The sequence below is a fragment of the Argiope bruennichi genome, chromosome 10, assembly GCF_947563725.1.
Source record: "Argiope bruennichi chromosome 10, qqArgBrue1.1, whole genome shotgun sequence".
Taxonomy (NCBI): Eukaryota; Metazoa; Arthropoda; class Arachnida; order Araneae; family Araneidae; genus Argiope; species Argiope bruennichi.
In genome coordinates, this window is record NC_079160.1 from 5213569 (window position 1) to 5357747 (window position 144179).

General features: G+C 29.9%; 4 protein-coding genes and 1 long non-coding RNA gene across 6 annotated transcripts; 3 read left to right on the forward strand and 2 right to left on the reverse strand.

The window, feature by feature from the left end:
• Positions 1 to 6885: 6885 nt before the first annotated feature.
• LOC129988826 (uncharacterized) lies at positions 6886 to 7266 on the reverse strand. Its single transcript, XM_056097097.1, has one exon. The coding sequence runs from the start codon at positions 7264 to 7266 to the stop codon at positions 6886 to 6888; it is 381 nt and encodes a 126-aa protein (XP_055953072.1).
• A 6424-nt stretch (positions 7267 to 13690) lies between these two features.
• LOC129987997 (solute carrier family 25 member 16-like) lies at positions 13691 to 33079 on the forward strand. The gene is made up of 9 exons (XM_056096063.1): positions 13691 to 14045; positions 17275 to 17367; positions 17883 to 18016; positions 18902 to 18962; positions 19971 to 20092; positions 21678 to 21744; positions 25892 to 26054; positions 26508 to 26576; positions 31364 to 33079. Exons 1-9 carry the CDS (start codon positions 13964 to 13966, stop codon positions 31536 to 31538), a joined length of 966 nt encoding a protein of 321 aa, XP_055952038.1. The 5' UTR covers positions 13691 to 13963; the 3' UTR covers positions 31539 to 33079.
• Positions 33080 to 53493: 20414 nt separating this feature from the next.
• LOC129988680 (1,4-alpha-glucan-branching enzyme-like) lies at positions 53494 to 86502 on the forward strand. Its single transcript, XM_056096953.1, has 15 exons — positions 53494 to 53759; positions 55067 to 55236; positions 58933 to 59048; positions 59134 to 59256; positions 62434 to 62578; positions 67876 to 67966; positions 68327 to 68536; positions 69629 to 69872; positions 77629 to 77727; positions 78358 to 78468; positions 78601 to 78772; positions 80076 to 80260; positions 82906 to 83036; positions 84911 to 85028; positions 86214 to 86502. The coding sequence occupies exons 1-15, from the start codon at positions 53659 to 53661 to the stop codon at positions 86259 to 86261; spliced, it is 2064 nt and encodes a 687-aa protein (XP_055952928.1). The 5' UTR covers positions 53494 to 53658; the 3' UTR covers positions 86262 to 86502.
• A 90-nt stretch (positions 86503 to 86592) lies between these two features.
• Positions 86593 to 112281, reverse strand: LOC129988681 (solute carrier family 25 member 16-like). 2 transcript variants are annotated; one of them, XM_056096954.1, is made up of 9 exons: positions 111929 to 112281; positions 109520 to 109612; positions 107266 to 107399; positions 97570 to 97630; positions 96457 to 96578; positions 96273 to 96339; positions 94357 to 94519; positions 91221 to 91289; positions 86593 to 89750 (listed from the first exon to the last, which is right to left on the reverse strand). In XM_056096954.1, the coding sequence occupies exons 1-9, from the start codon at positions 112005 to 112007 to the stop codon at positions 89576 to 89578; spliced, it is 963 nt and encodes a 320-aa protein (XP_055952929.1). In that variant the 5' UTR covers positions 112008 to 112281; the 3' UTR covers positions 86593 to 89575. The 2 variants fall into 2 exon arrangements, with proteins under 2 accessions (XP_055952929.1, XP_055952930.1); XM_056096955.1 differs by lacking the exon at positions 111929 to 112281 and adding an exon at positions 110549 to 110674.
• Positions 112282 to 116849: 4568 nt separating this feature from the next.
• Positions 116850 to 122693, forward strand: LOC129987795 (uncharacterized). The gene is made up of 3 exons (XR_008785593.1): positions 116850 to 116970; positions 120048 to 120205; positions 122446 to 122693. It is a non-coding gene; the product is annotated as an uncharacterized LOC129987795 (long non-coding RNA).
• Positions 122694 to 144179: the final 21486 nt, after the last annotated feature.

Below are 144179 nucleotides of genomic sequence, written 5' to 3' on the forward strand. Positions count from 1 at the left end.
CAATAGTACGCCGTAAAGTCATTTCCGTTACAGCCTTAATTAACGAGAGGAAACAAATATAGAATTTCTATACTGAAACTAACCTCACTTCTAAGACTTTCACTAAAGAATATTCTCATGAAAATAATGCGATAAATCCTTTTGGATACAATCTTGAAACCGAATTTTCCTCCTAAGCGCACATGACTAGCTTTGATACCCCTTCACACGCGCTTGGCAGAGTCCGCGGTTCAAAGACTAAGAGGGAACGGAAAATGCGATTTCAAACATTTTTTTTTATTTAGCAAGCTTTACATATTTTGCATAGCGAAAGCTATCAGCATCGCAGCGCGTGCACCGAATGTGATCGACTCATCGAAGAACGAGGACGTTATTGAAATGTCGCAGATAATGAAAAAAAAAAAAAAAACCGTAGCCGGTAAAGGTTAGCATTTATTTCAATTGCAGAGCAAGTTGCCTTCTTATAATTGGTATTTTGCGATGCCCTTATGTTCAAACTTTTTATATATCAATTTCATTTCAAAGGACTATAGATTGGAAAATTTTTTAGCTGGTGTAAATAAATTAGGGTAATATTTTTGAAACATAGCCATGCTGAAATTTTATTATGTAATTATACTTAATAAATAAATGGGTCTTTTTTCCCAGATAATTTAAACCATAATATTTGTTTAAACTTGTACGGTATGATACTCTTTAGAAATATGTTTTAACATATATTTATATAACTAAAAAAAATAATTTAAATGTAATTAAATGACAAATCATGCTGATTTTGTTTGTTATATGACACATTTAATTTATAATCCAATGAAATAAATGACGCAATTACACACAATGCTTCGCATCTATTAAATTTTATTATTCGTTTGCAGGAGGAAACATCAGAGCGCAGAACAGGGACTTCTTTCCGTCGTGTAACTGATATAAATTACTTGCGATGAACATAAAAAAAAACCAGTCCTTCTGTAATGTTACGTGTAACTACTTCTGAATGATTGATGAATACAATATAAATAATTGGTTATATAATTTTAAACACAAATCGTTTTGATGAGATGCAATACTACTCTATACATACACACACAATCTGTATCTCAATAAAACTATTTTTAAATTATTTCCCCTTCCAAAACAAATGATTCGACAACATTACACACTAACTTGCTCTGACATGATATTGTATTTCTGTTTTAAAAAGTTGATTAAACTAATTCAACTACGTGAAATTTCAAGAATCGCATTGAATTGTCTTTCAGTTAAATAGTCTGGTATCACAATGAATAATTTTTATATTTCATCATAATACAAAATTTTTCATTGATAATTTCATTTGCTTTGGCATCAAACGAATATTATAGTAAAAAAATCGTATAAAATATAAAATGAAAAAAAAAACATTTCTACAAATGATATAAAGTTAATTTAGTCACCCGATTCTTAAACTATGCTACATCCTGAACTATATTAAAGAAAAACTTTTTAGCGCTGTGACGGCGGGGGGGGGGGTCGGTGTGGTCGCATGGGATAAAATAAAATGACTAAATTGAAGGAGCGGAAGGAGGTAAAAAATGTTGGGAACTGCTGTTCCGGGCAGTATTTTTGTTATCCTCTGAGACGATACATTTTTCTTGATTAAACCCGGGTTTTACTCTTAGTTTGAAATAAACATATAGTTGTTTTTCGCTGGCGAGAAACGAAAACAAATATTTTCTACCGAGCAAATATTTTCTACCGAGATTTATTGGACAAGTGTTAATTCAAAAATATGTGTTTATAAAACTCTTTCTTCCTTCAAGCTAAAAGCGTTTACTGGTAAACAACATTTGTAGAGACGCAACTAGGCTTGTTGGTGCCTGGGGACAAGAACTCGCCTTTGCTCCCCTCCTCCCTAACCAACCAAACCAAAACGCCCCCCCCCCCCGACTATAACTGATATTGACATCACACAGTCACTTCCCTGTTCGATTTTTTCTTCAAGTTGCAAGTCCCGTTTGCACCCCCTCCGCCACCAGTTACGTCGCAGAACATTCGCGGCCTTGTCGGATGCACCTCAGTCTCCACTGACGACAAATGTCACTGTTTACACTCAAACAAAACGCTTCGTTGCCATATCACCGTCGCTTTCTTTGAAGGCTATGAGCTGAGATTACACAACTATAAATAAAAGAGTCTTTTTTTTTCCCCCTTTCTTCCTGCGTAAGAGAACAGTCATAAATGAAACAAAATCAAATCGCAGCTTGTTTGTTTAATAATATATATTTTATTCTGCGCAGTTGCCAAATTTTAATGTCATTGCACATATTGTTTGAAATTTCATTCTCGGCCGTTATTCGCTTCAAAGTCCCCTTGTATACATATTGACATCAAATAGAAATTACATTTGTGGTAATTGCTTTTGTTCGTTTTAACAAGTTCATCCTCCCATACAGTGAGATTGTTCTCAGACGTGAAGATGTAATGATGTAACATTTCTGCTTTTTAATATGAATTTTAGTCATTTTAAATTTGGTCAAACGAAGTTATGGGTCATTTTAAATTAAATTTTTTTGGTCGAATAAAGCTGTAAAGTTTATATAGCTGTAACTTCGGGAATTTTAAAAAACAAATAAATAAATGCGAATATATTTGTAGGGGTAAATGAAGCAATTCTTTTTTAAGTCTGCTTGCGACACGATAATCCATAAATAAATAAATCTTTTACGTCCTCGTGTTGCGTACATTGTTTTTGCCGCAAAAACATTGTTTTTCCTTGGAAATTCTTCAAGACTTTAGCGTGTCATAAAAATAAAACATTCTATGTGCCAAATTGATTTGAGGATAAACTCTTGTTTATCTACATTTTGTAACACCAAAACTTCGAGCAATAAATTTCAATCACAAATAAAAATTAGATTTTTTTTAACACAAAATAAAGATAAACAAACAACCGATTTGTTTGTGTGTGTGTGCGAGTATAGATATAGTCCACCTCAGTATTGTTGGCGCTCGACGGTTGAGTCGAAAACATCGAATTAGCAGGAAATGGGGAGGGCCATAAAAGCAAGCCGCAAATCAAGGTTTCCATAGTTGGCGCATTAGCGGGAGGATTTGTCTCAAGCATTCAGTTAATTTTTTTTTCAGCTTCTATGATACGATATTTGTGAAAATAAAAAGTCGTGGCGAATGAAATAATACTACAGTTATATGGCTGAATCAATCATTTATCTTATGATTTAATTAATTAATTATCATATGATTAAGTTAATTCAGCATTACTATAATCAATCAAGATAGCTGGTATTTGCATATGCAGTTTCAGACTTTATATAGATTCCCAGGAACTTAGTGAGAGGAGGGGATGAGGGGTGACACCGCTCCCCCTAGATCTGGCTTGAAATCGGTAATATTTGAAAGGTACTCGAACGTGATATTTTATTCTGCAATATCGATGACAATCTAGATAAATACGATTACATTGTTAAGAGAAAACAGTAAAATACTCGAGTATTCCGTGAAATACTCAACTACTTCCTCCCGAAAAGTAATTCAAGGTTTAAAAAAAAAATGTGTTGCAACTTTATTGAAATAATTTAATCGAAAGAAAAAGCTGTTGCTTCTCAGATTTTTAGAAAAATCTTTATTGCCTTATATAATAAAATTCAATATTATTTAATCAAGTTTTACATTAGCCAGATGAAATTTCATGTTATTACGCATTAGCTTTCAAACCAAATCATTTTTTCAGAGATATTTTTGTCTTAATTCTATCAAAAACAAAGAATTTCTAATTTGAATATTAACAATCTATAATATTTAAGCATCAAAAATATTTAAGCATCATAAGAACCGTCAATAGAGAAAGTTATATATACTGAAAAACCAAGATGCAAATCATGCAAAAAAAAAAAAGAAGCCACAAAGCTGATGAATGTTCAATTTTACGGTGTTCTAGTCGAAACACTGGTCGCTTCTGCAGCTCTTTTGATCCGTTGACAAAGTGGGATACTTAATTCGTTTTAAGAACATTCATTTTCAAAATACCTCAAAACATTCATAATTATTTTTCTTTCTTTGGAAACAATGCGATTCCCAGGCATTATGGCACTGATATTTAGATTAGAAATATAAGAAGTCGGAAAAGCACCAATAAACGCAAGGCACTCGCAAAGCCAATCGTAAACAAATAATGACGCTTCACGAAGGAAACTTCTTTCGCCAACGCATGATTATAGCAACCTTGGCTCGTCTTGTTTCCAACCCGTTTTGAAGTGGACTCATCTGAAGTCGAACGCCAACAATCGTGAGGTGGACTATAAAGTATTGTAATCATCGTCCGAAAAGGACATTATTGGAATAATATTTTCTAAGCACTATAGAATCGTTTTTACCATAATTACAAAAGTTAATGAGATATATAGATAAAAAAAACATTGGTAAAGAGGTTAGTCATATAAAATATAGACGAGTATCGAATTTTGAGCCAAATCCATCAGAGGGTTTTTCTGTCTGTCGGTCTCTAATTTCGCATGCATGTGAACACAATAACTCAAAAGTGCAATAACTTAAATACCTGAAGCTTAACGTGTGATCTCACGATTCCAATTGTGACTCCATATCAAATGTTGGCTTCAGTGGATCAGAAAAAATACATTAACATTTGTGTATTAAATACATGCCAGCGGTGAAAATGTTCAACACTTTTATTAGAGAGTATGTGGGAAAGTTTTCCCACATACGATCCCCCCCACTGGTTGTTTTCCAAATTTGATGTCAGAATGCTACTATGTTGAATTTTCTTAGTCTGATATTTGAGTTATTAGTATTCAAGTATCGTTAAGTTGAAGGAAGAGTGTCGCCTCTCATTGATTCCTTCAAAACTTCTTTTCCTCAGCATGATTTGCAAATATTAAACATGCTTCAATAACATGCTTCATGCTGCAATATAACAATGCAGGATTTTACTATTTTTCTTAGAGTCTGATAAAAATGAACAAATTTGTTCCATATAATAAATGCCGTCAAAGCGATTTCCTGTTATCGCGTTAAGAAACAGACTGATAGACAGGCGTAAAGCCAAAAATGCGTTTTTCTAATTCAGGGCTGTGTGAAACGTGGAAAATCGTCAAAATCAAGAGTTCGAATTTTTTTTACTCTATACTTCGTATTCGAGAAATGCCGCACTCAGCCCGATGACTGATTATTTGACACATAATTAATTATGTGGATGCTTTCTCACCATAACATAAACATTTACGCGAAGAAGATTGAAATGCTTTAGAAAACTTGGACAAAATTAAGACAGACGAAATAGATAGTTATATTAATAAAAAGGAGTAGCAAATAAATATAAAACCTGCATACTTCCCTAATCTTAATTGCCTCATGCACTATCGTAAGAGACGAAAATTTTTCCCGATAACTGTTTGAAGGTCCGTTGATATCTTTTCTATTGCCTTGATAAAACTAATAAGGGAAAAGACCGAATACAATGACGGTTATTATTCCTGCTGATTTTAATTCTGTCTTGTACGCATACCTGTCTTTTGATAATCTGAATGCCGACATTGTATCCACTTTTATAAGAACAAATGAAGTATATCACAGTAAATGTAATAATGAGTTTAATTCTTTCAAAAATTAATAGCAATAGATTCAGGTTTTTTTTTTTTTTTTTTTTGAAGAATCGTGAATTTATTTGAAGAATCAAAATCATGACATTTGAATTAATCAAGGTTATTTCCAAGGTATTCAGTTTCAATAAAAGTTTCTCGTTCTATATTATTCACTTTTGATAACGGTGTTTTCAAAAAACTATTGCTGTTGGGTTGTGTCCAAAATTATTTCTTTATTCATAAACAGATGGCGTTAGTCATCTTTCTGGGTGATTTCTGCCAATCTCGCGATTTATTTTATTTTATGTCGATTAAATGTGACTATACTACTGTTTGTCTACCTGAAGAATAGCTCCCGCCAATATGTCTACGATAGTCTGTTGCCGTGGAAACAAGACCTGCTCCATTTTCAATAGGGGATTTAAAAAGAAAGACATCCATGTTGGCTTACTGATCGCCTTGATGACGTATTGGCGATTTTTTTAATTGATTTATAAAGAGTGAAAAAAAAACTGTTTAATATATTAATTATATAATAATATTTAAACTTTTAGACATAAAAATGAAATATTAATGAATATGCAATAAAGATGAAAATTATTACTATAAAAAAGTAATTATTTAACTTTTTAATATTTGTTTAATATTTTCATAACTATTAATCATTATCAAGGACTTTAGATTATTAATACAATGACAGAACTTCGTTGATTATTAAACTTTCAGCAAGTATTTTCAAACAATTTCTAAGACAAAACAGTTTTTAAAGTAAAATAAAATAAAATAAAATACCGTCTAAATTTCCAAAATAATGTTCATTCAAGCATTTCAAAATCCTCTAAATCACTCTCGCAAGTTTCGGTTTCTTCTGAATCAGAATCATCATTGGTATCATTTTGAAATGACAGTTAGTCCACTAAATCTTCTAACAGTCCATCTTTCTCCCAATAATTATTTTCAAGCTTTTCTACGTGTTTGCAATGCGCTGCTCATTCTGCCGAAGTAACTTCAGTGATAGCTGTTTGAAGAAGAGATTTCAGATTGTCCAAACTTAAATCACCAGTAACATTTTGTTCCTTTATTATTCTCTTTACAGAGGACCACACAAATTCGATTGCGTTCAAATCGCAATGATAAGGGGGTAGTCGGATAACTTCATGTCCTTCTTTCTCTATTAAATTATCAATTTTATAGACAATTTTCTTTGGACGATTACTGTCTATAAGAGAGAACAGTTCCGCTTTTCGCATTTTTTTAACGCAGGGTATTCCGTTGTTTTTCAACCAGTCTATCATAACTTTTTTGTAGAATACTTCGTTGGAGTGGGGTTTTCGACAATCGTATGATACGGTGCATTATCCATGCATACGACACTGTTTGGTTGCAAATTTGGAAGAAGTTTTTCCGACACCCATTTTTTAAAGTTTTCATAGTTCATTTGCCCGTGATAGTCGCCGCTTTTTGTTGATGCTTTATATACTAGTAAAGCACCCGTAAGGAAACCCGTTGATGACCCAGCATGAACAACTATGAGTCTATTTTTCGAATTAACATTTGCTGTAGCTCCCAAAACTGTGTCATCTTGCCAACATTTCTTAAATGTCAAATTGCTGTCTACCCAAGTTTCATCAATATAGACAATCGGTCGTCCAGCTTTCCTGTGACATCTCATTTCTCTCAAATATCTGTGTCTCCAAAAAACAATATTTGGTCTTTCCATGAGTACTTTTCTATTATTAACGCACTTCTTCCATCGGAAATTCATTGAATGTAAGACTTTGCACAATGTGTCCTTTTGCCACGAAAATCCAATTTTTTCTTTCAACACGGGTAGTAATTTTCTGAGGGATGGTACTTTCCTTTCATTTATGTAAAAGTCTTGAATTGTTTGCCGGATAACACACTTGTCAAAGTCGTCTATTTCACAGTTTCGCTCACTAGGTCTTTTACGGTGTTTACCGGGTGATTTTAAAACTGTCAATGAGCCCTATGTTGAAACTTCCTTTCTTATTTTTTTTTATTGTTGCTTCAGAAATTCCAGTTGCTTGAGAAGCCCTTTTCAGAGCTTGTGGGAGTGGAATTAACGCAGATTTCGATGAAGATTCATTGGAACAAAATTCCGCAACATTATATACAATTTTACGTGCCTGCGATTTCAAAATTTCACCCTTCCTTAACTTAAAGGCCATCTTGCAAGTTTAGCAAATTAGCAAAATCAATTAAACCAGTAAGGAACAAATAATTTTAAAAGCAAAAGCAAAAGCAAAATAAACACAAGGATAAGATAACGCGTGCAACTCTTTTTAAATCCGAGAAGACGAATGACGTGATGTAACCTTTAATTCCGCCAATTCCCTACACGCTTAATCCCCATTAGAAATGAACTAGTCTTGTTACTACAGCGACCGCCACTAGATAGACTTCTTGGCGGGAGCTATTCTTGTGATCGACAGACAGTACTGATGCATATTGCTTATCATTTTATTTGAGCTGCTATTTTGCTGATCATTTGGCATGGAATGAAAAGAAAAATTATTTCCGTCTTTTTTTCTTTCTTATCATTTTTAATTTTGACAAAAGTGAGAAAAAAACTGTCGTTGTTCATAAACAAGTATATCAAGTTTATGATGTTAACATCTTAACAAAACTCACTTCACAGAGCTAATTTAACAAATTTCTGATGATTTTTCGCTGAAGTATGGCTAATATTTCAGTCGATCAGACGAAGATGATGATAATGAAATTGAAACTAAAATCTTGCTTAACCCTTTCAAAACCAGTTTTTTTTTTTTTTTTTTTTGTTTTTTTTTTTTAAAATTAAGATAATTCCGGCATGGTAGTTGAATCTCGACACCCTGGAGGGTACAAGAAAAAGTGGAGATCTGGCTCGTCCCATCGATGACAGGTCGCATTTCCTAAGGGAAGGGTTGTACCGTGGCCGATGATGGCCCTTAGGACTCACCCACAGTTCCCAACATCGTTGCTGTTGCTGCAGTCCGGTCATTCAGTATTTATTATCCGTGTGCCTTCGGGCGGGTTGGTAAGTCAGTGATATGACTTACCAATTGCATATTCAATATTACTCATGACATTCCTATGTATGATACGTTGCAAAACAGTTTTCGCAGAGTGCAACTTTACTCATGGCACATACAGTTTCCGTTCGAGTTTCTTTATTACTAAGATGTAGTTAGAAATTGCACTTACATATGAATGCAATCATAGAAATCCGTTGGGACATACACTTCAATAAATTCCTTTCTTACTTATTCTGTTTATGTGATTTTATTATTTATAATATTTTGTTTTTATTTAATTACTTTATTTGTATTTTTGTTTCTTTGTATATGTATTCATACAGTAAAGATTAATACTGAACATAGATGGCGCAGTATGCGCTAACCCATGTGTATGTTTGGAATGTGGGGGAAGCGCACTTAAGCTGTTTTTGTAAACACTTGACCCTGAGAGTTGGTGTGAAACTGGTGCAAGTAGGCACCGCTCGCTCTTTTGTTAGCGGCAAAAAGAAGTATTCGTTCGCTCTTTGTTAGCGGCAATTTCTACCTTAATTGTATATAGTATTATGTGTTACCTTATATATGTGTAGTCATCGTCCATGTGTTGTTATATGTGTGTGTGTGCAAAATAAATAAGAAAAGAGACAAGAAGGCATCTTTCCTTGGCTTAAATACACACAACCAGCTCTACATATTCCTTTGGATTATTTTAAAATATCAGCGGGACATATATGTCCCAGAGGAGCCCAAAGGGTTAAATTTCGCATTGTCAAATCTCAACCTTTACACACAGTGATGTGAAAGTATTTACAATTAGCGATACCTCTTAGTATACTATACTGCATGTCAGAATGTGACTGTCCTGAATGTTTTTGTTTAGTCGTAATTGGTACGGCAGTACTGTAACTTTTTCAATTATTGAAAAGACTATGTAAGGATTTTGTTTATTTCAAGGAGGGACAAAAAGTATCGTATCTTCTGTAGGTAAGAGCGCCCCTGGACTTTGTAAATAGCACCAGTGGTAGTTATAGCGTTGAGCAGGACATCTTGCTAAAGGACTTTTGAAGAGAACTGCAAACTCTTATATTGAGTTAATCAGCCAAATTTATGGAGAGGAAATTGGCCTTATTTGTGATTCATTTGGACTGTCCTTATCGCAAAGAGCAATCTGCAACTAAAACGCACATCCAGCGTTTGAATAATGCTAATTAACAGTACAGGCAGATTAAAATCCATCTAATTCACGTTCCTCTGTCATGTTTCGCTTCAACAAACTATGTCATTTTAAGGACTAACATGCTTGTTGTAGGCTGTTTTGATCGATTGTAAAAGTAACTATATTGAATTGTATATTAGCGTTACTTACATGTGTAAATTGCAATCGCGGTGCCCTGTATGACTCAATCGATCCACTAAGCAGTGGCGTGGGGGACAGGGCAGATGTCTCGGAAGTCGCACCAGGAGGTGCAAAATTGGGGAATAAATTAATTTAGCTTAAGAAAAACTACTTTCTTTTATCTTCTATTCCCCAGAACTGAAGTAAAATTTCTTAAAAATAGAAAGGAGGATTTTTCTCTCATTTTAATATTTCGATATCTGGAAAACTCCCAAATTCCAATCACTGTGTGAAACATCATTTTAATATTAATAACTGATACTAACATGAACGTTGAAAATATTTTTGACTAATAGATAAAGAAAGATATATTGCGCCAATATAAATGAATAGTGTGTAAGTATTTCATAAAATTATTATTCAACGTTAAATCATACTTAATGCAAATAAATACAGGAGGGATATTTCTATTCACCTAATATGTTTTACAAATTATTAGTGTTTTGAAATGGCTAATAGATTGTTTGACTTTGTTATGAGAAAAACCAAGAATGTGACGAATGGTGTGGAAAGAATAAGACCCGCCAGCTTTCTTTTAGCCGTCGCAAATTGGAATTTAATTATCCGCTGCAGTATTGTTTTATCCACTGACCTGCAGCTAATGCGCGTAAAAATTTCTGTACTGTTTTTATTTTAATTTTGAGCCAAAGAATTTTTTAATCACAATTTTAAATATGTCCAAAATATAATTAGGACACCCATCAATTTTGTATAATTATATAAACTGCGGATCAGTTCAAAATTATTTATTTAAAAACAAACCGTGAGAAATCTTAAACTCTGCATAAAGTAGAAGCTACGTAATCAATAAGAGGGTAGTTGAATACTGATATCTTATATTTTGAATCAATTAAATAAATAATTCATATTGGTGTGAATTTCATTGCATCAATTTAAATTTTAAATATGTTATTGTATTAAATAAATATTAAGAATAGAATAGAAAAAAATGCATTTTTTTTAGTGTGTGTGTAGTTATTAAAACAAAGTAAAGTGAAAATCGACATGCCGAATCCCATTTTGAATCGGTAGCTATTATAAGGTGCTAATCAAAGACCCTCTCATCCCCCCCCCCCACTCTCGCTTTAATCATTTTATTGAATAAGTACGTTCTTTCTGCCATAGGCTCCAAAATCCTTAGTTAATAGTTCTTCTTGAGTATCAAGTTATTACAGCTCAGAGAGCTTAAGATGATCAGGTCTTCTTGTTTTTCAGCACCCTTTGCCCTTTATTAGAAGAAATTTAGCCGGCATTAAAAGTACGCTGCTATTTATATCACTGACCACTAACTTAGGAAGTGGCGGCGAATACGTTGTTTTCGCCGAATTTCTGATGTTTATGAAATAAAACCTACGCATTCTTTGTAAAAACAGCTGTTCTTTGGTTCATTAACATTTTTATTCAGGTATTACAAGCGATAAATATCGTTTCGGCATAAAAATTAATTTTCTGTTTTTAAGCACGTCTCATAGTTTGACGTATTTCCGTAATCAGCTAGCTATTATAATTTCAAGAGCAACTTCTTGAGTATGATGTCATTCACTTCAAGGATTGGCAACCAGATTTGGTTATTTATCGCCACAAGCATTGTTTCAATAGAAAAGATTTTAGGTCAGTGGTACTGAATAGTAGTTCAGTAACCTGTGCTGGTCCGAATGTCCGCGATCGTTATTTTGAAAATCGGGTCACATTACAAACGAAATTCTGAAAATTTCTGCGATGCCGGGATTTCAGAGCTTTTGTGGGCTAAAAGTGAGAGAGGAATTTTCATTCATGGAGTGAATAATTTTGGAAAAAGAGTTTCTCATTGAACATGTCATATCCTCCAAAACTTCTATAATACTAATGTTTTCATATATTCGATGCATAATTGTAAATTAGAGAAGATGATGAATACGTAATAAAATCATTCGATAAACGTTCACTTTAATTAGCTTGATTTTAGCTCCTTTACGAGAAATTTACATTTTGATTTCGGCAAATTACATTTTTCTTTATAAGTCACAGACAGACAGACATTCTCCGAAACTGTGTTTTTCGAACTCAGGGAGGTCTAAAACATGACGATTTATCAAAATCTCGAGTTCGAATTTGTTTACGATTACTATATTTTCTCAATACTTCGTATACGAGAAATTAAAAACACGTCTAAAATACAAATGCACCTGTATTAATGAATATGCCAGAAAGTTCTAAAGGAATGACACCCTCTGTTTTTTGTTTGTTTGTTTTTGTTATAATAACATCTACCGGGCAGTTTTTATGTTCTGCATTCTTATACCTTTTATTTTAGGAACCTGCATTCAAATATTCTATAACATTTATTCGTAATCTAATATTAAGATTTTGAGCCTTAAGGATTCGGTAGCAGTCGTATGCTGGAGAGGGGGGGGGGACACTGAATTATAGATATTACGAAGTTGGAAAAAACCGAAAATTTGTAGTTAGAAAATGAAAAGCTAAAATAAATATCTGAAAACTTTAATGCTGGCGAAGGCGCACGAACGATAAATGTCATTATAAACGGGAGATAGGTTTTGATAAAATTGGTATTGAAGCAAATTTTGTTTAAATTAGCTTTGAAAAAAATGATTAAAAAACAAAGAAAAATTTATGGAAATGGAATTAATGTAATTTAAATGCCTTTTTTTTTTTAATTTTAAGATAGTGCTAAAATAATTTTTATTTCTATATATATTTCGAACTTCATCCCCTTTGGAGGGATTTAGAAATATTATAAAGCACAGTTATCCTTCCAGATGCTTAGGAACATCTCTGCCAGAATTTGTTCGAATTCGTCTACGGGCGTGGAATTCTATAACTTTCAAACAAATAAAGAAATAGGCATTCCATTTCTTATATATAGATATATAAAGCAGAAAGTACATGTATTTGTCTTTTACAAAAATTTGTCATGTCAAAAAATGTCATTCTAAAATTTATTTCAAGGCACCTGTGTTATTTTCAATTCTTAAAGGAAATTAATTCTTAAGATATTTAATTAAATAAAAAGTAACTCAAGCTTCAACGTTTTTGTTTATTCTTAACTTTTTATCAATCTTTTCCCAATGACTTCTGAAATAATTTTCCTATCTGAAATATTAATACTATAACTTTTGAAATAATTCTCGATTTATATGCCATTTAAAGAGGAAACAATTACCGGTTTAATTATGCTAATTTAATTGTACAAATTTTTATTAAATTAAAAAAAATTACTTTAAAAACATTTTTTGTATTGTTAGAATCGCATTTTATCGGTAAATAATACAATGCAAAAACGCAGAATATAAAAATACAGTAAACATTGTTATAAGGCAGGTGGGATAATGAACAATTCTTCCACTCTTTCTCAGAATTTGCAGTCATTCTTTCTGTAAATTGTATGGTATAAAAATCGTTTAGCATATAATACAATGGCTGAAGCGATCTAACTTGATCTCTTTAACCAAATAAGACTCCTTCATTTATATTCATACAGCATTTCTGTAACTACTTATTTAAAAAAGAAAGTGTGCAAATTCTGAGGGAAAGCAAACCATTCTTTTCGACAGAAAAGTGTAAAATCCCAGCGTGAAACGAAACTACCTGTTCCATTTTTACCAACTCTGAAAGATTGGCGCCAAATGCTTTCGTACAGCAAACCTATCTCGGAGCGATAAATTACGCCTTTACATCACGTAACAGCCTTGAAACCACAGATGTGCTTGATACATTCATTCCGAACGTGATGCTCTCGTGTGAGGTGTGTAACTTCCACTCTCTTTGATTCGAGGCTACAAAGGGAATGTCAGATGTGGAGACAGGTTTTTCCCGTTATAATTCACCAAATGGCCAACTATTGAATCTTTTCACCCATTTACAAGTTCATTGGCAACGTAGACGTGGCTTTAATTTTGTTAATACTTCTGATTTATCATAAAACAGTAGACGATATTGTATTTGTTTGATATATCATGGCTGTAGTTGAGAAACGAGCCGGCACAACTGCTGAAGTCAAAATGACGGATGTTTATTTTAAATCTTTTATCGCTGGAGGTAAGTATATTTAAATTTGGATTATATTATTTTTAAATGCTAAAAGTATCTAAGTAGAACAATTCATGAATTCAGTGATTGCACCTAACTGTCAATTGCCAGCATTTGAACCATGCCGTTTTGTTTGGGTTTTCAGATAGACATGTCAAAATAAATGTAGTTTCTTATAATTCATAAAAATTGGAAACAGCAGATGTATTTCGTAATCGAATTATTAAAAATTGTTTTTTGAGATTTTATTTGTGTTTTATATTTTTCTTTATTGTTAATTCCGAATATGACGAAGTTTAAACCATCAGAATTATCAAGTCCTGTATAAAATAAGTTTAGTTGGTAAGACAAGATTTACTTGTAAAAATTTGAATGTAAGTTGAACTTTTGATTTATTTTGGAATCTGCTTTGTCATTTGTGATGTATGTAAGAACTGTATGTCATTGTGATGTATGCATGTGAGTAACGAATAATTTATTTTCACCGATTAATATAAAGACTTATTCACATTTTTAAAAATTATTTAACTTCTTTAAAATTACCTCTTTCTTGGATCATTTTTTATTCTTCAAAATATAAACTATTAAGCATATTTTTAAAATCTTGCACAAAATTCTGTGTCATTTTATTGAATTCTGAAAAATTTATAATATTGCTGGGTAACATTAGGTAAAGATAGTATTATTTTCTGATCTCAAATTTCCATAGGATTAAGTTTTCTTAACATAATGAATCTGACAGCTGTATACTGAGTTAAATTTAAGTTCATAAAATTAAGTTAGTTGAATGGCTTACATAATTAATTTAATTGAATGAATTGTATATTTTGAAATTTCAAAATTTAAACTGGTTTAAAGCACGACAGAAGTTTTGTGTTTTAAAATTAAGTGGCAAAATCTAATATTTAGTAATTGTGGAAATATTAAAAGACGGATATACTTGTTATCTAAAATACCTATGTTTAGAGACTCATAATTGCAATACTGTGTGGAATTTATTGGTTTGCTTTTTAACATTTATTAAAAATATAAATTGCTATATAATATGTATGAAGATAATTGTCTTAATTTGATGTTTGTGCAGTTTATTAAAATACATATATCTAATTGTTTGCTGCTTTTGTTTATTTTTATATGGTTATTATAAACATAATATTAAAGCTATTATCCATCTACAAAAAGGAATAAATGATTTCTAGGATGGTGTTTATATTAAGCAACATGGCATCTTGTAAGTTCTTCGTTATTTGAGAGGTTGCCAACTAGTTCTGGCATAGATTCAGTGTGGAGGACCTTAAGTGACATAGAAATTTATAATTTTGTTTTGTGTTAAACTTTTTTTAAAAGACAAAGAAAAGCTGCAGCTCTAAGTGTTATGCAAGAGTTTTAAATTCTACTAAAGGAATTGGCTTTCAGTTTCTTTTTTTTTTCTGAGTGTGAATGTTATTTTTCTTGTGTGTGTATATATATATTTTAACGCTTGATGTGCTTACAAAAATTATTTTCGGATAAATATAACTTTAAAATTTTATTTTTTGCATATTTTTTAAAATTTTTAAACTTTTATTTAATGGAATTTACTTTAAAAAAAAGCATGATGCATGCAAATTAAAATTAAATTAATTGAAAACACTGAAATTAAGGTATTCAATAGTTAAAGTATTGCACATTGTTGGTTATTTATATAATATTTCACCAAAACAGTCTTATTATATGAATTTGGGCTTATAACATAATTGTCTTTTTATATTCTTGGAATAGATGTAGTAAAATGGTATTTCTATTAATGCATCAGTGTTGTAATTCTCCTAGATATTTTAACTTTTTTTTTACTATTAATATTGATTTTTCTGCAGTAGGAATTCCATGAACAATAATCAGAATAGTCTTCCCAATTTTTTGAAGACTCTCTAATAAAGGTGAATTTGCTTTTTAGACAGATTTTCCCCTTACATTGGAATAAAAATTTAGCACAGAACTACAGTTACAATAAAAAAAAATTACGTATCAAATTTGATATATTTAAGTCATTCAATTTTTTAGTTATTCTTTATCGCATTTATATGCTTCCAAAAGTATAGGGCAACAAGTGATTATTACTGAATTGCTGGCTGATAGCTAGATGTTAAATCTGTGTACTGAATGTTATCCATTTGGTTGTCTTCTTTTTATAATTATATATGAAAAGTTAGTCAGGCTTTCTGTGAAGAGATTTTGCAGAAAAGTTTGATAAAAATGTATAGATTTTGTGTAAAGATTACATATCGATTCTCGTCCATCCTGCTGAAACAAGTTTTGAATTGTTCTTGTTGCTAAAAGGCAGACATTTTCAAAAAACATGCTTTTCAAACTCGGGGAGGTCTGAAGCATTGTGATTCGTCAAAATCTCATATTAAAATGATTGAATTATTACTAGACTTCCTGTATAGTTTGTTTGTTAGAAAATTAAAATGTGATAAGTTATGGGGAAAAAAGAAGTGAATAAAAATTATAAGATATATATGTTGTGAACCAATTTTCTTTCGGTAGCATCAAAATTCGGTTTTTATGCCTGTTTGAGTAATGGATTATATGTGAAAAGCAACTTGACTTTTTCTTTTATCGAGAGGATTAACTTAATAAAAAATTTTGCTGCTCAGTTTTGATGTTTCAATCTACTATTTCATCTTGTTGTTGTTCTTTCACCAATTTTCTTGTTTGTTATTTTATGATTTCAAATTTGCTTTCAGTTTATTTCATTAGCATTGTATCTAAGCTAATACATATTCATTGTTTTTGTTAAATGTTGCTCATCAAGAAAAGGTATGATGGTAATTTTCTAAAATAAAATTTGAATAGCTACAACTGAAAATTTTGGTCTACTTAAGAGTAAAGTTTTTTAATTTTATACTTAAAAATAATTTTATGTCATTACTCATTTCTAGGTCATTTGGAGCTTGTCAAAAAAAAATAAGAAAAAATAAGAATACTCAACTGAGCAGAAACCAGCTAAATAAAAAAAATTATTAAAATGTTTGTACTGTTTAATTGAAAGTTTGTAAAAAAAAAAAAAAAAAATTAAAAAATATTTCAAGCTGCTTATTTTGCTTGCATATAGTAACCTGTCTTGAAAATTTTTATTTTTAAAAGTATATAAGTATAAGATTTATTGAAGAATGGCATTTTATTAGGAATTCTATGTGTACTCTATGTGTTATTAATCCAAAGATATACTATTATAGCATTGTTTTCCTTCCAGGTGTTGCTGGTATGTGTGCGAAGACTACTGTTGCTCCTCTTGACCGAATCAAAATACTTTTACAGGCACATAACCATCATTACAAACACTATGGTAAGATTTCTTTTTTTTTTTTTGTAGTAAATTTTTATGAAATTAAAATACAGATGCATGTGAAGTCAAACTACAGATTTATATTGAGTAATTTGATATTTTTAAAATATCATTTCTTGATATAAATTAAATTACAATAAGATTGCAGTTCTTTACAAAATTTTATTTTTTCTTTAGCATAAATTTGAAAATACATCATGGCTGTTCAGAAAGTAACATTTTATATTGAAATTAAAAAATAATAAAAACTTGACATAATTTATTTAGTAGAATGAAATGGGTAAATGTACTACATATTCTCTATAGTAATCAAAATTTTCAATGCTTCACTAAGTAAACTTAAACGGTTATTTTTTCTTTAAATGTTCTATCATTAGATTTGCTTTCTAAGATTTTTACGTGGTTTATTATTTGAAAACCATTATCACAAAATTTATAACTTTGTATTGGTATATTTCTAGACTGAAGTTTTTATTGCAATTTGTTGAAGTAATATTAAAAAAAAAAATTTTTAGGTGTATTTTCTGGTTTGAGAGGTATTGTTCAGAAAGAAAGTGTCTTTGGATTGTATAAAGGAAATGGTGCACAGATGGTTAGAATATTTCCTTATGGAGCTGTTCAGTTTGTTTCATTTGAAATATATAAAACAGTAAGATATTTTATATTTTAGAAGATAATGTTCAAAATTTCATGAATTATATTTTTGTAATATTGCTATGTTCTAGACTTCATTTAAACTTGTTATTACTTAAGATTTTGTTTAGTTTTTAATATCTAAAAAATAAATATCTTGCTTTATATTTAAAAGAAAAGCAAAGATTATTTATATCACAACTATTTGACAGAATTTAAATGCTATAATTTTTTTAGTTAATAACTATTTGATTTTTATCTTGAAAGTGGAAATGATGTAATTTTATCTATAGCAGTTTTATTTTAGTTTAAGTGATTGTATTATTATGTAGCATAGGATTTAATTTGTGCTCTGTGTTGATTATTATTAGCATTTTATTTATTCATCTTCAGTAATCAAGCACATTTTTAATCTTTAGCAGTTTGATAAAGATATGCGAATGTGAATTTTTGAACTACGCATATTTTGAATTGCCTTAAATCATTATTTTATTATTTATATGAAAACTGAGTGTTATGATTCAGAATTAGTTTGACTTGTAAAAGTACTTTTTATACATTTTTATTAACCCTTTATTTGTTGTATCGTCAATTTTATTTTCTTATAATTTAATGTTATACTGTAGAATAATCTGTGGGTTGAAGAAAAACTTAAATTCATATAACTTTAAATTAATGTAGTAATTAATTTCCGACTTGTAGCTGATATCTATTGCTTGCTATCAGTTATGCTCCTGGTAGATTTTTTTTTTATTAATATTGTGAAAAAAATATTCATATTAGGAAGATATCGGCATAATTTAAATGACACTTCTAAGTACCATTGGTGTATAAAGTAGTATCAATTATTATGCTTTTCAAAAATAAATTCTTCTATTCAAACTTTTTTTTTTAATTTCAGTTTCTAAAGAACAACTTTGGACAGTCTCATGCTCTTAAATTCTTTGCTGGCTCGGCAGCTGGTAATATTTTTTTTCTTTACTTGTACCTTTTTTAACTTTAGAACAGAGAAATAATAGAATGACCAAATCATATTAATTTATGAATTTTTTAAAAAGTAAATCATATTTTAAAAGGATTTTAAAAATAAACTGATGTTTTTTATAGCTGAAAGTTAGAGTCAAAATAATTGATTGTATGGAATGTTCAATACTGTATTGTTTTAGATTATATTTAAATGTATTTAAAATTAAAAAATATATATACTTAAAAATGAAGTGTCTTGTAAATCCTACATTCTATTAAACTAGGTTGATGTATTATTAATGATTTTGAGCATTTATTAAATCGACTTATTCATTGTCCCTTAAGTATCAAATATTTTTCATTTCCTACATAAATGAATTAAAAGTGGAATTCTCAGTATTTTAAAAATTTCTCATGGATTTCTTTCTTGACAATTTTGTGATCAACAGTTCTATTTTGACTTGTATTTCTGTATTATTTCTTTATTTAATTTTTTAATTAATTTTATTTCATTTTTTGATTCTTCTGTATTTTTCAATTTTTTAAAACTATGTAATTAATATTTTAAAATTTTTCATTCATGCAAAAACTTCAACTGAAAAAAGAAATGAAAAATGCTAGTTGAAAATTTACTGAAAAATTACAATTATTCTGGATTTTGTGTTTTTCTATTTTTTTATTATTCCTAGTATAATTTTACATGGAACCCTATATATTTTTTATATAATTGTATAGATTGTGAACTTCTAATATGGTTTTTTATTACACTGTACTAAAATATATGCTATATTTTATATGCTGACTTCTTTGATATTTTTTACTTTTATGATGTATTTAGTAATTTAAATCAGCATATAGAATCAAATGCTTTTAAATAATAGGTATTTATCTTTAACAATTCATTGGATTTAATTCAGAAATTAAATCAATTGTAAAAAAGTTATGAATGCATTTTTATAGCCATTATTATTTAGCTTGATGAATTTATGCATATTTGTTTTAAGGCATAACTGCCGTCATGGTGACTTATCCATTAGATGTAGTTCGAGCACGCCTTGCCTTTCAAGTGACTGGAGAGCATGTATATTCAGGCATTTATGACACACTCTCATGCATATTCAGAACAGTGAGTATTTTGTTTATGATGAAAAGATTGGGTTGCATTTAATCAGGTTATTTTAGAAAGATATAAAGTTGCAATAAGCTTTTACCATTTGTGAACCATTTATATACATTGAGATGTAAAATTGTAATCTACAATGTAATTGAGAGATATGTACATTAAGATGTACATATTTTTTTTATGGGCAAAATTTTGGAGCAAGTATTCTTTAATCTTACTTGTTGGCTTTTGACATATTTTCAAGGTAGTTTCTGTAATTTTATCAATAGATTTTTTTTTTTTTTTGTATTATTAATATTTTGGTATGCTTGTCTTGTGGATTGATTCCAGACCAATAATACATTTTGGTTTAGAAAATACTTTAAGCAATTTAAATAAAAGATACAAAACATAGATTGACAATAAAATTTCATAGGAAAAGGAATGATGAATATCTATATATTATTCATGTTCCACGTTAGCTAATTAACTGCTCTAATTCTGTTTGATCAGTTGTTGAATTATGTGTTATGTATGGCTTATTTACACTTAACTGTTGATAATTCACCCTTAAATTTTTTGTATTTTTATGTGACAAAATCCATTATAATATTAAGAATCTTTAATTTGTAGATATTCATGATCATTCCCTAATTGAGAAGTTACTCTCATTTACAGTTCAGATTGACTGACAATATAAATTAACTAAAATCAAATTGGAATATTAAAAAAAATTGCTAATAATTGTATCTTGTGTTTTTAAAATATATTGATTTGAAACTTATAGATGGAGATTTGGTTATGCCTTTCATTTTATTTATATATATATCACATTTATTTTCTTCTGCTGCAATGCTTTTTTTTTTTCTACATTCCTCATTCTGTGTCATATTGAAAATGTTCCCATATTTCCGAAAATATCTGTGCGTATGCATTTGGAATCAAACGATAATTATTTGAAAATAAACGATTCTTGTATCCCCATATTTGTACAAATCTTGACATTTTTTTTTTTTTTTTTGAAGAAATAAAAATTCTATTTACTGTCTTTTATGAATAGTCATTCTCCTTATCAGAAATGCATGAAATTATTTTTAATATTAAATAACTTGGAAATTTAAAATTTATTTGGATTTTAATTTTACACCTATAATGTATGCCAAATAGTATCTGCCTTACTTCAGATTTGAAAAGCATTAATTGGTGCAATATAATTTGAAATTCTTATCTTTTCTAAATTATAACCTTCTGGTTCAAATTTAAGCAAAAGAATAAAACAGATTAATTTAAAGTCAAAATTGATAATAACTTTTAGGTGGAAAATGGTTGTTTAGTGAATGAAATATTAAGTAAAATCTGCATTGAATTTAAGATATGAATTTAACTAATAAATTACAATTTTTAATTTTCCTTATTGACATAAAAATTTATCGTATAATTTTTAAACTAATATTATTTACTAATTACTAATTGTTACTAATCTTTTGTCATTTCAGTTACTTTAATCTGTTTCCTTGTTTTCATTCCTGTCTCAAATTTCTTGATCACTTTCACATCATTGTAATGTCACAATTAAATATATCTAAGAATGTTTCCTATTTGTACATAGGAAGGAGGTTTACGAGCTCTATATAAGGGACTATCACCTACTGTTCTAGGCATGATACCATATGCTGGTAAGAAGTTTTGACGAATTTTTTAAATATATCATTGTTTTGCTTTAATGCTAGATTTACCCCATTTCACAAATTAGTTAAATATAATGAAAATTTGTTTCCAAGATTCAATTTTTAATCTATTAAAAGCATAATTTTTGATTACTTCATGGTTTCCTCAATCCTTGATTACTCCTTGAATTTTATTTTGCTGAATTCTTTGTTTTTTTTAGGGTGGGGGTCTTTGAAAATAGGTATAATTCACATGCATTATATATGGGGAGAAGAGAAACACACTTAATTACTTTATTTTTAGAATTCTACCAACTAAAAGATGTTGATATAGTAATATTGTCAAATTCCAAACTTTTTTTATCTGTGTATTAGAGGGAATATGCTGAAGGGGGCAAACAGTAATAACATTACAATATTATCATTACTTCTTTAAAAGAATTTTCAAATGACCCAGTAGGTGGGGTTTTCCCCTTTTGGAAAAGAAAACGTTTTTTCATGAACTGCGACTTCAAACAGCAGGGTGTAAAATGAACTTTTCTTTTCAATGAATATCGGTAGTCATTAGTACTGTAGCAATAAAGGATTCGCCTTTGTTCCTGCATTCATTTTTGGGTTGAAAATTTATCTCCCAGTGTTCTACAGTTTCTTCACAATTTTGTTCAATATCCATTAATGTTGTTTGAGAATACCCTCAGCTTTGTATGTTTTATTATCGCAATTGGGACATCTCGATAAAAGAAATCTTATTAAATATTCCAGTTCTCCTAATAAGTTCATATCTTTTTGTCTACCAGTTCAGTTGTAAAATAATTTTATACTTCTCTCTTAGTTTACATATTGTTTTTTGGCTTCTTTACAATGTCAAACAAAAGATCTGATATTTTAGAGATGTTTAAGCAAGGGAAAATGATAATGTGAAATGATTCCTTTGCTTAATGGACCTCTGCAAACAGTGATCTCGTACAATCTGATGTTTCAAAGAGCTTGGCAATTATGGTTGACGTCTAGGAAGTGAACAAAAACTTACGGTGGACACTTTCAATAACCATAAGGCCATCAAAATGCGAGTTCAACATAATTCGAGCATTTGCACAAGAAACATCACTCGGGAAATGGGAATAAGTGACCAATCAGTGCGACGAGTAGGGAAAAACAACTTGGACTGAAGCCAAGTTAAAAAGAAAAGTTCAGGTTCTCACTGAAGAAAACAAATTCGTGCGGTTCCTAAGAACCCAGGAAACTTTTGAGGTGGGCCGTAAGTCAGCGCTGGGAGAGATTCCATTTCTGTGATGAGAAGCTCTCTTTACTGTCCAATAAATTCGTAATTCTCAGAATGACAGGATCTGATTTGTAGATGCTCCAAGCACCTCGGCAATTGTTGAACAGTGTGTAATAAAAGAATAACATTTTAAGAACCATAACTAGGCTTTAATCAACCAAATACAACCTTATCAACAGAATGCAAACAACACAGTGATGCCAAACAGCATTACATAAATAAGTTTTGCCACAACAAATAATACTATATATATATTGCTACATTCACCCACCTCCCACCTATCGAAAGTCAATTCAGCAAGTGACATAGTCATGAAGATATGCAGGTGATCGTGTCTTTCGACCGGACAATAAAAAGTCTTTGGAGTAGATGATTGTCCAGAATCATCAAGTTGGAGGCCAGAATTGTTTAATTCCGATACCGCTGTATCTTGGTTTTCGTCTTCGATAACTCTAATATTCTCTGGAGGACACTGTTCTACAGAGTCGGCTTACGGTGGATGTAGGAGGGACCCGAGAGCCTTATTGCAGGGTCACCTTTGGGGGCCAAATGTCTAATAGTGAAACTTGATTTCAGTCCATCAGGCAGCTTTACATGTACATAGTCTGGATTAGCTTCAATTAATTCCACTTCCTGCACGACAGGATCATATTTGGTATGCCACACATGATTTTTCATTAGAACTGGACCTGGATGGGTAACCATGTAGGCAGGGAACAGCCGTTAAAAGATCTGGACTGATTGAATATGCATTCATGAGGGGTAGCATTTGTAGTTGTGTAGGGGTAGCATTTCTTCCCATCGTTCTGTCTCCATACCTTTTGATTTCAATGCCAAAAGTACCATCTTTCATACAATACCATTGTATCTCTCAACCTGGCCGTTTCCTCTAGGGTTGTACACCATACTTATTGCAATGCCTAAAGAGTTGAGAAAAGCTTTTAGTTCGTGTGAAACGAACGAAGCCCTTCTGTCTGAATAAATATATGCTGGTGTCCCAAAAAGGGAAAGCACATTCGTCAATACTTTTATTATAGTAGAAGCTGAAATATCTGCACAAGGGAATGCAAATGGAAATCTTGAAAATTTGTCAACTATGGTCAGAAGGAAACGGTTCTTGGAGGAGTTAGGTAGAGGTCCTTTAAAGTCTATGTTTAATCTTTCAAAGGGTAACATAGCTTTTATTGACTGCCCTTCGTTCTTGTACAAATATGGTTTTAATTCGTTACAACCAGAGCAAGAATTAGTTACTCTCTTGATGTCATCTAATGTGAAGGGTAAATTTTTAGCTCTAACCCATAGGTACATCCTGGTTATGCCAGGATGGCATAAAGCATCGTGCAATTCTTTAAATTTTGTTCCAGTCTCTGGTCAGATTGCTGCTGTAATCCTTGACATTGTGTTTGCAATTGTGTTACAGCTGCCTGAACGGTAAATGATATTGAATTTAAAGTTAGCCTATTCAAGTCACTATCTCGTAATCGTCTCTTTTTATTTTACTTGAGTAATGTTTGTCAAACATGAAGGCTATTGTTCTGTGATCAGTGAGGACCTCAAAATGTCTTTTGATCAGGTAGTGCTTCCAGTTTCTCAAACACTCCAACTGCAAATGCTTCTTTCTCGACTGAGGAGTGTCTTTGCTCACCTGCATTAAGTGTTCTTGAGAAGAAGGCTACATTCGGCTTGACTGAGAGTTGCATCAAAGTTCGTTATTGGGACATCATTTTCAACTCTAAAGAGTGTATTGCCCTCAGTTGCAGAGAATGAAACCTATGCTACATCTTTTTTGAGAGAATTGAATGTTTCTTTAGTCTCTTCAGAAAGAGGGAATGCTCCTTTCTTAAGGAGGCAAATTTTCTCTGAAAACTTGGTAATCTAACAACAATAGTAGACGAACATACCTAAAGTTCTTTGAAGGGTTGCCATGTTATTTGGTTATTTAGTACGGCGTTACATAAATAAATGTTGCTACAACAAATAATACTATATATGTATTACTACACAGTACCAATATCCAAAGTCAGTCATGGTTTGGAAACCATACCAGTGACACATTCTAGAAGCTGTTGTACTTCCATGGATCAAAAAGCACTTCAGCAATGTAAAGTAGATATTTCAACAAAACTCCGCACCAGCTCACAAGGCCAGAAAGGCGCAAGGTGCATTTTCCCGACATCATATTATCTGGAGAATGGGCACAATATTCACTGAATCTCATTCCCATGGATTACAGTGAATAGTCCATTTTCGACTCGATGGCTTGAACTAAACCGTAGAGAAGTATGGACTATTTAAAACAATCTCTTCAATGGGAATGGAATAGATTAAAGGTAGAAGAATTGTGGCCCATTGCTGAAAGTTTCAATAAGTATTTGCTCCTTTGCATCGATGCAAAAGGTGGCCACTTTGAAATAGATTAAATTTATTTATTATTAAAAGTCTATTGTTGTTATTATTTTTTATGTTTTGTTAATTTATTTTTTATGAAGTTTATATTAAAAATTGTTTGTCTGGCTTTTTCTGCTGCACCCTGTAGTATAAGTATTGAAAGTTTTTGTTTAATTTTGAAGGAAAAGTTGTGAAGCATTTGATTATTTGCTTTTATTGCTTACAACTATTCGTTTTTTATACGCTACAGCTCACTTCTTAATTGCCTAATTGTATATAAATTCAAATGTTTTCAAAGAAAATTTAGCTAATTAATTTGTTAGTTGTGGGGATGTTATTAAATATATTAATAAATGGAAAATTTAATATTCTTTATTTGTTGGACAATTTACAAATAATGTTTGCTGTTTGTTATAAAATCTATTAATAAAATTTGAAATAGTTTCATTTAAAAAGTCCAATTTATAATTTTTTTGTCTTCTATAGGTTTGTCATTTTATGTATTTGAGAGGTTAAAATTTTTTTGCCTTGAGTACATCCCAAACGTTACGGGACGACCCCATTCTGGTAGCAGTGGTGGAGTTGTTTTAACAGTACCTGCCAAACTGTTATGTGGAGGTTTGGCAGGAGCAGTTGCACAGACAGTCTCGTAAGTATCCCCCATACTTTATACTATACAGTTCTTTAACTATCAGATTGTTTGTTTGTAATATATATAAATTTTGTAATTGATTTGTCACCCATTTCCTGATGTACTACAATTATCAATTTGAATTCTTGCATTTTCTTAAGTAGTTGGTTTAATGTTTTCAGAACTTAATTGTTGGATAAATTTTGATTCCATACCAATGGAACCTCATAATAACATATATTAAGAGGGGAAAAAACTTAATTTTTTTATTATCATTGTTTATGCCTGTGAATTATAAAGAATAAGCTACAAAGTTGAAAATAATTGAAAAAATTATATCGCTTAAGGCACTAATTTACATTTTTAAAACCTGTTTTTAATTCAGTTCTCTTTATTTTTCTGTTTTAATCTTATTAACTGTTGGATAATTGTTTAAATTCTTATTTTCATGGAATGATTAACTACTTTCAGATATCCTTTGGATGTTGCTCGACGTAAAATGCAGTTGAGCATGATGAGACCAGAAACCCATAGATTTGGGTAAGTGCTAAAATGTATTGATGCTCTGCATATAATTTATTTTACTTTGTGTGCACCTAAATATAACCAGACTTCTATTTAGACTTCAAATAATTGAAATATTAGTACAAAAGTAACTCGAAATTAACGATATATATAAATTTTAATCAGTTAGATGCAAAGGAAATAGGTACATGTGTTGGAAAAGAGGTTTGTAATAAAGGATATAGTTTTGAGTGTATTCCTACGAAATGGTACATATTAAATTAAAGCCATTATACGCAACATAATTTTTTGAAATTTAACAAATTCCTCTTGCACTGTGTTGTTGTTACTTATGCACTTGTCGTAGACAAGCCCACTGACAAAGTCGGTGATTTAAGGCGAGTTTTGTGTAGTAATTTCTGAAGGTAAAGGCCCCTTAGCGCTCGAAGGCAGAAGTCTGACTTCTAACTCATTTGAAGCTGACACTCGCTTGCACAACCCCTTTTTACAAAGGGAGAGGGTTCTTTCGCATATCTCGCAGGTAGAACCGGAACTCGAGCCTGGAACACCCAGATCGCATGGAAGATGAGCTACCCCTAGAACGTCGGCCCTGGTATTATTATGTAAAAATGTAGTTGTTATATAACAACAATGTTGAGTTGTAACTGTATATATATATAATATTAAAATCTAATTTAAACTTAATTTCCTAATTTTTAGCTTAATTTAGCCATATTAACTTCATTCTAAAATATAAAATTTTCACGAGCTTTTTCCTCATTTTGCTCTTGTCATTTTGTATTGTGAGTGTACTCATCGCTTCTGCTCGTACAAAAAAAAAATCATGCATTCTGGGATGAAATAAAGCGAAGTTAAAAATTCAAAGTGTCTTCTCTGTTTTAACCATGACTCTGCTACAAAAAATGTTATATATAATTTTTTGATAGAAAGCTAATTTATGTATTGTTATTCGAATATATTCCTTAGATGTGTAACAGATGCAGCCGAAAATTAATATTTTTTTGCTCTTGGTTGCCATCAGTGGTTTTGCAGAGTATAAATACCATCTGGACTATATTTTTTCTCCTTTCCTGAACTTTAAACTCGCTGTTTTACACTAAAAATGAACCTTAAAATTGGTACTTAGGGCATCTACACACATATTTGTTATGCCACTGCTTGCTGTCTCCTAGATTTGTTACTGTTTACCAAGTGAGCTGATACGTGATTAAGTTTGCTATTCTCATTTGCGTTTTGTGTTGGTCTGGTTCTAAAATTTTGTCTTCTATGATCGTAATCAATCAAACCTTTTTGTAAAATTATAGACTGTCAGCACTTTGCTATATAAGCTTAAAAGCTCATAAATATCATCACCATCAACTTTCAAAATAGTGAAAGACTTTCTTTTGTTAACTTTATGAGCCCATCAAGTCAAAAATGTGAGTGCATCAAAGCCCTGAGCAGTTTCTTGTGTACAAAAAAAGAATGGAATCGTCTGCCCCTTCAAAGAAGGGGAACATCTACCAAGCTATAATTTAAATGTGTGGCCAGTTTTTAAACCCCTCGTGGCTGTTTAAGAGAAAGATTTGCTGAATATACACTTGTGCGTGTTTCAGCGCTTTCAGATGCATTTGCATTTTAGAGATGCCATAGAATTAAGAGTAAATTAAAAAAATTAAATAAGGATAAGTTAATTAAATATAAAACATTATCTTCAAATCTCCTTTTGTATACTTTTTTGTCAAAAATTATATTTTCTTATTTATGAAGCATGAAAAGATTCGATGATAAATTTGCTATTTTAAGTACGTTTTTTAAAATTAGTTTCAAAAAAAAAATTTTTTAACCTTTATATAGAGCATATGAAAATTATCAAGAAATTTTCAGTGAATGGGGAAACTAGTTTAGCAAGAAGAATTTTGTAAATATAAACTTGCTTTTAATTATGAAAGTAAAATTAGGCTTGCTTTTATTTGCTTTATAAAACTCATCAATATTGTTTTTATAAACTTTGTAGATATAGTGCAATATTAAATAAGATGCTTATGGCTTGAAAAACTTGAACCTAATGAAAAGGTTAAAGAAATGTCATTAAAATTTATTATTTTTTCCAATATAATGTAAAATTTAAAACATATCTCTAACTTCCAAATATCAACAATAATGTAGAATGCAATTTGCAGAAATCTCTTCCATTCTGCTTTGTATATTTAATTCTTTAAAAAAATTAATTCAATAGAGATGAGCCTGAAGAGTATCTTAATGTCATTTTTTCTTCTTTTGCTCCTTCAAGAAAAGAAAAAAGAAGAAAATCTATCTTCATGTAGCAGTTAAAGTACAATTTTTGCTCGAATAATTATTTTATTCATTCTCATTAAAAAAAAAATGGAATTCTGTTGCATAATCTTACAGGAATTCAAGTTAGTCTCTGATTTAAAATTAATATTTTCTATTTAATTTCATAATTAATTGAGACATAATAAGTTTTATCCCAAACAGGAAGATTTTTATATTTCTATAAAATAGGGAAATTTTTGATAAATTAGAAATATAAGATTATTTGTACTTTTAGCAAGCAAACAGACATTTCTTAATCGGTTCATAATTTTTCAATTATATTCACAGAAGTTTCATTGAAACTGAATGCACCAAATTTTACTCAATCTCTAAATTTTGTACAGCAATTGATCTTAATCAACTTTCACTATATTTTTCTAAAATGCACTGTTTGTGTGAAGTTTAGGAAGGAAAAAATAACTATCGAAATTTTTAGTTTAATATCTAATTAGGGTTTTTTGTTAAGTTTAGAAAAATTGATTTGTAATTAAATAAGATATTAAAAAAGAAAACATGAGCAAAACATTTTCGAGAAAATATTTAAATAATCAGTGTGAATAAAAATAAGAGGCTGGAAATAGATTTCTTTATTGATAAACAAATTAAAAATTTTAATATCTTATGCATGAAATAAATTGAACATCTTATGGTATTTGTAATGTAATGTTTAAGAAATCCAATTATTGAATTTAGATTTTCTTTACGGATAAATAATGAGTCATCCTCTTAATTACTATCCGATGTGTTCTTTTCCTTCACACTTATAGCATGATTTGAAAAGAAGTGCATCAGTCACTGTCAGCGATACCAGATCTCCATAGCGAGCATTAATGCTTTCGTCAAGTAATGCCTTCCATCCCTTAAATTCAGGGCAATCAGGGCTCAGAAGATTAAATGAATGGCTTGGCCAGTTTCTAGCTTTTGAGAAATTCAATAATTTTTTTTAAATTTCTGTTTTTGGATTTGTATTGTATTCTAAAATGGGAAGTATTCAAAACAAATGACAAGGAACTAAAGTCTAGATATTATTGGATTGGAAAGTCATTGTTTGAAAAAAAATCCTCAATTTATGATAAAATTGAAGAATGGTGAATCTTTTCAACCATTTAAAATACATAAATTTCGACAGTATAAAAATATCGTTTTTAATTTGTGTCAAAACAACTATAAGGCATAGTTGTTCTTTTTATTGAGGAGGTGAATACATGGAACTGCTCAGAAAATTAAAGTTTATTTTTCTTTAATTTAAAGCTAATTATTAAATTGAAAATTGATGTTATGATTTTAAGCAAAAGTACTGAAAAACATATGTGTCGGTAAAGGTGTTGCTACAAACCTGTAATTTTGCTTCCCAGCACGAATAGTGTCATCGTAAGAAAGAACTTTTTGCGATCTGCTCTGTTGTGTGCTGAGCGGGTGTCGACAGTTATCTCGGAGCTTAGCGACAAACTTAATGACCATTTAGCGACAAAATAGATAATGCTGGAAACTTTGGGAATTTTAACGATCCGAACAATAGGAACTGAGATACGCCCAGAACCTTCTAGGCCCGTCTCCCGGGAGCTATAAAAGGCCTGCAGTCTCAAGCTGCGGTGGTGAATTGAAGCGTAGTCGGAGTCGTAGATAAGTAACGAGTCTTCGAGAGGATAGCGAAGCAACGGCGGAGTGCCAGTGTTGTGTGAAGCTCAAGCGAGTGCTGAACTGCTGTGTGCCGAGTCCTGTTGTCTATTGTGGAAGCAGCATCGTGTGTGAAGAAGCCAGTCGTGTGGTAGCGAGTCCACAGCTAAAGCGAGGAGACGGTGAGAACTTCAGCCGTTTGGAGAGACCGTAGAGCGAAGCTCCGAGGATCCCCTCTCCTGCTGGATTCTGTGGTCGCTTTGTGCGCTACTGCAATTAATGTACGCTTTGGTCGTTTACTACTTGTGGGCAACTATCTGCTGTAGTGTGCTGACCTGTGTTCGTCTCGGCTGTAAATATTAGTCATCTGTGTATTCGTCGTCCTTGTGTTAGTGTCTTCGTGTTATGTAAACATGGTTGTTGTTTTCTGCTGAGGCCTACTGATTGTGGAATCGCACCTTACACCCACTACAAGCGAACCCGGTGATTCATAAGATATTTCAATCAAATGATATTTAAAATAAGTGGTAATAACATTAATACATCTCAGTTTTGACTGGGTTGTTATTGGAACCAGATTATAGCTTTATGTAAAATTCTTTATAAAAATAAGTTAAAAACATGATAGAAATGGAAAATTTTTATAGGTGATTGATTCTATAATCAGAAGTACATATATTGAAAGTAAATAAAATAGTAATATATTTATTAAGAAATTAAATTTTTCTTATTTGGGATTATTTTTCTATTTTGAAAGAATTTAGAAAAAGTGTTCTGCTTCTTCCAGTCTTCAAAATAAATTTTATTTTCCACTGTAAAGTATAATGTATTACTTTACAGTTATTATAATTTTTTTATACATCTTATAGGAAAGGTCTTACTACCACACTTGTTTTAACATTCCGTGAAGATGGTGTTGTGAAAGGGCTATATAGAGGCATGACCATAAACTATCTAAGAGCTATACCCATGGTTGCTGTCTCTTTTTCAACATATGAACTGACGAAACAACTCCTTGGTTTGGACACGGGTATTGAATCTTGATCTGATGCGTAAGCTGTTTTTATCATCATCTGGAAACATCTCTCTGTAGTTTTCAGTATGAAGTCTGTATTATACATATTTATTTGTATATTTTATGCCCTAATTTATTGTAATATATGTTCAAGTTTTTATGATACTTAAGTTGGATATTGTTAATCTTTATATATAAAAATAAATAAGTTTTTTAAAAAACCAAGTCTCTTCATGATTCCATTGCAATTACTTCTAGCTTTGCAAGAAAAATAGTTGTGTGTGTATACATATGTATGTGTATATATATATATATATAGATAGATAGATAGATCTTGAAAAATTATTCATCCAAAATAATAAAATTTTCAATTTGAAAAAATGTAAAATGTATATTATTTAAAACTGTTATTTTATTTATAATGCACTTTTTAATTTTAATGAAGAATACTCAATAAAATAAAAAAAAGTTATGAATGATATACTTCTGTTATATCTATAAATTCAAATTTGAAAATAATCGACCATATAGATTTTGATCATTTTTACTCTTTGTATCGTGACTTCCTCCATAATCATAATGCTATGAAAGAATCAAATTTTTACTCGATTTTTTTTTTTTTTTTTCTAATGTTCGGTAAGAAAAAATCACTTTAGTATGTTTTCTTTATAGAATTGAATGTAAAAAAAATGTATTGTGCTTTATATGTATTTTGTTCATATTCTAATATTTTTCTGAGTGCTTTGATTTGGTTGGTTATTAAAAATTACCTTTTGAAATATTTTTCCCTTCTTATTTTTGGTTGTTTAATCATTACATATTAAATCTGATTACAGCTTAACTGTTTTAAATAACAGAACTGTTTTCATTATTGGAATAATTGGACATAAAATTTCTTAACTAAGCAAACTTGAGAATGATATTGACAAACTATCAGATTAGCGAAAAAAAAAAAATCTTTTCTCCCCCCCCCCCCCCCCTGTGCTGTGATGTCATGCAAATACAGCCGAGTGAAATATGCAAAATTTGTCTTTTAAATTTGTTTATTTATAACATCAGTCGGACAATACACACAACATAAAACGCATAATATAAAAAAACATCCACAACATATAAACAACAGGAAATTCATACATTACAATATTTGTAAATCCATTCCCACGACCATTATCTTAATCTACAAGATAGAACACCATCACAAGGCCTTTTACTTTCAACACCACGCTGACTCCCGCCGAAAAAATCTACCATCTGGTCAACTAACTCCAGCGTGATGTCATCACACCCCTGATCTACACCAATACAGTGCTGCCATCCACCCCCTGGAAATTCTCGAGTCAAATTCTTTACAGCGCCTTCTGTAGTTTTGTTCGTGATGAAATGTGTTGATATTTGGTGCTCAGGAAATTTTATTGATAGATTTCAAAGTTTTATTTTATTATTTTTATAAGCTTTGTTCCAAAGTGCAATGATTGTATATTTTCTAATCACTGTAAAGACTACATTTGTGAAGTATAATTATGCTGCTTATGTGAAAAAAATAGTAAAATAAAATGTTTTCCTTAGATTAGTCATGTGATTATTGAATATGTTAGCATTCATTTGTCAAATAACTCTTAATAACTGAAAGTTTTCATTATTAGATATTATAGTTTCCAACATCATAATTACCATATGAAAGAAATTAAATTTCCTTCATTCAGTTTTTTATTAGATACTGTCTTGTATTTATAGACTGTATCATAACCTCTACCATGTGATGTGTGTTTGTGTGTGTATCAGATCATACAGTAATACCCTGAACTTGTGACTAACATATGTCAGACAGAGGTTTGACATTGCATATAAACGTGTAAATTTAAAATAGAATGGCAGTTATCTGGCAATGCTAACAGAATATCTATTTGGAATAAAGGTGTGTAATAAAGAATAGCTTCCAAGTTCCCATTAATATCTTAAAATCTAATTTCGACTGACGATTTAAATAGATTTTTGCCTTATATAAATTATTATATGATGTACCTCATTAGTCTATTGTCTCCAAAATTTTCAACCCTTTCTCAATTGAATCATGACGACATTTGTTTTCGTGTGTCATTTAAAGTTTAAAAAAACTAGATATGATAAATATATGTATTATCCAATGGTTGAAAGTTAGATTCGAACTGAGAATTTGAGAAATAGGCATGCAGCTCTAATGGTTAGACCACAGATTCTTCAGTGTGGGAATCTGTCCTATTCCTTCTGTGTTTTGTCTGAATGCACAGTGTGGTTAAGAAAGTAGTACGGATGCACATCCCTGACTGTTACAAATTATTGTATCTTTGTTACTGAGTGGCAAATTATTATGACCACTTATATGCAGAACAGTCAAAACTTCACATTATTGTCAATACAGGACGAGATAGCTATCAAAAGGGAATGCAAGACAAATGAAGCAGCAATTGCACTGTGTTGCATGGTAAGAAATAAGCAAAAAAGCATGATTTAACTGAGTCTAAACTCGAGATGATTGTAGGCGCTCGAAGCATGAGAATGAGTATCAGTAAAACGGCTGCACTCTTGAAGTAGTCAGTTATTAATGTTTGCAAAAGTGAACTATCGGGCAGATAACAGATATTTACGTCATGCTTATGGTCATCACAGGCTACTAAATGCTCGATCTGAAAGAAGAGTTGTCCAACAGAAGTGCTACAGTACGTCAAATTGCGCGGAGTCTTGATCAAGGAGCAACTGCGAAGATCTTTGAACGGACTGTTCATCACACATTGCACCTTATAGCGATATGGCAAGTCGACGACTTTTTCGAAAGACTATTATCTGCCTTGCTGGAGAACAGACGTCTCCACTTCCAAAAGGGCACAAAGATTGGACACTAGATTATTGAAAAAGTGTCATACTGTCCTGGTGAGGCGTTTTCAATCGTATCATGTAGATGGCAGACGGGAAATATGGGGAAACAGCACGCAACTATAGATCCTAACAGCATTGTCACAACACTTCAATCCAGTGGAAAGTGAATTCTTTCCAAAATTGTTATGTTTTGGACGAGAAATAAGCCTGGAGGTGCGCTTTTATTTCGCTGATGTATTTAAAGCGCTTATCGGGAAAATAATTTTTTTAAGGACGGAAAGAAGTAATAATTAGATGGAAAGGGATCTGAAGAGTATGTAGGATGCGGTGAAACATCCCAATCAAACTGTAAGAGCTTTTCTCTTAAGATTAACGCAATATGTGGTCTTTTCGTTCTCATGATGAAAAACAACTCCTCGTCCGTTCATTAATTCTGGCCGTTTCTTTTGCTATGGCAGCTTTCCATTGATAGAATTGACGATAGTATTTTATAGAATTCATTGTTTCACCTTGAGGAAGTAGCTCGTAGGAAATTATACCTTTCCAATTTCATCAAATGGACAAAATGAACTTTTTTGGGGATGTAAACCCAGCTTTGCGACAGTTTAGAGCTCTGGGACGACTAAAACCGGTGACATAGACGGCTAATAGATAAGCCTGGATATTTGCAAAAGCAGAGCCAAATAATGCCATTCATAGCGCGATGAGTAAGAAACTTTTGGGACTCCCTAATATTAATCCTTTGATTACTGTGGTACAACGTTTGAATGCCGAAGGATATTTAAAGTATTATCGCAGATGAAATAGACCGTTATGTTAATGGTGCGCCCTGCCGTGGAGGAATAAATCCAGTAAAATAATACTCACTATCATAAAGTTGGCATTGTCCGCAGATGATTGATGAGATTTCCTGATATGACCTTTAATTGGCGGACACAATCACTAGATCTCAATCCAAATGAGAATCTGTGGGACTAGAGCGGATAAGGCTGAATCCAGTACCATCAAGACTTAAGAATTCGAAAGGGCAATACATCAGATATCTCATACCACCTACCAACAACTGATAGAGTCCATGCCAAGAAGAATCCATGTAGTCTTAAGGGCAAAGGGGGTCTTATAATAAATTGGCCTCTCAGTTCATATTTGTTGATTGTAAATATGAATTGCATTAAGCAAAATCAATTGAAAGTTTATCTGATAATTTTGCAAAATGTAATGCTATTATTTCCAAAAGATTATAAACAAATAAAAGAATTGTAACTCTAAACTGAATATGATCTGATGACACTGCGAAAATCAAAGCTTACATTTCTGACCATGAGATTTTCTAACGTTGCATCTATCCATCGAATAAGATGGTTTAAACTTCTCAATTTGTCAGTCAATCTTCCAATTTCGTTCGAATCGATAATCTTATCCGAATGCATTTTACTGGTGGGAGTTTCCAAACAGGTGCATGTTCCAGATTTTTGTTGACAATCCGAATATTGAATATTTCCTGTTGCAAATCTTAATAATTTTAAGGGAAAATGTTACGTCGTTGTAAGCATCGAAGGCACTTAACTGGTAAAAAGCTTCATAGTCAGTGAGAACTTGCTTAAAATAAAAATTTCCTTTGATCTTTTTATTGGCATTTTCAATGTAATATTTCGTCACTGCTTTTTTTATCGCCATCTATACTTTGAATTCATCGGTTTTTTTTTTTTTTTTTTTTTTTTCCTTCTCGTATACAAAAATGAAATACTGATACTGAATACCTTCTCGTATACTAAAAAGAATACGAGAAAAAATTTAACCTCGAAATGAATTAACCTTCTTTGAAACATGGCCACGTTTTATACCTCTTTGAGTCCTTCAAACACTTACCGGTCTGTCGCTCTATCCGTTCGTCAGTATTGTTACAAACCTGGAACGTTGCTTCCCAGCACGGTTAGTTCAATCACTGGAAAGACCGTTTTACGATCAGCTCTGTTGGGCGCTGATCGGATGCCGGGTCAGTGAGTTCAGAGCTTGACTACGAATTTAGCGACAAAATAGATGCTACTGGAAACTTCCAGAATTTTAGCAGTTGAGCCAATAGAAATCCAGATACGCCTGATTGGTCCAGAACCTTCTCGGCCAGCCTACCGTGAACTATAAAAGGCTAGCAATTTCAAGCTGCAGTCAATCGTGAAACGAGTCATCGAGAGGATAACGAAGCAACGGCGGAATAGTCCGGCGAAGAAAGACCGTTGTGTGGAGCTACAGCGATTGGTGTTGTGTGCCGAGTCCCAGTGTTTATTGTAGAAGCAGCATCGAGTCATGTATGGAGTAGCCAGACGTGTAGTACTGAGTCGGCAGTTGGATACAGCTAAAGCAAGGAGACAGTGGAAAATTCAGATGTTTGGGGAGATCCTAGAGTGAAGCTACGTAGATTCCCTCCTTATGCTGAATTCTGTCTGGCCGCTTTGTGTGCTGTGGTTGTTTTTACTACCGACTTGTGGACCAATGTTTGTTGTAGTGTGTTGCTGTGCGTTTCCTGTTTTCGTCTTGGCTGTAATTTGTCGTCTTCTTGTTAATAAAAGTCGTCGTCTGTCACTAAAGGATTGTTTATTTCATCGACCGACCAATCGGAAAAGAACCCCGATGGGAGTAATCTGTAACAGTATGATAACTCAAAAACACTTTGAGCTAGACGGATGATTCCACAAATTTCTTATCATGAAATTTGTGGAATTCTACGATAACTACACAATGTAAAGAGCTGGAAGGATAAGATTCTGTACTCGGATTTAGCATCAGAAGTGTCATTCAGTCTCAAATTTTGATTCAGATTCGTCTAAAGCTCCAATCTTCTGCCAGTCATATGAATGTAAACTTGATAACTCAAAATCGCAACTACTTACGTTTATAAAATATTTAGTGCGTGATCTTGCTACCCAAACTGTAGAGCTGTATCAAAGTCTGCTTTCAGTCAGTCTTAAAAAAAAGCGTCCGAAACACATAGTCGGCTTTCTTCAGTATATTGCGAAGCACAAAACGCTCATGTGCCAAAATGAAAATACCTTTAATTTAATTCCTAAAATAATATGAGGGCATTTGATTTTAGCTTAAATTGAATTGAACTTAATTGAATTTCCATATTGAAAACTTAATAGTTTGATAAATTTCTTCTTATTATTTTATTTATTTTTTAATCAGCCTTATTACTCCCAATATCTTATCTGAATACATAATATTTTTCAACTATGATAACTTTCACGCACGATATCCAAATCTTTGCTTTGTCGAAACGTCATTTACTTCACGTTGAAAAAGTGTCAAGTCATTGCAAATTATCCACGGTAGTTTTAGAAAACGCTTTGCAATAAATATGAGAAAATAAAAATTATTTCGGGCAGTGGAACACGAAACGACAAAACTGAGCATTCGAAAAGAATCATGCAATTCTTACTTTCTCGTAGTTGATGGTTCGTTCTCAAAGCTTTCTTAAATTTCTCATTCGGATTTCCTATAACCAAGGAATTTTTCTGAAAGCACGATGTATTAAATTCCAAGTGGGTGTGACTTTTAGACATTTGTAGATGTCTCGGAATGCTATATATTTTTTGAAGGAAATTTAAATTATGGTGGTGTTTTTCTAAAATATTCTTTTCAAAGATTCCTTTTAAATTAAGATTATCGTTAAAGTTTTTCTCGCATCTCAGCGACTTTCACACGATCATTCATAATCGTTCCTCTTCTTTCTTATCAAGTTTCGATGGCATGTTCTTCCCTTTTTTGCACTTGTCAAACGAAAAGATATCAGATATCAAAACCTTTGAACTTCTGTATCTTTTCAGGGTCAATTTTTTTCATTCTTTATCCATGATTACTTTGAAGAAGTAACCGTTTTTGTACCGCAAATTAAAATATAAAAAAGCATACAAAATAGATGCGTGCGTTATTTATTCAAGGAAGGAAAGAAGCAAAGATTTTCTTTTTGAGTTCTTTCTTTCTTTCCCTCCACCCCCCTTTCAATATCAATCATTTCGGCGAAGTGTAATCTTTCTCTTTAATTTAAAAATTAATATGCTAGATTATTTGTTGTTATTAATACTTTTCTTTCATTCAGTAACACTTTATCCACTTTCTCACCATGCCACGGTAGCCTGGTGGTAAGGTCTTGGCTTCTGAAACGGAGAGGTGCAGGTTCGAGGTGCGATTCCACCGAAGAGCCGTCGTGTAAGCGATTCTGTTGCATGTTAAAAACGTCGGGACCAAACGTTCTCTTGCTGGTGTTGTGTGGTGTAGGAAGTGCCAGCTCAGGTGTCGACCTCGTTATCTGACCGTGGTTCAAAATTACGATGTCCGTCCCAAAATAACCCTAGTATTGCTCTAAAAACGGAACTTTAAAATAACCAAACCAAAATCACCATATGGTGGTTTCGAGCATCCACCCATCGAGCAGGTGGATGCTCGAGCCTCGATGTCGGATTTAATATGCATCTAGCCTATATATATATATAATATACATGATTTATCTTTCATGAACTCAAGTTTCGTAACACAATCGCAGGGGCTTATTATGAAGCCATCGCTTCCCTTCCCATCATTATCATAATGCTATGATAACAGGATAGAAGAAAGAAAAGCTTTATGCATTTAGTGAATATTTTGTATCTATAACTTTGACCATTTAGAGCAACTCCACTGAACGATAAAAGTCAGTGAGACATTTTAAAGAATTTTCAGCCTAGATCAACTTCCTCATTACTGTATCGTTCGATGATATTGGATTGGTGATTATTGTTTCTTTGTTAAATTCTTTCATAAATTTAATTAAAACAGTGCTTAAAAATACGGCTTTTTGATGTAGGTAAAAACAACTTTTTAAAATTCATGTTTTAATTATCTTATCTTAATTTTAAATTTATTATTTTGAATAAACTGAAATTGTGAAATAATTTTTCTCAAATTCATAATCACACATATGAAATCAATTAATTAATTTTTGAAACGAATATTCTGTATGTTGTTATGCACAGAATTTCAAACCTCTAACACATCAAGGAAATATAAAAATTCAATCGCAAAATAACATTTTCATAAACGTGAAGCAAGTAACTTAGATAAAAGCGAGTAGTAAAAATTAAGTTATCGAATTTTAAGGGGGCGTTGAAAAACATTATGTACCGGATATATGCGATTGTTTCATTCGCTTTGTGCTTCGAATATTACATTTGTTTGTTATTTGATTGAATTTAAAGACATAATTAAATGAAAAGGCGAAACACATTAAAAACAAGGGTTATTTAAAATACTTCGGGTTTTTTTAACGTGTTTTTAAATACTCAAAATCTATTTTAGCCCTTTCATTACTGACCCGACCCATGACTGATCCGCTCAAATTCTATACTGGCTTGCCAGTTTCTGTTTCGGATGGGACATGCAGGATGTAAAACGAGTTACCACTAAGAATTGCTCTTTACATCCTGCAGCCCTTGTCTGAAACAGAAATTGGTAAGCCAGTATAGAATTTGCATTCCCTACTGGAAAGGATTAGCAGTAAAAAGTTTTTTAAAATTTTATTTTGGTGGATCGAACTTATTATAACATATTCGGAAATTTCGAATGCCGGGTTTTATTTAATTGAAATATTATTCCTTTCTTTAAAAAATGCCGGATCAGTTACCCAAATGGGTCATATCTGGGAGTCGGTGCCAGTTGAAATTTGTTTCCGTTCTTGTCAGTACAGACGAGTCTTTTTGTTGCGACAGGAAGAGTCACCATTCTGTAGAGAGGGAACCCGTAGTTTTGCGGCTTTCTTCCTGGGAGAGGTTTCGCTAGAATATACGGATTAGCGCGTTTCCTCTCTTCCTCCTTGGCTTCGAGTTGTTTGATTCCGTTACAACGTATTATTGCCGCTCTATCTGGTAGACAAGAGATCCTGGTGCCATCTTTGCAAGGCATGGGCCAAGGTTCTATGGGCCTCTTGTAATAGCTTTCTTTGGAATCACTAGAAAGAATAAGAAATCATCAGTTCAATTCATTTAAAAATCTTCTTCTTACTAGAGGAACTCAGTGGCTGCTCTATAATCCGGCACTTGACCAAGCCTGTTTCTCCAGCGGTTTCAGAAAGGTGAATGGAAGGGGTCCACTGCATACGAATGCAAATGACTTGGTGCGACATGAGCAGTTTAGGATTATTTTCCATAATATTTATTATTAACTACCACTTGTGACTAGTCAGTTCGCCAAAGATATTGATTACATTTAATTTCAGTTATATTCCTTAAACGTAATTACATGTTCTTGATTGCATCAAACTGACAGTCATTAAAAAATGTCATAGCCTTCATATATTTTGTTTATTGTGTGCATGAAATTTTCAAATGGAGACTAGTCCCATGACACTATGGCGTTGGTAAATACGCAACTGTCTGATTCCTCTCCGTTAATTCCATGATATTGTAAGTCCACTTTTTTTTCGTTTCATAAATTACATAGATATTAAACAGAATCCTTCTTCTTTAGCTGACAAAGGAAGAAAATCATGCGATTTAATATTTCAAGAAACAAGGAAAACGGTTTAAATTTCGGGTCAACAATGTAATCTAAAATTGGACAATAAATAAAAAATATGTTTTAAAAAAATCGTCTAAAACAGGAAAAGTTTTCATGTTTAAACGGTGTAAAAATCATTTCTGTTCAATAATATTTTTGCAAATTATCTCCGAAAAACCTCAAAATTAATTTTTAATTAATTAAAATTCTAATCAACATTTTTTTAAAAATCGCTCCGAGCTGCACATTAACACCATTCAAGGTATATATTTTACAAATCTGGTAACTGCAAGGCAAATAACTAATATATATATATATATATATATATATATATATATATATATATATATATATATATATATATATATATATATATATATATATATATATAATGTGTGTGTGTATAAAGATATTTTAAAATCTAATTTACACTTAATTAATTTTCTAATTTTTGATTCAATTCAGCACATATTAACTTCATTGTAAAATTTCCTGATCCCATTCCTCTTTTTCTATTTATTTAATCCAACAAAAAGCTTTGTAAAAATTCTTTCGTCAGGAGTTTCCACGCTCCGAGTAAAGGGATAAAAAATTGCTGACTTAAACAAATTCTTCTAAAAAATCTCTATAATTTCCTTGCCTGTGGTCGACACATGTAGGAAATCCCTATCAAAATCTCACAGTATATATTCAAAGGGATAAAATTTTCTTTAATTTTTCCTCATTTTCTCTTGTGTCGTTCTGTGTGATGTGTTTCGTCGCTTCTGCTTGTATATATATCATGCCTCCCGGGATGAAATAAAACGAAGTTAAAAATTTAAAGTGTCTTCCTTGTCTTCGGTGACGACTCTGCTTCAAAAATTATGTTATATACACGCACATACACTGAGTGGCCAGATTATTATAACCACCAAATTATTTATGCAAAATGAGCAATCGCATCACAGTGTTGCCGCTAGATGACGAGATAGCTACAAAAAGGGAATGCAAGGCAAGTGAATCATCAATTGCACTGTGTTACGCGCGGAGATATGGGCAAAAAACGTGATTTAACTGAGTTTGACCGCGGGATGATTGTAGGCGCTCGGAGCGTCGGAACCAGTATCAGCAAAATGGCTACTCGTGTAATGTTCGAGAGCAGCAGTTATTAATGTATACAGAGAGTATACATTAGCAGCAGTTATTAATGTATACTTACAATCAGAAAATCGTCAACATCGGATTTGTGGGCGTCATAGGCTACTGAATGCTCGAGCTGAAAGGAGACTTGCCAGAATTGTCCACTTCAACAGAAGAGCACCATTACGTCAAATAGCCGAGAATCCTAATGAAGGAGCAACAACGAACGTCTCTGAACGAATGTTGCGGCGCACATTACACCGTATAAGCTATGGGAGCCGACGACCTGTTCGGAAGCTTCTGCTGTCAGCCTTAAACAAGAGCAGACGTCTCCAGTTTGAAAAGACGCATAAGGATTGAACAGTAGATGACCGGAAAAGGGTCATGTGGTCTGATAAATCGCGTTTTCAACTACATCAAGCAGATTGGCAAGGTTTGGATATGGCGAAAACAGCACGAAAGCATGAACCCCAATTGCATTGCCACAACACTTCAAGCTGGTGGAGACAATGTTATGGTTTGGGGGGGATGTTTTATTGGCATTTCATGGGCCCTGTTATTACTGTGGAACAACGTCTGAATGCCCAAGGGTATTTAAGTGTTCTCGCATATCATGTACACCCTGTTATGTTAATGGTGTCCCTGCCGGGGATGGGTACTTTCAGCAAGACAATTCTCCTTGTCATACAGCCGGTATTGTCGTCAGATGGTTCGAAGAACTTGACGTTGACTTTACATGTCTTCGTTGACTCGCAAAATAACCAGATATCTATCGAAATGAGAATTTGATCGCATGAGATCGAACGGGGCAACAGACAGCTGGATCCAGTGCCATCCAATCTGAAGGAACAGGAAAGTACAGTTCATCGGATAGGGGGTCAAATTCCTCCTTCCACGTACCAACATTTGAGAGAATCTATGCCAAGAAGAATGCGAGCAATATTATGGGCTAAAGGGGGTCTAACATTGTATTAAGTTAGTGATCAGAATAATTTGGCCACTCAGTGTATATAATTTTCGATATAACCTTGTGAAATAGAGATTGATTTGGTATTACAATACGTCTTTTTACTGATCACTAATCCAAGTCTCTACATGATTATTTAGAGACTGTTATACTTTAAAATTACTTTCACCATTCGGGAAGGTATGAGATTATTCAGAATTGAAATATAGTTGTGCTTTCTTCCCTCTCGTCGTGCAATTTGACCAGCATTATTCAAAATTGGACCGATGTCCCCTTAATCAAAAAAGTTGCTAACTGTCGTCTGATTAGTAGTCCATCAAGGGAAGCAAACATGTACCAGTTTCTCCTAACACCTTCTTCAAGAAAGCAATGTATTTCCATTTAATATTTAGAAGCCAAATCAGACTTTTGCCATAAGTGCTGGCTTTGATCGACAAATCTGTTAAATTGATTCTTTTGAAATTCGATTTAAATATACAATATTGGTAGTAAGACCGCAAATCGAATTTTATTTAAGTCATTGCGATTTGTCCGTCGCGTGGATACTGACGGATGAATGGATTTTCTAGGAGAAATCAAACCGTCAAAATTTGACAGAAATCTGCAAATTTTAACATTAGGCAACAAATTTGTGGCAACTTGGTGGAATGGCCTCACCTACTTCATCTGCCGAGATACTGAATTACTAGTATAAAAACAGAGAGGAGCTGCCTCTTTACCATTGAGTAATTAACTCACGCCTGGGGTAAAAACACCTGCAATCCCCCCCCCCCCCCATTTATTGCATAATGTAATTCTAGATTTTAAAAAGTGCTTAATAAATAGATATTAAAGTTAAATTTTTTGCTTTCAGTTGTATGAAATCATATGGAGAATTTGTGTGGATTGAATGGCCATTTTGTATGGATTGAATGGCCATTTTGTAGGAATTTTAAGCCATTTAGTATTTGTATGAAATCTTCATTAAGTTACATTCTAGGGACACGATGGCCTAGTTTTAAAGTCTTGTGGTTGGAGATTATAGGTTTGAAACTTTTATATTAAAGATCTGTCGCATATGTGGGTTTGGTGCTCATTAAATCTATATATCGTAGGGCAAAGATGCCCCCGCTAGTGCGGAGATGAAGTTTCAAATGAAAATTCCAATTAAGGTGTCGCTTTTTAACCTAACCGCTTTTCAAAAGCATTCGATCTATTTCTAAGTAGCTCTGGTATTGCTTCAAAAAGGGACGTTCATCGAACTCAACTGAACCAAATTTCCTTCCTGTAACTCATTACTTTTTTGAATCATCGTATTCGCAGACACGCATATTTTCAAAAATGCACTCCTTGGATTTATAGGGATCTAAAACATGGAGATGCATAAAAATCAGGAAACACATTTTTGAAGATTACAAAATTTTTCTTTTGTTTGAGAAGATGACGAAAGTAACGAGTAATTAAGGTATTTTTTTTAAAGACTTTAACGGCAAATTTGACATTTTTTTTTAATCTCTATTTCTCCTTTGGTTTCACTGTAAGAGTATCATATTCATCATTAACAATCGCAAAAATAAAATTTGTTTATTCCTTCTTCAGAAAATAGTTCATTCTTCTCATCGTTCTAATGCATTCATGTAGGTTGCCTAACGTCTTGCTGAGAAATCGTTTTTAATAAATCATGTTTTTGTCAAATATTCTTGTCATGTTCACAGTAGATGATAATAAATCCGTGAGGGTTTTCAGAAATTGAAGCTTAATGCGCTGTTCCGCATTGACTTAAAACATTGTGTAAGGGTCACGAGACTTCTCGTTTTTAGCAGGTCCAACCTTGGGCTGGGTAACAAGATATCTCGTTTCGGTTAAACCAATGCATAACCAAACAGAGACAAATATTTAACATATTAAAGACCGCAAAGAAATCTGTAAGACATACACCTGCGACAGCACGCGTTTGGGCAAATTTGTACTTTCTGAAAATCATCATGACTTTATTATTTCTTAAGCAATAACAGACGAGACACGCAACGCGTGAATACTTGCGAGCAGTACGTAACAGATGGGACATGAAAAACGAGAAAAATCGTGAGCAGTCCTTAATGTCTTCAAACAAGATACTGCTGCAAATCGTGCCGAATACCATTGCACAAGGGATATGTTTTACCAAATATCATACTGTTAAGCATTATCCAAGTCCGTGAAATAAATAATAGCTAAAATGTAAAAAATCTTATGCAATAAATGCATGTTTAAAATATATAGTAATATTTAAGACTACTTTACGTAAATATGATACTAAATGCAAATTAAAAATGTGCATATGTGCATCCTATTGCTTGCCAAGCATGCTTCTAGAGCGGTCAAAAATAGTGCGAAGAGAGCCTTACTCAATTCTCACCCTTGTTTCAATATCCACTGAAACAAGGGTGAGATGGAAACTGGGTGGCTGGTATTCAATTTCTTAAAAGAAATACTGAAAAGCATTATTTTTATTCTTTGATTTTCTGTGCATGTATTTTGGAACGTCTTCAAAATATCACCAATTATTTTTCTATGTATGGACATTTATATTTGAATGTTTCAGAAGAATCCCTCCTGCTCAATGCCTTTTCCCACCTTTTTGAAAAATAAAATGTGCAAAAATAAATCGACATGACCTTCTAAAAAAAAAAAGTCTGTTGTAAAAGGCGACCCATAAAATCCTTATTTAAGAATAGGAAAGAGCGAGGAATCAATGCAATTTTAAGTTCTAAATATAAATAATCAGAATTAATTTCTAAGTTTGTAGGAGAGGAGAATGAGGGAAAATTTTAATCATCATTACTTTCTCTTACATAGAAGTAATTAAATTACATAATGACTCCCTCGTAGTATAGAAGAAGAATAGCAAACGTCAAAAAATTCGAACTATAATTTAACACGATAACTACAAAACGAAGAAAGCTAGACAGATAAAGTCTGACACAGAATGAGCATCTATAGTCTGAAAAGCTTTCACATTTTGAGCCAAATCCAAAATAAGGATTGACTGTATGTGTGATGACTCACACGATAACTGAATGACTTAAATTCGGTTCTGTGGCTGCAAGTGTAGTTCTGAGCCAAATTTTTGTTTCAATCGATTGGGAAAAAAGGCATCCAAAACACACATTCGATTCCCGGATGCTATTAAACTCATTAAACGTCAAATAGCTCACCAAGAATTCAATATAAATGCTATATTCAAGCCCAAGTTTAAAATTTCGTAGCTATTTTACGCCAATGCAAGACATTATCTGAGACGAAATGTTTATTAAAGAGTAGAAGAGAAAGTTTTTTTAGGCATACCACCCCTGCTGGTTAAATAGGTAGCAAAGTTTATTCCTTACCACACATAAATCTGGCAGAAATGGGAAGACATGTGGAAAAATATTTTCTATAAACTGTCGGGTACCAATTCCATCTCATCATGCTACGGAATAGTGGAAATATTTTTTAGTAAATGGGAAGAAAAACTATTCATTCACGCACACTCACGGCTCCTTACTTGTATCTCTCTGTATTTGTGGAATCATTTTCTTCTCCTTCAGAAACTTGTTTCAACGGCTCTTTGGCTGCTTCTTCTTTCAAGGCATCCATCACTTTGCTTTGCACTTTCTTCATTTCGATTTCTGTTGGAAATTCAAAGCTAAAATGAATTATTATCTGGTATCGTGTTTTTACTTCGGAAAGCTATGGTCGATCGGTGGGAGAAATCTGTGAGAGTACCCTAGTCTAAATGGCTTATATTCACCCACCTCTTACTTTGTTAAAAGGTAGTGGCATAACATAGTGGCTAATGTACATGCACTGGACCATAAAAAAACCATTTTATATATTTCTTACATTTTACAAAAAATTTGAAACTCCTGCATTGGTATTTTTTTTTTTTTTTTAATTACGTCGGTAAATTGGAATACGAAGGTTAGATTATTTGTGTATCACCCCCCCCCCCTTCCTCAACATAAAATCAAGCCAAACTCCATATGGTACTCGAAACCAAGACTCTATCTTTAGTCTCCCGTCGTATTGTTGGTGATCAAGAGTGTAAATTTGAGTTATGATGCTATTACTTCAAGTAGGGTTATCAGCTTTTTATTTCTAAGAAGCGGCATATACATAATATAAGGATATCTCTTAATTTAATTTATATCTTAATTAATTAATTATTTTTTAATTCCTGATCCAAATCCTACATTTTGTTTAATTATTTCTAATATGTACTCTAAAAAATTGCTGAGTCTGTCATTTTGAGATAAATATCAATAATGCCTACGGCATAACTTCAAAGATATGTCGTATCATCCAATCGTAAAGCATCCAATCAAAATGATTCTAATTATAACGATCATAACATAAGATGGATAAAGCGTCATATGCATACGATCTGTTGCATTCAACGCTTCTATACATGTATATTCGTTAATCCCTTCTATATGCATGAAAGAAAAAGCGAAACGCGTATACTTGTGCATTTTCCTCTTCTGTGGGAAAGGAGATGTAATACTCTTTTCTGTGTTTTTTCATATGCATCCTCACCTAACTATACTCGTCTATGTATTTTTGCATATTATAAGATTCTTCAGTCTATTCGACTGAGTATCGTGTCATTCGAGGACACGGGAAATACATGGCTTTAAATCGACATCTATTTAGCTTGTCACACTTTTTCATTTTTGTGCTCCATATTGACAGATAGACAGCAGAAATTGAATTTGATTTAAAATTCGACAAGGATCAGCAGTTTGGGATTAGGGGGCCCCGTATTAAATTTCATCGATCTAGCTCACTCATTCCATTCCCTTAGACAGAAAGATAGACATTATTCCAAAAATATCACTTTCCTTGGTTCAGGAAAAGTAATCAAATTTCGTGGACGTTTATTCCCCCCCCCTTTTTTTTACGATTCTTTTCTTTTCTTTTTGTTCACGTCATTTACAAGAAAGTTAAAAAAAAAAACACAAATGAATGTGTAATTAGTTTAAATTCTATTTTAGATTGAGTTTTTGATCTTTATAACCATGTTTTTCTTGGTGCAAATTAGAAAGAAAGCAAGAAGTCTCATTTGCTTCATCTTCACTAGACTTCATTAAAATTGTATATCGCTGATAGTTTTGTTTACGGGCAACGGAGTAAAGTTACTATCTTCTACTCATTTAGTGAAATCCTTCACGTATTTTTAGAACACACATGACAGATGAGCATCGTTCCATTTCAAAATTCATAAAAACTGATTCATTATAAAAGAAATAATATAACTTGTTCGTTTTTATACACAACTACATTAATAAAAATTGGAATGGAATAAAGAAAATCGTTTGAATAGCATTCTAAATTATCTGCATTGACTCATTTGCATAGTGTGGGATGAAATCTTTACAGAACTGTCCAATATTAAAATTCACACGTAAAGCGATAAATAATAAATACTCATCAAAATGTTTCACCCATCGAAAAATAACTGTCAAAAATAAATTCGATGAGAAAGAAGAAAAAATTATTTCCCTCTGCACCAGATTAAGAAACAGACGTCAATACCATGAGACTATTCCAGTTCCGGTAATGCGAATGATATCATAACATTTGACGTACAGGAAACAATGAACGGAAAGTTCAAACACCTCAAGAAATAAAACAAACAAACAAACAAACAAAAAATGGAATTACAAACCAAACGAGAGTAAGATTAAAATACTACAGAATGATTATATGATCTTCTTGTCTTTTTACTTTCTCGCACACACGAAATATAAAGTATCATAATCGTCAAAAAATTCGAACTCGAGATTTTGATAAATCTGCACGTTTTAGACCTCTCTGAATTCCAAAAACACATTTTTGGAAAATGTCTGCCTGTAGTACAAATAACTCGAAAACGCTTTAAGCTAAGCGGATGAAATTTGGCATACGGTCTTTATACTAAATTTGTAGATTTCTGTCAAATTATGAGCACAATACGTACAGAGGAAGTCAGTTTGTCCGCCTTTCGAATATCATTTAACACGATAAATACGAAACGAAGAAAGCTATATGGATAAAATTCTGTGCACAGATGTAGCATCCGTACTATAGACACTTATCAAATTTTGTGCCATATCTAACACGATGTTGACAGTCTATCGATCAGTAAACATCTGATTTCAGAAACATATAAGCGCGGTAACTCAGAAAGGTAATGATTTAAATATATTTAATTTGAAATGTGATTTTGTGAGTATAAAAGTAAGTTTGTGTCAAAACTTTGTTTCGAACAGTTGGCAGAAACATGTCTAAAACTCAAATTCAGTTTCCGTACATGATTAACCGCACGCCAGAAATTAACCCCCCCCCCCCACACACACACAATCCCCAAAAAAATTCGCCAAGGATCACACGATAGATTCAGTAAAAATGTTAAATTCACACCAAAGATTAATATTTCGTAACTATTGTACGCCAGTGCCATGCAAGACGTTCTCTGGGATAACATCATTATTAGAGAGCCTGCGATAAAGTTTTGGGAGATCGTAACCGATTGTTTAAAAGATTAAGTTTTACTTTGTTTATACTTAGTATCTAAGTTTTATCTTTTAAAATGAATACATAAATAAAAAACCTTGAATTTTGATTAATCCTCCCATTTTTTACCGCTCTGAAACCAATAACGGATTCTTCAATGATGTCTGTCTTCGGATGAAATCGGAAATTTCTAGTACTGATAAGTCTGTCTATAAATTACTGATTATATAAGGATTTTAAAATGGAGGGAAAAAAATACCTTCATTTAATTTCTAAGAGTCGGGAAAATGAGTAAAAAAAAGTATTTTTCACATTGCATTAATATTTTTTTCTTCAGTTTTGCGTTTTCTGATAATGACGCCGAAGTTTCATCGAAACTCCGATGTGTAAGCGTGTATGGTGCCAGCTAAATTCGTCGGGACCCAACTTCCTCCTTCTGCTGGTGTGGTGCGGCAGTTTGGAGAAGCGGTGCCAGCTCGTGTCGTCTTCATCACCTGACCGCACTTCAAATTTAAGAGGTCCGTCCCCAAAATAGCCCTAGTGTTGCTTTAAAACGGGACGTTAATATAACTAAACTAAATAATGGGTGCCCCGATAAACCCATCATCGAGATCGAGATCGAGAACGATGTTTCAGACTAGGTGTTCGATTTTCCTCTAAATTGTGCTCGTGGGAAAGATCACATTCCCTTACAGTCTTGCTCATTTTCGTAGTCTTTTGAAATTGGAGGAGAAAATGGAGAGGATGGCAATATTTTCTTTTTCCTTTCACTCAAAAAAAACTTTCTCCTCTTTCTATTAAAATGAAAATCCCGTTTTTGTTTCATTTTTAGAAAGTTTATGTTCATCGGATTTTAAATTCAGCGAGTTGGAATGATAAGAATCAAAATTTGTAACTGTTTATTGATTAATTTCAGCATCATTCATAAGTTTGTATTATTTATGTTTACGGCTGTATTATTTACAGTAATTAATATCTACACAATAATAGTATAGTATTAGTAACTACATAGTAATTAGTCTCTACATTATTAATAAGTCTTGTATAAAAAAATTGTGATTAAAAAAAACCGTTTGCAAAAAAAATTTTTAAGCAAAAACAGCTATTGAAAAATTATAGTAAAAACTTACCTAATTATCATTAATTTTTCTTAAATCTACGTCGGATATTTTAAATAAACAACTGAATAAATAAAAAGATCAGGGTTATGTAATGGAATTTTGCTTTAACAAAACGTATTTCTGGGTGTCCACATAGCTATTTTTCATCTTTATCAGTTCTGTTTGTCGAAATTAAAGTAGAAGTACAAAACGTGAAAATTCATGAAGTATAGAAATTATTTTAAATAAATTAAAGGTTTAAAATGTTTACCAAAATTTCATTTGCTCTTTCTTTTAATTACAACAATCTTTAAAATTTTAAAATCGTTGGTAATAAATAACCTTTATCTGAGACTTATTTTTTTAAATATATTTTTATTTTAAATATATTTTATATCCAAAGAGTAAAGATCTTTGTTTTTTATTTAATTGAGTCTTAGAGCTTGTTAGTATCAAAGAAGGCCAATAAAACTAAATGAATCTCCCAATCAATGCCAATAAAATCTATTGAAAGTTTTATTTAAATCAATCAACAACATAATGATTTTTATTTTTTTAAACAGCTAAACCCAATTTCTTATGTTTAATTATTTATTATTATTATTATTATTTATAATTTGTCAGTTTTTTTTAAAATTATAATATTCTTTTTGAAATTTTTGGTATAAAAACCTGACAGATTAAATAAAAATCTAATTTTTTAAAAAATCTTCATATTTTTATGTCTCGTAATAAAGCTAAAAACTAAAAAAACATTCTGAAACAAAAGCTCAAATATTTGAATAATTATTGAAAAATTATACAAAATTCATTTAGATGAAATTCGAACCTGACAGATAATATGATGATGCTTTATCCTTGCCTCGTCTTTTTGAAATCTATTCTTCCTTATAAAGCATGCAAATTTTGAATTTAATATTGTCCCAACGCTCTAAGAACGAAAGAGAGTGTAAAATATACTTAACAATGTTATTAAAATTGAAGCGGAAGAAAATAATTATACGGATATAAAATTGGTTTCACCGAAAAACTTATTATTTTTTTGGGGGATTTTAAAATGCTGTAAAAATGCTTTTTGTATATTAATATTCTTCGGAGTTTTTATAGTAAAGCATGAAAATTTTAACTAATTTTTAATTACAAATCTAATAATTTGTAGTTATAGGTCCAACATTTTTATCCTGCATGGCTTTTGAACAATTTTTGCATTATGCACGCCACAATTTTCCGAGAGTATGCCAAACCAATCAACATTATCATGTTTTTTTTTTTTTTTTAAACCCGAAATGGGGTTGATTTATTTATTAACTTAAACTTTTGCACCAATAAAAACATAGATTAATGGTGTTAATTTATGAAATGTCATTGCGTATGTTGCGTTTTGAAATCTGGCTGTATTTTTTCAAATACCCTTTTTTCTCTATAAAATGCACTGTGGATTATTATTCGTTTACTAATATGCTTACAGACTTATGATGTGAAAAATATGAAATATACAACTGATTCTTTGTTTTACTGTTAAATAAAATGAATTAACTGTAAAAAATTATTTATAAATTACTGAAATTGGTTCCTTGTTTATTATTAAGAAACGAGTCTTTCCATTAATAATAATAAATAGTAATGAAATTGGCAATAATTCCAACAGAGATAAAAAGTGAAAATTTTGCTGCACATTAATTTTATTTATACAATTAAACTTTCTGCAGAAAAGAATACATTTGCTTAACTTTAAATTGTAATGCAATGTAAGTAAATTTCTGCAATAATTTTACTAATCTATCCACTTATGATTTTTTGAAAATAATTATTAATAATCATACCTTCAAAAATATTCTTTGAGTATTTTATTCATTTTACAAGGTTTTAACACTCCAATAATTCCCGAAAATTAAATCTTCTTCATCTATCAAAAACTGATTTTAGAAATCAACATTTAAAAAAAATTTAGCTATGTTTTGAATTATTGAATGATTACCTTTTAATTGCCATAGTAAATAATTTCAGCTATCTCAAGTACTTATCCTTATTTTTTTTAAAAAAAATTTAAATCATAGTATTGGTATTTATTTATTTGTTTTTCCATTTTTTATTTGATAGAATTTAAAATATACCTTAGCAAAAATATATAAATTTATGGACAGTAAATTACATTTTTCATTCGTAGCTTTTTAATGTAAACTTTTTTTTATTAAACTTTAAAAAAAATTGCGAACTGTTATAAATATCATGCAATTTTTACTATACAATTAGATATACTATGTATTTTTTAAAAGCATTTACTGAAAAGAATGTATCGTAGTTGCTTTTCGATTTTTCATAAACAAGCGAAACATTATCGCTCTTCATAAGCCGTCACATTCAATCACGTGACTTCACGCTGCATCTTTCCTTTCAGTTTATTTTTGACACTATTATTTCATAAAAAATGTTTCTCATAGCGTAATTCAAAATTCTGTCAAAATGATGCTCAGATAGTTTTTTTTTCCATACCATGTAAGAAAATTAAAATTTTCAGAGTTTATATCTTTTACTTAAAATGGAAGCACTATGTATTTGTGGTCGCAAATGAACAAACTCCCTACATATTTTCAGCTATTTATCCAAGTCATTCGTTTGCGTAGAGGCTGGCGAGTTTCGTTTCCATCTCAAAAGAGTATGTGAGATATTTGTTTTGAAACTATAATTTTTTTAGAACGTAAATGTGAATAATTCCAAAACAAACTGCACACGACGGTATAGCTTTGTCACTGAAATTATGAGTTATCTTCATTACTTTAAAAACTTATTTTTATAAAAATAAATAAATTAAAAAAAAATTCGTATGGCTTTGTAGAATGTGAACTTTGTCATTTTCCGAAGTATTGGCTCTTGAAAGAAAACATCTCAGTTTGAGGGAGGGGGGAGGGCAATAATATAACTTATGACCTTGACGTATAAATAAACACATCGAAGACACGTGAAAGTGTTGTCGCTTTGCCACTTCGCGACGACCGACCCTGAAGTTTGTCCGTTGGATCTAAAATTTAAGAAATTTTCTTTGTTTTTATTTCCCGATCAGACATAAAAAAACAACTTATAATAAAAATGTCATCGGCAGATTCAATGGACGTAGAAGTTCCAGACATTGAAAATTTGCTTAAGTTGGATCCTTATCTGAAACCTCACGAAAAAGAAATTCGACGCCGGTAAGTTATTTAGAAACCGTAATTAAATCATGATCTTTATATATATACTATATATATGATCATTATATAAACTTATATCAAATTCTTCATTATTTGAATTTTATATCTTTCGCGTTGTGCAATTGGAAGAATGAGAGTTTTTCGCTGTTATTGCACGTTTGATTGTGTACTTAAAAGTGAGCATAAAACAAATTGAAAAATGTAAATATAATGAGCGATACAAAGTGAAGTAGAAAATTTTATTAAAAAATTTATACAATTTTTGCTCTTATATGTAGGCATTTCCAGAATAATATGCAGCTTTTTTTTTTTTTTTTTTTTGAGGTGGGAATTTTAAATTTTCTTATGTTTTAAAGTTTTTAGAAATTTTAGGAAATATAATTCCATTTTCCTTTTGAGGTATTTTTAAATCGTCGTTTCTTAGAAAATTATTATTTTGAGATATAAAAACTTATTTTTTGAAAAGGCGGCACGTATTTTATAATATGTTTATTAATAATTTATGGTGCCAATTTGTTTCAAGTGATATCTATTAAATAAATATAATGTTAAATTCCTGTATTTGCTTTAGTTTTAGTTAGTTGCTTTAGTTAGTGTTTAATATTTTGATTTGCAAGACAGAAAGAAGCTTTAATTCACCCTTTACATGATTTACATATGTATCAGAAAACCATCTTCCCCTTCTCTTTAACCAACAGTATAATTGTTGTTCTCTAAACAATTAGCTTATCATTCATTTTTAATCTGATTTTTTTTCTCCTCTAATTACTTTGCAAATTGTTTATTCTCTTATTCTATTTTGTCTACAATTCTAAAATATGTGGACTGATTGGTAATAAGGAAAAACAGTAATAATAAATCTAGTTATAGAATGGGTATATTTGCTAGTCACTTAAAATTAGGGAAGAGTATTGCATCTTCATTGAAATTTCTTCTTTAGACAGATTTTGATATTTTCACTAGTACATCACTTAAATATTAATTATCCCAAGAGGATTTTAGTGTGTAAAGGTATTTAAATGTAAGATTTCTATAGATTTCATAAAACAATGAAGATCTGCTTGATTTTTTATTACTAAATATGTACTAAAAATTGTGTATCTTATTTTGTACCAGAATCGCTCATTATTTTTTTTTTATTTGTTGTAAAAATTATGGAATAAATAAGTACTAATTTTTAAATGATTATATGTTTAAGCTATTTAGTAAAAAAAAAAAAAGATAAATAATAATATAAATAATAATGCACCAGCATAATGACTTGGAGTTAAGATTTCTGTTATTCAGATTTTCCCACCTTCTTTCAGATATGGATGCTTCAAAAGCCTTTATGATAAAATTAATGAATATGAAGGTGGATTGGTTGAATTCTGTCGCAGCTATAAGCATTTTGGTATTCATGTAACTGAAAACAATGGCATTCGATGCAGGGAATGGGCACCTGGTGCAGAAGCTGTTTATCTTCGAGGAGATTTTAGTATGCTATTAATTTTTCCTTAATAATTTTAAACTTTTATATTTAAATAAATACAATGTTATTGGAGCCAGTTGCATCCTTATCTAATATATAAAAATGAATATTTGTTTGTTCAGATTTTATGCACTGCCATACCTTTTATCCGATTGTGATGAAACTTTGCCAACTTATTGCTTGCCCTTTATATAGACACAGTATAATTAGATCTAAAGTAAAAAAAAAAAAAAAAAAGTAAATATTATTGATATTTTATACAGCATTTAATTTCAATGAATTTATTCATCTATTGCAAGAAAATAATTAAATTCTATTATTCCTAATTAAACAAGATAACTATTTCAGATTTTAAACAAGATTTCTTCTGTAGCAGCATCACAATGGATACCAGCTAGTTTTCAATATTTTCGATTAAAAAGCTTGATCTGTTAATGTTAAATAGCACAGGTCAAATTTGTTATTCATATTTTTATGCCTTTCTCTATGAATAATGATTATGTTCTTTAACTTGTAATTACTCTTAATAATAATGTGTATATGAATATATTTAGTATTGCAATGTAATTTTATAATTTGGAAATTTAAATTGTAAAATTTAACAAATTCTAATGCTAACCATGTTTTTTTTTAAAGTAATTATACTTAAAAAATTACTTTTCAGAATTTACTTTGCTAACCTTTTATGCATTTCTTTAAAATATGTGTTTCTTTTTTACCTTCGAATTATAAAATTCTGAGCAGTTTTTTAAAAATCATTTTTCACCCTGCTCGTATCAATAAAAACTTTTTTCAAATGCTTAATATTTTACATGGATTATTTTGTTTAACAGATTATTTTTAATTTTGATTTTTAATAAAGTATATCAAACAGTAAAAATTTTAGCCTTTAATATATTTTAAATATTTATCTCGCTGATTTCTGTCGATTTTGGTTACAAAATGTTGTTATGTGTTTGGGAAATAAGATTTCTATGTTGATAAAAATTATTCAGTGAAATATTATAAATAAATCCTAAGGCTTTTTACTTTTAACTGCCACTTTAATTTGTTGATTTAATTTGATATTTTAATTTTAAAATGAAAATTTATTATTTGTGTCTGAATCTGCTTTCATTTCTTTATAATTTAATTAATTTGTCACTTCAATAACACAATATTCATGTATCAAAGATGTAATGCAAAAGCTTTTATTTTCAAAAGCCTGTCTGAACCAAATATGGATATATTTTTCAGAATGAAGAATGACTGAATTTGTGACTTCTAGTCCTAGATTTGAGAAATAGATCTGTTTTAATATTTCCATATTGGTTGTTGTATAAAAATATAATAAAAGAAAATTCAGTGCAATAATTTTGATGTTTGCTGTTTCATCAGAAGTTTTATATTTCAGTAGATTTGTGAAATTACAGAATGGCTGTGCTCAGACTTCTGTTGGGATAATGAATCATTACAAAAAGAGAAAATTTCATCACAAATATGAAGATGTAGCATTAAATGATTGTATTTCTATAAGGCAGAGAAAAAAGTTTTTCCATTTTTAAATTAATACAATATATATTTTTTAATTGGTCCTTTTTGTCTTTAAACCATAACTGTATTATTTTTAATAATATAGGCAAATATTTAATAATAAATGGCATCAATAAAAACTTAAATGAATATTTACTACTTTTCTTTCAGAATATGTTGTAGTAAAACTGTGTTAAATATTTTAAAATAATTTGTTAAATTTAACGAAATGTAACTTCATTTTGATGAATTTTCTATGAAGAATAATACAATCAGATAACCGCTTTGGACCAGACACATTCTTTTGAAGTTATTACAAAAATTTTAATGCAATGGTATTTAAAAATTGAGTATATGATAAATGACTTGAATAAAAAATTGAATATGTGTTTTAAACCTAAAACATGAATGCAACATAATTTTTCTGTGGCAGTGCCAATGATTTTAGGATTGATAATGATTTAGGAGTTTCTAGGATTAAAATGTACGGTATTTATAATTGGAATGAGAGACTGTGAATAAACAAAATATACATAACATAAATTTTGTATGCTATGAATTTTCACACATAGATAATTTTTTAATGGATGAAATAAATCTATTGTATAAACTTCAATATATTAAATATTATTTGAAATAAAGTAAAATATTCTTTAAAAATTAAGGTGACTTAAGTAATTAATAATTGAACACACTTTACATTTTAAATAACACTATTTTTCTAACAGATATTTTTTTAAAAAGTTTCATTTACTATAAAAATTATAGCTTGTACAAGAAACAGTTTGTATCAGGAAATCTTAAACAGTATCATTTATAAATAACATTTAATAATTGTGAATTTCTGAACTTTCAGCATTCAGTAAAAAAACTAAAAATGTTGGTAGAATTTGAAATTTTAATGCTTCAGATGGACATTCTTTGGCATTGCATAGCATTGATGAATTTTGGAAAATTTTAAAGCTATAATTGCAGAATTGTTTTATTACAGATGTCGTTTGGAAATATATTATCAAACATTTGTTTGTAAATAATACATTTACAAACATTTAATTCAACTTTCATTCATTTGCGATTTCACTTGATTAAAAATAAACATTGAATAAAAATGATTATTATGCAATGATTAATAAAATTATATGCATTTTCAGAATTTTCTCATATTTGTTCATGTAAATAATATTACTTTTACATTAAAGTCTGGAAGTTTTGGAACTTCTATTAAACTACTTTAGTTAATATTATTTTTCTTTTTGTTTTTTGCTGCTCCCTAATATTCTCCTCATCTTTTATTGCTTTTTCATTTTTCATTTTTTAATATGTATTTATTTTTTCTTTTAAATTTCTATCTGTGGGGGCTTTTTAGCAGTTTTATTTTCAGAATCGAAATTTTGACTTTGAATTCTTTGTCGAATTTGGTGTATAGTGGTTTATGTGTTTGTATGCATGTTTTTATTTATGTTTTGCATATATATATTTCTTTTATTGATATATTGCTCTATTATACTTACTTCCATCTACTTTTTCTTTTCATTGTCTTTTAAGTTTTGTTAAGGAATTATTTTGTACAACATTTATTTTTATACTTTTTAAAGTTTTGTGTTTTATATTTTTAGTGCATGAGCAGTATTTAATGTTCAGTTATAAATAATAATGGTTTTAAATTATCCCATAAAGTAGGGATAGGCATTCAAAACCAGATAATTCAGATAATTAAATTATTTAAATCCATGAGCTATATTTAACTACATTTATTTTTATTACATTTTCTAAGAATTAAAAGAATAAATAAAGAATTCTTAGCTTAATTTTCTTAATATGCATTTCCAGAATTGACCATTAATTACTATCAAGAATTTTCTGTCAACATTGAAAATTTTTACTGTAATATAAAAATTCGTCCTGAAAACATTAATATTCACATGGGGGCACAATTATTCTAGTTCATTTACAGATGGCATTGGTTTTTGCCTCTTCCTTAATCTGATAACTTATTTTTTTTTTCATTGAGCAGGTGTTTTCATTTCTCAAAAATCTTGATTGTGCACAATATTATAAAGAACTTAATTAAAAAAACATATCCATCAAGATCTGTATAGGCCCATGATAAACTGATATCAGCTGTAGACAATTTGAATACATTTACTTTTAATATATATTGTTTATTTATTGTTTTGTCACTTTTTTTAGATGATTGGAAAAGAGTAAGTTATCCATTCAAGAAGCTTGATTTTGGAAAATGGGAACTGGAAATACCTCCAAATCCAGATGGATCTTGTCCTATCCCACATAACAGTAACATTAAAGTATGGAGATAGATTATATTTAAAAATTGTTTTTATGAAAAACTTATGTGGAACAAACTATATAATAATATTTTGCTTTTAACAGCTTGTTATTTTAACTCCAAATGGTAAAATGGAAGATCGTTTATCTCCATGGGCAACTTATGTAGTTCAACCTGAAAAAGCTGTACTTTATGATCAACGATTCTGGAATCCTCCTCCAAATGAGGTGGGTGAGTATTATTATTAGGAGTGGGGGAAGGGAAAAAATAAAAGATTAAGATAAAAACTCTCAGTTTTACAAAATTTGTAATGATTATACATTTTTTCTGTCAAAAGTAAATGTTACAAAATATTGAAAATTTTTTAATTATGTCACTTATTCAGTTGTAATAAGTACACCATTGTTGAATAACAATTAAGTTTAAAAATATATTACATTTGTTAAAATTTATATGAGGTGCAGTGGCAGAATATGTTAAGTAGCAAGGGCTAAATATAAATTTTGTAAAGGTATCGAAATTAGATTACCCGAAAATTTCTTATTTAAGTTTACAGTACGTTTTGGTATCTTTTTTCATATAGCATCTCTTCCTTTTGATATCACCCTTTTCCTCTTTACAATATTTCTACTATTGCCAAAGTAAATGGTAATATTTTGCCAAAACAGATTCATCACTAAAAAAAAATGTACTTCAACCCCTCTTTTGTTATTACAAAATTTCAGCTTCACTGCTGCAACTTAAAAATTATATTACTGCTATGCACAGTTGCAGAGAGAGAGAGAGAGAGAAAGAACAATCCAGATTTATTTCACAATCAATTGCCCTATGTGAAAACTAAAAATATCATTTAAAAGTTAGTAAGGAATGCTAAAAGATGCATCTAAAAGTTTTGTAGTGGCAGGAGGTTGCTTACTTATTAAAAATTGTATTAACTTTGAAATTTCCTTTGGCAACACCCTTTTCTGATTCATGAATAGATTTTCCCTTTGAAAAAATATCTGGAGAACAATTTTTTTATAATGTTACCATGAATCATATACCATAATTACATGAGAAGATATTTGACATTTTCTGTTAAGGGGTTGTTTCCATTTGTAAATGTGTAAGATGTAGATATTCTGAGGACATCAATATTTATATATTGATTTTTTTTTACCTTTTTTTTTTTTTTTTAAAGCTTTGCATACACATGGTAAAATTGTTTACTATTAGATTCATAAAAAAATATTTATAGTGAAAATTTTAGAATTATTTAAATTTTTTTTAGGAAATAAATATTTAAGAGCATTTGATGTCCATTTAAATTGCATCCGTGCCTAATTTTCCATTCTGCTGAAAACACCAAAATAGAAAGTTTTGTTGTATGAATAAAAGATATAAAGTTAAATATATTATTTATGATTTCAACTAGAATTTATTATAATTAAGCATAATTACATGTATAAACAGTTACAATTAATTAAATTAATTATAACTACAGTTTAATATAATTATAAACACTTAAATTAATTATAATTATAGTTTATAACTATAAACAATTACAATTTATTATAATTTCAATATTATCATAATGACAAATTTATTTAATTATAATTACGAGTTAATTTGCAATAATTATAATTACAGCAAATTAATCTTAGAAAATTTGAAATGTGTGTAAGAAATACTATGCACTTAAATATCAGTAAATTTAAATAAACATAAAAGGGACCTTTTTTTGTTAGAAAATATGGAGTTTACTATTCATAAATTATTAAGAGAAATAAGTTGTCAGAATGTATAAAATTAAATAGTTAAATCCCAGAAAGTAATAATTATAAAATTCCCATTTTTCTGAAATTTGTTATATATTGTAAATGGCATTATATGAGCTGAAAAGTAAAAATTCTAGTTTGTTACTAGGATGGAGACTATTCTCTCCAAATATAAAAGCAAGGACTGTTATTAAACTAATATGGCAATGGAACAATTTTTTAAAATTTAATTTCCTTTTCTTTGCTTTTATATTATAACAATGCAGAAAATATTTGTTGCAAGGTTTGCATGATCAGCCACTTCAGTGACAAATAAAAAAAGCTGTTGATATTTTGAAATTTGTGAATGCACCCTTATTATTTCAAGAATAATACAGAAAACTTAATGTAATGTGAAAGCTACTTCTAGGAATGAGCTAAAATTGTACATATCACCATGAAATAATTTTGCTTTTTAAGTTATGACAAAATTTGTTTTTTGTAATTTAAAATTTATTTTTAATTAAATTAAAGATTTAAAAAATGTAATAAATTTAAAATTTTTAATTTTATAATTTTTTCACATATTAAAAATAATTTTTCATGTTAAATATGTATGCAAAATGTGTAGAATACCTTATGTTTTCATACCAAAGACAGTTTAGGTCAATAACTTTATAAATTTTTAAGATGTGAATAAAAGTTCAAAATTTAATTTTAACATTAGAAAGTCAAAATATTGTTAGCTCATAATTTGAAAATGAATAGACTTAAACTTATGAAACTTGGTTTCTGGAAATAATGATGTGGTTTTAAAATTTGATGAGAAAAGTTGATGTTGCCATTGGAAATTTGGAAGTGTGCTTTTATTTCAATATAAAGAGGGCTCCTCATGAAACTTTTAATTGAAAAATCTTGAAGAGTACATTAAACTCTTTCAACGGACACCTTTTTCAAGGATTGTACAATAAACATTGCTAGAGAAAAGCTAGGTGGCTCCTTTATTTATTTATTTATTTATTTTTTTTTTCCTTCTGTGATTGTATCAATGCTGTTCAACATATTCTCTGATGATGCTCAACATATTCTCTGTATTTATTGTAAAAGTGAATGATTTCATCATCTTAAGAGCATTTCTATCAATTTAATAACTTCCTCAAAATATTCTAATCATAGTCTTCCCTATCTTAAAAGAAGAATTTTATAATCTAAATTTATTTATTATGTTTTGCTCAGAAATGACATTTTTTTTTATGTACACCAAAAATAGTTTTTTTTTTTTTTTTTTTTTTTTTTTACTGCTGATACTTTTATATTTGATGATATATTGGTGCAGTATATCCATTAAGGATTCAACAAATTGAAATAAAACTTTGAATAAGAACCATTGCTAAACTTTAAAAATTTTTCCTCTCTAAATGTTTTGTTTACCCTATTTCACAATTTAAATGTACATTTGTATTTAGAAATTATCCTTTAAGCTAAAGGAATAATGTTTGCCTTACAGTGAAAACAGAAATTTTCTCTTTAATGTATTCAAAATTATACTACACAAAATGAACTTTTTAATTATGGTTGTTTGTAATAATATTAAAACATTTTACTTTAAAATACTATTTGATTGATTTTTTTTCTTTATATAACTATCTAATTCATTTTAAATTTCAGAGATATATTTTCAAGCATCCTAAACCAAAGAGACCTGATAATTTCAAAATATATGAATGTCATGTGGGTGTATCAGGAGAAGAGGAATCTATTGCTAGTTACTCTCATTTCAGTAAAAATATCATTCCAAGAATAAAGAAACAAGGTTTGTATTGTTTCTGTTTTGTGTATTTGATGCATGTGATCTTATTGTGTGGAGTAAATTAATGGGAACAATATTTATTGAAGAATTGGCTTAAAATGGCTTTGATCTCTGATATGTATATTACTCCTTTTTAATTTTCAGGGTAGTTGCAGTCCTGTATTCTTCATTTTCTTACATCTTTAATAGATAGATTTGTGAAATATGGATTTATCTTTTTTCAAATATCATTTTCAAACAAAAATTTTGTTCAGTGATTAATTGAAGGGTAATATTATTGCAGAGTGCTGAACTTCTTTAGACACTGATAATCTAGTCACTGAAAAGACTATGAAAATATTATTTTGCCTTTGATTAAAAAGATGAACAGCTTTTGAAAAATCCATGCAAATTCCTTTTTTGCCATCCTCAGGGTCCTGGAAAACCCCCTTTTTTCATTTGGTCCTTGAAAATTAAGCAAAATATATATTCATTTGGTCGGGGGATGAGTAAAGAAAATAAATTTGATTTGGTTTTCCTTGACAATTCCATAAATGGAAATGCTGCCAATCGCAATTTTTTTCTCTGTGTAATTTGGACAAGTGGCAGAAAAGTGCACGAACATCCCCCCTTCCCCCATTGACATGTTTTAAGCATTCAATTAAACATGTAATATGACAAGTAATATACAGTAAGAACTCAATATGGTTATTTCGACAACAATCAATAATAATTCAATAAATTCACATATATGTTCAAATATCTTTACATGAAAGTCATTTTTGCATGGGCAATACACATGTTTTAGTCACAGCCCTTTTAAGTGTACCAAATTGGGTTTTTACCTGAATCACTCAGATTTTTTTGTCTTCCTGTAATAGATTTCTTTAATTTTACCCAGAGCCCATTTATAAGTAAGCAAATTATCTTCACTAACAGCACAAGATCTTCCATATGAACATTTTATTTCTCTAATACCCCTTATTTCTTTGTTGCAATTTGTTCAGGTAACTTCGGTACCATTTTTTTCAAATTTGTTACACTAATTTACAGGGGTGTTTGTGCTCCGGGGAAACCCCGGAATTCCGGGGATTTTGAACTTCGATACCCGGAAATTCCGGGGATCGTCTTTCAAAAGGAAGTAGGAATAATAATGAATTATTTATTTTGATCTGGGTAATTTTGTTTGCTTTGAAAGCAGAAAAACGCAAGGTCAGTGTGTGTGGTGAAAACTTTTCCTTTCTTTCTCCAAAGGCAGTGATAATGCGTGAAAAGGGCGAAAAAAACTTTTTTGTTCTTTCCTTATTGCGCGTTATGACTCATTCCCCCGGTTCTCGGACATTCTCTTCTGGATTCTTTTCGGCAAGTAGGCGCGGCAGAAAAAAAAAGGGAGAGACTTCGTTCGACTAGATGTGCGATAACGTGACTCTGGGTTCAAAGGTCTTATCTCTCCTGGCGTGGCGCCAATAAGTAGAGAAGGGGGATTTTTCGCCGTATTAGCTATTTGTCATTGATCGCTTCGCAACTTTTTTTTCTCCGCTGTGTAAAATTTTCGTTTCATTTATTGATGCAAGTGTAAATTTTTCGTTTCGCTTATTGAAATATTTTTTTATTTATGTACGCAAGAGAATTTCACTTTGAAATTTCAGCATATGAAACAGAAATTACCCCTTAAAAATTCATATCTAATTAGTTTTACAGCATTAGATCCAGGGCTAAGAGGTAAAACCAGTACAATATTAGCTTTTGAAAAATTATCATCTTTTATGTCCCATATTTTTAGTGATAATGAAAAGTCAAAAGTAGAAGCTGAAATAAGGTTACACCAGAGTGATATTGATATCACCAAAGAAATGCTCTACACATCTGATGAAAGTGGAAATCAAGTCAAGTGTACAATTGATAAATATTGGTCTTAAGTTTTTAATTTAAAAGATGATTTCACAAATGATTATAAGTATCCTACATTGGCTAAATTGGTCAAAGCCTGCCTTAGCTGCTTCCATGGCCCATTAGTGGAAAGTGCATTCAACTTAATGGACACACTTGTCACTGACTATAGAACCTCTCTTAAGATTGATTCCCTAGATGCAGTGCAGACTATTAAATATGATTTAATGGCTTCTAAAGAAACCTCATGTGAAAAATATGGCTCAAAAAATCCAATGACTGATCCAATTCGCAAAGATCTCTTACTGAATATGAACAGAAGTTGGAAAACATATCAAGAGGACTTAAAAACATGTATTTCAGATGAGTCATCTATAAAAGTCTCCTAAAAACCTTCTACATTAGCAGAAAAGCAAACTGCTTCTACCTCTGCATGTGCAGTTCTCGAGGAAATTTCTTCAACTGTAAATGAGGAAAATAAAAGTCAACCTTCCTGCAATTATGAAGTTCACCACAAAAGAAAGGCAAGCCCACAAACATCAGAAAATTAAAAAAAGCAGCAGAAATTAGATAATTTTTTTTAAAAGAATTAATTCATGTAATTTAAAATATTTGCATAAAATGTAGTAGTTTATATGTTTGAAAGTTTATGGTTATTAATTTTGCAAAAAAAGTAATTCATTGAACTTTTATAATTAGGTCATTCAATACTTCATAATTGTAATTTTTCATTTCTCCCCTCCCCCCTTCTCGAAACTCCAAAATGCCGGTAGTAAGTCCGTAAAAGTTTCAGGGGATTTTTTGGGGTCCCACAAACACCCCTGAATTTAGTAACTCTTGCCATTTTTTAAGTTGATGTTCCTTAAAACTGGTTAAATCAAGTTTGATAATCGAATTCATTGATCTATTGATCAGGAAATGAGCAGGTGTCAAAACTCCAAAATCATCTGCATTGGCTGATAATGGGTTGAGTGGGCACGGATTCAAGATTGACTCTATTTGGATTTTTAATGTCAGAAATTCTTCAAAAGTTAAATTTGCTCCCCTTGAAACTCTAATGAAATGAAATTTGAGCAATTTGGCAGCAGCCTCCCAAAGTCCACCAAAATGAGGTGTCCTGGGAAGGCTGAATTTCCAATCTATTCCTTCTGCAGACAAAATAATTAGCCAGAATTTCATTGGGATTTTTCATTCTCAAGAAACTTTTTAATTATCTTATTGGCACCCTTAAAATTTGTTGCATTGTCAGAGTATAACTTTGCACACTTGCCTCTCCATGTAAGGAATCTTTTTAGAGAAGCTATAAAACACTCAAATGTCAAGTCTGACAAAATTTCGAAATGAGTGGCCTTTTGTTATGAAACATACAAATACACATACATACTCTTTATACATACACATACATATTATATTTAATCATGAATGGACCACTAAGGACTACATCAGTACAATTAAAAGAAAAATCAGCTGAAACTCTGTCTTTAGGTAGACTGCCCATTAATTGACTAGACACTATGGGTTTTGATTTGAAACAGGGAACACACGGATGAATTACCTTACGACAAATTGTTCGACCACTTTATGACCAAAACTTTTCTCGAACAATACATGATAAATTCCATTCATGTCCATTCAACCATAAATTGCAAATCGCAAGTTTTTCCGGGTCTATACCTTGAGATAAGATGTCAGCTGGATGTTGCTCTGAGGATACATGATTCCACTGTTTAGTACTAGTCTTTTCTTGAACCGTTGTTTCTCCACTTTGGACGAACTGTTTTAGGTCTATTGGTTGTTTCTGGCGCCACGAAAGCACAATAGTTGGAATCCGACCAATAGTAGACACTAGTCACTGTCGTTTTGATTGCTGCCATCACTTTTATCATAAGTTTTGACAAGTAGACTGCGACGTTCTATTCTAGTCTGGGAATCGTCAAACTTTTAATCGGTGCTACTCGAGATTTACTCGCAACTAATTTAATCATAGTGTTTCCTTGTGCATCACCTGATTTGCAGTACATAACTGCTCCATAGCAACGTTCTGACACTTCTGCGAAGCCGTGGAGCTTTACGCTCGTTGGCTAATCAAGGACTACTCTTCTGTTAATCAAAATTGCATTTAAGGCTTTGAGAGCAATTATGAAATGATGCCATTAATCATTCGCTTTTTTATGTGCAAAATATGTGATTTAATGGTCCTTGAATATTCTTAAAAAGATTTTGGAATTATTTTCCTCAGTGTGAATAAAATTTTGGGGGAAGTTTTAGCATTTAGAAAATCATGATGATATATTTATAAGTTGTCAGATTTCTTTATATTCTATGGGTTAATTTTTTAAAAAAATCTCCATCACTTGGAAAAATACTTACTTCAGATATTTGCACAGTAAGGTGAATGCCTTGAGTATCTTGAATAGCTTGTTGATCATATTGAACTTATAACTGATAGAGCAAAAGATATTTATTAATTAGATTAGTTCCTATAATATCCTTTACTAAATTTTTTTTTCAATATCAATTAATTTAGTGAAATATTCTTTTCTTGAATAATGTAGTTGTTTGAATATGTGTATGTATGTATATAGATATTTATTTCACATTAATATTTTATATGATATGAAATGGAGTTGCAATTACCCTGATATCAGTTATATTCATCAAAATTTTATAAATCAATTGGAAATGGTGCTTGTGCCTCATCTCTTTCTGAATTTTGTTGATACAAACTTTTTGTTTTTAATATTCTCTTTTACTTTTGTGTACCTTATTCTTCTGATTATACATAGCTGCTCTGCTTATTGGAATAAATGATTTTGAGTGGGACAAAAAAAAAAAAAAAAAAAAAAGTAGATGGTCGATTTTTGTTTAACTGATTATTAACTTCCATAATTTCTAAGAATTTTTGGAAAAATCTTATTTTAAAAAAAACCCTTGACCACCTGGTGCTTTATTTAATTTCCTATTTTGAAGATAAATTTGACAATGTTCCTTCCTTTTGAGAGATACATTTTTTTAATTGGAATGCTTCATTTCTAGTATATATCATTCCCAGTGATGGTGAAGGAAGGATAAAAGGCATCTAGATCATAAAGATTATTTCCCCACTCCCTGATCAGGTTGAATTTCTAAGTTAAATGATTCCATTACTTTTTATTCTATTGACAATTTTCCAAAATCACAAAGGTATTTTTGTTTATACTCACTTATGTGTACTGAACTTTCTTTTGTGTCTCATGGTGTTTTAAATGATTGTAAATATAAAACTTAAGTGATGCAATGCTTAATATAGGATATTTTAGCTGTAAATTTTTGGGAAGATTCTGCTGTAGGAAATTTGATTAAAATTTCGAGTTCCTGTTTATTTTTTAACACATTTGTTCATTGAATTTTCAACATAGTTTTTTTAATGAATTTTTGTTGGTTTATTTCAGGTTACAATGCTATACAGCTTATGGCAATTATGGAACATGCTTATTATGGAAGTTTTGGTTATCAAGTTACCAGTTTCTTTGCTGCATCTAGGTATTTATTTTCAAATATGTTTTTTTTTTATTGTTATTGCCACAATAATTGGAATTATTTACATTTATTTCTAAAATTTTTTACTTTGAAAGGAGACAGTTTTAGATGTTTATTTGTGCAGTATGACAGATGTTTTTTATTGATTTAATAAATGTTATCAGTAGCTTAGTGTGTAAACAATTTATATGTTTTCATAATATTTTTGTACTGTATTCTTATATGAAATTAATTAGTTGATATTTTTTAAAATTGTATTACTCAGTTTTTTGTGATATATCTAAACTATGTTCTTTCAATATATTGATGATTCAATAGAAATGGATTCAGTAATAATTTGTGATTACATTTTCTTCATTAAAGCCGCTTTGGAACCCCTGAAGAACTGAAAGAACTTGTAGATAATGCTCATGCACATGGCTTGTATGTTCTCCTAGATGTAGTCCATAGCCATGCATCTAAAAATGTCTTAGATGGACTTAATCAGTTTGATGGTACAAATGCCTGCTATTTTCATGATGGTGGACGAGGGGAGCATCCACTTTGGGGAAGTAGATTATTTGATTATTCACAGTAAGTTTAATTTTTAAAACAATGAAAATTTTGCATAAGTAATTCATAGTTTAACCATCATAATGATATGTAAAAATAGTTTTAATAAAATTTGTTTACATTTAATACTTTCAAAAGTATCTGATGTGGGTCGAATTTTATAATCTTACCCTACAAATTGAATTTCTCTCTGGCCCTTTGAATATACTATTATCATAATGATAAATTAAATTTGCATTATATATAATAGTTTATTGAAATTCAAAATTGTTTTATTTTTTAAATTGACTCTGTTAGTTAAATAGGGATCTGCATTATGTGTCTTGCTATCATTTGATGAGTATTTTTGAATGTCTTTAATGAACTTAAGATGCTTGTACAATTATATATTAATTACAAATTTATGTAATGAAGAAAAAAATTTAAAATGTATGACTTGTTAGTAAAAAATTTCAAAATTAGATGCAAGTTTTGCTATTTATTTTAAAGTTTTATTATGCAGTTGATATATTCAAAACACCATGTATTCCTTGGGTATTAATTATTTTTAAATTATAAATAATTAAAATTTAACTTTTTTATTTTTAAATATTACTGTTTATTTATTCTGCATTATTTCTTAAAGCTATTGAATTTTAAAAACAAAACATTAAATGGCATTTTTAATTTAAAAATTGTTTTCTTTTGCAGCATTCCTTTTTAGATGCAATTTTTCTGAAATTAAGTCTCTAGATAGATAGGTAGATATCGATGGAGTTTTCATAATAATCAATGCTGAATTAGCCAAGCTACAATATAATTATTATATTTCAAAAGTAGCATGTTTGATGAAAAAAAGTGTTTTTAAGAGTATAACTATGTATATTGCAAGAATTTGTATTTTATAAAAATAAAAGCCAAAATTTAAAAAATTACACTTTTAAAATATAAATAAGAAAAGATGTTGTTCCCATTTGCATCCATCTTTGTACTTAAAAAAATGTTGTACTATTTCTATGCTTTAAAGTATGATATTCATTTTTTTAAATAAATTATAATCAGGCAGTTCAGAATAATTGAAAATGGATTTTAAAATTGATTAGCTTTTAAAGGTATGAATGGCTTTAATTTCAGGTGGGAAGTCATAAGATTTCTTCTTTCCAATTTATGTTGGTACATAGATGAATATCAGTTTGATGGATTTCGTTTTGATGGCGTTACCTCCATGTTGTATCACCATCATGGCATTGGCAGTGGATTTAGTGGAGATTACAATGAATATTTTGGTTTAGCAACTGATACCGAATCAGTGACCTATCTGATGCTGGCGAATCATACTGTAAAAACTCTATATCCAGAATGTGTAACCATTGCAGAGGTAATTCTGTTTCCATTAAATTTTAAAATTTGAAGTATGGTTCTGTGAGTATTCAAATCAAGTGTAATAAACTATGTTGTAATTACAAGTGTTTTTATAAATGCAAATACAAAATATATACTCACTTATAAGTATTGCGTGCAATATATATACTCACTTATAATAAGTATTGCGTATTTAAGTATTGCGTATTTAGTATTTAATATATATAGAATATGTATTAAAATTCTGTACTATTTGCTTTTATAGTATAGAATCTTTTAATGTATCCAAAATATTAATTTGCATCGCTGATATGATCAATGGGATATGTTAAGCATATCTTTTGGCATTTTGTTGCACTTTTTTCATTAATATTGTCTATCTATTAGTCCTAGCTTATCGTGACCATTAAACTTGAGTTAGCTGTACCCATAAGTTGAACTAACTTCTTATAGGCATGAGGCTTTACTTTCTCTTTAACTCAACTAATCATTCATCAAAATTCCAATAATGTAAGTCTTTAGCTAATTCACCATAAAATATCCGATTCTAATGGTATCTCATTATTGAAATGAGTTGTAAAATTTTGAATGCATATTATTAACTATTTATGTAATAGTCATTCAATGTATGCATAAATTTTTTAGTGACATTTTGTACTGTATTGGCATTTGCAATAATTAGAGATATATCTTAATATATATAAATTAAGTGTCACGTTGTTTGTCCGCGATGGACTCCTAAACTACTTAACCGATTTTAATCAAATTTGCACACCGTGTGCAGTTTGATCTAACTTAAAAGATAGGATAGCCCTTTTTTTGAATTTTTAAATAGAATTTTAATTATTAATTAAAAACTAACTTTCCCGCCAAAAAAATCTTCACTTTCCCCACCGCCAAATGAGTACGGCTTCAGTTTTCTTTCCCAACAGTCCTGAGGCTAGGCTTAAGATTTTTCGGCTGATTATTTGAAACGATTCTATTTATTTTCTTAACGTTTGATGCATTTAAAATTAAACATTGTTAATGAATCGATCTTTCAGATTCATTCTGAAGTACTTTTGAATTAAAATAAAACAGAATAAAGGAAATTAAAAATTTCTAATCTGCACAGCGTTACCCCAACTGGCGTAGAAAAACTCACGCATTTGCGTTACGTTTCAAATCCGAATGTTCGAATTATTTATGATCCTATCCGAAAACGTTTCTCAGGAATAAGATATCATTTTCCACAATTATTTTTTAATGCATACAATAAATTTGGTACGTTGCAACGGATAAAGTATCACAATCTTATGTTTGAATTTTGTATTACTGTGCACGGTGGCAATTCTCAGAAATAAGATATTTTATTTGAAAATGATTAATTACAAACGTTTTAACGGGTCATTGATTAATATAACATACTGAAATTCTGCTTTTTTTAATTATAAAGAAGTTTGGAAAAATACTTGGAGGTGCACACGGATAATTATTGCTTTTCGTTTTGAATGAATTCCGATTCTTTATCTGATTGTTTACTAAGAAAAATGTTGTACGGCAATAACATTTGTTACTTTCATTGAATTTTCAATTAAATGATTTTATTTCTTTTGTTAAGGATATCGTAAAAAAGGTAAGTGAACGAGCCAATAATAAGTTCCTCTAATCGGATAATAAAAAAATATTAACTCATTTGTATGCTAAATGAAATTTAATCTTTTTTTATATAAATTATTGAAGATATGATAATAAAAAATGGTTACAATAATCGTTTCAGTTTTTCATTTCTTTACTAATAAACTGCATGTACGTATCAAGTTATGTCAGCTATCATCAACTCAGCTGTCATTCACTTCAGCTACAATGCTTATCATTATTTAATAAATGTTTCTGAAACTGATTTCATTTTGTAAATGAATTTTGAATTATTGCAGCAGACAAATGTATCAATGACGGAATAAATCTCATGGCAACTTCATGTGTGGAATATAGAACTTTTTTTAAAAAAAAAAATCTTTCCTTTAAGCTGAGGAAGCCAGAATTTGTATCACTGAAGTTAGAGGATTTATTATACATCATAAAGGGTTTATACTAAGAAGGAAGGTATTAAGAAGGAACAAATTATTTGTTCATCATTTGACAGTCACAATTATCTGTTAGCTCCAAGCGATTCTAACAGATGGCGGTATCTGTTGACTGGATTGAGTAAGTATTCTAACAGATGGCGTTGTGTTAAAAGTACCAACGTTTCACATAAGCTACAATTTAATGGCATAACAACCACGTGTTGCTGAGGCTAAAGTATAAGTTAAATTTATTTTCCAATTGAATTTTTAAATTCACTAGATATACCTGGAATGCCACCACATAACCTTCGATTAAAGATTGGTTCACCTATTATTCTCCTGCGTAATTTAAAGCCACCTCGATTATGCAACGGTATGCGTTTGGTCATCAAAAAGATCACCGGAAATATACTTGAAGCTACCATTTTAACTGGAAAGTTTAAAGGAGAAGTGGTCCTGTTGCCACGTGTTCCGATGATACCATCAGAATCTACGATACCCTTCAAAAGGTTACAGTTTCCAATTCGTTTAGCTTTTGCCATGTCTATAAATAAGTCTCAAGGCCAAACAATGTCCATTTGTGGTTTAGATTTGGAAAATCCATGTTTTTCTCATGGGCAACTAACTATATGTTGCATGTTCACATGTAGGAAAACCATCAAATCTATTTGTGTTAGCTAAAGACAGGTTAACCAAACATATTGTGCACCGATTAGTGCTAAATTAAATTGAAATTAAAAGTATTTATAATTCAAAATAATAAACATTATTGTCAAAGATTTAAAACTATCTGCTCTACCTACCTCATTTATAAGTTTAAGTGTTACGTGTTTTTTACTAACAACTTTGTAATGTACTCATTTGTTACAAACTTGAATACAAAAAATAAAGAAATTAAATTTTTTTTGTATTGATTTTTGCTCAATATCAACGGTAGTAGAAAATCAATCATGGAGGTCTCCATGTTTTTTTACAAATGGCATCTGTGTAAAAAAGCATGGTGGTCCCCATGACTGGTGTTCTACCATTTCCCTTGAATAGTTTACCACTATGTAATATAACAAAAACCTTAGCCACAGCAACAAGTGGCCGGGTCTGCTAGTAATTATATAATACTCATATAATTACAGAAAAAAAATATGTAATGTTCATTATTTTCATATGAAATCAAATTTTTGAAAAATGGATATTGCTTTTAAAATTCTATAACGTTTAAAATTCTATATATATTTTTTAAAATTCTCTATATATTTTTTAAAATTCTATAGCATTTCAAAATTTGAATTAATAATTATCCCTATTAATATGTATACTACTAGGTATTCATCTAATAACATTTGTGATGACATGAATAATAATGTCTACTTGCGAGTAGGAACAGCAATGGAAAAAGAATAAATTTTAGAAGACAGCCCATTTCTAGTGATGACAAAGATTCATTTTTACTCCTGTAATTGAAACTAAGAAACTACAGTTGTTAAACAATAAATGCTTGCCCTTTTGTCCATTCATTTTCTTTATTCTTACTGGATCATTCTCAGCAAACTTAATTAACAAGACTTAAACAAGCTTAAATTATAAAAACTGTTGCCACTGAAAACAAAACTAATACTACATTAGTTGAGTGGTTATATATATATATATATATATATAGGTGGATATACTTGACATACTCCTACCTTTAGATAACACAAATTTTATCAAAACAATATTTTTAATTAAACTAAAATTCCGTATAAAAGTCCATTTTAAAAGTTCGAAGTCCTTGAATCAAGAAGACTACTTTATAACGCGGCCACTTCTAGCAATTCTATCCTTTAATATCTCTTGAAGACTTGTAGTGATTTTTTTCTAGTTCAACATCTGCCTTTTTAGGATTTACTTCGGTTGTATTTCTGATGGATATAAGGGTTGAATCATCTTAGAACTTCTCCATTCGATGTCCTAATTTTTACCAGTCTGACGTTATTGTCCTTCAAGATACAACTTGATTATTCATCCCAAAGGCCAAAAGGCTTGCTTCTTGTCTTCGTTTTCGATTATAACTATGTCCCCAACTTTTAATTCCTAAGTTGATTTTTTATTTGATTGCTTGAGTATGTGATTTCCAAGATATTCTACTCTAAAACGTTATCTTAATTCTTCTCGAAGTTTTTACTGATATTGTGATCTTCTTGTTAAATTTATCTTGTTTATATGGTCAAGATGAGGCACACCAATTTTTGGAATTTCTTGCAGGTTATTGGTTTTAACTCATTTGAATATTCCTATACATAAGTTAACGGTCTCAAATTAACTATTGATTCACATTCGCAAAGTAAACTCAATGTCTCTTCATAAGTTAGTGAGGCATTCTTCAAGACTCTTCTTAGCATTTTCTTAATGATTTGGATTCCCAGAAACCACCCCACCAGCAAGCAGAGAGTGGATTGAACTTCCATATAATTCTTCTATTAGCTGCTTCACCTTCCATCATTTTCCAGTCAATAGTTTTAAAAAGATTGCTAGCCCTTGTGAAATTTGTGCCATTGTTACTTTAAATTATTTGAGGACATCTATGTCTGACTATAAATCTTCGTAAACTTAAGAGAAAACAATTTGTAGATAGAGAAGATATATCAGTTCCAGATGAATAGCTTTGAATACAATGCAGGTATACAAAACAAACCATGCTTTTGTTCCAACTTTAAGAATAAGTGGGCCTGCTAAGTGTACTCCTGCGACTTCAAAAATTGATGCCTCTCTAATTCTGTCTTCTGGGAATGGTACAGAAATTGTTCTCGTTGCATTTGTGCTGTGTTTTCTACAAACAATGCATCTTGAAATAGCTAATTTTATTGTTTTTCTTCTGTTTGATCCAAAATTTCTCTAGTGGATTGGATAAGAGTGAATGAAGTCCAACATGATGTAACTAATTTATGTGTACTTGGTAATAAAATTAGATACTTAAAATTTTCTAAATCTTTCCTCTCTGTCAATTTTGTCTTGAATCGCAAAATTCCTTTTTCATTTTTAAACACACTGATGGACTTTAACTTTTTGATATCCTCAGATGAAAAAGAATCTAGTTGTATCAGCTTTATTATTAAATTTTCTGCTCTTTCTAGCTCACGAACCTTAAGCTCTCCATATTCTCTTTCTTTTCGTGAATTTTCTAGGAACCTGTACATTCACCCGATCATTCTTTAAATTTTGGTGTATCTTGAAAAGTAACTGAAAATTCTTGAAAACAAGTTAGTTGAAATTATTTAATGCTGTTACTACTACCTGTAACCACTTTTCAGAATGAAAATTCTCTTTGTCATCAATTGGAGTAGAATGAGGCCATTCTTTTTCCGACAATCTCAGCCACTGAGGACCCTCCCTCCAACAAATTTCTATTAGTTTCTTCGCTGAACAGCCTTTTGATGGCAAGTCAGCAGGAATCTCAGTGCCTGGTACATGTCACCATCTTGTTTGGTCTGTAAGATTTCTTATTCCTTTAACTCGATTTTTGACAAACACAGTCCACATATTGTCACGACTTATTCAATACAACACTAATATTCTTCAATGTCTTTGATACATAAAGTTTTTTTTTACCATATCAGTAAGATAAAGGCATATTGTACATGCCATTAATTCTAGTTTAGGAATTGACATTAGTTTCGGAGGCGAGATTCTTGATTTTGCAAGTATCAGTTGTACTGGAACTTGGTTTTCACCCTCCCACCTCAAGAAAATAACTATTGAAATAACATTCTATAAATGCATCATAGAATGTATGAAGGCTAATCAATACACAGTTGTCCACTGACATATATCTTGGAATTTCTACCAATTTCAAAAGAAAAATATCCTTGAACCACTTAAACCACTGAATGATCATCGCATTTAACTTATTGTTGCATTCACTATTTCATTTTATATGTTTCCATATGATTTTCTTCTATCATGTAGGCATAATCTTTTAATTATTCTTTAATCACTTGGTATTGCATGATTTTTTTTTTTTTTTTTTTTGCCTTTATCAGCTTGAGTTTGTAGTGACTGAGTTACCTAGCACTCCTTCAAAAATTTAAACATGCTTCTTTTAGTTAGATTTCCACCAATTTTCAGTATAATTTCATTATGATGAATGCCTTGTTTATGCAGTAGTGACATTTTACATCATTTTCTGCGCGAGACTAGTCGACTGTTTATGCTATGTATCTTTTATGTTTTAATAATTTACAAAATAGGAAAAATATGAAAAACTGACCAATTTGATAGTAATCGTGACAAACAGGGAAATACAACCTCCTCCCAGCTTCAGAATATGCTGTCAATTTCTAATTTCTATTATTAGCAAGATACCATCTTAGTAGCTATGTAAACTATCATTCACCATTCCTTGACTACTTTTAAATGAAGAAATGCTCTCCTTTATCAACTAAAGCAAAGTATGCTTCCTTCTTCTAGTTATTTAGCCATAATTAAAAAAAAAATGTAAGAGAACACAATGCATTGTCTTGCATTCTTAGTTAAATTATCTTTAAAATGACATACAAATATGACATCATTGTAAATACTATTTCTTTTATGAGTCATCAAAGCTTCAAAATGTACTTTTCCTAAAAGGTTTTCACAAGATTGGTCACTACTGTTGTCATTTTTAAGTAATATTTAATGATAGCATTTTCTTATAATTATTTTAATTCCAGTTGATTCTTAGACTTACATAGATATAATTAAAAATGAATTCAGATTCTTATATTACAAAATAATCACAATATACAATTGACATTTACTGCCGAATTCTTTCATATGTGTTTGTAATTTGTTGAAATTGTCAAATTAAATTGCATTTTTCAATTTTATTAAATGGAGCATTATATATTCATATATATTTAAATGCTTCACCAAAACTTATTTAAAACTTATCTACAACTTGTGCAGCTTTTAACTGAGGTTACATGATTTTGTTACCACATGATGCAATACTTTTATGATAAAGTTCTACTGCTTTTCTTCTTTCACAATTTAATAATTTAATTTGTGTTTATTTTCCACTTTTTTTTATACTCTTGTATTCATTTCTTCAATAGTTTTTATATATATATTGCCTGTATGTTTCTTCATTTTTGGTTTTGAATTTTTTTTTCTTTTAATATTTTCTGGGTAAAAAAAATTATTTTTCTTATGAAATAATGTTTTGCTGGTAATTTCTTGCATATTTTTAAAATTTCTAAATATTTCTATAGTAAACATTTAATTATAACTTTTTATTTTATTATACTTGCACTGTAAGAAATTCTGTAGAAGACTAATTCATTAAATTTTATGATTCTTTCATCTCCAGATTTTTATGAAATATTTCCCAAATATGTTATATAATATTTTTGAGTTGTTCTAAAATTGAAACTAGAAATTTTTTTTCAGTTTTGTTGTTAAAATAATTATTTAATATCCAAATTTATCCATATATTTATCCAACTTCTCTGAAGTTACTTAGAAATAAAATTAACATAAATTTTTATGTGTCTTTCAATTTAATTTTAACAATTTTAATAATTTTCATAACTTACCCATAAAACATTTTCAAATATAATTTCCTAATTTGTTATCATGCATTGTAAAAAAGACTTTCTGTCTTCAATTATATCATTTACATTTTTATCATGAAAGCCAAATATATATTTAGTTATTATTAAAAATAAGAACTTAAAATTGCATTGAATAATGTTTTCCCTCAATATATTGTAGGATGTGTCTGGCATGCCTGCTTTGTGTCGACCTGTTTCTGAAGGTGGAGGTGGTTTTGACTACCGTCTAGGCATGGCAATTCCAGATAAATGGATTGAGGTATTAATTCATTTTAAAATTAGTTTTTTGCTTTTATTGAATGTTTACTTGAGTCTTTTGTGTAATGAAAACTTAAAATGTAAATGCAGATAATTATTATAACTAAGGAAATGTTTTAAAATCTAGAGGAATACTAAGATAAAAAAAAAAAAAATACATTTTTACATCAAATACTATCTGTAACTACTAATAAATAGCAAGAAATCCTATCAGGATAGATTGAATGCTAGTGGAATATAACTTGACAGCAGTATAAAATTAAAGAGGAAAAAATAATGCTAAAATAAATTATCTAAAATTTCCTTATTTTCTATACTTTCATTCTATTTATATAACTAAACCAAGTACTTAATCGCAAGGCCTTCCAGCATGTATTTCAATAACACAATTTACTCATGATTTCCAGTAAATTTCTTATTCAGATAGTGGAGGCAATTCTTGCAACAGCTTTCTACAATTGTTAATTAAATTGAGGCTTCTAATTTGGCACCACTTGTTAATTATTTGAATATTCCAAGCATTATCTCTTGATAATTTATAAATTTTTTATATTATAAGTGAATAAGTTGTCGGTATAATTTTTTATACCATTTTTTGTTCCTTAGATTAAGTTTTATTTATTATTTTTAGTTGTTGAAAGAAACACAAGATGAGGATTGGAATATGGGAAATATTGTTTTTACTTTGACGAATCGTAGATGGATGGAAAAAACTGTTGCTTATGCTGAATCACATGATCAAGTAAGTTGTATTTGTATTCCAATTTGTGTTTGTCATATTTATATTCTTGATTCAACGTTATAAGTGACATCATTTTAACTATTATAATTAAAATTATGCTACATTTAAACTTCATGTTTAATATACTTTCAGGCTCTTGTAGGAGACAAAACCATAGCTTTTTGGCTAATGGATAAAGATATGTATGATTTTATGTCTGTTTTCTCGCCATTAATTCCCAGTGTTGATAGAGGTATTGCCCTACATAAAATCATTAGGTTAATCACTCATGCATTAGGGGGTGAAGCTTGGCTAAATTTCATGGGTAAGGCACACTTTCGCTGGCTTTATTTTTAATTAATCATTTAAAATGAATAAGAATCCATTATAAATTCCATATGTTACAAATTTGTGTCTGTGCTGGATTTATTTTACTATCCCCAAAAAATTAATATTTATATCAAAATTGTACCAAATGGCATTAAAAACATATCTACAGCATAATTGCATGAAAATGATTTTTTTTTTTTTATCATTGATTGCATCAGTTTTTGTCCAATAAGGAATGAAACCATCATATATAGTGGCATTTATACCAACTCTTTATAGTGCTAATTTCCTTTGGCCACTTCTGGCTTTTAAAATTTTTCCCATTATGTAATATTCAGGTAGTATACCAGTCTAAAAACAGCATCAGTTAAGACATTTAAGATAGTTTTGGAGGAAAAATTTATAAGCTTAGATTTGGATGCAGTTAATAATCTGCTCTTATTTTTCAGCAAATTTTGTGCTTTCAATTTATTTCATTTGTTTTTTTTATTATATGTAATCATTAATTAAATTCTTCCACCTGTTTTTTTTCAAGCATTTGTCTAATATTTTACAATATTGCACACAGTATCTTCCAAATTATACTAAACTAATAATCAAGGAGTTAATGAAAGGGGACTCTTAGCATTTTAACAAGGTTTGATTTAAAAAGTATCAGTATTTAAATATTAAATTTTCACTTATCTTTAGCAAATTTGATTATAGCCTTACCGATGTTGTGTATACAAAGATGTGTTAATAGAAGTTGGATTTTATTCAGTTTAGAATTAGTGTAGATTAGGAATTTTTAATCTTTAGATTGGGCATGGAGAAAAATTTGGCAATAAAATTCTTCACACAGCCATTTTGTTTCAGATTTCTTATTTGATTTTTCAAGAATAGTTAATTGAAAAGAATTATGTTTCATTAAATAACATTTTGCTAATTGATTTTTTTTCTCTTATTCTCATTAATTATCATATCTTTTTATCATTTATTTTTGTCTTACAGGATCATTTTAAAATTATCTTCAGGGAAATTGATTAAAATGAAAAATGTTTAAAAGGTTGATAAATTTAACAAAGTTTCAAAAAGTAAAAATTAAACTAAGTCAGAAAATAGCATATATTAAATTTTGGCAAGATTGCTAAGATAAATTTTATTACTTTTTTAATAGTTTCAATAAATTATTAATATATTTTAAATAAAATGATTTAGATTAAATGAATTGTTTTTGATAAACGATTTGTGCATAACCAGAAATTTGATATTAATAGCATTAAAACGTTTTTTTAAGAGGAAAATTCTTTCATCTCTAGGTAATGAATTTGGGCATCCAGAGTGGCTTGATTTTCCCCGTGTAGGCAACAATGAAAGTTACAAATATGCAAGAAGACAGTGGCATTTAGTTGATGATGAACTCTTGCGGTATAAATATTTGAACAACTTTGATAGAGCAATGAATGAAGCAGAAGATAGATATCACTGGTTATCAGCTGCTCCTGTAAGTATCAGTTTCTTTTTCATTTGTGAAACTCACAATTCTGATATATTGTAAAATATGCTTTGTTTTAATTAGTTAAAGAATACAATTGAAATAAGATATGATGCGAATTTCAATTGAAAGATTTGAATGTGGTTAGGAAGATACTAATAATGAAAGTTATTCTCTGAAAGAGAATGATGTGAACATTTAATTAATTCAGGGATTCAAATGCTTCATAATTAGTTTCATAATCGAATCTTGTGTTATTTACATTAAATATTGGATTGAGTAGTAATTCATAAAGCCTGTTTCCAAATTTAAAATTGCATTAAGAAATGAAGTGCATTGACAGAATATTTAATATTATTTCAAAAAGAAAGTCGTGTTCAACAAGATACTGTACTTTAATTTTTGTAAATTCAGGTCATTAAAGTGCAAAACTGAGTATAGCCATTTGCTTTCTACATTTCATTCAAATGTTAAAACTGTTGAAGCTACTTGCAAAATTTGTGCTATGTATGGAGCAATGCCTCAAAGTATTGCCAATTACTGGTTCTCCTCACCTTATATACTTCCAAAGAAAGGGGGGGGGGGAGGGAGGAAGCAATTGAATTAACTTTTAAAAAAGAAATTTTTTTATCAAAATGAAAAATATGCATGAATTATTATACAACTCAAAGTAATACATATATATATCCCATTCTTTTTATTAAGAAATTTTCAACATTTTCCCCTTTAACTCAATCTAATCAAAATGTTTGCTGAATTCACCCTATAAAAAAATTATTGCCTAGAAATATGTACACCTCTCAGGCTTACATTATACAAATGATGTACATGATGGACACTGATGATTGCTACTTTTATAGTCAGTTTTGCTTAATCTGTCTTACACCTATTAAACCAGTGCAATTATCTCTTGGTTAACTTCTAAATTACAGTTAATTTTTTCACCTGAAAAGATTAACTGCAATTTAGAACTTTCTTAAAAGGGTGAAACAGAAAGTTGAAAAGATTTGTCCTGAAGTTTTGAAGAAAAAAAATGTTAAAACACTGGCCAATAAATATTTTTATATCGTATTAAAATTTAAAAAATTAGTTTTATAGCTACATCAATTTTGTTACCATATTATTTTTCTGTTATTTCCAATTAATTATTTAAAGTTACTGCAAATTAAATTATTAAAACTGTTTCATCTATATAATCACATCATTTGCGTGCTTTTGTCAATGTTGTTTTCTCCAGACATTTTTAGCAAGCATAATATGTGTGTGCATCATGTTGTAATTCAACTTTAAACTCTGTCTTTTAAAATTATTTCAGTGTCTTTTTGTCTTGTCTTTTAGCGCTTTTAACTATTTCTTTTTTAGTTTGAGTTCATTGAATAAGATTTTATTTAACCTTAGTTTTCCTCTTTTTACTGAATTATATATTGTATGACATCAGGTTCTAAGTCCATACTTTAAAAAATATATGAACAAATATTTCCTTTTCGCTAAAGATGTTTTTTCTATCTATCTATCTATTTACCATTTTTGCCATATCAGGCTCAAAACTTAAGTATTGGATTTTAAATATTTTATTATGTATCATAGAAAATTTGAATAACAAGGTTCTATGAATAGAATTGATGTGAATATGAATCATAAAAATGCTCAAATATTTCTTTAAAAAAAATCAAAAGTATTTTCTTAATATGTTTATTTATGCATATGTCAACAGTTTTCAATAAAAATGTTTCATTTTACTCTAAGAATATTAATTACTAGTACATCATCTGAATTCTTGATTGTTAGAATACTCGTTTTAAGTACTTTATATTTAGATATCTATATGTGTTTATATATTAAACATTAAATTATAGGTCTATAATCTGACACTAGAAAACTCTTAGGTTGCCTTTCCTTGATATTGTTAATTGCTTATAAAGTATGTATTCTCACTGTTTCTCCAAAAGCCAAATATATATTATTAGCTCAAGGCAATATTTATATGTATATATTTGTTATTTGAAATTTTTAAGATATTCAATATAATTAATTATTAATCTGCACTTTTTAGACTATGTTGCCTGCACATCTAATTGGAATTCTTTTGTTTGGTGCTTTTAGGACTGGTAAAAATGATTTTTGTGGGATATCAAGGTGTTCCATAGAAATGTGGTTGATACACCAACGTGGTGTCATGGGAGGGCATAGTATTAAAGGGTTGAATATAAAAATTGTAAAACATAAAAGTATTTGTGTCTTACTTATTTTTATTTATATATAGAACATATAAACATTGGCACAACTGTGGATACGGCAGTTATTAAGAAAAACCCTGCATCTTCATATCAATAATGGAAGAAAATTACCAAATGAAATTAATTTGAATATGGTTGATTTTTATAATAATAGTATATATTTTAAAATGAAAAATTATAAAATTTTATCAAAATAGACAAAGATGTACAGCAATTGGTGTCACTGAAAAAATAAAATGAATTTTAAAATAATGTAAAAATTATTATGGATATTTTTTTAGAAGTTCTGATTAATAATTAAACAAAAGGTTACAAATTTGCTTTATTAAAATCTCAAGAAAATCACATTAAGATGCACATTCTCATTTTCTAAAGTATTTCTGTGTGAAATTTATTAGTACTATTTCTATATTGCAGGCACATGTCAGCTGGAAACATGAAGATGACAAAGTAATTGCTTTTGAAAGAGCTGGACTTGTATTTGTCTTTAATTTTCATCCCACTAAGAGTTTTCCAGATTACAGAGTTGGTGTTAATATACCTGGAAAGTATCCTTTAATTCTTATCTGTTTAGAAAAATATACAGAGCTTGATTACCTAAATGAATTTGAGTAAAGGTATTTTAATATATGTTCTTTTGTATTTAGCTTTTAAAAGTACTTCAGAAATTGATGCCCAAATATATAAATTATCGAAAATGAATAAATAAAAAAAAAGTAATCTTGTTTTGAATTTTATTTCACCTGAGTCCTTAATTTTGTGCGACTTATATTACCTCTCATGCTCTTTAATTTATCTCCACGCTCCTCAATATATAAATTTTGTCTTGTTAAATTCTAGATAATAAATAAAGAAAAAAAAATTTTCACATAAAATATCAACATTTTTTAAATATGCTATTAATTCAAATAATGCTAAAGTTTTGCTTCCTTTTCTTGCTTGTTCCATTCCTTAAAATTACATTGCATTATAATTACCACATGAGTGTTATGCGGACATGCTTAATTATAAGCAAAATTAGTGGACTGTATTTTCTTGAAATAGTTGTATTGCGAATGTGTTACAGTGTTCTAGTCTACTCCACTGCTGTTGCTGAGAGCTTCACAAAAAAGGCGACCATTGACAAACCATCCTTATCGCTGAAGGAATTAAGAAATTTTAGCTTACTTGGATGAAGAATTGAAAATCCTCTTTTTAGAGCAGGCATCTCTGATGTGATCTTTTGGAGATCGTCAACAGAATGATTGGCTGCTTCTGCTTCCGACAATTCGGTGTCAGAAGTGTTCTTGTAGTAATCGTTTTTTAAAGTTTCAAATTTATCTTGCAGCTTTAGCACAATATCCAGTTCAGCCTTTAATTCAAGCATTGCAAGTTCTTGAATACTTTTATCCAGGAACACATTTTCAAGTTATTTTTTATTACCTGTCCTTTTATGTTACCGCATCTGTTATTCAGCGTTGTGTCCATTGCATCATCACACATGATGATTCATTTTGCGAGAAAATACACAAGAACTATATATCCACAAGGCGAAGATTGTTTTTCCAGTCGCAACGGACCATTTGGTGTGCAGGAATGCTTAATTATAAACAAAATTAGCGGACTGTATTTTATTGAAATAGTTTTATTGAGAATGCATTACAGTGTTTTAGTCTACTACACTCCTGTTACCGAGAGCGTCACAAAAAAAGACGTACCAATTGGCAGAGAGTTCTGTTGCCAAGGCGAATAAGACACACACTATGGAACAAGAATTATTTTTGCATTTCCTTGTATATTGAATATAAAATATAGGCAAAGTTTTCAACTGAATTTTAACTAATGCTGAAATATGTATTTATTTTATTTGGAATTGAATTTTCTTTGTTTATGTCATTTAAACAGTTTGTTTCCATGTACATTTGTTGCCTGATGGGAGGGAATCAATCTCTCAAGAAAACCCCCACTAACCCGAGGTCATGCATGATTCAAGGACATCATAATTGGCGAGCGCACCAAGCAGGTGGCAAAACCTCCTAGTCATATTAAAAAAATAAATAAATAAGTAAATAAATAAATCAGCATTGAGATGCTATTTGCTTAAATTTCTTGCCTAAATTCTCATTATTTTGAAATAACTTCATGACTATTTGACTTGATCCCATGACATCCATTTTTTTATACTTGACAAAAAATAGACTTTCATGAAAATTAACATTACTCACACTGGAAATTTAAGGATTAGAATGAGGACAGATTTCTTTTTACTTTTCAGTTGTATTTAAAAGTTATTAAAATGTTGCTGCTATGATGTATTGTCAACCAGGATCATATTTAAGGTGAGTTTGCTTTGAAAATAATTTCTTTTCCATCTGGGATATCCCAAATCCTGGAAAGTTTTAGTTTTATGTGTCCCATTAAATTCCTCAATTAAAAACTATAGATATAAAATAGTGCTTGATAGTGATGCAGAAGAATTTGGTGGCCACAAAAGATTGGATCACAATACTGAATTTTTCACATTTCCAGAGTCATATTGTGGAAGAGAGAATTCAATGCATGTGAGTATCAATTTGTTATATTTTATAGAAAAAGAGCATGCTTTTAGTAAAACACACACACAAAGCCTTTTTTCTGTGACATGAAATACTAAATTGCAATATTTGATGTTATTTTTAATTCATTATATAGTTGAAAAGGCTTTCTGTCCTTTTAAGCACAGTTTATATTTCACAGAAACTTTCAATATCAGTTTTACTCATTTACATGCTTTCCTTTATATATATATCGGATCCTTTATAAATTTTTTAATCTACAGTTCATACATTTAAAAAAAAAAAAGTAGAATTTTCAATGTTATTTATTCATTTAATTATAATTTGTATTCTTTAAACGATCCACAATCTTAACTAACATTGAAATAAAATAATTCTATTTTGATCATTTACTTATCCTTAAATGTGTCTTATAAGCTAACATTGCAATTTCAAACATGATGCTAAGAATGGTCATGCACGCATAATTCTAAAGAAAGTTCTAGATCTGATGACTTAAATTGGAGTAAAGAAGTATATATAGGAGATTTGTTAAAATGCAGTTAAAACAGAATTTGCTATGCAAAGCATGTTTTCAAAACAAATGAAGGAAAAAAATTTTTTTTTTCTTTCTTTTTGCTCATAATTTTCAAACTAATCTTAAACAGTGGAGTATGCATTTCCAGTTAGAAAAAGTTCTGTCAGTTAAACAACATAAATAATCCATAAGATCAATAAATGTCCTTCTGAAAAAAAATCAGAATTTTACATACTCTTCTGATTTTATTAATGCATCAATATTATTTTGGATAAAAAGTATCTTCTGCAAACAAAATTGACCAAACTACAGATCATTATTATTTTAGAAGACCTGTCAATCACTCTCTGTTATTTCCTCAAGATGAACATCAGTCAATCTAAATTAATAAAACTTGTAGCCTTATAAATCCCTCGGTTAAAGTCGGAGGAAAGTAGAATTTTTGATTATATATAATATAAACTTTGTCAGGATTATTTTACTAAATGTTGCCAAGGAATTGAAAAAATTTTACTTTGGATTAACAAATGGATGCTGAGAAAAATAATTCTTTGTCACTTGAAACATTTTTTCTTATTGGAAGTGTATGTCTATTACTAAAGATTTAGAAATAGAATGGCTATGATTAGAATTGACATTACTTTGATTTATTCTAAGCATACTTTCCATTTCAGATATATATTCCTTCAAGAGTTGCTGCTGTTTATGCTCTAGCTGACTGAGTTTGTTATTAAACTACTTGGAAGTACAAAAAGGATGCCATATTTTCCAAATCTAAGATGTTTAAAGAACAGATTTAGTTTTTGTTAGAACTTTTAAACCACGGGTTTTGTATTTGAAAATTTTACATACATATAGAAGATTTGTGCCATTGAATAATTGTAGATATATTTTATATTTAGATTTATATTTTTTTCTGATTTTTTTTTGTACTATTTCAATAAATTGAGATGTCACATGAAATCTTTTTGATACAAAATTTGTGATGTTTGAATTATAACAAATTCCAAAATGAAGTATTTTCTTTTCAACTCATATTGAATTCACATAAAATTGATGAAATTTATAATAATTCAACTTTATTTGTACAAAATCAATATTTGAATAAGAATATACATATTTATGATGAAATTTGATAGATTACTAATAGCAGAACTTCAATTTGTACCATTCCATTAGAACCAAATGTGTTGGACTCCCCCCCCCCCAGGAGTCTCACAGATAGGAAAGTACAATTTATAGCAATATAATTTGTGTCAAAACTTGAAACGTGTATGATTATATTTTACACATTATCAGATATTTATCATTCAATAAATGAACATGTTGTAGCTATATAAGTACTTTTAGCTCACTAATTTATATATTAGTAATGATTGCACTAACAATATAAGTAAATTTTGTATGAAAACATACATATCATTAAAGAATTTACTAACAAATGCAACATGTATTTGAGGCTGTTCAAATTAACTTAAAAATATTTTTTTCTTTCTTTCTAGAAACTAATAATAAATTAAGCAAAGAAACAAACTTGTGAATAATTCATCATTAATATAAAAGAAGCACATTAAGACAAAGCATAATGTATATTTAAAAAGAGTGATGAAAACACAGTTAAAGATTTGGTTATGCCAGAATAGTTTAGTAGTTTTAGTTTAGAAAACGTAAATAAAAACAAGAACAGTTTGTAAAATTTTAAATTTGTGCTAGATATTATAAACAATATATGAAATGAGATACCCTGATACAATTTGTTCAAATAGGCTTTAATAAATACTGCAAAAATGCTATGAAAATATTTGAGGATCATTTAATGTTTTAAGAAGTTTGTGAAATAATTTTTCTCTAATTTTTTTTAATATAGTACAGCGACTAAAATTTCAATTGTATACGGAACATTTAGTCATGTTAATATACTTATTGATGATATATGAATATACTTATTGATATGATCCTACATTTAATCCTATCAAACTTGATAGGATTAAAATGACTTTTACTGAAATGTATTATTTTTAATGCAGTAAGTATCATTTAAACTAAATTTTGTAATTAAATAAGAAGCTGAAGTTAAATAATTTTTTTCAATCGAATATTAGTATTTGTGTCACTTTAATTCAAAATATCATAAGTAAAATAGTTTTATATGTTACAATGCTGTTTATGAAATTTAAAATACAGTGGTTATAATTAAAGTGACCTTAAGCAGAATGGGTTCTAGAGGGGTCTGAATATCGGATTTTGATGAAACTTGGCATACGAGTTATATGGACCATGGGGAAAAAAGTTCACATTTTGACCATTAGATGGCACTTTGACTAATTTGGATAAATTTTTATAAACTTAAGAGACTTGTAGTAAGAGCTTGGAAATCATTCTGCATGCCTTTGTCACTGTTAATAATTCCCTGACAGAAGAAAAATTGAGTTTTATTGGTAAAACTGTTTTATCAAAATGGCAGCAATAACTTAGCTGCACTGTGTGAATATCGTTGTATAAAGGAATTGCAAAAAAGGTTTATGTCAAAGAATGGTTTGAAGAGATTGGAGACTTGGGCGAGCTGCCAAGAAGAGGGCAAAACCCCGATTGTAAATGAAACTGTTGGAGAAGTTGCTACTACTATGGTTGAAAAAGCCTCAAATTATAGCTATTCTTCAGCAAGTGCTCTGTTAGTGTCGGATGAGTTGGCGATTCCATGGTCGACAGTACAGAAAACTCTGTGATCCATTTTAAATGATATCCATGAAAGATCCACATTGTCTGGAATGCTGTGCCACGTTCTGAAAATGCTCAAAACCTCCAAACTTGCTTGCTGATTTTTGGCAAGAATGGAAGTAGATGATACATGGCTTTGGCAAATTCTATGGTCAGATGAGGTGTTTTTTTCTTTTCTTTAGATGGAGTTGTGAATAATCGAAATTGCCACATATGGAGTGCTTCACTTCCTATGTCTTGCACCAACAACCATTGTATTCTGATTATGTGATTCCATGGTTTGGATTTACTACTGATTTTATCCTCTGACTATTTTTCTTTGAAACTCTCATCCGTCAAGTTCTTAAAACATGCTCTGAACAATGAACTTCTTGAGAGTAGGTCATTTCTGCTTTGCAGGACCAACTATGTTTGCAGACCACCGTCTTCATGAAAAATGGAGCAACACCAGACTCCAAGTCACAAAACTGCTCTGTGTTAACTTTGACAAGAATCGTGTAATATCCAGATCTTTTCCCAGATATATAGCCTTCATGTTCACCTGATTTAAATTCCTGTGGTTTCTGGTTGTGGGAGATTCTAAAAGACCGTGTTTATGGAGGAGGAATTAGGGCTTTACCTTAGTTGAAACCCAGCATTACACACCATGCTGAGGAAATAAATCCCTTGAGAGTTCATTTGTGCTACCATTGAACATGCAATAATGCAACACTCTATAATATACTTTCAACATGTAATTGATGTCAATGGAGCACATCCTGTAACTAAATAAATTTTAATGATTCTGACAGATTTTTTTTGTCCTTTAGGTGCCACAATTCCTCTGATAGTCAAAATTGAAATTTTTTAATTCTTTTTCCCACTGTCCATATAATGTATGTACCATGTTTCATTCAAATAACTACCCTGTATTATGCAAGATATGACTTATTAATAAAAAAAATTGCATTCATTATTTAATTATATTGCAAAAACATAATGTACTGCATATGAAAAATGTCATGTTAAATTTATTACAAATTCAGATCTTTCTGAAACAAAACAAACTTCAAATATCTCAATTTTCAGCATTATTATCTAGAAGATTTTATTTTTAAAATTACTGCTTTAATTGAATTCATTGAAATAATAAATTCAATTTGGGCCTGCCATATAAGAGTAAATCGAGAAATTTCCCTACCTTATAATTCAAGGAGTAAGAGTAGTTTTCATTACAATAAAAATAATCAAATATATAAATATATATAGTCCATGTTTTACAATAGAGAAGCATTTGATCACATGAAGTAATTGTACGAAAATACATTATATATTTTTCTCAGGATTTTCCTATATCCAAGCCAAAAATCTGTTTGAATAGTTCATAAGTTGAAAATGAAACAGCACCCATTGGTATAGCTCTCATATAGTTTATAGTCATGCCTCGATAGAGTCCTCTCACAATACCATCTTCACGGTATGTCATAATAAGTGTTGTAATAAAACCTTTTTCCCTATAACATGAGGGTAAGAAAACATTTATATTAGAAATATTAAATATAAACTTTCCTAGTAATAAAAATGTTTTAATTATTAATTAATCCTTTTTTATGACTTGCTAGAGTTTTATTAACTCATTTATGAATAATATGATGTTTATGGTTTTTTTCAGCAAAGTAAATTTGAACTTTAAATTGAGATAGAAATTTAAGTAGCATTATTTCTGTTCTGATTTTTATGTATTAACTTCATTAAGATTTTTGCACATATGTCAAAATTGTTACAATGTAAAATGACTGTCTTATTCCTCATATGTTATTAAATTTGTGCAGCTTAGTGTATAACTAATATGGGATGACATTCAACAACATGTCAGTTAGATTAAAGCATACTGATAAAAATTAAAAACCAACAAGTACAATTTTTCAGCATGCCAGATTTATTTTTAAATGGGCTTAGTTTAGATTTGAATAAAATAAAATAAAAAAACAGAAACTAATAACTACAATGTCAAAGAATATGAAAATATAAATAGAATCTTAATTCTTCGATTTTAAAAATAAATAGTTGATAAGATAATGAAAATTAGTTTGAATAGCATTGTAATAAATAATATTAAAAAAAATCAAAACAAAGGGAAAAAAGGTTTGTGATAATTTAACTGATATCGTTAAAAAAATTCAAATGGCATAATTATTTTTAAAGGTTTTATATATATATATATATATATATATATTTTAGTTTATGCATATGTACTCCCGAAAGTATTTTTTATATCAAATTTGATAATTCTAGTTCAGAGTTATTAGACACACATTTGAGATATAAATGCACACTTTTATTCATTTAACTAATTATGATGTCAATTTAGGATAAAGACAGTTGATTCAGAATGCCTTTTTTAAAGAAACATTTGCATTTCACAAGATAAATCCCAATAAAAAATCAGTGAATCTTAATAGAAGACTTTGAATTTTTTAAAGTTAAGAACATCTCCATTAAACATGCCCTCCCCCTCCACCCATCCTACATAACAGTGATTTCCATTTTTCTTTCTTTAAAACTTAGTAAACTGTCTTTCATATTAAGCAGTTCTTCAACAAATTTTGGAAAGAAAGGGGGGAAAAAATGTTAATTTCAAAGCACTTATACTATTTTGAAATGAGGATATATTTAGAGAAAAACAAATCTTTAATCCGTCTCAACTTTGTGGATTATTATAAAGAGCATTTTCATGTATCAAATCATGAAATAAAAAGTGAAATCTATATTCCTGAAAGTTCAAATTTCAGATGCAGATGGAATATTGAGAGTAATTCATTTTATAAGTATAAAAATCTATTTTAAACATGATTCTAACCATTCTAAATTATCAAAGACTGGGTAATCGGGCTTACATATGCTAAGAACTGACATCGAAAATTGTATTTGATTTATAAAAATAATATCTACATAATTTTTTTTTAAACATCTTAAATACTTACGCAAATCTTTCAGTTTCTGGGCTCATCATACTTAGCTGCATCTTTCTTCGTACAACATCCAAGGGATATCTTTAAAGAAAATGCATATTTTGGTAAATAATTCAAAATGTATTATTAAGAAGAGCCATTGAATTTCAATGTCCAACTATCGATAATATTTTATGATAATAACTACTAGCAATGTTTTCATTTTTGGCATAAAAGCATTCAAATAACATATTTTCATATTTTAATTTGTTTTTTAAAATCCCCAATATTTAATACTAATAATTCAGGATGGGCAGTATTTCTGCTGTTTGAATTTCTCTGATTTTTCCCTCAAATTTTCATTTTTTTTGATAAATTTCCCTGACATTTTTTGGATGTTTCCAATATATTCAGAATGATGTCACTGTATTTTATTCTCTTTAATTATTGTACAATATATTCTTAACTTTATTTAAAAAATTGTTATATTCTTTTAACCAAAATCAATGTAAAATAAAAATTTTTTTTCACTTATTGAATTTTAAATAAGCTTCAATTATGTAAAACCTTTCTTTCTTTTTTTTTAGCAAATATATTAACCATTACTAGAAGATGCATGCCCATCTAGACCTACTTTTAGCCAACCATTCATATCTCAAAACCGTTAGTCAAATTACATACCAAACAGAATTCAGCAATAATTTTACTAACAGAAAAAAAAATCATTTATAAATACAGAATGAAATGATGAAATCACTACATTAAAATAAGAAAAATTCTCAAATGGAATAAAAATCGCAATGACTTTTAGCTCATCAACTAGAATAATAAAAATAAAAATCACTTGCTTAGCGATTTTTTTTGCTACAAATTTTCCACTTTTTGCCCCTATTTTATCGGCTGAATGCTTAGTTCATAAAATACAAGGAAAAAGTGGAACATTTCTCTTCATGATTTTTTTCTTTATTGCATTAAAAAAAAAAAATGAGGTATAAATTTCAAAATAGATAGTATGAATGAATTTTGTAAATTTTTGTGGAAACAATTTCATATATATCAAGCCAAGCCATATAAGAAAAATGTTAGAAAAAAATTATAAATGGCATGAATACTTATAATGCATCAAGCAAATTAATTTCTCGCATTTAATATTATTTTAAAATTATAGAGCATTTTGTTGAATGTATGGGGGATCTTAAATATACACAAAATAATAAAAAAAATATTAAAAGAAAATACTGGCAATAACATCCATTTCATGTCATCTATTCATATGAAGAATATAGTAATCTGTGTTTACAATGTTTAAAAATAAACAACAACAAAAACAATATTTTACGGAAATAGCAAAAATGTCCAAAACTTCATAATCCAACAAAAATATCTCTGAGAAGAGGGGAAATAATAATCATTGTGAAATACTTATTTAATTAAAATGCCAGTTTCGAAATTAAAATAAAGGGACAATATTTTATAAATAGATTTGAATATTAATTCCTAAAATTCATACTTTCGCGCACGTAACATGTGGTCTGAGCGATTTGATGTTCGAAAGAAGATGGGGGACGGGGATAGCTCCATAAATATATCTTTTTAAATAAAAGAGACACATTATAGCTTAAAATCAAAACAGTAACAGGAGCTGGGCTTTAGTTAGGTTACTTTTTCTCAAAAAACACAAAACCATTATCACTAATTATTCTAACAATTTGTAATTCTAAAAAAAAGCAAACAAAGAATTTCGGTGAAAATATATATTTATATTAAATAAAATATTATATGTGCAATATATCAAATATGGTAGTTAATCTTTCTCTTCTATAGTTTGTTTTAGACTATCAGTGAAAGATTGATTTTCATTAGTTACCAACAATGTTTCCTTCTACTTATGAAAAAATACTACATGTTCGATAAAAATTACCGATTTATAAAAGAAATTTCCCGACCTCCAGGAATTCCCTGATTGGTGGCCACCCTGATAATTGCTGTATCATTCTATTTTTAAAACAATAAGATAATATATTATAAGCAATTATATGAATATGTAATACTCATATAACTCTGGCAAAAGAAAAATTCTTTAATGCTCAATTGCTCATGTATCTGTTAATTTTCTTAACATTCAAAAGTTGGATCATCAGTTTGAAATTGTTATTGTAATAAATTTTTGCATTATTTTCATTCACAATTTTTACTATTTTCTATTTTTACATCAATTAGATTTGGGGGTGGAGGGTGGAAGACATAGCTTATCTTAAAAGATTCAATCTGATCTCATTACTCTAATCTGAAAGAAAATCTGTTCGTTTATTATATGCTAGCTGAAAGTTATTAAAGTATTAAAATTATTAAAACTTTCAGTTTTCTTTTATATTTGACATACAGGTGCTTTGATAAAATCATTGCTAGAAATTTCCAATTCATGCATAGCATGAGTACACATTGAAGAATTAAAAATGCACAACAATGATACATATTTTATAAATAATTTTATGAAAAACTAAAGCAGCATGGAATAAATTGGTCAGAAATAGAGAGCCATCTTTGGCTCTGAAAATGTAAATGGCATTCAGAGAAAGATATTTTTTCTTATGTCATTATATTTGATTTTAAAAATTAACCTAAAAAATATTTATATTTTGTTTTCATAGCACCTTTTAAGAACTGCCCTAGGATAGCAATGCTTATAATGGTACTACGCTACAGCAAGAGCTCCACAAATAATTGTTATACAATAAAATCAGAATATAATATTCTTAAAGGAGACATATTTGATCAACTTAGCACTTCTAAAAGTCAGGTCACAAATGGGCTATCATCATTTTAAAGTGTGGTTTCCATATTTATTTCTTTTAAATAAAATAAAAATTCAATTAGGAAAGAGAATAATAAAAACTTTGTTTCCCATTTTAAGGTAAAAGTTTAACACCCATTTAATCACCTAAAAAAAATCAAATAATATATTTTTTTTTATGAAAGAAAGAAAGTAGTAAAAGTCCCCTTCCCCCTCAATAAGGTAAATATAATTTTAGTTTTAAAAAAAATCAAAATCAAATTTCTTTATAACATAGATTTTAACATCTAAAAAGTCATGTTTCAATTCTTTTACAATAGCCAAAATGTTCAGAAATTCCGAAACTTCAGAGAAAACTTATCTAAAAGCACTTACGAAATTGTCTGTGCAACTGGTATTGCTATTCCACCACAGACTAATTTTGCAGGAACAGTTAAAACTAGTCCACCACTGTTGCTTGAATCAGGTCGGCCACAGATGTTTGGAATATATTCTAAGCATAAAAATTTCAACTCCTCAAATGTATAAAATGACAGACCTAAAAGAAAGAGAGTGTATTAGAAATTTCCTTGAAATTTGAAGTTATAAAACTATTACAGAAGAATTACTACTATGAGTATCCCCTCTTCAAAAAAAAAAAAAAAAAAAAAAAAAAAAAAAAAAAACAAAAAAAAAAAAAAAAAAATTCTGTCTTGTGGAAATTTCATATTTGTCTTGTCCATTAATTAAAATATGGACAAGACAAATATTAAATAATGTATGAGAAAAATTTTTATAAGAAAACCATAATAATACAGCCTTTATTAAGACCAGTTTTTTTCAAATCTTAAAAGAAGCAATAAACAAAAAAAGGTTTATTGTATTAAAATTATCATAAATTTAACAAAATGCATATTATATTCAAATATATTTGTATATATCAAACAACATTGCAAAACTTGCCTTCCAAATCATTTATAGTCAGCATTTTGTATTTTTTTAAAAAAAATTATTGTTCTAATAAAAACTAATCGGATAAATATTAGAAATTCTTCAGATAAGATAATTTACAATAAATATTTAATCTTATGGGGCATATATATATAAATACATACCATTTAAATATTACTACAAGAATCAAGAATGCTATCATAAAATATAATTTTAATAGTTTCTGATATAAATAAATACAACTAGTTGGCATGAAAAAGTCCTTGAATACTTAAAAATATGCAACCAAGAGCTATACAGGCTGTTTACTGCAATAGTCACAATTAGACTAATCCATTATAATAAAGCATTTTTTTTCCGTAAAGATAATAACAATTTTACTTTCCAAGTTGTACTTACTGTCAAATTCAACATTTTAAGAAATCAAGTGAATGTAAACTGTATATAAATTATGTTTTATTTTACAATCATATTCATATATCAGGGGTGGACATATTTTTCCAGGCTACTTCTAATTTTTTTCAAGGTGTGGTTAACCCAGTGGCATAAGTGTGATGAGCTTAAAAAATGGTCTATAATCATTTTCCTCTAAAACTAGTTAATAGTCTGCTGTCTACCAATTTTGAATATCTCGGTATATAATCTTGCACCGGATTCTAATTGCAGTCTGTGAGATGGGAACAATACATTGTCTTAATTATAATCATCTTTGAAAATGCAGATTCACATAGGTAGGTAGAGCAAAAAAAAAAAAAAAAAAAAAAAAAAGTTATATGATGTGCAACTTTTTTTTAATTAGGTTATTTTACTTCGCCCATTAGATTCCAAAAGTTATTCTTAGGTTCTGAACCACATGCTTTTAAAATTGTCATTTTGAAGGAGAAATACTTCTTAAGAGAAAGAAATATATAATTTATATTTTTAGTTATTTCTTCCACATCAACATTGCCAAATGGATAATACATGAATGCAACTGTTTCTTTTAATATGCACATCATAGGTTTTAATGAAGGCGGTCACCTCAAAATGTCTTGGTTGTCCAGTGATTGACCGTGTTCGATTCAATGTCCATCCCTGTTATATGATGACAAAATATCATTTAATTTCCATTTTAAGAAATTTCAATTAATATAGGGGAGGGGGGATTTTCTTTATCCTAGTGAAGGTCATTGCTGGTTAATAATGATTTAATTTTTATAATCTTTCAACAATAATTACTAATGCATGAAATTGACTTAATCACTTTTTTAATAAACATTTAATTTTTATTATATTTCAACACATTAACTTGAATTTCTCTTTACTCCCCCCCCCATTGTTGCTACAAAATATCATTAGGAAGTTAAAAATATATTTCTTACCACCATAAGGTATCATGCCAAGAATAGTAGGTATAAGTCCTTTATAAAGAGCTCTTACACCACCTTCCTACAAAAAATGTTATACTGGATAAAATTTTTAGTTTGCAAAAATTTACAGCCAGTTACATAAAATTGTGTAAAATAACAAATTTATAAGAATAATTTTAGAACATTAAATACCTACCGTCCTAAACATACATGAGAGTGTATCATAAATGCCAGAATATATATGTTCTCCAGTTACTTGAAAAGCTAGACGAGCTCGTGCAATATCAAGTGGATAAGTCATCATGACTGAAGTTATACCTACCAAAAGAATACAACATCAATTTACTGAAAAATTGCCATTAAAACAAAAAATATTTTAAAAGCATTTCAAAAAATTTAATAAATCAAAGTTTTTTGAATAATTTTTTCAAATGTATGTCATTCCAATATAAATTTTTATAATTCATTGAAAAGCAATAAAACACGTTTCATTTTTCCAAAATGCCTGAACAAGAAGCATAAAAAAGTACTTCTTAAATATTTTCAATTGATTTTTTTTTAGTAAATAGTGCATGATAGATCATATGTTTTGGCAATACTTTGAGTAACTTGCATATTAGTTTCTAAAAAAAAATCATAAGTACTATACATTCTTCTAAATAAGGTACGCTCTAGATAGAGCTTCAGCATGCAATGATGAGAGTTCTCATCATTACTATTTAATTAGAAATTTTACACAATTCTATAATTTTGAGACAAAGGTGGTATATCAATTACACTCATTTGTATCACAGCATTTTTGTGTTATTTCATACATATACAGTCTTCTCATTATATCCATACAGTCAATTATATCCAAAGTTTAATATGCATCAACTTAAATAATAAATATAAAATCCAGCTTTCCCTTCATCTTATTTTGATACTAATTTAACATCAAATACATCTAAAAAGACATAATGTATTACTTTATGGATCAGAAAGCTTTAGAACTTACAGATTTATTAAACTCCAAATTATATATATATATTTTTTTTAAAGAAAGAAATAATTAAAATCATTCAGAAAAATATTTTTTCAGCAATCAATTTGCATTAAGCCTTAAACAGTCATAATCCATTTTAAGAAAATATCCAGTTAAAATTATATATCTGCATTTATTATACTTGTTATAAAAAAAGTTTATAAGTATTAATTTGAAACTTTTTGGTAAAGTAGATAAATCAATATTTTAATCGATCCACGACACATTTTTAGATATACTGCTGTGTTCTTAGAAACAGAAGAATATGAAAGAAAAATTTATTACCTGCTAAAGATCCAGCAAAAAAATTAACAGAATGAGATGTTCCAATTACATTCTTTAAAAACTGAAAAAAAAAAAAAAAATCATTCAACAGAAATAAAAAATCTTTTCTTCATACAACATCAAATTAACTAGCCACAGCATTTTATTGAAAGAAATTACAGTATTCTACTGAAAGCAAGCATAACTATATATATCAAATTCTGTTGGATTCTGACAAATGCTTGCTGTTTTTCCTCTAACATGCCTTTACTACTTTTCACTTACTATCATGCCTTTAGTACTTCAGTATGCAAACAAAGCATGCTCATGGATAAAACAAAGTTATTTAAAATACATTAAAATTTTATGGTTTTGTTTTACAGAAATAGTAAAATTACTTTACATGTATCTATCCCAAAATGTATAGAATTTGATAAAAAAAAAAACATAATCTTTTATTTCAAATTAATTTTAAGATTAGCAATAGGTTCAAATAAGTAAATCCGAGTTTGATTTTTTTTCAAAGAATACTGATATTAAAATTCACTTGATTATTATAAATTTAATCATGTATTTTTAATAAAAGTAGATTAAATTATTAAATCTAAAATATTTATTAATTATATCTTTTTGTTAAATTTAGGATCATCATTAATTTTAAATTAAAATAGGAATGAAGATAATGAATTTCACTATAAGCCTTATTGAATAATCCTAATATTATTAATTTCAAGATTATTCTTTCTATTGTCAAAAATTTATCATTATACCTTCTACTTCAAGCAAATATGCATTTTAAGAAAATTATAATAAATAATTTTTATAATTATTTTAGAATGTAACGTTATTTTATATTTTATAGATACATAAACGCTTACCAATAAATATTAAGTTGATCCACACCACTAGGGCTGGGCAACGCCTGAACTTCATCACTGTGATATATCTTGCAACGCATATCGATATTTTTCGATACATAATGTGATATTATTATTTATTTATAGCTATTATAAGTTATAAATAGCATCTCTTAACATACTGACTGATCAGAACAACTTCAAATAAAAAGAAGTTTCAATTTATATAATGAAAATGTTCATTTTCTTTCGAATAAAAATAGATAATAATTGTGTTAAAATCCCTTTAATAAAGTGTGTCAATGCCAAAGCAATGTCTGCATGTTACAATTTATAAAACTGTGTTTGTTTTTTCAATATAATAAGTTTCAAAATCTTACCCTTTTTACTGCTGACTTAAAAAATACTTCTTTTATTCTTCACACACACAAAAAAAGTAAATGACATACTTTACCTTTAACAAGTAAAATTAAACAGTTTTAATAATTCATGAATTCAAAATCTGATGTCTTGAAAAATTAATTTTGTATATAAATTATATAATTTTTATTCTTATTTTAATAGTATTATTGGCAAATTTAATTTAAATATGCACTAAAATTTTAACAATATGTATGTTATATGATTAAAATTAATCATTCAATTTACTATTTCAAAACACAAAAAAAGATGAAAGTGATTAAAATATTAATAACAAATATTATGAAGGGTAAATTTATTTACAGACAAATGATGTAATACATTAAAAATTTTAGGAACGATCTTGATCATGATCAAATAAAAGAAAATTATGCCATAATATAACATTAATATAAACCCAATAAAAAATAACCAACACTCAAGTATAATACTGTGTCTCTGAATATTAAAATTCTAACTAATTTTCTTATATACTATCAACATTTTGGTATATTATAAAATTTGAAATGAAATAAAAAAAATTAAAATAAATTATGAAAAATTAAAAAGGAGGGATAAAAAAGGATTATATATAAAAAAAAAGTTAAAATATTGAAAAATTACCTCTAAAAAAATCTTTACATTAAAAACAGAAAAATAATATCACAAAAGATTTCTTACATCAAATGCAGGAATTTTTTAAATCAATTCAAAATATTGTGTATTTGAAAAAAAAAAAAAAAAAAAAAAAAAAAAAAAGAGTATATATATGTATATAAAATCGAAATTGCTAATGATAAAACAATAGTTGGTATCTACGATAAAAGGGATGAATTCAAAATAATAAACCTTTGTAATTATCATTCCAATCTAAACTCTAAAATTTTCAAAAATCTAATTTTCTCACAATTTAACAGGATCAAAAGGGTTTGCAATAATAAAAATTCCTATATTGTAGCATCAAATAACCTCATTAAAAATTTAATAATGAATTTCCAAAAAACTACTGTAATATCAACTTTTTGATTACACAAAATATAATTTGAGATTAATACTTTACCTAAAATAAAAATAGAACTTTCCTTGCATATTAGATCACTCAATAGATGGTGCTGGGACACTACAATTGTTTTTTATCTTAAATGCGTTAGCTTGGAGGTGTTAAAAAGCGGGAATAACAATCGATAGCTTAAAATTTCTTTGCCTGCAGCTGGTATGTGCTTTCCTTTTTGTTTCATTACTAGTTTGAGTGTTATTATACGGTATTTTGTTTTATTGTTATTTTGCTTATTAGTGTTCTTCTAATTTATTGTTTTGTATTTTCCTTTCTGTTAAAATGCTATATCTCTTCGGCCTAATTTCAGGGGATTTTCGGGTCACGAGGAATCATTATTTGACTTTTTAGCCTGCATTCCTTCACAGAAAAAATCCCTTTTTTTTTTAATCCCTGCCTGAGGGTAAACCTTAAAAAAGTCTTCAGGCCGGATTCTTTTTTTTATTTGGTTTAATTTGAATTTCCTATTAACTTGATTTTTATTACTTTTGTCTCAATTCATCTGTGTTTTAGATGTAGCTGCTTTGCGCTCTCTAAATACTAGGTTGTTTTTCCTGTTCCACTTTTGGTTTTAGTTTGAATAAGAAATTATTTCTAGTTGCGATTCCGAAACTATTTCGTTTCCTTTTCAAAATATTTCTTACTTTGATTGGTTAATATATATATATCTAATATATAAAAATCTCATGTCACGGTGTTTGTGTTCGCACTCCTCCGAAACGGCTCGACCAATTTTTATGAAATTTTTTTATGTGTATTTGGTAGGTATGATAATAGGTCGTAAAGTATATTTCATAACGCTAGGTAATTAGGGCGTCCCTATCCAGAATTTTTTTTTCTATTTTTTTGACCAAATCAATTTTTTGTTGTATTTTTTTATTTGGCATCAAAAAATACCTATATTGCCAAATTTTCACCCTTCTAGCCCCCACCTCCCCATTTTTTAATCGCGATTTTCTTATTTTTGAACGAACTGCATCCAAATAATTAACCCGTCGTTGGTATTTCAAATAGAACGAAATGCTTTATGCGTTGTATGACAGATGGCGCTGTGAATTAGGCAGCGATATGGCTGCGTTTCAAATTCAAAATACCGATGTGAATGCTCCTTGATTGAATGACAACGACGAAATCATGCGCTACCAAATTGGCCGGTTCATCAGCTCCAATGAAGCTGTCTGGCGTATCTTTGGTTTCCCAATTCATGAACGGGACCCATGAGTTATACATTTAGCCGCCCATCTTGAAAACGACCAGAGTGTATTTTTCACCAACGAGACAGCAATTCAGCGTGCCATAAATCAACCAAAAACTACATTCACTGAATTTTTCGAATAGTGTAATCGTGCGGATACTTTCGCTGCCTTTGCACGAACACTATTCCGAAGTACCACACTATTTCACATAAAATCAAAAAAAAAAAAAAAAAAAAAAGGATGCCCCGCAAGAAAGGAACACCAATTGATGCGTGCCCCGACCTATTCAAATCAAACACTTTGGGCCGAGTATATACAGTTAATCCAAGGCAGATTGAGTGCTTCTATATGCGACTGTTGTTGGTTAATGTCACCGGCCCACTGTCATTCCATGATATACGCAAATTGAATGGACAACAGTATTCAACATATAAAGATGCATGCCTTGCACTCGGCTTGCTCGAAGACAACATGCTTGCTGAAGCAGCATTGGACTGTACAGCAACAGAAATTCGTTTACTATTCGCTATAGTGTTGACTACATGTTTCCCGGGAAGTGCAGACACGATATGGGATAAGCACAAAGATTCAATGACTGACGATATATTGCATCGAATTCGTACGCGATGAAGGATCTAACGATTCTATACAGTGACGCTATGTACAATGAAGTATTGATTGCTATCTAGGATCATTGCCAATTTACCACTCAGTCATTTCGATATGAGTTCGCCAAATCGAAGTGCATCTGATTTAATGGATACCGAAATGAATCGTGAACTGCAGTACGATACTGCAGAAATGGCAGCGATTGTTAGTCGCAATGTCCCACTACTGACGCATGAACAAAAATTCATTTACGACTGCATTATACTGACAGTTTCGGCGGAACAAGGTAGATTCTTCTTCTTCTTTTTTTTTTTTTTTTTGGATGCACCAGGTGGAACTGGCAAAACATTTCTTATTTCGCTAATTCTCGCCGAAATACGATCTAATAATGTCATCGCACTGACCGTTGCATCACCTGGTATTGCAGCAAATTTATTGGATGGTGGCAGAACAGCTCATTCAGCATTTAAGCTGCCACTGAATATTCAAAATAACCCAGATGCAGTGTGCAACATAAAAACAATCGTCCATGGCCACGTTACAGAAAAAATGCAATATTATCATCTGGGATGAATGCACTAAGACGCACAAACATACTCTTGAGGCGTTGAACAGAACACTCAAAGATATATATATATATATATATATATATATAAACTATCAAAACAGCAGATGAGCAACGCAAACTATTCAGATCTGTTACTCCTCTCGGGTGATTTCAGACAAACACTTCCCGTCATTCCACGCTCAAAGTACGCTGATGGGATGAATGCTTATCGAAGTTACCATTTTGAATGGCAAATTCCGAGCCGAAAATGTTTTGCTGCCACAAATTCCAATGATTCTCAGAGACGTGCCGATTGAATTCAAACGCGTTCAGTTTCCTATTCGATTGGCATTCGAAATGACAATCAACAAGACGCAAGGCCAAACGATGTCTGTTTGCGGCTTAGATTTGGGCACATGTTTTTCACACGGACAATTATACGCGACATGTACTCGTGTGGGCAAACCATCGAACTTATTTGTGTTGGCTACAGACGGACTGACACACTCAATTGCTCTTCGAAATGAATATTTATTTTCTTCATTTTTATACTTTAGGATAAAAAATATATTACTTTTTTCACTTCAAGTTTAACTTTTAGAGATCAAACAATGTATATATTCGTTACGTTAATGAAATGCATTGTATTAAGAAAATAAATGTTTTTTTTTTTTTTTGTTTTGTTTATAAGCGATCAACGCCTAGAGCGCTCCATTCCTCTTTCTGTCATAGATCCCATCCCCACACACTTACAATACATTTGTTATTTTTTTAATTAACAACCAAAATATTCACTAGAAATAATTTATATGGCAGAACAACGTTTGCCGGGTCAGCTAGTATAAATTCTCTTATAAACTGCAGCAAAATTTGTAAAAAGCGCAACATATACTCCAATTACGTAAAATGAAATAAATTGCAATAATAAAATTTATCCATTAAAAATAATCTTTATCTTAAATAAAAAATAATATATTATAATAAAAAATATATATAATGAAATTGGAAAAGAGCATTTTTTAAAGATATAAAACAAGAAAAATTACACACTTTTAGAAATATAAAAGCGCATACTACAGAAAAACATGCACATTCAAAAGAAAAGAAGAACACATATTTTCGTACAATATGCGAAACAATTCGTTGAAATCCACCCCCGCCCCCCTCACACACAAATATCTGTAAAACATTGCCTGATTCTCAATAGTCATGCAAATTCTATAACTATCAAATTCTCGAAATTACCAAAAATTCGATAGCTATCGAAAAATACAACATATATTGAAAACTGAAAAAGTATCGAAAATTCTGTAAGAATCGGAAATTCGATCAAGCACTCAAACTAGTTTTGGAATAATAATATATATATATATAATGAAATTGGAAAAGAGCATTTTTCTAAAGATATAAAAAACGAAAAATTACACACTTTTAGAAATATAAAAGCACACACTACAGAAAAGCATGCAGATTAAAAAGAAAAGAACAACACACATTTTCCACTGATATGCAAAACATTGCCTGATTCTCAATAGTCATGCAAATTCAATAACTATCGAAATCAATTCGATAAGTTCAAATTCGATCACGACGGACGAGTACTCAAACTAGTTTTGAAAGGAGTTCAGTAAGCAATTTAGATGCCAGGCGAAAGTGGAGATATAACAACACTTAGTTTTTTTTTTTTTTTTTTTTAAATGCAAGTATGCTTGAGTGTGAAAATGCGAGCTGCGAATAAAATTGTGTATTTAATCTGAATGAATCCTTTTTGCTTTTATTTCTGAAGATGAATATTTAGGGATTAAGTAAAGGACAGTCAACAACCTTCTGATAACCGCAATAGTTTTGCCATAAAGATATCATTCAATCAGGAAACAGAAAAGTTTATTCCAAAATGACATGTTTAAAACAAGTATTTTTATATTTTAGAATATGGCAGTATTTATAAACATATTAACAAAAATTATGTACAAAGATTTAAAAAAAAAAAAAAAAGAAAGAAAGAAAGACAGAAAAAGTAAAGAAAGAAGGGACAAAAAACAAAAAAAAAACACCCGATAACTAAAACGAAATCGCAAATTCATTGTGAATAACAATGTATTGTATCGCAATTCATCGTGAAACATTATTCATGATCATGAAAGTAATAAAATAAGTCAGATCAAAATTGGTCTGTAACTCTTAAATGCATATTCCCTATAAAATAGTTACATGAAATTACTTCAATATGCAACTTCTAATTCTTAATCATCACTATAATCTTCACGTACCATTTTATTGATGACTTGCAATAGTTTATTGGTATATTTGAATAACATAAGGTTATTTCAGTCTAAAAAAATATCAATATTTTTACTGAAAACTGGTACATACATTGAAAGATTAAATTCCGAAAATAAAGTATCATTTGTTAATTAATAACGAAAGGCAAAAACTGAGAAAGAAACAAAATTTAGAAGATTTTCAAAATAAATAAATAAAATCCAATTTAAGTCAAGAAAGAACCATATACAAAATTTATTCTTATGTAAATAATGAGTACTTACAGCAAGTTAAAATGAAATCTAAGATCGCAAATTTCAAGTTATCATGTGAGAACATAATTATTTTTTAAGTCATTATTTGTCAATTAATTTAAGTCATTAACCAGTTTAAACTGGTTTATGAGAACTCCAAACCCTTTTTACCAGCCAAGGGAAAAAAAAAACCGAAAATTGCCATTTATGCTTTATTTTATTGTCTACGCGATTTCGAGCTTCAAAAACCCTCAAACCAAACCAACATCGTGTTCTCACATGATAAAAGCTATTAAATCAACTCTATGTATTTTAATCATTTTACTCTTTTCTCATTCTTACCAGAAACTATTTGGACATCTGACTTATAAAAGAACTCAGTAATTACACATGTAACTCCTAAGCTGACCAAAAAACACTTGATAGAGATTAAAATCATTTTAATGTTTCTGTGGCACCAAAAAATCAATTTTGAAGATTTGACTACCAATGATTCTAACAAATTATCACATTTCATGTGATTAATATTGACAAAGAAAATATTCAGATAGCACTAACATGAAAAAATTAAATAAAAATCTATTTTAAAATCGTTCATGACACATTTGTTGAACACTAAAACCAAGATATGCTTCACAGAGTTCAAGTCATATGCTTAAAACAACACAAAACTTTTCTGGAAATTTAATACCATTGACTGTAAATGCATAAAATACAACATATTTTTTTTTCATGGATAATGAATATATGATGTTGATAATTACTAACTGAAAACACTTCAAAAAGCTAGACATCAAATAGATTTTAAATGCAAGTCAGTTACAAAGAGAAAAACAATTATAAACTTCAGGCAGTAATTATTTCAAATCATCTGAATGCCAATAATGCCTAACCTATTCAATTTAATCTTTAAATAAAAGTTTTTATTAGTTTAAAGGGGTTTTATGCATAATTTTTTAAACTCAAAAGTCGATTCATACAATAATATCCCAACTTTTCTTCGTGAAAAATCACAATTTAAAACCCATGAAAATATTTCTATTAAGAGAGAAAAGAATTCACTTCATATACACACCTCAGGATCTAAAAATTATTGAATAATTGAGTTCAGAAATGAATCTACTGTCTGAGTTCTCCCATCAATCAGATTCCCAAATATTAGGAATAGAGAAAACAGAGCAAAATGTCATGCTAAACTTTTGAAACACATCAAGGAGTTTTAACTTTCTTAAATGTCTCGGTTTGGTGATTTCTGTATTCTTGTCTTTTGTTCTTTGCAAAAAAAAAAAAAAAAAAAAAAAAAAGTAGTTTTGGAGTGAGTTTACAATTACAATGTGCTATCCTTAAAAAAAAAAAAAAAAAAAAAAAATTCTTATGACTTTATGATATGCACATTCATCAAATTATTGCAACTCATCAACAAGATGGTGCATGAAGATTATAATGATGATTTGGAACTAAAAATAGTATATTATAACAATTTTATGCATTTTTTGACTATTTTATAAGGAATGTCAAACAGAAGTTACAGACAGATTTTGATAAAATTTATTTTACTGTCTTGAAGTGGCGAACATATAATCTTGATATATAATACATAGCATATAATCTTGGGGAAAAAAAAAAACAAACAAACCAGATAGAAATTATAATGAAAAACGATAAATTTTTGCAATTTTTAGGCACTGTGAGGAAGATGATAGTCTGTTTTATTAATTTATTCTCTATATATTTTTCATCATTTTGCACCTTTGATATGGTATAACAATATTAAAAATAATTGATTTCTTTTTTCTGTAAATAATGTAGCGAAATTGATGTATAATTATTTCTGATAAATGATTAAAACTGTCACACTTTAAATCTAGCTAATGTTTATTTAGTAGTAATCAGCACCCAAACCTTGCTTAAAGTGAATATTCTGTCATTTTTTTTTTAAACTGATTTTTTGTTAGTTTGTTTAAAAGCCAAAATATGTTGACTTTGATGGAATTCTTGTCATCATATTTCCACGATTCAAAAGAAATTTCAAATAATTGATAATGGTTATTCCAGGTTATATTACAGTTGAATTTGTTTTAAAACTTGGTATGTCTTATTAAAAAAAAAGTTTTAATTTTTTTTTATTTGCATAAGAAAATAAAAACCAGTTTCAGATTAAAAAATTAATTTCACACAAACAAAAGTCAGAAAGTAAAATAAAAATTCAATCAAGAGCTTTATTTGTAGGCAATAGACATGTTCAGAAACTTCTCCTTCACTTTTGTAATATTTATGCTGCGATTCGATTTAATTGATTATTTAATAAAAGATTTTTAAAATATTTACTATAAAAGAATTTTTCTCAATGTGGCTTAAAGTCTTTTTTTTTCCAATGTTGTGTATCTCAAATTCAATTGTGGCATACTTCAAACTATCTCTTAGCAGAAAAAAAATTCCAATTCAATTGGCTTTGAATGTTTTATAGGCTCATTTCTATTTTATTACAAATTATTAGCTAAAGAGCACCAAAAATGCATGATATAACAAAATATATTACCGTTTTATATAATTCAAATGAACCAAACCGAACAGCTGCCAGAGGAAATACTCTAAGCATTTGTGCACCATTGCCTTTGTACAATCCTAAAACACTTTCCTTTTGAACAATACGTCGCAAACCAGAAAATACACCTAGACATCAAAAATGAAATCCTCAATGCAGTGTTAAAGAAAAGCTGAAATTCATCTGCTATTGAAACAGCACTGTGCCACAAGATTCTAAACAAGGCATTTTTTAAATACATAAAAAAAACTCAAATGAAAGTATGATTCAAGCTTGAATTAAATAATAAATAGGCAAATGATATAACAAAACATAACATAGATTACATAATTTATGTCAAGACATAAACATAAATGAATCTTCTTCAAATTGTCACAAAATTTTCAAGAAACTTTTCTAATTAAGAAGCTGAATTCGCTCTTTCTGTGTTTCATTTTTAGTTCAAAACCAGATAATTAAAAATTCAGATATTTTGTTAAAATCTGAAAGTTAAAATATTCTTAAGATCTCAAAGGTTTGATTTAAAAACTAAAAAGATGGGCTATGCATATTAAAAAATCAATTTTATATACCTCAAATTTATCAGATCAAAATAATTATTTGCAAAGAGAATATGTTAGGTTAATGACAAACTCATGATCAATTGTACAATCTAAATCAAGAAAGACATTTTTCAAAAATTAACAAAGCAATGTCATTTTTGTCTATTTCCTGCAAAGCAAATTGTTTATTTCCAGATTTTCATCATAGTGCAGGAAATGTAGTTCTTTGCAAAGATCATATATTTTTTTCTATAATTTAATACTTTAACACAATATCTGTATTAAAATCATATTAATTTGAATTAAGTATTCAAAACAATAGGTCTTATGAAATGGGAACAGTTTGCATTGAAGAATTTTGTATTTGCATAAAATTTCCTTCACTTAAACATTTTGGCAGAATTTCCAAGTATTAATAAACTAGTTTGTTTTCATCTGTGCAAGTAAATTTTAATGCCTGGAAAATTTGTAATAAAATAACATTTTACCTACCTATCTCATATTAAAAGGAGAAATAGGAGTCAATCTCATGCAGAAAAAAAAGATGTATAATTTTTAGTAAATAATTGAGAAAATCAAGGCTATCTTATTCAATTGCCTACTGCTATTCATCCAAGCAAGCCAGAATTTAATTATACTGATATTAATATTCAACCATAAAATTCATTTAATAATTTCAAATATATTTAAAATAAAATATGCTAATGTTACAAAGTCATGTCTATCTTATACTATATAATATAATGTATATTTTTAAGCAAATTAAATAAGTAAAAAAAAATTCAAAATAAAATGCAATGTATTTATACATACATTTTACTAAATGTAGTATATACTACATTTTTGAGCAAGTTAAAACTATACAGAATAGAGTTGAAAATGTAGTTTTTACACATCAAAATTATTCATATGTGCAAGTAAGGTCAACAAAGGCTGGCTTATAAAATCCTATTCTGAAAGATGCAATAGTTTAAGAATGTACTCAGAAAAAGCAAGTGACTCCTCCTCAAATATTTAATTAAGTTGATCCACAGATACTAAAATTATTAGTGATAGATCAAATAAAGCACTTTCAGCCACAGTATACAAATGTGCTAAGATGGTTTTAGAAAGGAAAATATTTTGAAATATTAGTCAAAACAATAATATAATATAATTATTAGGTAAAACTAAAAATAATTTACATAAAAATGACAAAGTTCCATTCAATCGATAAATTTCTATTCCAATTCTTAAGTGAAATTTTCAGAAAAAACGCAAAATATGAATAATAAAAATTTAATATCACTGAAAACCTAATCAACTAATTTTCAAAACTAAAGAACATAGAAAAAAAAAACTAATATATGCATAAAGCATACTGATTTTTGATTGATAAAATATAATAAATTCTAAAAGTGATTTTTTAAAGTGAACTTTTTTTGTTCCTTTCAAGCAGCCTAATTATAGTTTTAAAGCTGTTCATACATAAGCAAAATTCAAAAATGATAATTGAGTAACTTTTTTCATTAAAGAAAATATCCATATACATACCAAAAAATATTATTCTTCAGCTTTAAAAATTAATTTTGAATTGTTTGTTTTTCGATCGAAATAAATTACTTCTCAGAGGATTAAACATAAATATACAATTCCTTCCCTAAATTATAAATAAATAAAATGATAGTATATTTGTTCATCAGAAAAGCAATAGAAGAAATTAATACCATAATTTTTGTAATGTCGATTGTGAGCCAGTAAAAGTATTTTGATTCTGTCTAAAGGTGCAACAGCTGTTTTGGCACACATACCAGCTATACCTAAGAAAAAAATTACATGTCAATGGCAACCTTTTTTTATTAACAAAAATCATTAAATCTGGAAATGCCCAGTGCTTATAAAAAGAACTTTAATGACTGGAATAAACATATATGATAATATAAAATTGATACTTTGCCGATTTTTAATCCATTTTTATAAAATTCTGAAATAGCGCTGGCCTTTTTTCCAACTTTAGGCCCTTTTTCAGAAATTTTTTTTCAAAGAAATGGATTCATTTTCTTCTAAAAAAAACTAGAAAGCAAATCAAAATTGGAAGGCAAATATAAAAATTAGAAACTAAGAAATAATAAAACAAATAAAAATTTTAAATTTATTTAGTTTTTTTTTACAACTTTTACCAAAATTCTTGAAAAATATGAAACAAGAAATAATTGAAAACTTATACTTGACTCCAATGCAGATATTTACAAACTATCTAAGGTCATAAAATATACATTACATCTGAAATAGCAGCGAAATTTATTTTCTCCCATTCCTAACATAGTTTGCGATACTTTTTAGTAATTTATTACTATTGTAAGAAGGACCCGAATTATCAATGAGGCAAAGTCAGCTCTTTTTTTTCTCATATTGTAAATCTCTTAACTTTAAAGATGCATTAACTTGCTTATAAAATATAAATGGGTAGTTAAGGTGCACATTTCGGCATATAGTGCAATGTATTTTGTTATTAATGCCTAAATTTATCTGAAACTCTTCAATTACACAAATAAATTTTAAACAATATAATATCTGCAAAGTAACTGATAAAAGTGTTCATTCAAATCCCCATTGCAATATTTAATAAAAGTGCAATGATATTATTTTAAGTGTTGTCATGGTTCACTAATTTGATACAAGAATACATGCACAAATAGATAAGGCACATATAAATTTTTTTAAAAAAGTAGGGGGAGGGTTATAAAAAACTTTACTTATATTAAGGAATAGCATCTAAAGAAAAACACTTTTCATCCTCCTTATTACAGTTGATTTATCAAGTGAAATCGATCGAAAAAATCACAATTTTCAAATAACCAGAGCTTTTGCCCTCTGCGATGCGATGATTTACAAGAATGTTCTGATGGCCTCACTTTCATTCATTCTAAAAAAATGTTAACAACAAAAACAGTGTTAACCTAAAGAACAATACTGTCTAAAAACATTTCAAGATTCTGGTTACAAATATCAATTGAGATAACCAATAATTTAAAAAAGAATAAATACATCTCTAACTTTCAATATAAATATAATTTTATCAACACACACACAAAAGAATCAATATAATACAGCATTTAATGCTGTTTAGGAAAATTTATTTTTATTTCTCATGACAAATTAAAATTAATATAAAAATCACTTTAATACAAGATCTACTTGCCCAAGAGATATAAACAATCATTGGATCTTATAAGAATGCTATTGAACAGAGACACAAATTCCATAGTTTCTCTAACTATTGGTAAGGAAGAAAACCAAACTCTTTTTTTCACTTTGTTAAGAGAACATAACATCAATTTTCCCTATTTAAGATGATGACATAATAAAAATGAATACACAATTTTTACCAACAGTATAAACCTAGACTTTTATTAAAATTACAGTTTTCTGACTATTAATATAAAAATTCTCTACTTTTTCAAAGTTTATATTACTTTGATTTGCTTTCCTACTATTAATAAATATTGCTTGAATAAATTATTTAAATTAGTCAAATTTCTGAGGTGTAATTAAAATTGGTGAGCTCTTAAAGAAATGGACACTTTATTTTGCCTTATTAGTTGAATTTCATTGGTTCATAAAAACTGGTTTATAATTTCACTACTTGAGTTTGAACATTATCTAGCAATATTTCTCTTTTTTTCATTGAAACCTTCAATTTTTAAAGTTGACCTTAAAGACAATAATTCGTCAAGCAATGTCTTTTAATGTTAAAAAATATTTCCTGCAATTAAAGCATTTTTAAAATTATGAGTACTTTAGCTAATTAATAAAACTACATGCAATATATGAGCAAATACTAAATTAGAATATTAAAACTGTTAAATTTAGTAGATTGGATACATCGATACATTTTTTCGTGGCTTGATTAATTATTTTTTTAAAAAAATATTTCGAGTTGAAATAACAACCGTATGATTTTCATATTAGTCTTACATAAAAATATGTCCTATACCTTTTGGTATCAGATCTACCACATGATTCCAGAGTTACTATCTAATCGATCATATCTCACCATATAAACAATTTTGTTTTATGCAATGAGGCAGTAAAGCATGAAAATGCATTTCGATAAACAATTATAGTACTTTTACCTCCAGCAATAAATGATTTATAAAAATACTCCATCGTTTCTTTTTCGGGTGTAGTCGAGCCTCTATCTTCTACAACCATGCTTTCATCCAAAATACTGTTGCCAATCTGAGTGTTACGACTTCCAAAGCTACTGTGATACAACGGAATAGATTTGCATTTGGCGCCAATGAACTTCACGTTTCACATCAAGAATGAAGATCAGAGTAGTTTACAGAAACCGAAACCAAAACCTTCTTGTAGTTTCTAAGGCTGTTTATAAAATGCGGTAGCCCTCACTGAAGTGGATGACCTTCGAGGCCACTGCGCATATTCCTTCTAAGCTGATCCATTAACAAAGTAGGGGCGTCGCAGTGTGAGTGGAGAATTTTGCCGAAGTTTCCGCGTATGAGGACTATTTTCCTACTTGCATCCTCTTTTATTCAAATAATTTTTTTATTTAATCTGGTATAAGAAGGTTGAGGCAGAATTATAAACTGCCGATTCATAAAAAAAAAAAAAATAAAAAAATAAAAAGATTTTGGAAGCATTTTGTGAATTCTGCGTTTTTATTTTATTTAGCTAAAACAGCTGAAACAAATAAAATGTGGAATTTTTGGAATATATAGACGAGTTTATAGGAGCTTCTTTCTTTCTTTCTTCTTTATTTTTACTGTAAGCTGAATGGGAATGTAGAGTGGTATTGAAGTAGAAATCGAAAACAACTACAAAAATAAATAAATAAAATAAATAATTTATATCAATTACTAATGCTTTCTTTATATGTTTGCAGTATGCAAGATGTATGCTGCAATAAGATCTTTTTTTTTGTAATAATCTTCACCGAATTTGCTCCGAATAGTTCGCATGGATATAATTTATGATAACAAAAATATTCACAGAATTGATAATTGCCTCGTTTAAGAATATTTGTTTGCAAAACATTTAGAAATAATTAAAAATTATGCTCTAAAATATGAAAAATTATTATAAAGAACCATCAGGTTTTAATTTTCTGTATTTAAAAAAAGAGTTACAATTATGAAAATGAATAATAGTGAAAAGATTTCAATTTTTATTTCCACGTAGAGGATCTGTTGAAAACATATTGTAATGATCACATTAATCGAACTCGGGATTTTGACGAATCCCCATGTCTCCTCTCAGAATTCAAAAAACACATTTTTATCAATATGTCTGTCTGTCTGTCTGTGGCAAATGCAATTGAAACACGCTGTGAGCTAGACGGATGAAATTTAGTATATGGTATTTACATCGAATTTGTAGATTTCTATCGAATTTCTATCGAATTGAGCATAATCCTTTCGGAAAAATTTGTCTGTCCAATTGTTCGAATATAGCTAACACGATAACTACAAAACAAAAGAGCTATATAGATAAAATTTGGTATAAAGATTTAACATATGTAAAGTAGACACTTGTTAAATTTTGATCCAAATCCAGCAAAATCTTAATTATCTGTCAGCAGGGCTGGCCATCTAGGGGGATGAGGCGGATACTATGCACCGGATCCCCGGGATTGAGGGGGCCCAACGTGATCAAGAATTAAAATAATATTCTAACAATAATCGCGGAAGGGAAAGAAGGAACGAAGAAATTTCACTTGGGAAATCAGCGGGTTTGGAAATATATGTTTACAGATATATTACATTCTAGTGCAAGTGTTCAACTTATTATAAACCTAAGGTAAGTAGATTTAAGGTCATTTACCTCACTTACTAAATTAGGTAGCATATAGTATTTTGGAAATCCATGCTATAAAATGTTTAATAATGTTAGGAAATATCATGGTAAGGAAATATCCCTCAGGGTGTCAAAAAAGGAAAATAACATAAAAGAAAAAGAAGAAAAAGCATTTCAAGCCACAAGTAGATCTGCTTTCTTGTTTACGAAGTAATTCTGGCGATGAAACTACTTAGACTTCGGAAGCTACAATTTAAGCCTCAACTGAAGAAGAAAGTTCCGTACAAACTACGCGATCTTGCAATGGAAATATAGAAACTATGAAAATCTTTGAAGGATCATATGTTTATACAAAATATTATCAAATCAGAAAATAACGACGAAAATGACAATAACAAATATGATTAAGTGAATATAAGTAATCCAGGTTTATGGCCCCGGATTGTAACTGATAAGTTTAGAAGGTTACTGTAAGACATGCCAATTTTGGCAACCCTTCTCACCCCTGAGAGTAACCCCGCTTGCCTAACGGAAGTGGGGGAGGAGAAAGAGGGAGAGAAGGAGAACTGGCTGAGAGGGAGGAGACTAAGGACGCTCTGCTAGATCGTGGTGTTTTTCTTTTAATATTTTCATAATTTTGTGTTGCAATCTGTGCTGTGTCCCTTATCAACATGTAAATAAAAATTTTGGGACTAAAATCTGTAGTGATCACTGTCTCTAGCGCTCACACAAAAGAAATCCCACGCACGAGAAAGGGTTTTTTACAGTTACGTTGAAACCGGACCTGTACAACGGAACGGAAGTTTTGCGAAGAATGTTGAAGCTAGATCATTTTCCATTATTAGCTACTTTAAGAAAAATGCCAAATGGTAAACCCCAGCTTAACAGCTAGTATATGTTCAAAAACACAAGACTCGATATTTTGTTTTTGCTGTATATTATGTTCCAAAATAAGAGGAAATGAACACTACACGATTTGTAAGTGGCTATGATAACTGGAGATACCTATCAAATATATTTAAAAATTACAAGGATTCTATTTATCACTTTAATTCGTTTATTGCTTGGAAAGAATTACTAAAATGACTAAATTTATGTTCGACTATTGATAAAACAAATAATCATGTTAATATAAATAATGAAATGGAATGACTTAAATTACTATTTCAAGAAATTGTAAATATGATTTTATTTTTAGCATGTAATAAATCATTTGCCATTTCGAGGAATCCATGAAATATAGGACCTCTAATAATGGAAATTTTTTATGCTTATTCGAATTATTAAATAAATACGACTCTGAGCTAATAGATCATATAAAAAGAATAAAAAAATTCGAAAAATAAAATTATGCTTCATTTAGCACGTAGATCACAAAAATAAATCCTTTTAGCGTTAGGAAAAGAAGTCCTTGCCAAAATTAAAGACGATACAAAAGCAGGCAGCTACCTGATACACTATCTAAACAGAATGCACTCCTGATATTTCAGAAAAGGAACAAACTTCAGTTATTATTAGGCATGCAAATTTTTTTTTTTTTTAAAAATTAATTATAAATAAGTTATTTACAAGGTTTATTGATGTGACTGTAGAAGGACTGGCAAAATTGAATTCTATTGAAAAGTTTAAATAAGCTAAATTTAGATATTTTGAATTGTAAATAATAGGTACGCGCCAACGTTAGTAAAGTGGAAGGGAAACGGAAACTAGAATTATTGCTCTAAATCCTCATGCAGTTTGTGCCTTGCATATCACATTCTTTTAATTTATTAATTTGTGGTGCTGCTTCCAGCAGTATATATTCTAATTTTTTCTTTCGTTGGGAAGAGAAAATAGACCGGATAAAGCAATGAACAGTTTGAACAAACTTGTAATGCTATAGAAGAATTTATTGAAGCAGATAATACAGCGATATCCGGACATAAAAATCTTTGGATTTAATATAAGGAATGCCATTTATTTTAAGTTTAATAGTATGAATTGCAATATTGTGCAAAATTAACACTATCAATTACCTATTTCGAGCAAAAACAATTGTTCTTGATTGATTTAATTTAATTAGTCAATACAATTAAAACTGAAACCCAAAATTTAAGAATAAAATTTATCACATTTTCAGACGATGCAAAAGTGATAGCACGTAATTTGAAAATTTCAGAACATTTTTCTGGAAAAGAATTCGAAAAAGATAAAGATTATATCTCAAAATAGCAAGCAGAAGATGAAGTTACAGAAAATCTGGTAGAAGAACTTAGGTGTTATTTTTCAGAACCGTAATTGATATTGTTATTGCACGAATAGAACATAGATTTAAAAGTATTTCAAATTAATTTATGCTTTCCTAAATTAATTATATCAATCATTAATTTAGGAAAACATGAAATAGAAAAATGTTCCAATAACTCTTTGTAAAGTTTTATAACAAAGATGCATATGAAAATCTAATCCAGAAAATTGGTTTGTTATGGGGTTGGATTTCAAATGAAAGGGATCTAAATGTAAATAACGCACATAATACTGCAATACATACTGCATACTGAATAATAATTATATTGAATTATTTTTAAATGTATCAACTGTGTTAAAACTTTTCTTCATGTTGCCAGTTACTAAAGAGAGTACTGAACGTCCTTTCAGCAGGTGAAATAAAATTGGCATTTTCATTTCACTCAGTTGTCAGACGACAAGGGCAATACTTGCATCCTTTCCAAACTTCCGTTTCACACCAGCTGAAAGATGTCTGATTCTGAACGTCATATTTAGTGTTTATAAGGTTAAATACGACGCTAAATAAGATATAAATACGAAACTTTATTGTCGAAGAAATCAGTTTGAACCTCGAATCTTCCGGTACAGAAACCGATGATCACCATGCTACAATAACTTTTGAACTAAGATGATAAGTTCCTTCCTTTTCCAATATTTCTTCCCGATTTGGTATATTTATGTTTATATTTATTGCTTAAAATTTTAAATAATTTCTTTTATATTGTTTTCCACGCCTTCTGAAATCGTCGCTGATCTTTTAATATGTTAGTATCTGAATCTTCTAAGTTTGAATTGGAATACCAAACCTTTAGTTTCTTTTTTAATTCCGGTGCCTCCTGGGCAATTTTCTAGTACAAATTTTTGGAAGAAGAGAATTGTGAATGGCATAAGTAAATCTCTTGGCGTGAATGGAGGTTAGATTTCCGAAATGAGAGCTTCTTCTGTCGTCTGATTAAATTGGTCTTTTGTTACGCTAGATATTGTGTGGAGACTTTATTGTATTTCCCTTTAGATGCCGTGTATTAGCTTCATCATTTATTTTAGAATGTGGAAACTGAGATTTAGTTTTCACATAATACTAAATAATAACGTGGTAAGATGTTTATTTAATTTCGTAAATTGAGTTGTAATTTTTTTTATTTGCGAATTAATTTTAATTAATTTATTATAAGGTGGTAAGCAACAGCTTTACTGTTAACAAAAATTTTGTTGCTATTAATTAAAGTTAGAAAAGAATTTTTATGAAAATTAATTAGTAAATAGTTTTACTTTCAAGCACTTATAGTTAGTTATATATAATTTTTATTTTCCCTTCACATTCTAATGTTTCACTTAGCTCAGTTTTACAAAATTCAGTAGTAGTAGCAGCAGCAAATCTTAAAACGCGTAAGATTTCACTCGGGTAATGGATGAAGTTATATTGATGAGTTAGGTTTCGAAGTTGATTGTAAGGTCGTAGGGATGGATAATTCGATAGGCAAAACAGACATTTTCTTTGGGACTCAAAGAATTACGAGTTTTCCCATTTCTTCTTCTGTTTTTCAAAGTAATCTAACTTTGTTTCCGTCTGATTCACAAAACCACTCAAATTAAAATCGAATCTTGTTAAAATTTCAGCGTAATTCTTCCAGAATTTTTATGCTTTCAGCTATTTTTTTGTGTGCTTGCTGTTGCTTCTGAAATCAATTTAATCCATTTAGTTTAGTATTTAAAAGGTATTAAGCATATTGTAGTCTATTTTTTATTTTTAATATTTTTAATATCAACAGAATATTGGAATGAACTCTTTTGGAGGAAACCTGCAGTTAAATGTTTCGCAACTGTGGTATTTCTTGCTTATAAACTCCGTATATTAAAATATAATAAAATGAGTAAAAAATGTTTGGTATTTGAGCAGAAAAAAAGAAATACTCCGAAATACGCATTATCTAAAAGAATCTCTGCTCTTTAATCCTCCCCTGCAGCATTGAGCTTAGAACTGATATGAAATTATAGGTATGCACAAGCAAATGCAATACGGTAGAATCCACCATTCAGACCAAGATTCGCCAAGTAAGCAAAAGATGTTGCTAAACTTGATGATTCTTTGGTTAATTGAAAAAATATCAAAATTTTGGAGGTTCTAAAGAACAACATATTCTAGAACCTTTTAGCAAGAAAGTGATGTGTGTGTGTGTGTGTGTGTGTGTGTGTGTGTGTGTGTGTGTGTGTGTGTGTGTGTGTGTGTGTGTGTGTGTGTGTGTGTGTGTGTGTGTGTGTGTGTGTGTGTGTGTGTGTGTGTGTGTGTGTGTGTGTGTGTGTGTGTGTGTGTGTGTGTGTGTGTGTGTGTGTGTGTGTGTGTGTGTGTGTGTGTGTGTGTGTGTGTGTGTGTGTGTGTGTGTGTGTGTGTGTGTGTGTGTGTGTGTGTGTGTGTGTGTGTGTGTGTGTGTGTGTGTGTGTGTGTGTGTGTGTGTGTGTGTGTGTGTGTGTGTGTGTGTGTGTGTGTGTGTGTGTGTGTGTGTGTGTGTGTGTGTGTGTGTGTGTGTGTGTGTGTGTGTGTGTGTGTGTGTGTGTGTGTGTGTGTGTGTGTGTGTGTGTGTGTGTGTGTGTGTGTGTGTGTGTGTGTGTGTGTGTGTGTGTGTAAAAATCTTTGAATCGGCAAGCAAGTTCTATTGAAACTTTGGAATTCCGTTTTACATCGATAAGTAGGAATACTGTCTACCTTATTTCGTATCTTTTAATTTTCCTTGGCTCTTATTAGTATATTTCTTTGCGATTTAAGCATTTTATATAATACAACATCCTTGTATTAAATGTAGTAATGGGTCATTTAATTAATTGCGCATCACGGATGTATGTGAAATGGTGTTAGCGACAGTCAGCGCTCTGAGGACGGTGTGGCCTGATGGTTAAAATCTGAATTTTGGGACTAGAGAGTTCCAGGTGCGAGACCCGATTCAAAAAACCGTGTCTAAGTAAATCAGATGCTTATTAAATACGCCAAGGTTGATCGTACCGTACTCTCGCCATGAGGTGCGAAAGTTTGGAGAAAGGACTCAATTGCAGACGTCCTCATCTGACTTTGGTTCACAATTAGAAGAACCACACTTAAATATTCCAATCATTAATTTAAAACGGGATTTTAATATGATCAAACAAGCCATGACATTAAAATTCAAATAACGCCATTTGCGCGGTTAGAATCGCTTTCCCTTATCCTGAAATTACGCGGTTAGAAAACTATTACTTCATTCTGTTTATAGCAAATTGAATCGCAGTTTTACAAAGAATGTTTTTATTTATTTAGGTTGGAAAAAGTAGTTTGGAATGTAATTTTTGTTTTCTTTATTAAAGTTTCAATACCTCCAAGAAAATGTAAAGATTTGCAAATAAAGTGTTAAACTAATATCATACAATCAACAAAACCTTTATTGGAAATTAGCAATAATGATTACGGAAACTTTATCATTAAGAGAACGATTTTCTCTTTTTAAATAAACACCAAGCATTTCGGTTAAATTAAATCCGACTTTTATAAATGAACTGAAATCTCTATTTAGATGACGCATTTTATGGATCTTCATAGTGCTCTTTTTTCTATTAAAAGAATATCTAACTGGAAAGTAAATATCAAAAACATCAAATATCAAAGCAAATCTTATATTGAATCGTTATTTCCAAAATATCCAAAATTTCAAAAATACAATTTTGTTAATTTTTATTTTGCCTGGACCACAACTTGTAATCGCTTAGACATGATTTTCACCAGTTTTCTGGTTTTCAACCGAAAGTTTGACCCACAGAACCGTTAATACTTTCAAGCAATCCTCTTCACTTATGTCATGTCCATGGACAGATTTCTCCCACTGAGACCATAAATTTTCTATAGCACTTAAGTCTGGAGATTCGGATGGCTTATGTAGCCCAATAGATAGATCCAATTTGCTTTTATATAGTAACGCCTCCCAGAATGATTCCGGGTTTGAAATATAATCTCTTATGAAAGAAACTTTTTCTGGGATGCAATGCTCCTGTACTGAAATATGAACATAAAATCCTGTATTATGAATAACAAATATAGAAATTCTACTGAAAGCTTTTTTCTCTTTATGAGGACAATCTATGATGGACGTTTTGGAGTACTCAATTTTGGAGTTTTCTTTACTGAGCATACAATCTTTCTCTTTGCAGTAATGGTCAAAATTTCTTTACGCTGTCTTCCTGGAATATTCACCACGCATCCAAGTGTACAATATTTCTGTAGAATGAATTGCTTTTGGGCAGAACTAGGATTTTTCGCAAGAAAAGATTTTTTCGAAGAGATTTGGCACCTTCCGACTACTTGTTGAGTAAGCAATATACATTTTCAGAATTTATTCCCTAGATTCATTTTTTATGGTGAAAAAATAATTGCATTTGTAAAAAATTAAATTTATACGCTTCGAGTACAATTGTAGAATACTTTAAAGAAATTTTTCAACCAAAAAAAAAAGGGGCGATTAACTGACAAATTCCTTAGATGTATACTTAATTGTATGGCTTCAAATATTGTGTTCACTACACGAAAATTATGTCATTAAAATATTTTGAAGATTTCATGTTTGTTTTTCAATCCAATATATTAATGTATACTTTAACATTTCCGTAAATATTAAACTTAAATGGTCAATTTCCATTACATTTTTCTATCTTCAAAAAAGTGATTGGTCCATTTTGAGACCCGCCTCATATATTTAGGCTACTGACCGATTCCGACTGATTGAGACCAAAAACAGACGCAGAAGCAAACTGTATTCAAAAGATCTTATACCATATTTAAGTTATGCTTTCAAATGAACACGTTTTTATGCTTGTAAAAGTAGGGATCAATAGATGGTCAACTCTTTATCAAATGCATTTCAGGATTGGATATGGATCTACATTTTAGATGGTAAAATGTGGAATCAAATTCTATTTTAGGCTGTTACAATTTTGAATTCTTTTATATGCATGCAGAAATGCAGGCCGACAGATGGCCAATACCTGAACGACATTAGTTACAAATTTGACCTAGAATTAAGATGCTAAATCTTTGTATTAAACCTTATTTATCTAGTCCTTTCTATTTTGTTGTCATCGCGTTAGCTTGTAATCTGGTAGCAGGACAGAATTATTGAGAAAGAAGTTTTTTTTTTTTTTTTTTTTGCAAAATTTGATAAATTTGCTAATTTAGTTCACTGGACATATCAAATTTCCTCACTCTCATTCAAAGCGGTATTTTTTTTTGTATCCAAATCAACCATAATTTCAACTGTTTTTCATCACGGAATCGTCTAAAATTTGGAGATTTGATAAAACCCCGAGATCGACTGCAATGCCTTTATTATTATTATTATTATTATTATTATTATTATTATTATTATTATTATTATTATTATTATTATTATTATTATTATTATTATTATTATTATTATTATTATTATTATTATTATTATTATTATTATTATTATTATTATTATTATTATTATTATTATTATTATTATTATTATTATTATTATTATTATTATTATTATTATTATTATTATTATTATTATTATTATTATTATTATTATTATTATTATTATTATTATTATTATTATTATTATTATTATTATTATTATTATTATTATTATTATTATTATTATTATTATTATTATTATTATTATTATTATTATTATTATTATTATTATTATTATTATTATTATTATTATTATTATTATTATTATTATTATTATTATTATTATTATTATTATTATTATTATTATTATTATTATTATTATTATTATTATTATTATTATTATTATTATTATTATAAGATTCGACCATAAAAAGTCTGTTATCTTTGAAATGAGAACCAGTACCTAAATTAAACTTACTCACGAAATTCTCTCACCTGGTAATCTGCTATTGGGCAAACTGAACATTCACCCCATCCCCCTTCCAAAAAATCGCACCTTAATCCGAAACTTCGTAGAATGAGAATGTTGACTTGTCTATTTTTAAAATCTACATCTAATTTTTCATGCCGTAAAAAGCACATGAGTATAAAACCAATAACTAAGGCAATAAAAAGAATTTTGGTAAAAAACATGTAAGCATTTAAAATTAGAAAAATTTTTGGAAGGAAATACGTATAATTGTTATTTTTCAAAATTCAAAGTGACGTAAAGAATACTTTTGTGTAATAAAATACATCAGTTATTCAAAAAATCTAAATTCTGAAAATAATTTTGAAAATTCCCTTTTTAATGAGCCTATCCAAAATTTCCTTATCAAATGTGTCGGTTGTAAGTCCAACGATCTACTCTATAAATCGTTTCAAACGATTCTTTTATTACCTAATGTCATAGTTTACAGATAGTATACCAACCTATCGATTATTGTATTGATACTTTATAAGGAAAAAACTTTGGTATTAGCAGCCACATATTTAATGTTTATACTTCGATATGCTGTGACATTTGTTGAATTTAAAATTGTTACTTAATGCAGTGGTTGAACATATAAGTTACTGCAAGTCTTCTGTACTAGTCTTCCTTTTGCAATGATTAACGCAATTTTTTCTTTTCAGATCCAGCGTTTTCCAGAGAATAGTTTCAAAATATGTTCAAGATATGTCTATATCTGTTCAGGATTCATGTCGACACTTCTATTTCAACCCAATCTAATTTGTTTAACAAGGTAGAGGAACTTTCAAGTGGGTGCCTCAAATTTCAGTGGTGGATGTAGCTGGCCATTAAAAAAAACGATGTATGGTGCAATGATGCTTCCATTTACCAACGGCATCGAAATTCACAGTCGGAATCGCATCGCACGATAAGTAAGATCGCATGATTTTGTAACATTAAGGACTTGTCTAGTTTTAAGATTAATAACAAATAATTAGATTAAATCAAGATGAGAGTGTAATGTATTTTTCAAAATTGAATAATTGCCAAATTATTAACTAAAGGATTTTCTTCGTTGGAAATAATTTCTTTAAAGGTGGAGGAAAATTCAAAATGCTTTTATGTTTTAATAGTAGATTTAATAATAGATTTCCTGCTAATCTTTGACGTTGCCCCCCCCGGGTTATAAACTGTCCTACATTGACCTTCCTTCCTGTTAAGATTTCGCATTACCCTTTCCCTCCCAAGTTGTGCGATTACCTTTTTAATTTTTTTCTATTAATATTCACAATAAATACATATTTATTTTATAGTTGAAGGATATCTGAAGTGATGTCAATCCAAACTTTTCCAGGAATGTGATCATATCTCATCATAAAGGACTGTTAATAAAAAGAATAGAAAGCGGAAAGAATGACGCCTATTCAATTTTTCCATTTTGATTTGGGGAATAAAATGTATTGAAAATAACCATCGACCATAAGGGCAAGAAATTTCAGAGCCTGTTGAAAACATAATCGGAAAAATATATACTTAAAGAACAAAGGAATTATTGTAATTTCGGATTTTAAAAATGGATAAAACAATGAAAATCAGTCTCAGACTGTATAATTTGCAAGTTTCAACAAAATTGAATTGAACTGCATAATTTATTTCTAAGATGCTAATTTTCTAGTGATAGTTATTCTCGACGGATGAAAGCAAGAATAAAAGGAATAATGCAATTTCTAAGATTTCTGCTAGCCATTTTTTGGGTCGTTAAATTATGTCGAACTAGAGATTTCGTATCGTATTAGATGATAACTTAGGGAAATTGCAATATTTCTGCAACAAACATATTTAATGCATAGTTTCGTGTATTTAGAACATCAAATTCGGCACGACTGAATATTTTTCTATTTTAGAATTTCGAGTAAATTTCTCAATTAGGTTAAGAATTTATAATCCTAAATTCTTGAAATTTAATGCTTTTCATTAGGCATCAATGTTTAGTGCTAATAATTTGAGATTTCGTTCTCGAAGCTTTTCAGTTATTTTGATCAATTAAATTTTAGAAATTCGCATTTAAAGTAGGCTTTTGCTAGGCTAATCCTACTTTTTGCTATGCTATTATATAGACTTTGAAACTACAAGAATAATTTACGCTTAATATGGAATAACATAAAAATATTAATGTTCTTATCACCTAAACATGAGATAGAAAAACCGGTTTTCCCACTCGCAAGGTATATTTGTCTTATGTCAGGACTGGCAATTCCAAAGTGAACGGATTGTCATAAAATTTCGGAAAATAAAGTATAAATTATCCGAGTAGCACTCGATTTGTCAAATGAATTGTTTCATGGCCAGAAAGATATCTGCCATTGTTCTTTTAAGATGGGAAGAAAGATTAATTTTCTCTTTGGAAGATTTGACATTTGTCGAACCATATCAATTGATTTTTGTTGTCGTTTGTGTAACCGTGAATTTATAATCGAGGTGTCTTTGTTGCATCTTGTCTTATGTGACTTCTTAAAGCATATTTTTCTGCAAATAACAAAGTATTTATACAAATGTAGGAAACTTGGCATTTTGGTGTACCTATTTTTTTTAGAGATTTTGAAAGACTGACAGGAAAATATTTCTAAAATGCACCAAAAGTGTTTACAGTAGATGAATCCTTTTCCAAATTTTCTTTGAATAGTTTGGCATTCATCTTTAAATGATTTAACTTCAAAAACCCGAAGATTTCCTTTCAGTAAATTTTAATAAACGGTTTTAAGAGCATATTGTCTTGACAATTAAAAGATTATGAATTTTGTCATATTATAGAATTTTAAAGTCAACTTTTTCTGAAATTCCTTATCTGGTGGCGTCACTTATAAGAAATAAAATATTTAATTAATCGAATAACAAAGTCGCCTTCTGCCAAATATTAAAACGGTATAATTTCCCCGAGAATACATATTTAAAACTTCTATATTCGCCCTGAAACGAATGAAAAATTGACGAAATTTCAATTTTCGACAATCTGAAAGTGCGTTTTATAATAATGTAAACAAGAACAATGCATAATAAACAATATTTATTTACTTAATGGGCCGAATGAAAAGTTATGAATATTAATTTATTATTCTATTCCTACAGTTTAAAATTTGCTGTGTTATTCATACCCTTGCCTTCATCTGCTGGAATGCATGAAAAATCTCGAAGGTTTACCAGTCATTAAAGGAAATGTATGACTGTAAATAAGTTTTTATGTTTTCCAAAATATTTTAAATCTAAAACTGTTCCCTCATAAACGTTCTTTCTAGTATACTCAGCTAGTGTAAATTTTAAAAACTTATTTCATGAAAACTAGATATTATTAGATATCAAGAACTCCTTAATGCCCCTAGTAATATCTGCAGCCCTTATGTTCGCACGGATCTATCGCATGCAATAGGTCTATTTGAAACAAAGATTTAAGGATACTTGTTAAGGTCATTTTCCGGACAGTTGCATGTCCCTACACCAGTAGGCAAGGAAAAACGACATTTAAGGTATTGACAGATATATCATGGGCGGGAAAGGCGGGATAAAGACGCTGGGGAAGGGGACAAGGCTAGTGCTCGATGTATAGAATTATTTTGGTAAGCTGTGTTTGAAGATAATTCCGCAATTGGTAGTAAACAATTTTATGATAGTATATAATCCGTGCTTTTTACAAAATATTCATCACAAAATTTCATTCATTTGAAATATAAAGTGAGGAACAAGAATTATGGGTCATGTGAAAAGATTTATCGGGGCAGTGGTAAATCCAGCTGTAATTGTTAACTTTTGAAGATCTAATACATAAAGTATGGCAGATGTAGCAATGAGTGTTTGGTGCGCTGAAAAATTTAAAAATTTTAGTGGGCTTAATGTAATCATAGGAAACATTCCTCCGATCTTCAGATGTAAATGTATAGAATGGTAACTGCTCTGAAGAGTATGAAGGGAATATTATGGGTCATGTCGGGGTGTGCGAGTAATGAATGTATTGAGGAAATGTTGAATCGCATCGGAGTGGGGTAATGAATGTGTCTAATGGAATGATGTGGTTAATGAATGTGTATAGGGACAATTGTCTGTCGTGTCCGAGCGTGTGGGTAATGAACGTGATGAGGGAATATTTCTGATTTGTGTCGGAATGTGTGGGTAATGAACGTGACGAGGGAAAATTTGATTCGTTTCGGAGTGTGGGTAATGAATGTGTATAGGGACTATTGTTTGTCGTGTCCGAGCGTGTGGGTAATGAATGTGTTGAGGGAATATTGTCTGTCGTGTCGGAGCGTGTGGGTAATGAATGTGTTGAGGGAATATTGTCTGTCGTGTCGGAGCGTGTGGGTAATGAATGTGTTGAGGGAATATTGTCTGTCGTGTCGGAGCGTGTGGGTAATGAATGTGTATAGGGAATATTGTCTGTCGTGTCCGAGCGTGTGGGTAATGAATGTGTATAGGGAATATTGTCTGTCGTGTCCGAGCGTGTGGGTAATGAATGTGTTGAGGGAATATTGTCTGTCATGTCCGAGCGTGTGGGTAATGAATGTGTTGAGGGAATATTGTCTGTCGTGTCCGAGCGTGTGGGTAATGAATGTGTTGAGGGAATATTGTCTGTCGTGTCCGAGCGTGTGGGTAATGAATGTGTTGAGGGAATATTGTCTGTCGTGTCCGAGCGTGCGGGTAATGAATGTGTTGAGGGAATATTGTCTGTTGTGCCCGAGCGTGCGGGTAATGAATGTGTTGGGGGAATATTATCTGTTGTGCCCGAACGTGCGGGTAATGAATGTGTTGAGGGAATATTATCTGTTGTGCCCGAGCGTGCGGGTAATGAATGTGTTGAGGGAATATTATCTGTTGTGCCCGAACGTGCGGGTAATGAATGTGTTGAGGGAATATTATCTGTTGTGCCCGAGCGTGCGGATGATGAATATGTCGTGGGAGTATTTCTGATTCGTGTCAGATTGTTTAGAGTTAAAATTTATCGGGGGAGGTATGGAAAACGAATGTGTGAAGTGAATTTTGCTCTATTAAAATGATAGATAATGTTTGAATGTGTGCTGTGAACTGGTGGAAACGAGTGATGTAAATGGAAAACTGGCTAAATGTAGTGACTTGTGTGAATAAACATCTTGTGGGGTTTTTATTATTCTATCTGCTGCGTTTTTGTTTGTTTAGATTGTAAATTGTGGGTATTGTAGTGTGTGACGTTTCGAATGAAAAGTGAGTATTTCACGTACAAATTAATGTAGAAATTCGAAAGTTATGAAGGGTAGTACTAAATGGAGAGGATTTCTTTTAAGAATTAGTTCGTCAAAATATATTCTGATTGTTTGAGAAGTTGAAAAGTTTGTCTCCATTATAATATCAAAATTTCAATATTCCTACAATATAATATTTATAATTTGCCGGTTAATTTTTCTTTTATATCATTTTGTAATTGCAATTTTGTATTGCACTTGGTAATTAAAATTCTTGGATATTAATATAATTTCTCCCTGCGAGAATTTGAAAAGATGGAAACCAGAATTGCTTGAACTTTTTCACACAATGATCTCATGTTGGGCATCTCCACTCTCAGTGGTATGCCGACCAAGACGTTAATCTCTTTATCTGAGCATCTCATTGTTATAACATCCAAGTCAAATTGCTCTCTTGAAGCCTCAATAGAAAGCGATAATAGAAGTTCAATCAAATTTCTGATGGTTGTCGGCGTCGTTTAATTCTAAACAGTTGTTTCGTTAACATCTAAACAATACGCTAATTTCGAAAATGCTAGATGTCAACATAAAGCTTTAAGTTATCACAAAAGTCTTGTTTTGAAAGTATTTATGCCAGAAAAAACAATTTTTAACTACCTTGTCCTGGCTGACTGGATTCTTCTTGTGAGCTGAAAAATTTGTGGAACTCCGAAATTCCTAGTTTTCAGTATGGACACTTCGTTCAAAAGGATTTGGAGCATTAACACTCTAAAAATATTTTAAGCATTAATGCAATATTAAGTTTTATTTTTCTGAAAATAACCCAAAATGCTCGTTTATATTTTAAAAAAAAGTACCACGAGAACTTGATTTTTCATAGGTTTCGCGTTCAACTTTGCAATGCATATTTGAAAGAGGCTAATATCAATTATTTAGTAACTCGATACTTTCCGGAAAAAATTGAACCGTCTTTCCTGATCCCTGAAATACTGGAACACCAAAACATCAAACTTCATACATTGGTGTAAATATTTTGAATGTTCTAAGAAGTTTTAAAAAGTAATCTTGAATAACGAAAAACTTGAAGAAAATTAATCTTCCTTTCTATCTTATGAGAATAATAAGATCTCTTTCTATCTATAAAATTAATTTATTGTGACAAATCAACTGCTCCGCTGACACTTAATCCTGTTTCATTTTCCAAACCTTTACTCGGGAATTCATTCACTTTCGCTTTTGCAAGTTTTTATCCAAGAAAAGCTCAATTTCATCTTTGTAGTATTTAAATTCGTTTTAAATTGCGATGCTGAATCGGTCATCTAGGGGTAAACATTTACTTTGTCTTAAAATACGGCAGAGTACAGAACCTTTGTTATTTGTATATAGGAAAATTCTGACAGTTCAGGAAACATTTTCCGAGAACCGATATTTAACCGTCCAATAACAGTCAGTTTTCATCATCAGGTCAGGTTTTAAAGAACTGATTTGTGGATAATGGGGATGTTATGATCAGGAATATCTATTTCCCCATTGATTCATTTCGGTTTTAACCGGACAAACTTTAAATAGACAAGTAATAACCCAAACAAATATATATTCTATTTTAATTAGACGATAGAAAATTTAAATATTTGTTGAGTTTTGGATCAAACGTCTAAAAAAGAAATCTTAGGCAAAATAATTTGGAAATTTCAGTTTGCACAATAACATTCAAGTCTTATTGTGTGAATTCATTTCAATCATTACAGTTGTTCACACATTGGAGCCATGGGGAACATCGCTTATTGATATCTGGTCTTCTGATAGCATCAGGGTGGAGGGAGGGGGATCCTAAATGACCGGCGAAGTAGGGCGCTGAGCTGTTGTCAAGCACTGCCGGCCGCATCCTTCAACACTTATAAGCAGAATTCTTCGAAACTTTGTGATCTTATTATTGCGCCCATTCACTGATGCTAACCGATATTGGAAAAACAAGCATTTCACAGGGAAAAATCGTGATTTATTAAATTCACTTTTGCTGAAACTCTAAATCAGATTGAAAAACTCTAAATCAATTGCAATCAGAGGTTGACTTTCCTAATTTAATTTTGTATACCTATTTTAAAAATTTGAAATCGCATTAATTATTTTGGGTTATAAAATATATTTTTCTGAATTATATTTTCAAAAGGGTGTGACATTTCTTATTCTTATGTTGAGAGCCCTTTTTCATTACATTTCATTCTCGATTTCAAAATGGAAAATTTAGTATACTTCGTTTTTTCTCACTTTCTAATATTTCAATTAAGTCTTTTATACGAGATATGATCACATTCTAGAAAAGTTTGGATGGGTGCCACTTCAGATATCTTCCAGCCGTAAAAGGAATATGCATTTATCCTGTATGTTATTGAGATGCAGATAGAATTTTTAATGTATTTCCTTATAATTACTAATTTATTAATTAATGGGATTGGAGTAGCTGAACGTACTTGGAGGCTCAATTTCTTCTAGTTACGAGTTTAGAAACATCTCTAAATGATAGGTATTAAATATGCCTTCCTCCCTTGAATCGTACAACGATGTTTAAGCAGCCACATGTACCGAAAAAATGGCATCAAAATTCATTTCCGTTTGCTTAATTAGTAATTTCTTTTGAGTAATAGAGGAACTCTATCAAAATGAAGATGAAATTCTTTGAAACCTGAATATATCGAAATGTTTCGGGAAAAATTTCACCTGATCATAATTGAAATAATAGTAGACAAATAATTCATCATTCAAATTTTAATGTTAAAAAATTAGCTCGGATAACTGTAAGAAGTGGTAATAAAATATTTCAATTATCAAAGTGCAGTTAATTTGAAAAAAAATTTAGCTTAAAAAGAGATTTACTTGGAGTAGAATGAATTCTGTTTTGACTTCACGTGAATTATTTCCAACGAAGAATAAATACCCATTTATCTGATAACCTAGCGATTCTTTTTCATTTGTTAGTATTCTAAAAAATACTCAAATTATCATTAGTCTTCATTACTTTAGAAAAACCTCCCAACGTTTCATAAAATTGAAATTTAGAGGCTAGAGATTCCAAAATCTTGTGGTCTTACTTTTAAGCTCATGTGAATAGTGATGGACAATGCGGTATGTTCTAAAGCAATTCTGATTTTAAAAACACCTTAGAGAAGAAAAATGTAGATTTATTCAACATCCTGTTTTTCTAAAGCTAAGAAGTTATTTTCAATTTCCTTGGCATGTGTGTAAATTAATGAAAAAGTTTGTGCAATAGAAATGTTTATTAACAGGTGTAGTCGAAAAAGAACTAAAGCTTCTTCGGAGAGTTATGGTGCGGCATGGACAAATAATGGCCGTTATCCTAAAATTCCAAATTTAAATAGCCAGGACAATGAACATAACGGCTGATGGTTATATTGAGTCTTCTATGGATATGGGAATGAATAGGAAACATGGCTCAGTCGCTAAACAGAATTCCGTTAAGTGCTTAAAACGAATACAGAATTACGACTTTTTTTCAAGGACGTTTTTAGATACTTTCGATCGAAGAGATTAAAATCCTCAAATACAAGGAGCTTTTGGAGTAAATGAGCTGCAGTAAATGAAAGGAGGGGATGTTCGGAACTAATTCTTTGGTAATCAGAAATCAACCGGAAGAGTCAAAATTTGAACAGATTCGTGAAGCGAAAGAAAAAATGAGAAAAAAATTCGATGCATTAACATCGAAATTGAATCCATCAGTGTTTTTATAAACATTGAAATCTTAATTGAGGAACTATTAAGCTCTGAAGTTTTTAGGAAACTTATCAGATAATTAAAAATTCCGTTTCACTTGGACACCTGAAGATGTTTTTTCCACCATAAGCTATTGATAGAATCGGAAATATTTAGCTTCCCAATTTTGAAGATTGCTTAATTTAAAATTGCTTGCAGTTATGTACTGCTTAAAACATTCCATTCTTCTAGAGTTTTGGAACTAGAGAACTTTAGAACAACTTCTAGAGTTTGCGAATTCTGATTTCATTATACCTATAAGCACCAGAAGAGTATTTCATCTGTAATTTTGCTCGTTTAAAATAAACTTCAGAAAAAACAAATTCACCAGGATGTGAATTTATGTGTATTTGCTGATACAACAAGATGAATGCTGTCTGGTTGATGCCACTAGGTGATAAAGGTTATTCGAGTCATGTCCACCGAGTGAGTACTTTCACAATTTCACACCTATCTTCAACCGACATCGACAATTCTGTAAAGTGGAAAAGTCTTCTCATGGGCAGCATCAATATTCATCAACTTAGGACAAGGTAAGTTACTAAATTTCGATAATTGTGGAAAAATATATTCAATTTTGAAATTAAGAGTGATAAATTGATTTTAATTTTTCATCACTTTCAATTTTCCTGGTTTGCTTTTAAAATCATTTTATTTCATGTAGAATGTTTTGTTCCCTCAAAACCATCCAAGGTTTTGAAAAGAGCCTCAGTAATAGACTTAACATGATTAGAGAAATAATTTTACGCTAATATTTTTTTAAATCGATGCGCTTAAGTTATGCAAAACGATAAAGTAGAAAACATTATTTATCGACTGAAATTCTAAGAACCTTATTTTTTTGATAAATTTTGTAAATCGGATAAAATTTCTGAGCTGTATTAGTATATAATATTATATGCTAAGCTCTTGTTATATAAGAGCATATATTTAATGAAGATCAGTTGTGTGAAAATGCTAATGATGAAACTCGTATCTGATCTCTTATGAATCCAAATCTTTTCTCCCTCCAGATTTCACTCGATGATAATAAGATTAAATAGGAACCGATCTTTTAAGAATGGTCGAAGATAAATGGAATTGAATCTCATCAAATGTTATGGAAATCCTTGCTTTCATGATCCAAAAAAATGGGTATCCTGCACTTCTAATGGCAGATAGCTTGTGGAACTCCTACTGTATCAAGTTAATTGAATCGACCTACTGAGCGGAAAAGTTACGCGCTCCATTTGACTGCCAGTCACAAGATGAGAAAGTAATGCATAGTTGAAATCAAGTCTATCAAACTTTCAAGTTCACTGATGTTAAAGTTCAACAATTCTATTACAATAATGTATTTTTACCTAATATGTTTATTTTAAGTATTTTAAAATTAGATAGTCATTCTGGCTGTTGCACCATTGAAATCTAATTATTTAACTTATTCTGATTCCACAATAATAATAATAAATAATAATTTTTAGCATTAATTACCAAGCCTTGATGAAAGATTTAGAATAATATATGAATACTTGAAATTGTTTTCTATTGGCCAGTGTTTTTCATTGGTATATTTTGTGTGACATTCGACGAGGCTATTTGAGTGCTTAAGTCATAGTGCTTAAGCATTTTAGTTCTGATCCAGCCTCCTTCATCTTTGGTGTTCAAAATGGGCGTCCATAACTGAACTTACCTTGATTAACTTATCATGCTATGCTATCAATGTAGAATTCATTGGAAGACAGTTTCAAAGCCATCGAGTAGCCAAATAGGATCGAGTTCATTATTCCTACATACACAAGAAAAAAATACTGTTCACTTTTGTAGACGGTCTTTTCATCCAAATCTAGATAGAATGTTTTTGGAGAAGTGTCTTGGTTTGTTTTCAAATTAACAATATATTTTAATTCATGATATTTTATGAACGATGGACTTTCCTACCACATCAGGAAAAAATGCCTTTAACCAATATTCCTAAAGAAATTTCCAGTAAATCTTGAAATGCAGATAACTCGTGTTTGCTTCGTGTCTATCGAAGTATTATCCAGTTTATGATGGAATACAGAAGTGTCGAATATGGCCCTATTTTACATTCTTGTTTTAAACTCAATTTGTTTTCACAATCTGATTCTAAAGTTTAGAAATTGTACCTAGATCGTATTACAGCATTATTGTGGAATGTCAGCAACTATTGTCTATTTGATGTTCTCCAATCGTGTATTCATTATCCTGGAATACTCAGTGTTCTTCCACATTTTTTCTACGAAATAAAGATTCACACAAATGACATTCTTGATCATCATAAATGGATGGAAATAAATTATAATCCTTTCGGGAACTTTCCAGACTGATAGTTTTTATTTCGCTTTTTAATCAACATCATTAATTCTATCAGTGTTATGCGTCACTTTTATGGGTTTTATCAATCATTGAACCATGTATACTGCACATTTACTATGGAAGGTCACTTTGGAAATGACAAACTCCGCTTTTCCACTTCTGTATTCTCAGAAATTTACTTAGAACACAGAATTCGTTCATTTTGTGCTCCAATATAACTTGCATCAAAATCATTTTATACATTGGCATCATGAACCCTTTGAAATTATTAGTTTTCCTTTAAAAAATCGCTTGTTAAAGAAATTCATAATTTTGAATAATATGTACTTTCTAAGGGTTTCTTTATTCAGTTTTAATTAGCAATCACTTGCTATTACTTGAAAGGAACTGGCACAGAAAGCTCTATAATCAATTATTGAATTCTTGCGCCGAAGTGCGTTCAGACGTTAATCAGTGATGCTTTTTCTTAAAAGGAAAAAATGCCGGATCACGGACACAAATAACACATTTAATACAGTTAAATGGCACCATGGGATCGTCTTAACTAGATTTCATATTGAAAATTAATAGTTCTTGTGCATTTTTTTATATAATGTAGAAATTCGAAGCTACTACGACGCAGGAGGCGCATCGACTGTTAAAAATATCTAACAGATTGTGTATCCAGCAAAAAAAAATATGGGCTGATGTATTTTTACTCAGTTTTATTTTTTTATTGGAGGAAATCCAAATTTTAAAGACCTTACATTTGAAAGGTCATTGGTATTTGTCATACTATTTAATACCAACTTCCTTTTTCTCTTTTCAAGTTTGTGTCTTAGTATCGCTGTTGCTGATTTTTCTTAATATATTTAATGAATTTCAGCCAAAAGTATATTCAGATATTTAATTCTAATGCGCGCTCTGAGTTTAAGGGGCAGATTATCTCATTCAAGGAAACTGCACAAAAAAAATCAAATTGTCTTTTGTCATATTTTGATTAAACCTGATTTCTCATTAGAATAAGATACAAGAAAAAGTGATAGTCTTTCAGATTGTAACTGTTTTTGCTGAAAACTTGTTCATATTTTTTGAAATGGAAGAATCTATGGTATGTCAAAGATTCTGAAACTTTTAAGCTTGGTATTTACTTTTTTTTCTGCAAAGTTTCTTATGTAAGAATTGATACGCTTGTCAGTCAATTTTACATACATAACCATTCTTTCGAACACTAATTCGATAGAGAATAAAAAGTTATGATTGAGTATCGGCTGATCAATTTATATAAATTTCTCGAACGACATTCCTCAAGTCAAATCATTCCGTAATTTTGCCCAATGACCAAATAAATGGCCTGACTATTGTGAACCTGTTATTTCCGCTGTTAAAGAAATGTGCACAAGGATTTGAGTGCTGGTTTTAAAGACCGCACGCTTGGAATTGTTTCTGTTCGTATATCTTCGCAGAGAGAATTCAACTTATGATCACGAGTAAAGCCTTTCTTTTGTTTCAATTCATCAGTGATCATCTCGGTATTTTCGCCCCCAGTATATTGAACGCTGAGTAAAATCCTATTAGGAAAACAAAGCAATGTAAACTCAAATATATCTTATTATTATTCTTTAAGTAATGAATGATTAAATAAATATAAGCCTTGAAAAATTATAAGTTAGCTCAAGTGTGAAGTTGAATGCTATGCATTAACGTGCTGCTGATTTGATTTTGAAATGATTTCGATCAGAGCTCATCAGGGGTATATCGGAAACGAAAAAACAGGTACAGTAGCCAAGGAATATCTTTCCGTGAGTCCAAAATCCAACTCAGAAACGAGACAAAAAATTTAAGGGTTAAGGATTGGAAGGAGAGATGGAAAAATTCCATCAAGGGGAGAATTCGCATTTTAAAAGAATTTCTGTTGACCAAATATCAAATATACATAGGACATGGTGTATTTTCTGTACATCAAAGCCATTTCTTTGACAAAATTTCGGCTTGTCAGTGTGGCACCGAAGAAGGCTATATAAATTATGTGATCAAAGTCTTTGCACAGTGACGAAAACTCAACTTAGATGGCCAAGAAATAATGTCTCTTGAAGTCGAAGAACACTGAAAAATGAGTCATTAAATCTTCTAGTTAAGGACATTTTGTCCAAGCTCTTGTATTTAGTTCTCTTCTAATGTAAAAAGACCAATATGCGTGATCTAGAGGGTCCTTTGTTTGCAATATCATGTGTCGTTTGTTCCTTCGTGATGGGTGAGGTTGCTCTTCAGCGGCCCCATCAAGTTTTTCGCATGGCCTCTGGCTAGTTTGGGGTATTGCTTATGTATTATATATTATACATTAATATGACTGCATATAAAAAATGTTAACTACTAAATGTAATGAAAATGCATCAATGTGGTTGCTTAACACAATTGTATTATAGCTCTGAATGTATAATATATGTTTATTAAAAATATTCATTTGAAAGATAAGTTATGATTCTTTTGTGTTACTATGTAACACTATTTTTATTCTACTTAATATATTTATTTTGAAAATTTCGTGTAGTGATTAAGAAAAAATATTTCATTATACAGTTTACTAGTGAAGAAATTGTTACATTCCTACTTAAAATAGAGAGTATTTAAAATAGTTTTCTCGATATCGTTCTGCAAAGTTCATATTCAATATTTTGCGGCTGCAGGAAAATAGGAAGCGGAATATTCCCCAGATGATAATCGACAGTTATGTGTGGATTATTCCATTTATATTTGCAAATGGACAATCATTTTGAGATGAAATCATTAAAATGAATACATTACTAAGTAAGTTTGACATTTCAGTATGTGCTTAATACCTTGTATGTACTCTTTTTTTTAGAAGTTTAAAGATATATTAATTATAAAATAAATCAGTTAAAATATCTTGCTTTTAAAATATGATTAAGTTTGAGAGAAGTTTTCCATATGATCTGATAAATATACTAAATTTATTCACTAACTGCATCCATTTAACGATAACTCGAAACTTTTTTAAACTTAAAAGAAAATTCCTATTTAAATTTTAAAAATTTAAAAGCTTTTATGCTAAATCTATAGAAACATATATTAAATAGCTTATAGTTTAATTCCAATACTTTAAGTTAGCTTTCCGGTTAAGGATTCTTGATTGGTTCGGCCGGCCAATCAATCAAGAATCTTCTGAATTTGTGAAAGCATTATTTGATCGCCATGCCTGATCAACATGGGGATCAATATGCTTTGAACGAACGTGTAATCTAATCTTGTAGGAAGTTGTAGCAAAAATCAAATTTGAAAGTATTTTTCATTAATAAATTACCGCGATTTATTTCTAGATGAATGTCGAATGGATGCAGTTAAGTTTCTTTTATTATTAAATTAACTCCAATTATTTCTTTTATTACTTATTTAAATGTTTCAATTTATAAATGATCTGCGTCTTAGATATTGTATCAATGAAATTGTTTCAATTTTCGATGAAATCATCAGTTTAAATGTTACAAAAGAAAACTTCAGTATATATTTGTGAAATTATTAATGCCGCAATTCGTTTAAATGTCTTCGATTTCATTTTCAATGCTCTTTATTTTATTAAGTTTTTATTGTACTACCTTTACTTCAAAGATGAAATTTAATAAACAATTGAAAAACGATTTCTCTATGCTGGAATTTTGAAAAATTATTCAATTTTTTTTGTGTTAAATTTCTGAAATCAATATATTTAATTATTAGCTAATGAATGTAAATGTATTTTGATTCTATCCTAGTAGTGTGCCGTCTAAGAGATTGATTTTAAGATACCATAGTATTTGAAATATGTAAATTTAAAACTAAAATGTATGATTGTTTTTCAATACTGAAATCTGGCCTTGCTATTTTATTTATATTTCAGCAAATTTGCTGTTTTAAATGTACTTTTATTTGTACATTGTTTCCTTTGTCAAGTTGTAATAAATATTTGTATATTTACCATACGTATTAGTGTTATAAATTGGTAAATAAAATTTTCTTTTCTATTTTTCTTTGTGTAGTCATTTTATTAATCTTAAAATATGTTGATTTAAGTAAACAATTGGAATGAACCAGTTTTCCAAATAAATAGGATAAATCGGATGTAAGGCATATCCTTTAAACTCCTTTACGAAAGAATGGACAGCCTGTTTCTAGCGTATCTAAAATTAATCATATTCCTGCATGGTATTTTCATACTTTAAATCAACATTCCTGTAGTAGTATTTATAGAGTTAAATATATGGGAATAAACTAAGCTTATCACGTGATAGTTATCACATAGCCAAAGCATGCAATTTTTCTGAGCAATATCTATTAGCTGTCCATCATAAAATTTTGTTTAACCTATTACGAGTTTTGCCTTATACTTAACGGGTTTTGCTAACACCAGGAAGCCGATCTCAAGAATATGACTACTGTGGCTGGTTACACAGTAATCAACCAAAAAAATGCAACATCTCTAACGTTGTTGTCATATTTTCAGAAATTGATGTTCAGGGAAATGAGTCGAGGTCACAGGTTCGTTCCAATCTACAAGACTGATTCACTGAGTTTTCATTATCATAATTAGTATCTCAATTTTTACAATACGGAAACCGATATATTTTTTTCTCAATCCGATCCAGCTGGCCTTTGTGTGTGTGTCGCCATGGTGTGGTGTGGAAAGGGGGTGCCAGCTCAGGTGTCGTCCTTGTCATATGACCGTAGTTCAAAATTACAAGGTCCGTCCCAAAATAGACCTAGTGATGCTTCAAACGGGACGTTAAAATAATATAACCAAACCAAAACAAACCAAACTAAACTATTTTTCTTAATTATTCTCATAGTTGCTTGGACTTACTTCAAATCCTACAATTGAAAAATAAAATTTAATATCAAAATATTTCTATAGTTAATCAAAATTTAAACAAGCATGTCCACGCACATGCGCAGTATCCACTCCTATACTTAGCATTGTGCTTTTTGACCAGATGGACACCATGTTTAATACTTTTATTGGCTAGTCATAATGGGAGTCTTACACTTTTCAGACGCTTTCGGAGTACAAGGATAGGTGGCTAGGTCGGCAGGGCGAGACGCTAACTTTTGAAGGTCTTCAGTTCGAATCGCGAAGCTGAAAGTTTTTTTTTTATTTCTTTTTCTTTCTTTTTTATTTAAATTTATTTAGGTATTTTTCCCCAATTATAAGAGAGTTACTATAAATTATTCCAAATCATATATTTCAAAAATAAAATTTAATTTCAAAATATTTTTATATTTAATCAAAATTTAAACAAGCGTTCACGCACATGCGCATTATCCCCTCCTATAGTTAGCATTGTGCATTTTGACCAGATTGACACCATGTTTAATACTTTTATTGGCTAGTCATAATGAGAGTCTTACACTTTTCAGACGCTCTCGGAGTGCAAGGATCGGTTGCTAGGTCGGCAGGGCGAGACGCTAACTTTTGAAGGTCTTCAGTTCGAATCGCGAAGCGGAAAGTTTTTTATATTTTTTTTCTTTCTTTTTTTAAAAATTTATTTATGTATTTTTTTCCAATTTTACAAGAGTTACTATAAATTATTCCAAATCATATATTTCAAAAATAAAATTTAATAACAAAATATTTCTATATTTAATCAAAACTTAAAGAAGCGAGTTCACGTACATGCGCAGTATCCTCTCCTATACTCAACATTGTGATTTTTGACCAGATTGACACCATGTTTAATACTTTACTGGCTAGTCATAATAAAAGTCTTCCACTTTTCAGACGCTCTTGGAGTACAAGGATCGGTGGCTAGGCCGGCAGGGCGAGACGCTAACTTTTGAAGGTCTTTAGTTGGAATCGCGAAGCTGAAAGTTTTATTTATTTCTTTTTCTTTCTTTTTTTTAAAAATTTATTTAGGTATTTTTCTCCAATTTTACGAGAGTTACTATATATTATTCCAAATCATATATTTCAAAAATAAAATTTAATTTCAAAATATTTTTATATTTAATCAAAATTTAAACAAGCGTTCACGCACATGCGTAGTATCCACTCCTATACTTAAATTGTGCTTTTTGACCAGATTGACACCATGTTTAATACTTTTACTGGCTAGTCATAATAAGAATCTTACACTTTTCAGAAGCTCTTGGATTACAAGGATAGGTGGCTAGGTCGGCAGGGCGAGACTCTAACTTTTGAAGGTCTTCAGTTCGAATCGCGAAGCTGAAAGTTTTTTTTTATTTCTTTTTATTTCTTTTTTATTTAAATTTATTTAGGTATTTTTCCCCAATTATAAGAGAGTTAAAATAAATTATTCCAAATCATATATTTCAAAAATAAAATTTAATTTCAAAATATTTTTATATTTAATCAAAATTCAAACAAGCGTTCACGCACATGCGCATTATCCCCTCCTATACTTAGCATTGTGCATTTTGACCAGATTGACACCATGTTTAATACTTTTATTGGCTAGTCATAATGAGAGTCTTACACTTTTCAGACGCTCTCGGAGTGCAAGGATCGGTTGCTAGGTCGGCAGGGCGAGACGCTAACTTTTGAAGGTCTTCAGTTCGAATCGCGAAGCGGAAAGTTTTTTATATTTTTTTTCTTTCTTTTTTTAAAAATTTATTTATGTATTTTTTTCCAATTTTACAAGAGTTACTATAAATTATTCCAAATCATATATTTCAAAAACAAAATTTAATAACAAAATATTTCTATATTTAATCAAAACTTAAAGAAGCGAGTTCACGTACATGCGCAGTATCCTCTCCTATACTCAACATTGTGATTTTTGACCAGATTGACACCATGTTTAATACTTTACTGGCTAGTCATAATAAAAGTCTTCCACTTTTCAGACGCTCTTGGAGTACAAGGATCGGTGGCTAGGCCGGCAGGGCGAGACGCTAACTTTTGAAGGTCTTTAGTTGGAATCGCGAAGCTGAAAGTTTTATTTATTTCTTTTTCTTTCTTTTTTTAAAAATTTATTTAGGTATTTTTCTCCAATTTTACGAGAGTTACTATATATTATTCCAAATCATATATTTCAAAAATAAAATTTAATTTCAAAATATTTTTATATTTAATCAAAATTTAAACAAGCGTTCACGCACATGCGTAGTATCCACTCCTATACTTAAATTGTGCTTTTTGACCAGATTGACACCATGTTTAATACTTTTACTGGCTAGTCATAATAAGAATCTTACACTTTTCAGAAGCTCTTGGATTACAATGATAGGTGGCTAGGTCGGCAGGGCGAGACTCTAACTTTTGAAGGTCTTCAGTTCGAATCGCGAAGCTGAAAGTTTTTTATATTTTTTTTCTTTCTTTTTTTAAAAATTTATTTATATATTTTTTCCCAATTTTACAAGAGTTACTATAAATTATTCCAAATCATATATTTCAAAAATAAAATTTAATAACAAAATATTTCTATATTTAATCAAAACTTAAAGAAGCGAGTTCACGTACATGCACAGTATCCTCTCCTATACTCAACATTGTGATTTTTGACCAGATTGACACCATGTTTAATACTTTACTGGCTAGTCATAATAAAAGTCTTCCACTTTTCAGACGCTCTTGGAGTACAAGGATCGGTGGCTAGGCCGGCAGGGCGAGACGCTAACTTTTGAAGGTCTTTAGTTGGAATCGCGAAGCTGAAAGTTTTTTTTATTTCTTTTTCTTTCTCTTTTTTAAAAATTTATTTAGGTATTTTTCTCCAATTTTACGAGAGTTACTATATATTATTCCAAATCATATATTTCAAAATTAAATTTAATTTCAAAATATTTTTATATTCAATCAAAATTTAAACAAGCGTTCACGCACATGCGCATTATCCCCTCCTATACTTAGCATTGTGCATTTTGACCAGATTGACACCATGTTTAATACTTTTATTGGCTAGTCATAATGAGAGTCTTACACTTTTCAGACGCTCTCGGAGTACAAGGATCGGTGGCTAGGTCGGCAGGGCGAGACGCTAACTTTTGAAGGTCTTCAGTTCGAATCGTGAACCTAAAAGATTTTTATTATTTCTTTTTCTTTCTTTTTTATTTAAATTTATTTAGTTATTTTTCCCCAATTATAAGAGGGTTATTATAAATTATTGCAAATCATATATTTCAAAAATAAAATTTAATTTCAAATTATTTTTATATTTAATCAAAATTTAAACAAGCGTTCACGCACATGCCCAGTATCCACTTCTATACTTAGCATTGTGCTTTTTGACCAGATTGACACCATGTTTAATACTTTTAATGGCTAGTCATAATAAGAGTCTTACACTTTTCAGACGTTCTTGGAGTACAAGGATCGGTGGCTAGGTCGGCAGGGCGAGACGCTAACTTTTGAAGGTCTTCAGTTCGAATCGCGAAGCGGAAAGTTTTTTTATATTTTTTTTCTTTCTTTTTTTAAAAATTTATTTAGGTATTTTCCTCCAATTATAAGAGAGTTACTATAAATTGCTCCAAATCATAAATTTCAAAAATAAAATTTAATATCAAAATATTTCTATAGTTAATCAAAATTTAAACAAGCATGTCCACGCACATGCGCAGTATCCACTCCTATACTTAGCATTGTGCTTTTTGACCAGATGGACACCATGTTTAATACTTTTATAGGCTAGTCATAATGGGAGTCTTACACTTTTCAGACGCTTTCGGAGTACAAAGATTGGTGGCTAAGGCGGCTGGACGATACGCTATCTTTTGATGGTCTTCAGTTCGAATCGCGAAGCTAAATTTTTATATTATTTCTTTTTCTTTCTTTTTTTAAAAATTTATTTATGTATTTTTTTCCAATTTTACGAGAGTTACTATAAATTATTCCAAATCATATATTTCAAAAATAAAATTTAATAACAAAAAATTTCTATATTTAATCAAAACTTAAACAAGCGTTCACGCACATGCGCAGTATCCACTCCTATACTTAAATTGTGCTTTTTGACCAGATTGACACCATGTTTAATACTTTTACTGGCTAGTCATAATAAGAATCTTACACTTTTCAGAAGCTCTTGGATTACAAGGATAGGTGGCTAGGTCGGCAGGGCGAGGCGCTAACTTTTGAAGGTCTTCAGTTCGAATCGCGAAGCTGAAAGTTTTTTTTTTTATTTCTTTTTCTTTCTTTTTTATTTAAATTTATTTAGGTATTTTTCCCCAATTATAAGAGAGTTAAAATAAATTATTCCAAATCATATATTTCAAAAATAAAATTTAATTTCAAAATATTTTTATATTTAATCAAAATTTAAACAAGCGTTCACGCACATGCGCATTATCCCCTCCTATACTTAGCATTGTGCATTTTGACCAGATTGACACCATGTTTAATACTTTTATTGGCTAGTCATAATGAGAGTCTTACACTTTTCAGACGCTCTCGGAGTGCAAGGATCGGTTGCTAGGTCGGCAGGGCGAGACGCTAACTTTTGAAGGTCTTCAGTTCGAATCGCGAAGCGGAAAGTTTTTTATATTTTTTTTCTTTCTTTTTTTAAAAATTTATTTATGTATTTTTTTCCAATTTTACAAGAGTTACTATAAATTATTCCAAATCATATATTTCAAAAATAAAATTTAATAACAAAATATTTCTATATTTAATCAAAACTTAAAGAAGCGAGTTCACGTACATGCGCAGTATCCTCTCCTATACTCAACATTGTGATTTTTGACCAGATTGACACCATGTTTAATACTTTACTGCCTAGTCATAATAAAAGTCTTCCACTTTTCAGACGCTCTTGGAGTACAAGGATCGGTGGCTAGGCCGGCAGGGCGAGACGCTAACTTTTGAAGGTCTTTAGTTGGAATCGCGAAGCTGAAAGTTTTATTTATTTCTTTTTCTTTCTTTTTTTTAAAAATTTATTTAGGTATTTTTCTATAATTTTACGAGAGTTACTATATATTATTCCAAATCATATAATATTTCAAAAATAAAATTTAATTTCAAAATATTTTTATATTTAATCAAAATTTAAACAAGCGTTCACGCACATGCGCAGTATCCACTCCTATACTTAAATTGTGCTTTTTGACCAGATTGACACCATGTTTAATACTTTTACTGGCTAGTCATAATAAGAATCTTATACTTTTCAGAAGCTCTTGGATTACAAGGATAGGTGGCTAGGTCGGCAGGGCGAGACTCTAACTTTTGAAGGTCTTCAGTTCGAATCGCGAAGCTGAAAGTTTTTTTTTTATTTCTTTTTCTTTCTTTTTTATTTAAATTTATTTAAGTATTTTTCCCCAATTATAAGAGAGTTAAAATAAATTATTCCAAATCATATATTTCAAAAATAAAATTTAATTTCAAAATATTTTTATATTTAATCAAAATTTAAACAAGCGTTCACGCACATGCGCATTATCCCCTCCTATACTTAGCATTGTGCATTTTGACCAGATTGACACCATGTTTAATACTTTTATTGGCTAGTCATAATGAGAGTCTTACACTTTTCAGACGCTCTCGGAGTGCAAGGATCGGTTGCTAGGTCGGCAGGGCGAGACGCTAACTTTTGAAGGTCTGCAGTTCGAATCGCGAAGCGGAAAGTTTTTTATATTTTTTTTCTTTCTTTTTTTAAAAATTTATTTATGTATTTTTTTCCAATTTTACAAGAGTTACTATAAATTATTCCAAATCATATATTTCAAAAATAAAATTTAATAACAAAATATTTCTATATTTAATCAAAACTTAAAGAAGCGAGTTCACGTACATGCGCAGTATCCTCTCCTATACTCAACATTGTGATTTTTGACCAGATTGACACCATGTTTAATACTTTACTGGCTAGTCATAATAAAAGTCTTCCACTTTTCAGACGCTCTTGGAGTACAAGGATCGGTGGCTAGGCCGGCAGGGCGAGACGCTAACTTTTGAAGGTCTTTAGTTGGAATCGCGAAGCTGAAAGTTTTATTTATTTCTTTTTCTTTCTTTTTTTTAAAAATTTATTTAGGTATTTTTCTCCAATTTTACGAGAGTTACTATATATTATTCCAAATCATATATTTCAAAAATAAAATTTAATTTCAAAATATTTTTATATTTAATCAAAATTTAAACAAGCGTTCACGCACATGCGCATTATCCTCTCCTATACTTAGCATTGTGCATTTTGACCAGATTGACA

Bases quoted from the DNA above. Each gene is read 5' to 3' on its own strand.
- LOC129988680 (XM_056096953.1), top strand. From the start codon at position 53,659: ATGTCATCGGCAGATTCAATGGACGTAGAAGTTCCAGACATTGAAAAT. The intron at 55,237-58,932 runs GTATGCTATTAA...CACTTTTTTTAG, and splicing joins TTATCTTCGAGGAGATTTTA to ATGATTGGAAAAGAGTAAGT. The intron at 83,037-84,910 runs GTATCCTTTAAT...TAAAAACTATAG, and splicing joins GGTGTTAATATACCTGGAAA to ATATAAAATAGTGCTTGATA.
- LOC129988826 (XM_056097097.1), bottom strand. From the start codon at position 7,266: ATGAGATGTCACAGGAAAGCTGGACGACCGATTGTCTATATTGATGAA.
- LOC129987997 (XM_056096063.1), top strand. From the start codon at position 13,964: ATGGCTGTAGTTGAGAAACGAGCCGGCACAACTGCTGAAGTCAAAATG. The intron at 14,046-17,274 runs GTAAGTATATTT...TTTTCCTTCCAG, and splicing joins TAAATCTTTTATCGCTGGAG to GTGTTGCTGGTATGTGTGCG. The intron at 21,745-25,891 runs GTAAGAAGTTTT...TGTCTTCTATAG, and splicing joins AGGCATGATACCATATGCTG to GTTTGTCATTTTATGTATTT.
- LOC129988681 (XM_056096954.1), bottom strand. From the start codon at position 112,007: ATGGTTGTAGAAGATAGAGGCTCGACTACACCCGAAAAAGAAACGATG. The intron at 96,579-97,569 runs GTAATAAATTTT...TTCTTTTGGTAG, and splicing joins TTTTGCTGGATCTTTAGCAG to GTATAACTTCAGTCATGATG. The intron at 94,520-96,272 runs GTAAGAAATATA...TCTTTCTTTTAG, and splicing joins TGGCATGATACCTTATGGTG to GTCTGTCATTTTATACATTT.